This window comes from Mixophyes fleayi, chromosome 9 (genome assembly GCF_038048845.1).
Source record: "Mixophyes fleayi isolate aMixFle1 chromosome 9, aMixFle1.hap1, whole genome shotgun sequence".
NCBI lineage: Eukaryota > Metazoa > Chordata > Amphibia > Anura > Limnodynastidae > Mixophyes > Mixophyes fleayi.
The window spans coordinates 112,939,823-113,084,001 of record NC_134410.1 but is presented as its reverse complement, the minus strand read 5'-3'; the positions used below and the strand labels follow the sequence as shown (position 1 = coordinate 113,084,001).

General features: G+C 41.8%; 6 protein-coding genes across 10 annotated transcripts; 3 read left to right on the top strand and 3 right to left on the bottom strand.

Moving 5' to 3' along the window:
- The first annotated feature begins 3,009 nt into the window (after positions 1–3,009).
- On the top strand, positions 3,010–8,319 carry LOC142100993 (uncharacterized). Its single transcript, XM_075184983.1, has 8 exons — positions 3,010–3,181; positions 3,789–3,903; positions 4,671–4,721; positions 6,074–6,151; positions 6,906–6,958; positions 7,198–7,255; positions 7,598–7,665; positions 7,738–8,319. Exons 1-8 carry the CDS (start codon positions 3,177–3,179, stop codon positions 7,937–7,939), a joined length of 630 nt encoding a protein of 209 aa, XP_075041084.1. The 5' UTR covers positions 3,010–3,176; the 3' UTR covers positions 7,940–8,319.
- A 7,288-nt stretch (positions 8,320–15,607) lies between these two features.
- Positions 15,608–41,111, bottom strand: SMC1A (structural maintenance of chromosomes 1A). 2 transcript variants are annotated; one of them, XM_075184980.1, is made up of 25 exons: positions 40,896–41,111; positions 36,267–36,455; positions 35,141–35,253; positions 32,502–32,705; positions 31,645–31,883; positions 31,062–31,320; positions 30,807–30,947; positions 30,612–30,694; positions 28,905–29,112; positions 28,379–28,564; positions 28,086–28,265; positions 26,058–26,204; positions 25,817–25,954; positions 25,312–25,428; positions 25,108–25,214; positions 24,658–24,799; positions 23,836–23,981; positions 22,119–22,272; positions 21,761–21,871; positions 21,518–21,674; positions 20,807–20,961; positions 20,548–20,699; positions 18,825–18,894; positions 18,133–18,243; positions 15,608–16,057 (listed from the first exon to the last, which is right to left on the bottom strand). In XM_075184980.1, exons 1-25 carry the CDS (start codon positions 41,002–41,004, stop codon positions 15,974–15,976), a joined length of 3,702 nt encoding a protein of 1,233 aa, XP_075041081.1. In that variant the 5' UTR covers positions 41,005–41,111; the 3' UTR covers positions 15,608–15,973. The 2 variants fall into 2 exon arrangements, with proteins under 2 accessions (XP_075041081.1, XP_075041083.1); XM_075184982.1 differs by having other exon boundaries at positions 21,761–21,859.
- Positions 41,112–62,256: 21,145 nt separating this feature from the next.
- On the bottom strand, positions 62,257–78,854 carry LOC142100990 (ficolin-1-B-like). Its single transcript, XM_075184978.1, has 9 exons — positions 78,665–78,854; positions 74,825–74,938; positions 72,917–72,970; positions 71,713–71,748; positions 66,642–66,680; positions 65,037–65,164; positions 64,827–64,956; positions 62,932–63,066; positions 62,257–62,518 (listed from the first exon to the last, which is right to left on the bottom strand). Exons 1-9 carry the CDS (start codon positions 78,753–78,755, stop codon positions 62,274–62,276), a joined length of 972 nt encoding a protein of 323 aa, XP_075041079.1. The 5' UTR covers positions 78,756–78,854; the 3' UTR covers positions 62,257–62,273.
- A 9,114-nt stretch (positions 78,855–87,968) lies between these two features.
- Positions 87,969–113,375, bottom strand: LOC142100989 (ficolin-1-like). 2 transcript variants are annotated; one of them, XM_075184977.1, is made up of 10 exons: positions 113,269–113,375; positions 111,899–111,985; positions 110,111–110,224; positions 109,176–109,229; positions 108,272–108,307; positions 100,406–100,432; positions 97,513–97,640; positions 95,265–95,394; positions 90,695–90,829; positions 87,969–88,552 (listed from the first exon to the last, which is right to left on the bottom strand). In XM_075184977.1, the coding sequence occupies exons 2-10, from the start codon at positions 111,966–111,968 to the stop codon at positions 88,308–88,310; spliced, it is 939 nt and encodes a 312-aa protein (XP_075041078.1). In that variant the 5' UTR covers positions 111,969–111,985; positions 113,269–113,375; the 3' UTR covers positions 87,969–88,307. The 2 variants fall into 2 exon arrangements, with proteins under 2 accessions (XP_075041078.1, XP_075041077.1); XM_075184976.1 differs by lacking the exon at positions 113,269–113,375 and having other exon boundaries at positions 111,899–112,286.
- Positions 113,376–114,656: 1,281 nt separating this feature from the next.
- On the top strand, positions 114,657–126,961 carry RBM34 (RNA binding motif protein 34). Of its 3 annotated transcripts, none has more exons than XM_075184973.1 (12): positions 114,657–114,739; positions 116,144–116,252; positions 116,864–117,032; positions 118,053–118,186; positions 119,114–119,312; positions 119,907–119,966; positions 120,610–120,653; positions 121,033–121,116; positions 123,218–123,281; positions 123,409–123,451; positions 124,161–124,279; positions 125,580–126,961. In XM_075184973.1, exons 2-12 carry the CDS (start codon positions 116,185–116,187, stop codon positions 125,823–125,825), a joined length of 1,230 nt encoding a protein of 409 aa, XP_075041074.1. In that variant the 5' UTR covers positions 114,657–114,739; positions 116,144–116,184; the 3' UTR covers positions 125,826–126,961. The 3 variants fall into 3 exon arrangements, with proteins under 3 accessions (XP_075041074.1, XP_075041075.1, XP_075041076.1); XM_075184974.1 differs by lacking the exon at positions 114,657–114,739 and adding an exon at positions 114,764–114,782; XM_075184975.1 differs by lacking the exon at positions 114,657–114,739 and adding an exon at positions 115,588–115,608.
- Positions 126,962–129,329: 2,368 nt separating this feature from the next.
- LOC142100987 (uncharacterized) lies at positions 129,330–135,767 on the top strand. The gene is made up of 2 exons (XM_075184971.1): positions 129,330–129,463; positions 131,401–135,767. Exon 2 carries the CDS (start codon positions 131,412–131,414, stop codon positions 132,975–132,977), a length of 1,566 nt encoding a protein of 521 aa, XP_075041072.1. The 5' UTR covers positions 129,330–129,463; positions 131,401–131,411; the 3' UTR covers positions 132,978–135,767.
- The last annotated feature ends 8,412 nt before the right edge of the window (positions 135,768–144,179 follow it).

The following is a 144,179-nucleotide window of genomic DNA, read 5'->3' as shown; positions in this document are numbered from 1 at the left end:
AGGGTGAATGAGGAGGAGATGAAGTAGGAGCTTTGTCTTGGTGGAAGAAATGTTGAATGATCTCTCCTGTCTCACCCCTACGACCTCTTCCTGTGGAATTATTCATGTTGGATACAAACTCGCTAAGGAGCTGAACCCTGATGTTTGAGTATGGAGCAGACGGATGGAGGACAGATCCACGTGGTCTAGGTGGACATAACTCCGGTCTTCACTATAGCAAAGTTTCCCAGCACAAGTGTGTCAGAACTGGATGCTTGGGGAGTCAACGATATGTCAGGAAGACAATAGATATGAATAGTTGCTACAGCTGTGTATAGTAGTTGTAATGAATTTCAGTGGCCCCTAGGGGGCAATATAGAGAAACAGAACAGAGCAGCCGGATTATGTAGTGCTGTATATTAGATGACCAGGCAGATGAGGCCAGTGGCCATTTGGTAAGCGGCTCCAAATGAGGGTAAGTAGGGCCACAGACACAACAGGGGTAGTGAGAGGGTAGTGGACACCTCTACACGGACCTCACAGCACAGCTGGGTAGAAGAGATATAGTAGGTAGAACTACTCACTGCGCTGCGGAACATCAGGGGTCCTCCAGATGATGCACTCTCCCCAGAGAAGAAGGAAGGCGGTAGGTAAGGTGCACAATAGCGGGCGCTGTCCCTGGTGAGCAAGCTTCAAGCCCTCCACAAGCGCCTCTCGGTTTCTTAAAGTGTGGGACCTGAAGGTAGTTGGACCCATGGGGCCAGTTCTGAAACCCAGTTGGAAGGGGCCCAGTGAGGGAGCAGGATACGGCAGCCGCCGGCTTAGGTTGCAGATGTTCTGGCAGCGAGATCACGCACCCGCTAAGCTCCGCCCCCCCCACCGGAAGTCAGGGGGCACCCGATACCTCAGTCCGGGGATGTCGCCGTAAGTAGGCCCCGATATCGCTGGTCAGAGCGGGTCCCGCCCGGGATCGGAACCGAGGCCCGGTACCACCGCAGCTGATTCCACACCAGACCCTCCATGCGGCGGTGATGAACAGCCTCGCACCAGACACAGAACCAAGTTATTCAGATGCTGGGTGGTGGACGACGGTGGAGAAGCTCACGGAGCCAAGAGTTAAACCGGGGGGTATGCTGCACGGGAACAGAAAGCCAGATGAAGGTGGAGGCGGCGGGTGAAGTCAGCGCTGGCCCAACCTCAATCAGGCGTTCACGCAGGTCCGCGCGGGCGACTCTCCTGGACCCCCGACCTCTCCTCTGATTAGCAAGATAAATTTTATCTTATAAATTTTATCAAAGGGCACAGACAGTAGAGGATCTTTTTTTCAACAATTTAGGGGCTTGGAAGACGGAGCTCCAGAGAAACGTGACCATTCAGTATGGCCTCCAAGCCACGCCCCCCCTATTTTTTTTATTTTTTTTATACTGCTGACAAATATGACTTTTGACAGCCAGAAAAATTAATGCAAAAGAATGGGGAATAAGGGACACCCCAAAAGCACTTGGAGTGCCAGAAATTGAAAAAAAAACCTCCTCTATCCTCCTCTTACTGCTGTAACAATTGGTATTAAGATTAGAATTCTATTGAATAGAAACAATGTGTCCTATTACTGCTCTGTCCCTGCGCTGATATAGCCTGTGTGACCTAACCCCGCTCTCTCCCTCTGTCAAATGGCGATGGATTGCTGTGGAGGCTGGTATTTATGCTTTTCAAATCTCGCGAGAACCGAGCTCAGAAATACGAATACGTCACAATGACGTTTTGCCTCGATTTCGAATACGAACGGGCGGGAGAGTACCGAGCATGCTCGGCTCGGTACTCGGATAGGCTAAATTCGGATGAATTCGGATCTCGGTGAACCAAGCCCGCCCATCTCAAGTGAAAACCAATACTTTTGTCATTCTCAAAACTTTTGGCCATGACTGTCTACCTTAGAACATTTTTGAATAATGTATTGGGACAGTGATTGATGGTTTTTAGGAGCTCTATGGTGATCTGGTTCCATTTATCTATGGCTTCCAGTGACCGCACAGATGGAGAATGTGCAGGACCAGCAGGCGGAGAGGAGGACGGGGTCCCTGGCAGCTCCTCCTCCTGCTCCTCTGACTGGTCACCCACAGTGGGTGGTGGCTTTGCATCTAAAAAAAAGTAAATAAAAACTCTTAAGCCAAATTGATGAGGGAGTGTATTTTCTTGAAAGACTGAATTAAGGTGGAGATGTTTAATATATATATATATATATATATATATATATATATATACACACAACAGATACCCAAAACAAGGGGGCGCGTAACCCACTTCTGTGTATAAAGTCAATATATAATAGTATTGCTTAAAAACAATACTGGTGTAAACACAAAGTCCAATTTACAGGAGGCAGCCAGTCCCAAAAACAGATGGTGGACCTGTTCCTTTTTTATATATATATATATATATATATATATATATATATATATATATATATATATATATAATACCTACTCTGGTGCTCAAACAATGATCACACGCCATAAGCCGATACTACACTTGCGCTAAACACCTATGAGATACTCCTATCTGCATCTGAATCTGAATGTTACATTCATGTAAATGTAAACTAGGAGGAGTACAGCAGTTCCATCCTATTACTGATGTGTTCTGGTAAATTAATATCCACAGCATGGACACATGTCTATTTATGCACCCTTCCCTTTGTGTCTGTCCTCAATAAAAACTTTTTGCTCGTGACTCCCCCACTCTACCCCTCTCACCTACCTCCCCCTCACATCCAATGCTTTTTATTGTAATGTGATATGGTTTAAAGTTTGAATGGTTAGTGCAGTACTTGATGTATATAGTGTAGGATGTCATATCTTGTGCTTTATGCCCTGTATTGTACTAAAATGTATGCATGATTATGTCTTACGGTGTACTGTGTACACTTGAATGAAACATATGACCTGTGTTTTTTGTACTTTTTACAAATAAAGTTACTTTTTCAATCAAAAATATCCACAGTATATCCCATACTTCAGGCCCTGGTGACATCACACACTGTGACATCACACACTGTGACATCACACACTGTGACATCATAGTGAGTGACCACACTGCCCAGGGACAGTGCAGTGAGGCAGCTCAGAGAGAGCGAGGAAGTCACACACACAGCTGTGTATTCAATTTATCTCTCAATTGGACGCTGTTTACTCAGAGTTATGAGGTGAGGTCTAATTGCGTAAGGTGCATGTGACAAGTATGAGAGAACCTGTTTATGTTTAGAGCACAGCACAGAGTATATCAGGAGATGAGTCATGTGTTAGTGAGAACAGGGCTGCACGTGACAGAGGCAGTGACATGATGTGTGGATGGGAATGGAGGCAGCAGGAAGCTACAGACTGAGAGTTATATAGTAGAAGGAGCAGGGTCCCCCAGCAGCACAGAGTATATCAGGAGATGAGTGATGTGTTAGTGAGGACAGGGCTGCATGTGACAGGGGCAGTGATATGATGTGAAGAATGGAATGAAGGCAGCAGGAAGCTACAGAATAAGAGTTATATAGTAGAAGGAGCAGGGTCCCCAGCAGCACAGAGTATATCAGGAGATGAGTGATGTGTCAGTGTGGGCTGCATGTGACAGGGCAGGGTCTATACATCTTTCATATAAAGCCCACTGCCCAGTGTAAATTCTCAATTCCTGTATGTATTCTTCTGCTAAACAAGTCCCAGGAACTGACCAACATCACAGTTCTGGGTCTGACTATTTGTCTGGCACTGGTGTACATTAAATATACAGGTAAATAAGAATGTATTCTCTACTTGTCTGTCCAGGTCGAATAATGACCAAGAGCCGGAGACCGCGAAGGAACATCTCGCGAGATTATGGATACAACTGGGGGAGAGCCAGGCAGTGGAGGCGGAGAAAGTTTGGATGAAGCAGGAGCTGGTATGACAACAATCTATAACCATTTGTATACATCCAAACATACACGTACAGAGGTAATCACGAAACGGAGTGGTCATGCCAGGCTGAGGGGTGTGTGACGGTCTCTGGGGCTGTGCTAAGCGCTTCTGAAGCATTAGGCTGCCTCCAATTCCCCTCCTCTAACAAACCCCTAAAATTGCTGCATACCTTCCAACTTGCCTGGGGACAAACGTGCCGACTGGTGGAATGGTGGCACAGGGGTGTTAATTCGTGACTTTTCCTCCTAAATCAGGACAGCTGGGAGGTATGATTGGAATGTGGCCATTGTGATTCTATGAACCCATGTGTGTGACATGTCATTGTGCATGATCCCACGCTATATCTTCATGTGTAGCCTCCAGCCTTCAAGAGCGCTTTATATATATATATATATATATATATATATATATATAAAATCATACATATATATATATACATTTACACATATAGATATATACATATATATATATATATATATACCCCTCACCATGCGAACGACTGGAAACTGACTCACGGTGCAGATTCAGTTTCCTACTATTCACATTATAGACGGGATTAATAATGTGATGCCCACTGTCTGTACTGAAAAATAAAAGTACGGAAAGTGTGACATACATTTATCTATCTCTCTCACCGTCTGTCACTTTTTCTCTCTCTCTCTCTCTCTCTCTCTCTCATACCTTCTGTCACTTTCTTTCTCTCTCTCAAACTCTAAAACTGACCTTATACCTGCATTATCCCCTGAACAGGAAAGAAAATGCGACATCCTTGAGGCACGAGAGGAGCTGCTATCAAGCCTGGTCAGTGCATTATTATATCACTTAATATTCCAATGTGATGATAGTCACAGCCGTGGTGCACTCTCTCCTCGCACGGGTCCCATAAGACCAAAACTGAAGCTTTGTCCACACACTTTATTACTGTAATATATACAGCAATCACCCCGGGTGTATTATATACCCCGCAATCACCCCGGGTGTATTATATACCCCGCAATCACCTCGGGTGTATTAATATAAACACATCAAGTAGGAATATCTCCCAATTTCATAGAACATAAAGACTCTCAGCCCAGAACCCTATTTATCTCTTCTCAAGGTCTAGAGAGCAGTTTGAATGCAGAAGGCCTGTCCTCTGGATTACTGTCCCAATATCCTAACTGTTATTGTATCAGGGCCCATCATTCTCATTATCCTATAAGACAGTGCGCTGAATCTGTCTCCTCCCCCTAATTGCCCACACTGGGCCTTGGAGGGTGATAGCAAAGAAAAAGTCATTATTTCTGGAATAAATGGCTGCTGTGATACATAAGTAGATATTTATATAGTATCACATCAGGATATGCTACAGAACTTCAGTTATAATAATAGGTGTACAGTAAATCATATAGGGCTAGGTATCTAGGAGATTTGTGGGGTCCCATATCCAGGGTCTCCATCATTTGGGACCTATCCTCAGATCAGTTCCCCTGCTGCTGCCAGCAGGGGGATCTTGAATCTCTGTCATTCTGGCACAGTTTTGTAGAATGCAGATGATTGGACGGCTTAGTCAGGTGTTGTCATTTCTCCAATATGTCTTCAGAGTACACCAGAAATTGTACAGCACTCTCATGGTTTCCCTCCTGAATATAGATTGTGAGCTCTTCAGAATAGGGACCTCTCTTCTCATATTAATTATTGATAGCAACATCTTTTCTGATCATAATTCTTAGAGCAGATTGTGTAATTCTCCAACCACACACAAATATATCCCATAAAGGGTTCCGAGTAATAACAATACTATGTGCAGAAATCTGTAGTAACCTGGTCAATTCTGTCATTTGTCTAATAAAATAGCGGACATCAAGGTGGCCTGAAGTTTACTTGATCCATAAAATCCCCTACGTAGTCTTCTGTTTTCCAAATAATGTAATACAGTGGCAGGGAACGATCCACACTTATCCTTTTCATTTATAGTCTGATTTATGGGAAGATAAGATCTACGAGTTCAAGATTCCTAGAATCTTGGACACAGCGGTACAGTAACATAGCCGTACCCTGTAAATAAGCCCCTTTGTGCGAGGAGAGGGCACTACACAATGTGTTACACAAATATATAACATGGTGAGGGCTACGTATTCATATACTGAGATCTGAATTTAATTCTATTGCAGCTCAGCAGCTACATGAGGGTAAATGATCACCTCAAGAATCGGGTCACCAGGCTGCGGCTGCTGGCCACAGAGCAGGAGGTACAGTATAACAGTTACTATAAAGAGATGGCGCTCAGGTGGCGGCTTTGCTTACATTACCTCGTGGAGCCGTCACTTCAGAGCTGAGGGTACATTTTACACGGCACTCGGTTCATAGGTGCAGAGAGAACATGACACAGCTTCATGTGTGACCAGTAAATAACATGGGCTCATGTATGTAGTAACTGATAGCCGGGCGGGATGGAGGAGCAGGTGCTTTGCTGCCAGAAATATTTTATTGTGTTTCTTACATGTGTGCCCAGTGTAAAGTGTACAGACATGTAAATGTGTAATGTATTTATGTATAAACAGTAGAAGTGTCAATATGACATAGCACCATATACACCCCCACATCCACCACTGTGTATAAAAGTTATGGATTCCACCCACCCAGTGGTCCAGTAGAGATCTGGGGGACCCAGTGCTATAAGACGGCCACTATCACATCCCAAGGCAGGGCCAGAAGCCATCACAGCAGGGCTCTCAGGAACAGGAACTCAGTAGGACCTGGTGTGGTTATGTCATCTATCCACTGGACAAATTTCTAGACCAAATCAAAATAAAAAATATGTTTTAATAAGACCAATTTGTTAATTTTTCCTTTACATTATTTTCTCTCGTTCTGCAGTAAAATGTATAGTAACCTGGTAATAACCTGCGGGGACAGACTGTGGCCGGCTTATCCGAGTCCCGTGGAACTTGTCCTAAAGATTTGTTGTGTATAATTTATTTCACTCTGTATCTCTTTCCCTAGATTATCAACAGGAACCTGCGGGAGTGGCAGCCGCAGCCAGAAGCACCTTCTCTGTTAGTATCTATATGGTTTATTCCATGTATACATACATTTTATACGGTTCTAAACAGTCTTTGTCTGTCCTATTCTAATAACTCCAGAAATTTCTATAATATACTGTTAAATTGTCGCTCACCCAACTTTAAAATATTTGTATAAGCGAAACCTCCAGATAGGAACTATGACCATGGACTGTGTCAGTAACTCTTGTGAATAGAAGACATAAGTTTAATAATATTTTCTGGTCCTTCAGGATAAAACCAGTGGAGCAGGCTGCCCCATCTCCTGCAGCGATGGTGAAGGCTGAAGTGGTGAGTCCATGTCATCAGCCCCTTCCTCTATGTTATATAAAGTGACATCATATTTACTGTCAGCAGTAAGACATTTGTACCTGCCACCTCTGTCACAGGTCATCTTTTGTTACTACTAAACATCTTGTACCAGAAAGAAAGGTTTTATTAATGTGTCCTTGATGGTCTGTATACCTTCTCTGGTCTCATATCTCAAATCATCCCCGTGAAACCTACAGAACATATTTATCACTCATCTTACACAATCCTTCCATGCCAAACATCTAATGACTTTCCTAACTTCAGTGGCTGATCTTGTGGTGTACTTCTCATAATCCCACCACTTCTGTTATTTTCCTTCAGGAGCGGGAGCTGCAGCCGAAAAAAAATAGAAAACAGGAGCAGAAAAGGAGCAGCTTTGCAGGACTAAGGTAAATTATGCTCCTATTATTATTTCAAAATGATTGCAACTGTTCATCGCTAAAACAGAGTTTCTCTTTCAGATTGCTGTGTAACATCATTTTCCATCTGATGCGCTGGTCCTGCAAGCTGCTCTTTCTGCTCCTGCTATTATACATGGTCCTGCAGAGCACTGGAACTTTTGCTCACAACTGCAGATGCTTCGCAAGAGGGTTGATGGAGGCGATGGAACACCTGCTCAGGCCCTACCTTATTCTAAAGGTTGAGGGCCAAATTCCAACCTAAGAGCTGTCCCATCAGCAGAAAGGGTGCAGGCTCCTCTACCTGGTTGGTCTACTCCTTGTCCCCCAGTCAATACGGTGTAGATGTTCTGCTGCAATCAGGCAGTGACCAACAGGAGAGGTTGTCTCTCTCGGTAGAGATCCATACGTTCCAGCTCAGGGACGTATGGATCTCTACAGAGAGTGACAACCTCTCCTGTTGGTCACTGCCTCCTTGCAGCAGGACATCTGCACCGTATCAAATGACTACAGAAAGAACTGGACCTGCGAGTCAGACCAACCAGGTAGAAGACCCAGCACCCTATATCTTCTGCACCTGCCCTATAAAGCATCTGCCCCAGCCCAGGACCCTGTTGATCACTTAATAAAACCTATTGATCAAGAGTCGTGTGCTGTTTCTGTCATACTGCCATATATTGTTACAATGTTTAATTGAATATATATCAGAGAAATAACAAGCTCGCGCTCGATATATCCCATGTTGTATATGGTACTAGCTGCATGGCAATATAAATGCCCATATATGTATACAAAACAAAAGACAGTTGTCAGCGCTTATCCTTCACACTGGTTATCTGTGTGTATCTAGCAAATTGAAATCATAAGGTATTAGTTCATATTTTGATTAAAACATTTAAGCCTGCATCCCAGTGTCAAGGGCACTTCATTATATGCATGTCCTACACTGACCTATATGCTTTAAGCAACATTAAAATGCAGTTAAAATCAGATGCACTCACCTCCCAGGGATAGGGGCTTACATCTAGCATATATAAAACATTTTTTTTAAAGAAATGCCGCCCCTCCAGTCAATAATCAGCACTACAGCTAGAAGCAGGCTCCCACTATAACGGGGGGGGGGGGGGGGGATGAGCAGGGAGACCCCCTCTCATAATGTGAACCAGTACCACCCTACTTGGCATGGTGTTGGAAACCCCGCAACCTCCCGTTCCTACAGGCAACCAGCCCGATGTTGAATAAGACTGCAGCTTTTCCTGGCACCCTGGGGTGGTGGATACCAGAGTCATGGCAACTGAAAATCAAAACTACAGGAGAGGCAAGACAGTCATAGTCCCAGGTACTGTGGCATTACATATACCAGGAAGACCTGGTAGCCATTGACTGTGCATGCTGGAACTTCGATTACCAGCGTTCCCATGACTGCCAGTGCCCAGGATGTTTAATGGCTGAGCCAATCACAAGCAGCTAGTGTGGGGAAAAAGAGGATTTATGTACTTACGTTAAATCCGTTTCTCTGATTCCGTCTGGGGCACACTGCTTACCATGGGTTGTGGAGGGAGCTTGGGGAGTTGGCACCTAACTAGTTAACTTTTAGTACTGCCGAAAGACCCCTCCCCTCTACAATCCCCCTGCCTCTTCCTGTCAGTTAATTAAAAAGCCCCAAAGAGAAAAGGCCAATCAACCAAAAGCACACAGAAGAAAAGCAGAAGGGAGGGATGGCAGTGTCCCCCAGACGGAATCAGAGAAACGGATTTAACGTAAGTACATAAATCCTCTTTTCTCTTTCATCCAGTCTGGGGGACACTGCTTACCATGGGGATGTTCTAAAGCAGCCCCCTAAGGGTGGGACTAATCTGAAAATCCGCTCGTAAAGCATTACGAGCGAAATTTGCATCCGCAGATGCAAATACATTAAACTGGTAAAATTTTGTAAAGGTGTGGACAGAGGACCAGGTGACTGCCCTGCAAAAGCCCCATTTCTCGCTGCCCACGACGCCCCTACCGATCTGGTGGAATGGGCCGTAAGTCTCCGGCACAGGACGGTTAGCCCTTAGGTAAGCTTGCCTGATGGTAGACATAATCCATCTTGCAATGGACTGTCTTGAGACTAGCATCATAAAGAACAAACAGAGAATCAGTACGTGTAATCTGAGAAGTTCTCTTGACATAAATGCGGAGAGCCCTAACCACATCTAACTTTTCCATAGACTGTTGATCCGAATGTGAAGTAGATGAGAAGACCGGAACTACAATTTCCTGGTTCAGATGGAAAGCCGAAACTACCTTTGGAACGAAGAAAGGGGGGGTTCTTAACACCGCTCTGTCCTCGTGGAAAAACAGATATGGTTCCCGACAAGACAGAGCTCCTAATTCCAAAACCCTACGTGCAGATGCAATAGCCAAAAGGAAGAGGACCTTCCAGGTCAACCACTTCAAATCTGCCACAAGTAATGGCTCAAAAGGAGGCCCCTTAAGCATATCCAGTACCAGGTTGAGATCCCATGGTGCTGTGGGCGGAACATAGGGAAGCTGAATATGCAAGACTCCCTGGAGGAAAGTCCTAATATCTGGTAAATCCGCTAATTTCAGGTGAAAAAATACTGACAGAGCCGAAACCTGAACTTTTAAAGAACCTAACTGAAGCCCTGCTTCCAGGCCATCCTGAAGGAAAGCCAACAAGCGAGGGAGGCGAAAAGAGGACGAGTGACATGTCTTATCTTCGCACCATCTGATGTAGGCTCTCCAAATCCGATGATAGATGCGAGCTGAAACTGGCTTTCTGGCTTGCATCATAGTATTCACTACGCTGGAGGAAAAACCTCTAGCCCTCCAGAGGCTGGCTTCAACAGCCATGCCGTTAAACTGAGCGGAGGTAAATTCTGGTGACGGAAGGGACCTTGCAGAAGAAGGTCGTCTCGAGACGGAAGACGAAAACCTTTTCCTTCCGCCATAGAGATTATGTCCGCGTACCAGACTCGGCATAGCTCCCTCGGCATAAGGGAGCTATTAGAATTACTGGCAGACCGCCCTGTCTTACTCGTCTGAGTACGCGAGGAAGCATGGGAATCGGAGGAAACAGGTATCCCAACCTGAACACCCATGACATTGTCATAACGTCCACTGCCACCGCTAAGGGGTCTCTTGCCCTTGCGCAAAACCTGTGAACCTTTTTGTTGTGTCTGGAGGCCATGAGATCTATGTCCGGAAGACCACACCTCTGAACCAGAGACTGGAAAACTTCCGGATGGAGTGACCACTCCCCCGGCATCATCTGGTGTCGACTTAGGTAGTCGGCCTCCCCATTCTTTATTCCTGGAATGAAAACTGCTGATATTGCTGGAACAAATTGTTCTGCCCAAACCAAAATTTGAGCTGCAATATTCATTGCCGCTGCACTTGTGGTTCCTCCTTGCCTGTTGACATATGCCACGGCCGTGGCATTGTCGGACTGAACTCTGACAGGGTGGCCCTGAAGGAGGGACTGGGCCCTCCGGAGGGCCAAAAGCATAGCCTTCAACTCCAGCACGTTTATTGATAGGGCTGATTCCTGAACCGACCAAAGTCCCTGGAGCCGGAATTGCAGAATTACCGCCCCCCAACCTTTCAGGCTGGCGTCCGTCGTGACTATGATCCATGGCCATGGAGCGAAGGACCTGCCCACTGTCATGTGATCCTGAATAAGCCACCACTGAAGCGATTCTCTCGCCCTTGGACATAGAGAGATCCTCTGGAGATCCAAACGTAGGTGGGATCCTGACCATTTCGTCAATAGATCCCACTGAAAACAATGAGAATGGGTTTGACCGAAGGGGATGGTCTCGAAGGAGGCCACCATTTTTCCCAGCAGCCGCATGCACAAGAGCATTGAGGGGTTAGGAGAAGACAAGACCTGAGTTGTTATACTCTGAATTGAACTGATCTTCTCGACAGGTAGGAACACCCTTTGCTGGCTGGTGTCCATAAGCCCTAGGAAAACCATGCATTGACACGGAACCATCTGGCATTTCTTTAAATTTATTAGCCATCCATGGCCCTCGAGAACCGCCAAAGTGAGGGATAAGTGATGACGTAAGCAATTCTCTGTGGAGGATTTGATGAGCAGGTCGTCCAAATAAGGCACGACCTGAACTCCCTGAAGGTGAAGACATGCTGCCATAACTGACATGATCTTCATGAAAACCCTCGGTGCTGTTGAGAGGCCGAAGAGGAGGGCCTGAAACTGATAGTGGAAGGATCCCACCGAGAATCTTCTGAGAGACTGATGGTGGAGCCAAATGGGAATGTGGAGGTATGCGTCTTTTATGTCTATAGACGCCATAAACTGATCCTTCTCTAAGCCGTCTATCACCGACCTTAGGGATTCCATCCGAAATTCGTCCACCGTTAAGTGCACATTGAGACCCTTTAAGTTTAGGATGGGACGAAAGGAACCGTCCGGCTTCTTGACTAGAAACAGGTTTGAATAAAACCCCTGTCCTTTCTGGTAATCTGGGACCCTGCAGATAACTCTTTGAGAAAGAAGAGAGGCGACACAATCCTGTATTGCCTGCTTTCTTGATGGATTTCGGGGTAGCGGAGTTAGGAAGAAACAATGTGGGCCGGGCCCAGCAGGTCTATCCTGTACCCCTCTGATATAATACCCCGAATGCAAGGATCTTGGGAGGACGCTGCCCACTGTTCCTGAAACAAAGACAGACGTCCCCCCACTGGTGTCCCCTCCGGAACAGAGTGGTCGCCAGGACGGAGGCTTCTCCTGGGTCTTGGAGGCCTGGCGCCTAGCTGCAAACGAGGATCTCCCTCTGGCTGAGGAGCCTCGAGAATTTGGCTGTCTGCCTCTAAAAGGACTGTCCTCTAGGTAAGGAGGTCCCCCAAAAGGGCTGACGAAAGGAGCTGACCCGAGGCTTTCGGCTCCTGCTAGGGAATACCGGCAAAGAAGTGCTTTTGCCCCCCCCCCCCCCCGTTGCCTGTGAGATCAGGGTATCCAATTCCGGCCCGAGCAAACCTGCTGCTGAAAAAGGAATGGTTTCCACTGACTTTTTTTTGATTCCGCATCTCCTTCCCAGTATTTCAGCGATAACATTCTTCTTGCTGAAATAGATGCAGCCTGAATAGAAGAGGATACAGCCGCTGAGTTCTGGGCCACCTCATAAAGGTACCCCAATGCCTCCTTCAAATGCAAAGCCAGGGGAAGTAAATCAGAGTCCTGCAAGGCCTCTGCCAGCTGGTCTGCTCATGCTTCCATGGCTCTAGCCACCCAAGCTGAAGCAAATGTGGGCCTAAAGGAAGAACCCGCAGCCGCAAATATAGATTTTAGCTGGAATTCCACTCTACGGTCATTGATATCCTGCAGAGATGCAGAACCTGGAGCTGGAAGTAAAGTGTGCTTGGCCAATCGGGCTATTGGAATATCCACTTTTGGAATACTCTCCCAGCTAACCACATCTTCCTCCTGCAATGGATACAGGGAAGAGAACCTTTTGGTAACAGGGAACCTCTTATCAGGCTGTTTCCATGCTCCTTCTGCAATATCCTTAAAGCTCTACGGAAGGGGGAAACGGATAGCTTTTCTTTTGGCCTTCTTAAAGAGACTTCTGTCTCTAGGAGTAGGATCCTAGGGTTCTGGGAGGTCCAACGCCTGTCTCACTGCTAAAACCAAATCATTAATAAATTGGCTTTTAGAGCTTTCTTCCTGTTCCAAAGGTTGAACCTGGTCAGGATCAGAATTAATTTCCCCCTCTTCCTCTGAAAACTCCTCAGAGTCTGAAAGGACCATAAGGGTATTATCAGATCTAGGCCTTTCTTCTAGCAGGCGGAATGTTTGGGGATTCAAGGAACTGGTTTAGTTTATCCAAACCCTTTATAAATGCTGCAGACAATGCCGGTTCTGTGGGAACAGGGGCTTGGTCTGTATGAGAAGAGGAAGGTCCTGGTATAGACGTTCCAATAGAACCTATGGTAACAGGGAGGCCCAACTGAGTACTAGTATTATTAGCCACCGAAGTAGCCACAGTAGATAGCAATTGATTAGGTTGAAAAACCATCTGTGCTAAAGAGTAAACCGACTGTGGCAGGGAGGTCATCCAGGCCGGTTCCTCCGTCAGTGGGGCTGAAATATGCTGGGCTTGCGCAGGGGGGACCCCTGCTTCGCAGACAGAGCAGAGCGCCAACGGGTCCTTCTGTCCACAGGGTAATTTTACATTACATTTAGAACATGTAAAATATTTTGCAAAAGGGCCCTTTCCCTTATCTGACATTTCTTAATAAAGGAAGGCACACCAAACACACAGACTTAAATTGTTACATTTAGCGGAGTAGAGAGCGAGATATAAATGTGTGGAGAGAAAAGTGTAAACTACAAGTAATCAACTAATCTAGATATAAAAGTTGTACTTGTAAATTTTTAAACACAAAATAATACTTAAGCAAGTAGGAGAACTATAATATAACCCCTACTAGTCCACAGCAATACAGAATATGTGTTTAAATAAATCAGATACTTAGCCCATAGGCCAAACAGGGGAGAAGTCCAACAGCAGTATCCTGGTGCCTGCTCCCTCAGATCTGTTCCCGGGCTTCTCCTTGGCACCAGAAGACTCTCTCTCTCTCAGGAAGGAGGGGGAGCTCTATGTGTTAACTCACCCCCTTCAGTAATGCTGCTTCTGCAGCGATTCTGTGTCTGAATAAAAATTTGTAAGTATTATGTGGCAAAGTAGTGGAGACCTCCAGGGGAGGTCTCCACAGCGGATAATACCAGATGCCCCCCCTCCTATGTATGAGGGGGGGATCCTGGTATAGCCCCCTTCTCCTCTCCTCCAAATCCAAGTTCTATTTTAGAACACACTCCAGCTCTGCCACCTGTAGAAAAAGTTAAAAGAATAAAATAAAAGTTAAAAATTACCTACAGTACTAAAACACTGCCCAACTCCATGGGCACCTAAAAAAAAAAATCAGGAAGAGGAAGAGGCAGGGGGATTGTAGAGGGGAGGGGGTCTGTCGGCAGTACTAAAAGTTAACTAGTTAGGTGCCAACTCCCCAAGCTCCCTCCACAACCCATGGTAAGCAGTGTCCCCCAAACTGGATGAAAGAGAAATGTAATTTTACAGCTGACTCTGTAATGAGCAGTTCATGTCGCTATATATGGAGTTTTATTCTATTGATTACTTCATGGATGAATATCCCCATTGGACTATGTCTGGTAGGAAGAATGTGTTGTTTAATAAAGTGGTGAAAGGATAACAGAGTGCAGGAATTGGCCCGAAGTAACATAAATGAGGAGGATGCACGGAGTGAGAAAAATATTGAGTATAGCAAGAGTTAAATTAACATGTTGGATGGGGTCGAGGTTCAGCCAAATCAGTAGGGAAGGGCTATCCCTGGGGAAGAGTTATTAGGTCAGGAAATAAAGTTAACTTCCTCTTGCTCGTCTGGAAAGTTCCTGGTGAGTACAACCTGCTCTGTCTGGCTGGTGAGTATATATAGTGTTTTTAAACTGTACCTTAATTGTGATCTTTTCTTTATCCTCTACTTTGTTTTTCCTTGCTCTTAGTCTGCTGTTTCTTTTCCCTGTTTTCATCTCCATTCCTTTCAACCCCCTGGCAAGCCTGGGCCCGCCCCGATCCCCCCTTCCCCCCCCTGGATCCGCCACTGCTTGGGAGTAGTAAATATGTACTTCATACGAGGCATTAAGGTATTTTTTTGTGGAATAATGACAGTAAAATTTGTTGTGTGTAATTTGTCACATGAGATTAGATTTATAAATTTTTAGGGTTTGGCACGGAGTAGACTATTGTTAATTATGTCCTGAAAAGTAAAAAAACAGAATTCAAAAAGGCTCTTTCACATAACTGTGGGTACCCACAATAATTATATCCATAATAAATTACAGGAAGGAGACAAAATATATTAAGCAAAAAAAAAAGAAGAAGAACTCTAAACTTGTAATATCTTTATTGCAAAACAATTTGCAGCTTTAATAACGGGTAAAACATTAAAATAATAAAAGCTATCACAGACATGGTTAAAAGCTTTAAAACGTGAAGAGTGAGACCAGCGATAAACACAATACCACAAATCTGAAAGAAAAGGATAAAACAAAGAAGAAAAGGTTTGATAATTACACCAAGGCTGAATAAAACTCAGAAGGCATGGGGGAGGGGGAATTAGTGTGGCACCTGCTTTGGGGCCTTCCTGATTTGCCCTCAGCTGGTTCACACAGGAGTCCGTGTATAAAATCTTAGTAGGAGTCCACAAAAACATAAAAAACAAACAAACTCCAGCTAAAACAGCGATAGGCCCACTACTGTTCGTTTGGATTCGGGTTGGCATCTGGGTACTTCGTGAGGTCAAATGTCAGGACCTTGCTGATAACACAGTCCCCTTGCTGCAAAGACAAAAGAATGTTTATTTTACATTCAGTCTAACAAGTGGCTCTTCATTGTCTATGGACTTTAAAATGTGTTCTAAAAAATGTAATATTTTAGGAGTCTCCCCTAAAGTGATATTCACCATCCAATACATGAATACATCAGATCAGTAGGATGCCAAAATCATTATAAAACGGTCCCATAGCCCACCACCATAATTTTTTTTTACCAACAGTATCTAAACTGTAAGCATGCAGCATCTGCATGAGAGACAGAGTTGTGTTATAGACAGCGACTTTAGGCAAGGTTACCAGATTTGAAATTTTAAGTCAAAGATAATCTATGGACAATTCATATCAGTTCCACTGGAAGGCTGAGCTGCTGTTACTGTTTAAACCACTAGTGGTCACTGCACAAAGAAAGGACCAGGTGATGCATTACAGAATCAGTAAACATTTCTAAAGCACTGGTTCCCCAAATATCGTGGAGACAGGCCAATCTATTCAGCCATATGAAATCACTTGGAACTAGTTGGTGCAGTCTCATGAATACTGTGTTGAAGTCGTATAATTGGATGAACGAAAGTATATTGGTTTAATATTGGTTTGCCGTGCGTATTGCAAAGCGTACGCCACGTGTTACGTGGCGTGATGCGATCGCACGGTAAAATACACACGCACACACTCGCATTACAACAGCTAGTTATTTATATAATTTCATATTGGTTCTGTTACACTGTAATTCAGGAGCAGATAGGATTCGGTTTATTGTTAGTCTATATATATATATATATATATATATATATATATATATATATATTATATATATATATTGATTATATGTACATTGTAGTGTTATTAAAGGTTTAGGTAATAGGAAAGGTGTCATGCCTGATATCATATTGAAGCCCTAATCATCAGCAGCTGTCCGGTGTAGTCGGCGAAGAGATCGCACATTGCATACTTTAGTTATTGATATTAGAGAGTAAACCTTTGTATGATACTGGCTATGAAAGGAGCAGACCCCTGGAGAGAAGACCCCCACACCTTTGGATTCCTTAGATTGAATCAACCTATTACCTGTCTGGCCTGGACCCACCCAACGTTTGGACCTATAGAAACAATCTACGTCATCTCTATTGTTCACAATGAAACACTGACTGTATATATATTAGCTGCATCTCACTGGGGCCTCAGTCAACTCTGACACAGTATTCTATACAGAATACTGTCCATCGGGTCCCGTGGGTGCGCATGCGATTGCAGCGGTATGTATGTATTATCTTTTGGTATTGGCTGTGCTGTACTGTACTTTATCATGATATAATAATGTATTGAATTGTTGACTATTTACATCTGCTAAAATAAATCACTTTGTGCTTTGGACACACATACAATTGATTGGGCAATGCTTATTTTAAAACGATAGAATTACTTTAATAACTGGTTCAACTCAAAAAGCAGCCACCCCTGTGTGTAGGTGACTGGTGCTCCTTAATTTATTTTCTTCTATTCAATCATATTATATCTACCCTGGTCCCTCTTATCCCATTGTGAAAAATTGACAGTGTGTAGCAAGTGTGCCCATCTCTGGCTGCATAGTACACGATTGGCTGCCCAGATTGAAAGGGGTGCGGGAATTCCAGTTTTTACACTAGAAGGGAGGTGGCGGTGGGGAAAGCAAACGCCATGTTGTAGCGTATAATGCCAGTTGTACACAGAACTCCCCTGTAGTGCTAGTGTAGCAGCTGTGCTTCTATTAGATAAGAGGTAATAATATTACCCAGGTACGTCTTCTTACTGAAACTATGCACAATTAGAGGAGAGGCCAAGGATGGACACCGTGACAAGAAGTGGGACTGGAAGGGAACATTGTCTAATAATTAGTTACTGGTCCCTTAAAGTTCACTTGTAATTTGCATTCAGCAGCTGAAGTTATTCTGTGGGACAATCCAGTATCCCTGGCCAATGAGGGCTTAGTAACTAGTGAATGGATAAACTAAAGCCTGAATTGACTTCAGGATGTGTAGGCTCCTTCCTTACACTACAGATCATATAGACACAAGTCTCCCTCACATATAGGGTTTACTCACCTCAGGATACACCCCAACCAAGCTCTCTGCTTTGGTGTAAAACTCCTCTTTAAGGGAGATGACAATTGCCTGGAAGTTGGTCATTGACTGCTCTTTAATGTAGTTGGCCACCTACAAATAAACATCAATAATATTTAGGGGAATAGCGCCAGTGTGTAATTCAATCTATACCAATATATACAAGTTCTGCTCTGTTGCTGGTTAACTACAAGCTTCTCAATGCAGCAGAACTATACAATGTTCTATTCTTGGCTCTTTGAAGAGGAAGGTACTACCCTACTGCTGCACTCAAAAATTCATTCATAATAGTCCCCACCACAGGGATAAATGACAAACTGGAAAATAAATAAAAACAAACCAAAAAAAACAAAACCATACAGATTGGAATGATAGATCTTAGGTTGACTGCCCAGATAGGAGCAGCACTGAGGTCTTAAATCAAATATTTCCCAAGTTGACTATGTTAAATACAATAAATCAATGTAATCTTCATTTCATATCCACCCCTGAAAGGTGCAGATATGATCAAGCTTGTTATATCAGTGGCGAAGGAAAGCCAGTAATAAATGTATGTAAGCTATACATCAAATGATTTAGAAATTCAGGAATGTGTTACTTATGGGAACAGGCTCAGCCGACAGCTCTACTGCAGTAAGTAGATGGAATGTCAGAGCATAACTGTCCTCACTCACCTTCCCTATGTTTGTGTTGTCCAAGGCAGCATCTATTTCATCCAGCACGAAGAAGGGAGATGGTTTGTAACTAGGGATTAAATATGACAACATGTTTATGAGAGTATGTCCTAAGAATAAAAATACAGTATTTAATAGATATACATATATAATAATATGGCCCAATTGTGCTGAAGCCCAGAGCAATCAACATTTGATGGCACTGAACAGGCTAAACTCTTCTGTAACAGAACTTCCTTCTTCGTCCTTACTGCTCTCCTTTCTACTACAACACACGTTTTTAACACACCCAGAAAAAAAATAAAGAAAATTCTACTAAACTGATCTGGTTTGTGCTTAAAGGTAAATATTAGCAATTTGTCTATGTCTTTCTCATGGTAAACAGAACTTCCCATGAACGGAACAGAACCACCTCAAAAGCCTGACACCATTTTTCCCCAGACTCTCATGCCTACATGAGCAGAGACCCGTCTGACCACTAATAGGGACCTTATTACTGTCTGCAATGAGTTGATCTTCTGTTATGAATACTTTCTGCTATTTGGTACGGAAAGAGTCCTAGGAAGATCTGCTGGGCGGGAAACAAACTGGATTTTTGGTCTTTTATAAGCCACCTGTTATTCTAAAATCTGGACCAACATTTGTGTGGGCTCGGAGAAGTGCAGAAGATCCTACTTTGATTAGCATGTTATGCAAGTATGGTATGACTGTCGCACCTCTGACTGTCAAGAGTGCTGCCATGACCTTTGACCCAGTCTAGTTCAAAAGGGCTCGAAATGAATAATACTTAAATCGGAGTGCATATCTGAGGAGGCACTGATGACCCTCCCAGATTGAAACATGCGTCCCTGATGTCCATGGACATCAGAAACGCATTCTCCTCCATGACATTTATCACCGATCTCAGAGCTTCCAATTGTTGACATGATGATGGAGGGTCAAGTTTTTCAGGTTCAAACTTGGCCAGAAAACTCCATCTGGTTTCTGGAACAGAAAAAGGATTGAATAAAAACAACTCTTTCAGAAGCTCAGGGACAGAGAGGGATGATCACCCCCCCCCCCCCCCAAGAAGAGTAAAGCTTGTAGATCCTCTGGTACGGCCTGTCACTGATTTATGGCAAGACATGGGGTGATGAACTGTATGGAAAGATATTTCAGTATATCCAGTATACAACCCAGGTCCATGATTCCTCTCACCCCGGAATCCTGAGTAGAACTGAACCACTGGTCCATGACAAGAAGATTATGAGTTCCCATCACAGGAGATCCCGGGTGGGCACAGTGCCCGTCATGCTGATTGTGTCTCAGATGGTTTGGTGGCTGGCCTTTTACTTGACCACGCCTGTCTTTCTCTCCTCCACAAGAGAGGAGTGCCCTGTAGATTAAGCCCCTCTTGTTCTACCCCCAAGGTCGAAAGGACTAAAACCATTGCCTTTTGACTTCAGAGCATTAAAAGGGAGGAGAGCGTTTCTTCTCAATGTGAATTTTGTCCAGCTCAGGACCAAAAGGGACAGAAGGGTCTCGAGACCTCTTTTGGATTGTGGGTCATCTTCCCATTCCTTGAGCCAGAGTCCAAAACAGAGAACAAAATAAGACAATTCATAGCTACCCCCCTCTTGAGGCTTTCCTTCAAGAAGAGGAGCAGCTGTGAAAGGCATAAGATCTACAGCTGAAAACCCTCTGACCACTGGACAGTTGGAAAGTCTTTGTTTTGTAGCCTTACCTATGGATTGCAAAGAGTAAAGCAAGTGCTGCTACAGTTTTTTCTCCTCCAGACAGGTTGTCCATGGGTCTGAACCGTTTCCCAGGAGCCACACAGTTGTAATTGATCCCATCCAGGTAGGGTTCTTCTGGGTTCTCTGGTCCCAGGAAAGCCTGCATGCATTGGAAGAACCGTTAACAGCCAGGTCATGGATGTACTAGGCCACATATACTAGCGGATGTACTAGGCCACATATACTAGCGGTGACTTCCATTATTACCTGGGCACTGCTATTTCTAGACAGGGCTTTGTAGATTTCATCAATGTTTGTAGCCACAGACTCAAAGCAAGCGTTAAACCGGTCAAATCGCTCCTTTTTTGTCTGCTCGAACGCCTGTTTGGCTTTTTTAGCTCGTTTACGAGCAGCTTCAAACTCTGCAACAGAATAAGAAACCTTATTAATCTCTAAATGACTGTCAAAATATATACATCTTCAAAATACTTCAATTTAGTGAATACAAATAAACCCCAATAACAATTTAAGCATGCATCTTTGTTGAAGATCATCATCATCTTTCCGTACGTTTTGCTACAAGTCCATGAGGGTATGGGTGCATATGCCAAACCAAATAAGGACTGGAGACACAGAGAACTACACCACAGAGATGTTTATAATCTACCACTTGGAAGTTTAACTTCAAATAATTTAGTTTTTTATCACAGAGCATGAAACAGAAAATACACCCAAAATTGGCAGGTTTATCTATCACACCTGTGTCTGTAAATAAGTGATCCCAGAAACTGGTATATTACAGAGACACAGGTGAGCTTGTGCGAGCGCGCACACACACACACACACACACACACACACGCACAGGTGAGCTTGTGCGAGCGCGCGCACACACACACACACACACACACACACACACAGGCACAGGTGAGGTTGTGTGTACTGCATTATTATTCAGCACTGCTGCTTCCCGCAACTCACCATCCGATGTCTCCTGAAACTTGTCTCTGACGCTCTCCAGTTTCTCCATGGCCTTCATGTTGGGGGCAGAGATACGTTGCAGAACACTCTGCTGTTCGTTCAGCTTCTGCTGTAGCGCACTCATTTCTTGTTTGATGTCATCGTCTGCCACGGCCTCCTGCCATAACACCCAGGCATGATGAGTCAAGACTAGTGTGTCAGGAAAGTAGTGTCAGAAATCCCCCACACAAAACAGCAGCTTACCTTTAGGTCCTCGGAGAGATCGGTGTAGTCTATTTCGATTAAAGCTTCCCGTGCGTACAGCGTGGATGTTCTCTGAGAGCTGCTGACAGATTCTTCTCCCTGGGATCCACCCTACATATGTGTTCTACAGTTATTCTTAAGGTTTAAACGTTTTGTAGGATACATTTCCCCAAACATGTGATATATATTCAAATCTAAATACAGTAGATTTGTCTCATCAGCCAAACACCATAGAACTGTAAGTGGTGCTTTGCCCAGAACTGCACTCATCACGAGGCGAGTGCAGACTCAACAAACCCCAAGAATAGTGGTCAACAGATCACCAACAGCCTGAACGATTCTTCCCTCAATTTCTCACCTCTTCTTGGCTGATGTCATCCATAGTGCCCTTGGCAAAGGGTAATTTGATATCCTGCATCTTGCAGGCCTGCAACAAGTTGTGGCGATCACTGCGCTTCTGCTCCAGCTTGGTCTCAATGGCAGTGACTTCTTTTTGTAGATGCGTCATCTCCCTGAAAGTCACAGCAGACAATTGCAATAAAGGTTTCTCTCAGTCATGAGGCATTTATCGGCCATATATTTGCTCATGGAGATTATAGTGCATCGTCTGGCCCTTGTGTCAGTGCAGACGTATGTAACAGTCAGCTCTGTATGGTAAATCAACAGCTAAAGCTCTGACTCCTACAGCGTCGCGGAATTAGTGGCGCTATAGGGTGCGTACTGACAGATTGATGAGGACTCCTCCACCTGGACAGGACACATGGAATGTATATCATGCAGTTGTATTTGTTTCAGAACTCTGTTGAGGTTGCGTAAAACTTAATTAACGTAAAGTATGTTCTACTTATTTACACTACCAATCCAGATGGCCGTTATATTATGAAGTTCTCTGATAAATGCTGCTGGTATATATTTCCTTTGTAACTGACATACCTACAGCACCTTCTGCCCTTTTTTTTTTTTCTCCCCCCCATCTAATAAAGAAGTTCATTGAACAAACGCTGGACAATAAACCTAACAAATGTGAAACATATCTTCTTGTTTTCTATTTTTATAACATAGGGAGAGATGGGGGAGGTGGGTTGATGGAACGGAGGAGAAAGGGGTGGTGGATACAGGTTAAGCATCCTATATATACATAAAATAAGTATGACATTTAGGGCTAGATTTACTAAGCTGCGGGTTTGAAAAAGTGGGGATGTTGCCTATAGCAACCAATCAGATTCTAGCTTTCATTTATTTAGTACATTCTACAAAATGACAGCTAGAATTTGATTGGTTGCTATAGGCAACATCCCCACTTTTTCAAACCCGCAGCTTAGTAAATCTAGCCCTTAAGAGGAAGTGTCAATGTCAGAGAAACAGGAAATTGTAATTTCAATAATTTTATTCAAATACTAATCATTTAACAAGTATCTGAGCTTATACATTACACAAGTTTGTTGTTGGATTTTTATTCAAACCTTCTTCTATGCCCAGTCTAGTGTAAAGACTTCATTTTCAAATGAATTCACACTGTATGGAGTCATTTACCTCTACCGGTCTAGTTGGTGTGAACATAATTTGGTACTGGGCACAGCTATGTCCGAGACAGACCTATGGCTGTACAAGAAAGGCTTGGAAAGTACCCATATATCTGGAGTGACATGAAGACCAGAAGAGAAAACCTCTTTAGGTACTAGCAAATCAAAACATTTATATTTATTAGGACTATGGATTATATATAATTTGTATTGGATATTAGAAAATATATTTTAAAAACTCCAGGCACAATTTTGTTGAGCCATTAGTAATCACCATCCCAGCTACCAGAATACTGCCAATCAAGAAGAGCTCTAAAAATACAACATTCTACTATGGTTACAATGTTCTATGGGCACTAAAGTGAGGTGAGAAAGCATACACCAAAGACCACCAGGAATCCGCCAGTGGCTGAACGTATTTGTGGCATGAGTTTAAGCGTAAAACTCCAAAACACAATGTAAAATAGTATCTGCTTATTTTACATGAAACAGCTTTGCTTGCACAAAATTAAACTGTTTATACCAATAAGACATTAGCTAGTAAACACTTACTTGTTGGCACCCCCTAGCTTCTTGCGGATCTCCTCCATTTGATGATTCTTGTCATTGACTTCTGACTTTTTGGCCAAGTGTTGGTTTTTCAGATCTTGCAACTGGGCCATTGTCTCGTCGATTATCTTCATGTGTCTTTGCTCCTCCTAGAAACATCAAAAAACAGATTTCAGTACATGGCCTACAGTTTAACCAGCACAGGTGCTTCAAGTTTAATGAGAGGGGTTTCTTTAGTTATAAGTCCCAACAGTACAATCATGGCATTCTATTATTTAGGCCTTTTTCAGTTGTGGTTTTTAGATCAGAATTCCTCTTCTAGTTGCCAACAGTTCTTTACTATAACAGCTGGTGTCGTAGAGCCATGCAAGTTATGCATTAACATCTGACATAGCCAGGGGAAAAATAAATTTAAAATGCAGCAAACTGTTTCAGCATTTGAAAAGCCTGAATTTGGTCATAGACTCAAAAGTGGCAAAAGTGCAGCACATGGATGATATGTTAACTAGAGTATGTCCCATAGCTCTTGGAAGCATCCAAGAGGTGGTGCATCCAAAAATGGCTTGTTTCATTTCATAGAATTGAATACACAAGATTGAGATCTGATGAGAGGGGAAGACACTGCATTATGCTGAATTCACAATGTTTCTGATATAATCATGCTGGCGCGTCTGGTGCCCATTAACGTTCCACAGTCACAAGTCTGATGTCTTTATTGTTCTCACTCTGAATTTCAAGCAACAGTTGACACCTGCCTACTTATTTAAAAAAGCATTGGCTGCAGGTACGATGATTTATCTCATTAAGATAAAATTTATCATTTACCTTTTTTAGTTTTTCTATTTCGTTTTCATCTTTCTTTACAGACTGCTCCCAGGTTTGCACTTTTCCTTGATCCTCTTTCAGCTGATTTTTTTCGTAGTCGAGCTGAATACCCAGACGGGTCTTTTGGTTCTCAAACTCAAGCCTGCAAATGTATAACATTATTTAACCCAAATTGGGCAATAGGACATTTCAAGGCTTAGTTACAATTTCAATATGAATTCTGAAGTTTTAACTCCCATTAAAAGGACACAGTTACAACCGATTGCTGACTCTGGGTCACATCTTACTCATCTGGTTTGCTGAGCGCTATGTACTTCCACAATATCAGATACAGAGAGAAGGTGTAATTTCTATCTAAAGTTTAAAAATTAATTTCAAGGAAGTGTTTTAGGTATCCATTATAAAAGTGTACTAGGTAATATGCTGTGACCGATGACTCAATGAAAATACCTTTTCTTGGCAATCTCATTCTGTCTCTTGACCTTCTCCTCTTCGAATTCTCTGATGTTACGGACTCCGATCTCCAGGCAGAACTCTTCAAACACCTCATCTTCCACCTGAGAAACACAGATGTGCATTTCTATTAGTAAAGGGCGTTTGTAATACTAACTTGTGTATTGTAATTTTTAATGCTAACTTAGCTCCATTGCTCACCAGATTCATCTTTTCCTTCAGATCCTTCATTTCCCTATCACGGCTCTGTATTATCCGCTTGATGTCGTTAATGCGTGGGCTGAAATTTGCCAACTCGCTCTCCAGCTTGGATTTTTCCTGGGTAAGCAAAAACCACCAACCTTGTATCACATAATGCAAATATTGAATGCATCTATCAAGCAAAATATCAGAAAATAATTTATTTCTTATCCACTAACTACTTTATGAAGGGGGAGGGGGGGGGGGTGCTACTGGTCATGAACAGGTCAATTTTACTATTTTAATACAGGGAATAACTATTTCTTACTCTACCAAAGTGCATTTTATGTTTTTATGACCTTAATAAATGTTTATTTTTGGTGTTTTTTTGTATGAAAGAAATGGGCAAAAGTTGGCTTAATTTTACAAATAATTTTAAAACTACAACTGTATAAATATACCCTAAATGTCCTTCCCCATTTATGGGGGTATGAATAAGGCTGCCTTTTATTATGCCGACAGGTACCTGCATGTTCATTGCCAAGTGGCGGGTTTTGGTCTGCTCCAGATCACTTTGGGAATATTTAAGCCTCATCTGAAGGCCGTGAGCCTGGGACTGGACTTGTCTCAACTCCGCCTCTTTGCGCTTGGCTTTCATTTGCTCCTGTAAAGAGACATTGTTAGGTTTGCAAATCTTAAAATGGTATTGTATGCAATCACCACTAGCAGGAGTGAAATGGTTAATCTATACATCAGGTCCAGCTCACCTTAAGCTCCTCTGTTAAGCGTTCCTTCTTTTCCTTGAGTTTATCCACGGCTTTTTCATCCCATCTCCTGGCCTTTGCTTTCAAGTCACTGGCACCTCCGGAGATGACTCCAGACTTCTGGAATAAGGTTCCGTCCAAAGCAACTGTCTGCACATGGAAAAAAATAGTTGTTACTTGAGAATTAGGTAATTCCACTATATGTATAAAATTGTTACAAGCATATAGGGCTGAAGAAGGGCATTAGTACACAATTCAACAATTAAAGGCTAAATCCATTCTTTTTTGCACTCAGATTGAAAACCTTTCCTTGTTTCCAGCACCATGGGGTATAGGCCTTGCCGCTAGGAGGATAAAACACTAAGTTAGCTCATCCCCCATAGGCTATACATCTGGCATGAATAAAGCTACATTAATTTAGTATAAAAGCAGTAGTGGAAGTCATACAGAATCAACAAAAAGTAAAAGAGGGGAAAAAAAAAAGACAAAAATTTAACTTTACAACCACCACAGAAGGTCACAACAAGTGGTGGGACCTGTAGCCGCCAACGAACGAATTACTATGGTGAGAACAGCATTTTTATTTGTCCTTTTTCTCCTTCATTGGGTTGTGTCAAACCGTGTCAAGTGAGGGTTAGAAGAAAGGCACAAGGCTCCCTGCAGAATGTGATTGGCCCTGCTGTCGGTACTACACTACAGCCAAATCCTGCACCTTGAATTTCATGAATAATCTTTCAGCAAAAAATTGGAAAGGGCAAAATCCTGACCATGAAACACAGGAAGCATTGGTGGGAGTAATATATGGTGATGTGCTAAGACAAGGACAGAAATTACCCCTGCTTCAAAGATGTAATGGCAAACTCAGTGACTCTATTCGGAATTTATATATTCTCACCTAATACCAGCTTGTATACTAAGTTACCAGATGTATAATTTGGACTCCTGCTAATGATAACCATAAGTGGCCTATAGTTGATATAACTTTCTTGATATAGCTGCAGTAAGCTTATTAGCAGATCTGTGTTCTCACCATATGCTACATATCTTTGAGCTCTACCTGCAGTCTGCTCGCTACCAAACAAGTGCAATTACTATATACTGCATAGTGAACTTTGTTGTTATACTTAACGTCTGTCTGGTCACCAAATCAGATCACTCGCCAGTACACTACATACCGGACTTGTTCCTCAGCTGTTCCAGTTGCCTTGCCTTCAAACCTATTATAGGTAACTATCCAGCTCTTAAGAGATCCAATCCTTCTTGAGATCCACAAAAGATAAGCATCCTGCCTATGGTGCTGTGCTCCCCCTCCCCCCCAGTGAAAGTGTAGCATTCCACGCGGATCAGTTTTATTATTCAGTGTCTACATTCTTCCAAGAATTTTCTTTCTGCAGCCTTAAAGCTGCTGAATTGTTCTCAGACACCAAGCGGTTTTACCCGTTGCCCAAGGAAAACAACATGTCTACTGTACAGTCTGCATGCCCAATATTCCACTGCAGGAACATACATCCCATTCAGTATATACAATGATGTGTGTCAGAGCACAAATCATACTGCTTCTGTTTCCAGAGTGATCAATGAAGGTAGCCCTGTAAAGTTGGCGCTTTCAATCGGAATTGAAATACAGTACAGTCTGGTGTTGCCGAGGCACGGGGGTGGTCCACCATGAACAGAATTTAAAATAAGCCATACAATAATGGCTTAACAAGAAGGTTTTTTTTACTATAGTGAAGAAATGGCTATGAATATAGCTATTTTTAAGCAGACTGCAGGTAAACGGTGAATTTTGTGTAAAAGTGGCGTTTGAGCTGATCTCATGCATTCAAAACAGAAACCCCTAATTCTCTGCAACAGGAAAATATCACGTGTAAAATGTTGCACTTTCTTCCATTTCCATTTTGCTCAAAGCTACAGTAGGAGCAACGTACTTTCGAGAGTAGAACATAATCAAATGTCACCACAACTAAAGAGGACGACACTAGAATAAGCATCTTTTACCATCATTTCTATGCACAAGGATTGAACACCTACCTTGTGCCTCTGGTGCCCTCCAAAGGCGATCCTGCGAGCATCTTCCACATTGTCACAAACCAAGGCGTTACCGCAGGCATACTGCAAGGCCTTCTTAATGTGCGGTGGCTCATAGCGGATTACGTCAATGACCAGTTTAGCCCCCTTTAGCTCACGCAGCTTCTCGTCAGTAGGTTTTACCTGTACAAGGGCAAGTGAATACGGAATATCACCAGCAATTCAAACAGAAATAGCAAAAAAGTTAGGTATGCTAGGACAGACACCAGCACTTCAAAAGATTAAAGTGTTAATACCTCCAGGTAATCGAGGGGGAGGAAGGTTTCGGGTTCCCCTCGCTGTTCCTTGATATATTGGATGCAGTCTCTTCCAGTCTTCTCCGAGTCAACAATAATGGCATCCATGTTTTTCCCCAGCACCTTGGTGACTGCAATCTGGTACTTCTTCTGCGTGGGCTGGCAGAGGTCAATCAAGCGGCCGTACTGATTGAAGATAAATGATGACGGTTTAAGAAACAAAATGCAATTGTGTAGCAGACAACCACAGACACATTTAGATCACAAAATGCATCAGTCTAGAAATACAACAATTTCTAGTTGTTCTCATCTAATGAAAAACACCTGACATAACTGCCCAGTCCGTGCTCTCCAGCTGCAGTTTAAACTAGGGCCACTATCCCACACAATCTAAATGTTTCTGCTTCCAACTAAACAGCACGTTTAGTAAGTTCAGTAATAGCCTCACACCACTCTAATTCCTTATCAGTTTGCACTCCCAACTCCTTCGCCATTTGACAAGTAGTTAGTGGCCTGCAACACCTACCACAGAGCCAGGATACAGTCTCTTGATGCTCTCCATGATCTCAGCTTTGCGCTGCTGTCGGCTGTTCTCTTGGCGATCAATCCTGGCATCCCCCAGCTGCTCCATCACTTGGTTCAACTCTTTGTTAATCTCGTCAATTCGCCTCTTAGCCATTTCCACCTCCTCGGTTAAGGTCTCCTCCAGATTCTTCTGCTCTTCCAAGGATTGCCTATATATAGGGATAACAAAAGTTATGAGGAGTCAAATCATGGGCCCCATGATGTGAAGGTCTAAATGAATGAATTCAGCTCCCTTATACACCACAGATTTCTACAGGGTACAACATACATATTAAGAGGTGAAAAAGAAAGAGAAAACAGAAGGTATGGGCAGACAATTCTTAGGGGTATATTTACTAAAGCTGCGGGTTTGAAAAAGTGGGGATGTTGCCTATAGCAACCAATCAGATTCTAGCTATCATTTTGTAGAAGGTACTAAATAAAAGAAAGCTAGAACCTGATTGGTTGCTATAGGCAACATCCCCACTTTTTCAAACCCACAGCTTAGTAAATCTACCCCTTAATGTGGTTTTGTTTGTTTTTCTAATTTATACATGCAAGTGTTTTCAGATAGGTGCATAACAAAATATTCACAAAGAAATTCAAAAAGAAAGACGGAGAAGAGACCATACATACATACTGAGCATAAGCAGCAGAAAATACTGTAGTCCCTGCACTACTTATATGAAAACCTAAATTCAAACTCAAGAGGTCCCTCTGCAGAACGAGTTTCAAGCAAACATTTCTACATCTGTTAGGAGAGCGTCACAGATTAAGAGACTACCAAAGGAACGTCCAATGTAAGACAAGCAGATGCTCATTGGCAGCTCTCATTATATACCCAAATGAGTTTCTATATAATTTAATGGGTAGTTATACTGAATAGCATGAGAGAGCTTTATAAAGAAAATAATGATATGCCAACTAAAAAACCTGGGTACAATATATTGTCCCAATGGGGCTGGAATCGCCAAATACACTCCCTATTTCTGATGAGATCACAGCTTCAAACATAATGGATAGTAGTCTGGGTTAAACTTATGAATTTTATCCCAGGTTTCATGCCACCATAAATACATGTATTTTCTTTTATGGATGTGCTAATTAAGGACTTGTTAGCCATATTCCAAATTGAAAGGCAATAAAGGCTTTTAGGCTGTATTTTTCAAATCCACCTTCCAAGCGATCATATGCTGTGGGTCTTGGTTTAGTTTTTACGAATATGCTTAAATTGAAGACAACAAAGTAATATATTATAAGGTACATTATTGTTATAATACAAAGATTTGAAAATTGGGCATGTGTAAACTAACTTAAGGGAGGATTATTAGTGGTTAGACAACCTTGGCATAAGACAAAATATGAAAGATTATGTCAGGACAAATGATGCCCTAAGGGGTTGCATTGGAGGCTTCACTGAAGCTGTGCGTTTTCATAGACATCTTGAAAGTTCGGGGACTTGGAGAGACTCAGATTTTGCACTAAAGTATTCAATAGAATGTACAAAGCATGTGAGAAGTCATGTAAATGTGAGTAGAGCGGGAAGGACACAATACTTGGGAAATGACCAAGAACCACATACATGACTACCCATTTGTCTGCAATTCTTCACGGCCCTCGGAACAGAGTATAATTAATATATTAGACCATATGAAGTAATATTACATACTTGCTAGTTGCTATATATTCCTCCAGCTTTTCAATTCTCTTCTGATTTTCTTCTATTTCACGTAGTTTCTGTTTGATTTTTGCCTGAATGATACAAAAAGAAAATCAATGATCAAAACTACCAAGTTATAAAGCCAGTCGCTTTCTCCACAGGTCAGGTTGGATGTGCAAAGACATTAAATATCGGAGCTCATACCTCAGTCTCCACTTTTTTCCTCTCCTCCAGATCGAGGCGATCTTGGTCAGCCTTCTGGTCTCTGTTGAATTTTTCTAACTCTTGGGCAAGTGTAGCAGCCCTTTTGCTCGCTTCTTCTTTTAGGCGGTGATATTTCTTGACCTAGAGGACATGTAGAGAGAGAAGTGTGACAAATACAACCTCTCCAAGTAAAAACTAACGCTCAACAGACAAGCTGACACCTAGAAGCAGCAAAGTGGCCAAGGTGCCCTTTACCTGGTTCTCCTCCAGTGTCAGATCCCGACCTTGGCTCTGACTCTCCTCCTCCATCCTTTCCTCAAACTCCTGCCTGGCCTTCTCCACGGAGCCCACCTCCTTCTCCAGCTCGTCCATATCTCCTTTGCGCTTCTTGTACTGCTTCTGAGCGTTCTGGAGGGACTTCTTGGCGGCTTCCAGCTTCTTGATTTTGTGGGAAGTGTTCTCCTTGGCTTTGATGTACTGTGGGCGCTTCTGATTCAGCTCTGCATCCTTCTCTCTTTTTTGGGGGGAGACGGGGGAGGAGAGGACAGTAGTTAGTGTCCAAAAATTAGTTCAACAATCAACATACAGGAAAACAATTAGATATTCCTCTAAGCTCAAAACAGCTTTACCAAAGTATTTCCAGCATAACCCCTAAATCTCCCCCTAAAGACAATGACATTGAGGGAAAAAAAAGTCTCCTTGGAAGAACTAAATTCAGCACATGATCCAAAAAGTAGAAAGACTTCCAGCTGTGGTGCCAATATCCTCAGCAGACATCAGAGTAACAGATAATGGAACAGCAGCAAATTTGTTGTGAAATAATCTGGGAATGACTCACTTGATCTCCTTCTCGATAGACTGCTGCTCCCGCATCATCTTGCCCAGCTCCTTTTTCTTCTCCTTCAGCTGTTCTTCCACTTTGTCCATGTGCTTCTTGTCCTTGTCGATATCCTTGTTCTTGGTCGACAGCTCCTTGTTCAGCTTCTCAATCTCGGACTCGTTGTGGTAGAGCTTGAAGAGCTGCAGTTGGATCTGGGCTCGTGCTACCTCGTCTTTCAGGCGCTGGTACCGCTCTGCCTGTGTAAAGAGAGCACGTTAAGGGCCGTGTCCTTACCACAATGAAACACTGTGCTTTATACATTAGAATTCAACCAACTCCTGACTGATTAAATCTTTATTGTGCCAAAAATAAGTACGGTCTGGTACACCGGGAACACTAATAATTAGGGCCAGATAATTAGTACCATTTATGCAGCATTACCGCTCCCTGGCAGGTTTTCTCCAAACTGCAACAGCAAAAGGGCAGTGAGGTACAGGGGGAAGTCAACCCAGGCGCAATCTCTACTCTGACAGTCCGATTTCCCTTGTGAGTCATCCTATTGGACTACACCAGTGATGGCTAACCTGTGACACTACAGGTGTTGTGAAACTACAAGCCCCAGCATGCTTTGCCAGCTATCAGCTAGTTATCTACTGGCAAAGCATGCTGGGGCTTGTAGTTTCACAACACCTGGAGTGTCACAGGTTAGCCCTCACTGGACTACACTATGCTTATTCCCAGGCTAACAGTCTATACCTCATGGCTACCCTGATGAATCCTACCTGAGAGAGAACATAATATGCTGTATATATTAAAGTAAAGCAGAATTGTCATCAGATTTTTATTTTTTTAACACACAAACAGCAAATACCTACCTCCTCCTTCTCTTGTTTGGCTTCCTTTCTCTCAGCAGCAATGTTCTTCTTGCGGTGATAATTAAACTGTGTGTCTTCCTCTGCCTTAACCATCTCTTTCTTGCGTTTGTCGTATTCCTGCGCCAGCTCCCCTGACCTGCTTATCTCCTCAAACAAAGCTGTACGCTCCTTGGGGTTCTTCATAGCAATGGACTCTACGGCCCCCTGTAGGAAAGAGATGGTGTGCTTTATTAAAACAGTATTAAATGTTAAGGAACTACTTATGAAAACTGTAAAATATTAGCACTTTATAATGTTTTAAAAGAGAGGAAATATGTACACAGTGTTGATTATCCAAGGACTGTTTCACAATACAGATAATTATTTGTTGAAATTAATAAGTAATATATACTCTTTCATTTGCACAATGAATATAAGTCCATTATTTGTGATGCTCCTACCAAACTGAATTAAACTTGCATATAGAAAAAACAGAATTTGTTTCATGTCTCAGTCTCCTTTTTATCTTGATGCTCCTAAGGGGACCTATTGAATAGGAACACTTGTTAATAACTACTTTGTTTCCGAAGAGACAGCTTTTGAAGGCGCACGCCTCCCGTGAGTGCAGGATAACTCAATCAGCGTTGTGCATACTTGCCAACTCTCCCGGAATGTCTGGGAGACCCCCGAAATTTGGATCTCCCGGACGAGCAGACAAATATTCTGCAAACGGCATTTTGTCGAGGGGGCGGGGGCCAAAATGATGCGATTCCAAAATGACGCGATTCACCGCACCTCGCCCGCCAACCACGCCTCCCTGCCTGGGATCTCCCGGAAAGAAGTTTAAAAAGGTTGGCAAGTATGGCGTTGTGGCATGCTTGAGTCCATTGTTAGAGGATACCTACAGTGGCTCCAGTCCCTCTGGAGGGTTGAAAAACTCCTTACCGGTACCGGTAAGATTTATACTCCTTACAATATCTGGGAGCAGCAAGTGAACAAAGTTTATCACTTGTGAATATTATGGAGCCTTAACTATTTGAATTCCGAATTCGCTGCCAGACTGTTTAGATCTACTATCTGAGCCTATAGTAGAACAGAACTTTGCAATATTTGGCCGCAATATGTTATAATCACCTGGAATTATCCTCCGATTAGTGGAGCCAAGTGTTATTCAATATTTGACTTGTCACCATTTATTTATGGAATTGGACTAATATACTAGGAGATCATCTCAATTTAGAAGCCTATTGAACATTTTGTTTATATGTATAAATTGTTGTTTTTTTGTTTGCAAATAAATTTACAGTCATTATCTGCAACCATCTTTTTGCATTATCTATATGGGTGTTATTTCAATTATGGCATTAACAAATTGAATCAACTTTCAATGCGCAGTCTCTCTTTTTAATATTTATGTTTTACTTTCACTCTCAGGGCTAGATTTACTAAGCTGTGGGTTTGAAAAAGTGGGGATGTTGCCTATAGCAACCAATCAGATTCTAGCTTTCATTTATTTAGTACCTTCTACAAAATGACAGCTAGAATCTGATTGGTTGCCATAGGCAACATCCCCACTTTCTCAAACCCGCAGCTTAGTAAATCTAGCCCTCAGTGTCTTCATGTTTGGAGATTGTAGGTTACATTTGATTAAAAAAAATTTTTTTTTATTATTTATAGTTAAAATGTTATACATAAAATCAGCAAAATAAACAAAACTGAAAAAAAAATTAAAAAATAGTTTGTGACTTTTAAACCAACGAGCATACTTTATATGCCTTTATTCATCTATTATGTAGTTCCCACTCTAAATAACAAGATTAAGATAATTTTTCCTCGTTATGACTGGTTTGTTACCTGTATTGCTTATCGTGCTATCTGTGTTGTTACAGTAATGATTCAATATTATCCTCTGATTTTAATAAGATTTACAAATACATATATTTGTTGCCAGCAAAATAATTCACTCTGGGTACTATTTTTAGAATGGATACTTTAAATTTCCACCTACTATTTTATATTAAAGTAGGAGTTTTCGTTAATCTAGCTATTGCATTTAGTAGTGCTGTCCCTATTTAGGGTTTATATCGATTCATTAATTCACGCTGGTTTGCAAACATGAATTGTCATCTACCTTTGATCGCTCCACTAAATCTCCGGGCTAAGAGAAGCTTCTTTTCATTTGTGTTTTAGAGTCTAGCAAGTTAAATTATCTTGGTAGGATAAGATCAACTGCAGATTTGGTATGTTCAACAAGCCTTTTGCCTTGACAAAGCTACTCAGCCAAACGCGCGTTGGCATTTGCAGAATATGAACAGGCAGCCCTGTTCTCATAGCGATTCACCCAGTCCTGCAAAAAAGTATGCCATTCAGCTATACATTTACAGAGAACGGACGTTTTAATATAAATTATATTAAGATATACCAAATAAATACAAAATGCTATGTTTAATGCTGGCTTTCAATATACCTAAAAGATATTGTGCACTTTGTCACTGGCCAGACGGTGGCAGTAATTGTGGCTGAGTGTTCCACAGGGAGATCACTAAATGCAGTTATAGATTATGTGCAGTGTATTTGTACAATATGTTTTTCTTGTTGTTTTGTTTAGCAGCAACTGCTTTTTATAAATCCATTAAAGGTGTGCAAACCCAGGGTCATACCTGAAAGACCAGGAAGTTCCTGGCTTTAATGAGGATTCCCAGCTTCTCTAGCTCATCACTGTATTCTGCCAGTTGGACCACTTTGCTGTTGATTCTGTACTCGGAGGATCCACCTAGCAGAAGGAAAAGTGTAAAACACGCAGAAAGGCAGCACAAACCACGAGACATTTCCTCTCAAATAAAGAATTTACATTGTTGTGGGGGTCAACAAATTTCTGCAATCCTCACAAACACAATAGAAGCCTTTAATAAACCATGGCAGCAAAGGATGACACTTCATTACTCCAGGTCTTGCTGTTTTGGATGTGTATCGTTTTTAGTATCTCAACTCAGAAACCCTTTTATATTCTAAATTCAGTAAGTCTTACATGAATACTTGCATCCCTAAATACATACATTTTCCATTCCATGCCTGTAAATTCCAAGACATTGGAAATGAAATCTGCACTATATTCGAAACTGCTCCTTTGTCAGTGCAAAGCATTCTTTTGTGATAACCTGAAAACACACATAACGGCACTCTTACCGGGCGGGGAAGCTTCACCCTGCATCTGCCATCTGCTTATTGAAAACTGTGTCTATTTAACCCTTCATGAGTATTGTCTCTATTCCCCGATATTGGGACGTGGATCTGTACTTTGTTACACTGGACAGTCTCTCTCTATATAAATTTTCCTATTTTGGATCCAGATATATCTGAATACAGTGTATTCTTTATACTACAAGCATTGCTATTACTGAGGAATTTAGTCATATTACTTTTTGATTTGTGTTTATCCATGTTTTTATTATATGTATTATATTAAATCATTTATATTGTATACTTGGTAGTTTTCACTCTCCCAGCGCCATTAATACTCTATTATTTTCTATACCTTAGGGTTTCAATAGACCCTTTAATGAGCAGCAGGGGAGTTGCTAACAGCCAGGTTTATTATGAGGATCTTCGTTTAAAATATTTTACATTACTTGATTAATTTATAATTGATTAATTCATTATAAACAATTTATTCAACTGAGATTTATCAATTTAATTTATATTATGTTTCTATTTGTCTTTCCCTATTAGCGCCGAACCTTTATCCTGTGGTGGGATATTGTTTGTGGCACTCTTACAATGCCTTACCAATGATGTGTCTAGAGAAGATCTTCTCGTTCCCCTGGTCCTCTTCATAAACCATGCTGACAAACGCCCGGTTAGCTGCAGGTTTCCCTACAGGTGCTCCATGAATCAGGTCTCGAAGTGTCTTAACTCTCAGGTTACTTGTCTTCTCACCCAGGACAAAGCTGATAGCATCCATAAGATTGGACTTCCCTGCCGATAAAAACGCAGAAATAAAGTACTGACATCTATACTTTGACATCAGAAAACAATAACACTTTCCTAAGTAAAACCTAAGCATGACAGTTACATGCAAGCTCACCACTTTGTAATAGTTACCCACAATACAGATATTTAGATGTGTCATTATAACCAATATCCTGGATGCTGGTGAAAACGTCAGTAAGGATTTAGTATATGTATATACAGACCTTACTGCTAGACCAGTGTGGCAGAATATGCTACAGTAAATCAATACCCATCTAAGGATGAACTAAAGTCAAAGTATTAAGATGTCATATTATGAGGACTGTACTGCATAAATACTTACAATAAATTGCACAAATGAATCCAAAATCATACTGCCATAAACGTGAAAGTGGCTGCCCTGATTGAGAACTTCAGGGACTGGGTCAGTTAACATACAGCACAACAGACACAATGTATTCATCTAGCACACAACTAAAATATTACTTCTTTATAGCAGCCTCCCTTATAGCGCCACTACTAAATTCCACATTTTAATTCCATTTATGCATCGCCCACTTTATCACATCACTGTGGCAGAACTGGTTTATTCAATATGTACATCTGCATTAAAAAAATATATATATGTATTGCAAGATTTTACCGGAACTTATATATATATATATATATATAGTAACTTTAATGAGTGTTAGAAGGTAAATTAAAGAAAAGCTTACGGTGATATCAGTAAGACTTTAGATGAGACAGAACAAGCTAAAAAACTTGGTGTTTGGGCTTAGTTTGGACAGTATTTTTAGACGGGTTTTGGACCGGAGCGAAGCAGGTTATTATAACTTACAATGTAAGCTTAGATATAGTGCTGAAGACATATACTGTTTTATATATAGTAATCACATATCGTACGCTTAGCTAGAGTAATGCTGCCATCTACTGTATGCTTTTCATGGCATCCTATCTAAAGCGTGTTGGATCGAAGTCCGTTTGAAACCTCTCCATTAGACTTTGAAGCAAGTGCTCTGATATTCTTCTACTAGTATCTTGAACATTGTGCACATTATCTGAATGAGGTGGTCTGGGATTTCATGCACGGATTTAGACACCAACTATATATCTGTGTCAATTGTTATTTCTTCTTTGCATCAATATTTCATGACCAGAAAGCCGTAACGAAGCCCTCACTTTAACAGTTGTTTTGGCCTGTATTTTAAGTTGACGTTATAAAAAGTGAGCACTGTACTATTTTATTTTAGTATCTGCAAAAAATCAAGTATTCTACTTCACCACCGGTAATAGCTTAACGCCAACCACAGTTTTCAGTGTTAGTGCATCAATTACTGGAGGACTACTAAACTCATGGTGAAATAGCTAAGGACCGCACACGTTTTATTCCTTATGAAATAGTTCACTGATGTTTTGGAACACTACTTTTTAATAAACATGAATTTTAGCTTGCTTCCAAAATTAAATCAAATTAGTAGCTTAGACATTGACATAGTCAAAATCGTGAAATAAAGTGCCAGTTAGAAAGATCCCCGTTAGATTCATAGTCATCTATAGTGTCATTGCTACTTCAGATCTTTAAACTCATTGTTGGGATAAAACAAACTTTAAAGCATACCGGTTATGTTGGCTTGAAAAAAGCCAGCATTAATAGAGGTCAACTTCATCCTAGAGAAAAACTGCTGCAAATCCTTGTCTCTCCTTTCCTCTGTGTTCTGTATTACTTGCTATTTTGCATTATAATGTAATTTGGTTGCTGATAGGAGTCATATCATGGGCTGTCATCTAATGTAATCAGGAACTTGTGTTGCAAACTAAGGCTACGCACACACTACAGAAAATTATTCCAATGCATTGTCTAGCGATTTTACCAATGATATATATATATATATATTTATTTTTTTAAATAAAGTCCCGGTAAGCATGGCGATTCATGTGTATACACTAAACACATTTTACCTTCAGATCTTTGCTCTTCATCTGTCATAATCGGCTGAAAAGATTGTGACTGCACAGTGCTTAGAGATCTATGGACACTGCCAGCCCCGAGTGCATACACACTGCAGAGTTGGAACGACATTGTTCCATCGTTGAACAATATTTTAAGTCTGGTTTGAAAATCAGATAAAACGATAATCGTTCATCGCTGCAGCGTACAAAACTAACGCGATATTGTTCCAAACGGTCATTTTATCGTGTGATGATTTTTAAGCGTGTTCCTTACACAATATTTGCTTGCCCTGAAGATGGCTAGCTTCATGCACAAATGTAAAAATGGTGAATACAGAAGAAACTATATAACTAACAGATAAGACATGTAACAGGTTTACGATTTTGTTTTGTTTTTACATTGCACAATCTTAATACAGGTATGCGCACACAATTGTTCAGGCAGTCTTCAACCCCACAATGTAGTTATTAATCTGTTCAACAAGTCACAATAATTGCCATTTCATCCTGTATGTTCATTCCTCTTGTAACCTCAAATAATCCCAACAGTCAACAGAAGTACTTGTCTGACATCTCTATATTTGCTGATAACACAACAATAAACTATACTCTTCAACTCCACTTGCCTAGGTGTAATCCTTGACTGCAAAATATCCCTTATTTCCCTAATCCAATCTGTCTTCAAATCCTGTTACAATAATTTAATAAACTTCTCAGACTATGTATTTATCTAAAAAAAAAAAAAACTGTGAAAACTTTAATTAATGCATTATTAGTTTCCAAACCAGACTTTCGCCTCTACAATCAGTTTTGGATAAAGTAGCTAGAATAAGTTTCTTTGCCAAACACTCTCCTGCTGACCCGTTCTGCCAGTTCTTAACGGTGGTTTTCTGTACATTACAAAATACTTAATCTAACATACATCGCTATAACAAAATCTCTTGCTTATCATAATAAAGGAACCATAATAATTGTCATTCAGCGCTGGTAGGGACCAAGTTGTCCACTAAGCCTAGAAGCATCACCAGGGGTTCAATATTAAAAGAGATGACAACAAGGTCGGTAATAAATACTGGTCTATCCTATGTCTTTTTTGTTTTGTTAAAAAGTACAGTTCACTGCACAAAAATCAATGAAAGTTAACTTGTCAAAACAGTTATATGCAGACAACACAAAAACCATAAAATAGGCAGAGTCTATAAGAGACATATTTATTAACCATCACTTTTTCAACACTATCCATCGCAACGATAAGGATTGAAATATTGTGACTATTTATTAAAATTCTTCACAAGCAACAGCAGTCAAGAACAACTGCTGTTCCTACGAAGACGTTTCTTCTATGTCCTCTATAAGCACTATCGCAAAGTGGTCACCTTTGTGATAGCGACCAGAGTGGATTTACAGGTAATTTGTGACAAGGGATCCGAAGAGTCCTCTACCGCAATGAACCATAGGTTCAGCTGGTGTTAGCCTTCGGGCACGAGTTCTAAAAATGTTTGATATTCAGAACTTGCTCAATGGTGCAAAATAGCAGTCCCTATAGAAACCGGCTTGTGCGTTCAGGGACTACTTTAATAAGCAGCTATCCTCCGAAACAGCAGTTTTCGATGGATTTCAATGAAAAATGTCTTTGATAAATATGCCCCTAAAAATCAGAGCAATATAAAAACATGTGGTGGAAAAAAAAACAAATGAATTCATGATAGCACAGTGGCTAAGTGGTTAGCACGTCTGCTATACAGCGCTGAGGTCATAGGTTCAATTCCCAAACATGGCCTTATCTGTGTGGAGTTTGTATGTTCTCCCTGTGTTTGCGTGGGTTTCCTCCGGGTGCTCCGGTTTCCTCCCACACGCCAAAAACATACTAGTAGGTGAATTGGCTGCTATCAAAATTTACCCTAGTCTGTCTGTCTGTCTCTGACTGTGTGTGTGTGTGTGTGTGTGTTAGGGAATTTAGACTGTAAGCTCCAATGGGGCAGGGACTGATGTGAATGAGTTCTCTGTACAGCGCTGCGGAATCAGTGGCGCTATATATATATATAAATAAATGGTGATGATGAAAGCTCTTCAAAATGAAAACTACAAAACAATTTTTGAAGCCATTTTTGAGTGACTTTTATCCCAAAACATTTTAAGGAGCCATCTTCTAGAAATATTAAACTTCTAAAGTACAGAGAATAAGAACAGTTAGCATTAATTTCATGCAAGCCAGAGAATAAGAAGAACTGCACTGTGCATTTGGTCGATTTTGCAAAAAGTTATTTTTAAAAAAACCAGGACATTAAAGGAGACAATTCTTTAAAACCTGGGACATTCCTTGGAAAATAGGGACAGCTGGAAACTATGCAATAGCAAGGACCTGATCCACTGCAGCAGAGAAAGATTTCTGCAAGTTTACACCCATCACACCCAAACTACTGCCATGTCCCATGTCACCCACACCTCCCATATCGTGACATGTCACCACACATCCCTACATAGGTCGGGACTCACCGGATCCATTGGGGCCGATGATGGCGGTGAACCTGCGGAAGGGCCCTATGATCTGCCGTCCCTTGTACGACTTGAAGTTCTCAATCTCAATTAACTTGAGGAAGCCCATGGCGGCGGCCCGTGTTCCCCCAGCTCCAGGAGAGAGCCCCCCACAACAACCACCGGGGCCCAAAATCCGCCAATTCTCTGCGCGTCGATCACAGCGCGCACATGTGACGTCACCAAATACTGCCCAGAGGGCGGAGCTACGGCGTATAAACAGCGCTAGCACGTTGGTGTACAAAAGTGTCGCGATCATAGGGCACGGCGGCCATGCTGTTGGTTAGTAAAAGACAAGGATCCAGTAAACGGTAAAACGGAATACCACAGCAAAGAATAATAATATTTTTATTTATTTTTTTATCTTCAAATGAAGTTGACGTTATATGGCTGTGATCCTGCTTATAATATCCATGTTCCATGTCTTCACCTACATTACCTGTGATGCAGCTCAACCCTAGATACAAACTTTTGAAAAGGGTTTCAAGAGACACTTTGCTCCTAAGCAGTGAATCTTATTACCTCTAGGCGGAAAATTCATCATCAACATTTATTTATATAGCGCCACTAATTCCGCAGCGCTGTACAGAGAACTCACTCACATCAGTCCCTGCCCCATTAGGGCTTACAGTCTAAATTCCCTAAGACACACAGATACAGATGCGCACACACACAGACTAGGGTCAATTTGATAGCAGCCAATTAACCTACCAGTATGTTTTTGGAGTGTGGGAGGAAACCAGAGCACCCGGAGGAAACCCACAGAGAACATACAAACTCCTCACAGATAAAGCCATGGTTGGGAATTGAACTCATGACCCCAGTGCTGTGAGGCAGAAGTGCTAACCACTGAGCCACCATGCTGCCAATGCTACGCCCATCATGTCATATTTACTGGATAGGATTAGAAATACTTTTTTAAGTACTCTCAAAGAAATATTTACTTACTAAGCCCAGAAAAATAACAAGAAAAGGTAAGCATTGCATTTAACGTAGGTAACATGGATAACTTATTTTTTTATTTTTTTTTAAATTCTTTATTTTGAATGGTCAGTCAATAAAAGGCGTGTACAGTATGAGGTAAAACATTTGCAATGTATACATAGGACAACTTGAAACATAAATTGACAATATTTTAATTATTTTTTTTTGCTTTTTGTTGAAGTATATGAGCCATGGATAACTTATTTTAAACTTGGGTCTGTCCTTGGAATCTAGTAACTGTTGGCACCTGTATTAAATCCTTTCCCATTTCATTCTGTTAATAGACTATTTTAGGGGTCAAAAACACTGCATGGCCCAGTTTGAGCCTTGCATGATAACACCCTGTGGAAATGTTCAGTTTGAAATTTCTGCTCGTTTTTGCGTGCACTGAATTGAATAACCCCCATTAAATGTCCCCAAGCTTACCACTGACTTTCTAACTGGGAAAAAAAACACTAGCTTATTCCATTATGTGATCTAAATACTTATCGAAGCCCAGATTCAACCAACAATCCCATGATAAAAAATTTTTAATCATAAATCACTGTGACAGGCTATAAGAAGTATGTTGGTATTTACTATTTTTCCTTGGTTTGTTTCTTCAGGCTGCTATTAATTATTTATAATTATGTACAGTGTGTTGGACTACCATTACAACCACAGTCACATGGCACCTGATGTCGTGAGCAGAGAGGCTTTGGAATGTCTCTCTGAACTCTGTCTGCTCTGTGTAATGTAAAATTCTCCTCTCATTCTTCCTTCAATCTGCATGATATGGTGAGAGCTGTTAGCTTGTGTCTCTTTAACTGGCAGCCATATTTTCTAATAGTTTATAATCCTAAAGGGGAATTCAATTCCCTGCGATGAGCCACTGGACATTATGGCGAAGTACGGCTGCGATCATTTCCCGGGTACTATGGTACCCTAGCCTCACAGATTTTCCTACACACCTCTATGGGGTGTGACTCCTGGTTTGCTAAGTACAGCATACTTGCCAACTCTCCCGGAACGTCCGGGAGACTCCCGCATTTCACGAGAGTCTCCCGGATTTCGCGAGAGTCTCCCGGACTCCCGGGAGAGTGTGGCAATCTCCCTGACCTGCCCACTTCCTAGTGGGCAGAATTCGGTTTAAACGCCGCGATTCACCGGGATCGCGGCGTCTGGCCCCGCACCTACTTTAAAATGACGCGATTTATGTCACGGGGCGGGGCCAAAATGACGCAATTTCGGCGCCCCGCCGCCTGCACGCCCACGTCCCAGCCGGCATCTCCCGGAACAAGAAAACCAAATGTTGGCAAGTATGAAGTACAGGAAGAAGCACTAAAGGACGTGTAAGTGACTGGTGTGTTGGGCACTTTTAGTACATGCAGAAAGAAATTCTTTTGAGGACCAGGCCAACAATAACTTATGTGAAAGATCTTTACAGTCTTTCCAACTACTGAATGCCTTGTAAAGTTAGAGTTGTTAGTATAGGATAGTAGTTTAGAATGAAGTAATAAAGCTGTGTCTATGCGAGTGGCCTTTTTTTCTCAACAAAAAAAAAAAGAAACCTGCACAAGCAGGAGGTGAGGATTTGCAGATAAAGCCTATGTCAAGATCGTCCTTAAAGTATAGTTTGCATTTCAGGGATGGTCAACAATTAGGTCCGACCTCTAGGAGAAATAGTACAGAGATTCAAATCAAAGGCGTAATCATAAGGCTGATGGAGCGGTGGTGTCTCACTCTTCCATTTGCAGAATACATCTCCGTACTTGTGGTAAAGAGAAGATAATCCCTAAAAAATTTACACAGAGATTTGAGGCAAGATATAGGTTTTTCTTTAGCTAGGGCTAGGCAATGATAAATAAAGAAGGACTTCAAGAGAGGATTTGTCGAGAATTCCAGTTCAACGTAGATGAGTGTTTCTGAAACCAAGGAAAGCCAAGTAACTGATAAGGCCTTAGGAATCCTTCAATAACACCACTTCTAGTATTCCCACCAGCCAACAGAAGTTACCCACCTGACCTATATATTTTTGTTGACAACATGAAAATAAACCCTATCCCTCAATCTCACTGCCTAGGTGTTACCATTGACTCACAGCTGTCTTTTGTTTCCCACATCCGATCTATATCCAAATCTTGTTACATACATCTAAGAAACATTTCCAGGTTACGGACATATCTCACAAAAGGCACTACAAAAACTTTTGCGCTCATTGTCTCCCAAGTTGACTATTGTAATACCCTCTTTACTGGTCTTCCCCTAACCAGACTTTCAGCCCTACAATCTACTTTGAATGCAGAGGCTAGACTAATTTTCCTTGCAAAATATTTTTCTACTGTTGCTCAGTTCTGTCATTCCATACATTGCTTGCCTGTATTTTACCATATCCAATATAAAATATTTCTACTAACACACAAGGCCATCAACAAAACTACACCAACATACATATCTTCACTTGTCTCAAAAGATATTCCAACTCAATCCTTCACTGTGCGCAAGATCTGCGTCTCTCACTCATTACCTGCTCCCATTCCTGGTTACAGGCCTTTTTTGGACTCTACCCACTTTGTGGAATGCCCTCCCTCGCATAACAAGACTTTCTGCTAGTCTCCAAACCTTCAAGCACTCCCTCAAAACTCACCTCTTGAGAGAGGTTCATCATCAAACTCCTATTGTCCTGTAGACAAAAGTTACGAGCAGGCCCTTCTTACCGCTCTGTCTGTAATACCCAGTCTCGTTTTATTACCATTTCTTCCAAATTGTAAAGCACTACGGAATATGATGGCGCTATATAAATATATGTTTAATAATAAAAATAATAATAGAATTGCATAATATTAAATTTGTTCTTTGTGCAGGATTCCAGTATTAATAGTGAGAGGGACTATTCTGAGGCAGATTCAACCTCCAGTAATAAGAACCTGATCAATGGCATTAAGACCCACAGGTTTCTCTAAAGCAATGGTAGGTATGTTGAAACATTGTACGTGATCAAATTTGAAAATGTTCCCTGCTGCTCCCAAGGCCATGAAAGTAATGGATGAAAAGTCAAATGAGAAGTGTACAGAGATCAGGTTTTGGGAATTTTTAATAGTTGAAGAAGAATTGACTTTCCTTAACAAGGCTTCTCTGATCCAACTAGGTGTACAAGTTTGTAAAATTCCCTTTGAAATGCAAAGGTGAAGGCTCAGGAACTATAAATAGTGATCATCATTTTTTCAAATGAAGTAGAGGCCTGTGCTAGAGCCTGACTAGAAAGCAAATAAATTATAAATGCCACTTTAACATGGTCAGAAGCAAAGTTCCCAGGCATCGGCTCCATGACATGTGTTCCCAGGCATGACCTCCATCCAAGTGGATTCAAGAAACCACTACAGGCCATTGTGTCTTCACTGCAACAAAGAGATGGAGGAATCTGCAGGTTACCTGCAGCCAGTGCAGGATGAAGCATCATTGGTGCAGAAATTCGAGTAGCATTTGAAACCAATACATCAGGGGAGGTGGGCAACACGGGCTGAAGCACATCCATGTTCTAGAAAGACTGTACACAATTGGATTATATTGTCCTGTTTATTTACCTGTATCCCTACTTGTCATTTCTGTAGACTTGTCTTTTGTCTCTTCAACCATTACTTCCACTGCAACATTGAGGATGGAAGCAGAATGTCAGAACGTGAGCACAGTGTAATGACCAGATGTCGACCTGCTTTGCTGCTAGCAATTTGCACTGACTAGGCCGAGCTGCGGAGTCTAATGACAATTAGTTATTTACATATAAAAAGGGTTAGTTACATCTATGTTTACACATGTAATTCATTATTGTAGAATAGCACTTATGCCAGGTCTACTTCAGGTATACATCAGATATACTTTGCACCCAAATCAGCCCAGAACGTTCAGGTGCATCTAATACAAAGTCCGCTCGTTTGCAGCGTAAGCCACATTTCTGATTTAAGAATACAGACCTGTTACATTAACACTGTATATTTCTTCTGTAATGCACATCCCCATTATGTTGGTTTATTTGTAGCCTGATTATATGTACATTATTATGTATGTATTGATTGTCAATGTATTGTGCATTGAAAATGATCTGTGACTGTCCCCTTTGTAAGCAATTAATATCTTTTTTAGCTTGACTCTTAAAACTCTATTATGTACATGAATATTGTACCGTCACTGTACCATTAATAGCTCACATTATTCACATTGTTTTATAATAATGCATTCACTTCATTAGAATCAAAGCACATCATTTAGGGTCAATGAAACATTGAAATTTAAATTATGACATATATATATATATATATTGCATATAAACATAACTTAAACTTTACAAGACCTTACATTAAATAGATCTAATATCTAGGGGTAAATGTATTAATGTCCGGATTCTTCAACTCCGGCGTGTTCAGCGTCTTCGGCGATTAAATTTAAAGCGGCGCTGCATTGTAAAGGGAAACTTCCCTTTACAATGCAGCGCCGCTTTAAATTTAATAGCCGAAGACGCTGAACACGCCGGAGTTGAAGAATCCGGACATTAATACATTTACCCCCTAGTCTGTTAACAGGTGGGAGGATTTCAAGAGGCACCTAAAGGACAGGATCAGGGACCACAACCATCATGTCGGGGGAACGGTGGTGACCCCAGAGCCTCTTTGGACCTTTTGTCTCTTGAGAGAACCGCGGTGGCCTGCGTCCCACCCAGGAGGTCAGGGGAGTCGGTAGCCGTGATAGTGACGAAGTTCCAACGGTGCAATATCAAGACTATGGCTGTGGTAATTATCCTTATTTTTAAAAGAGTATAGTAGAACAATCCCAGGCCTTTGTATACTCCAGTTCTCCTGTCCTAATGTTCACTCTCTCATCATTTCCCTGGGTTTTTAATTTTATACAATCTGTAAAGTGTGCATGTATGTATGTATATATGTGTGTGTGTATATATATATATATATATATATATATATATATATATATATATATATATATATATATATATATACAAGTTAACCCGTGCATGATACTCATGCATTCTAGTCAAGTCAAGCTACTTAAGGTGTTAAAAAGGTTCTTGTCATGCATTTGGGCCTAGCCCAGGCCTCCTCAGGGGAAGAGCGTTACTTCCTGACGCAAGCGCCCTTTTTTAACGTGGTTTTGTCCACATGTCACCACCTCATAATTTTTCTCCATCACCTCATCCTTCATCTTCATCGCCACATCCTTCATCAAGCTACTTAAGGTGTTAAAAACTCCCCACTGTCACCCACGGCAACCACCAGCCACTCCCAACTGTCACTTCTCCTTCAAGAAATATATAGGTCAGTGTATAACTCTGCCCAGCAGGTGGCGCTGCAGCTTGGGTTTTTTTTTCCACACACGCCACTAGGCATTTATATAGTAGGTATATATATATATATATATATATATATATATATATATATATATATATATTATATATAAACAGAGAAACCAAACACCACCATCATCTACCATGTTGACTGTTGATTTAATCACAATGTGAAGTATGCAGCTCTTCCTTTATTATCCCCAACCAGCTAGAGACCTGTCAGTAAGTAGTGTTGAACAAAAAAAGAAGTGCGCAATATATATATTATTACACCTTTAAATAATTTTATAAAAAAGTGTGTACATCTTAATCAGAAGTACAATGCCTTCTCTGAAGCCACGCATCACCAACTGTTAATTAATGGGTCCAACAACACTTTTAGGTGTTTCAGGGATTCAAAAACCTGCACCCCAATGCCAGATAGAGAGAAAAAACAGACATAGGACGGTCACAAATTGCCCCTTATGTGTAGTAATGCCTTGTTTTATTGAACATTAAAAAATGAATGAATATCAACTTTTTTCATAAGCTTATCTGCTCACGAAAAACACTCTTGCACCTCGGACACGTATTTCCTGATCAGGAACCAGAAGACCGCGTCTTGACGGGATCCAAGATGTGAATCACAAATGGAATGCGATCAAAAAATGTAAGCACCGTGTGGGAGGTGACCCTACGCGTTTCAACAACTTGCTCAGGGGGTTTCGTTCTAATATATATATTTAAATATCATTTTTTTGTTTATGTTTAATTCAAGGTTAAACATGCAAAAGTTTAAACACAAACAAGTAACACAAGTCAAATGAGAACTAACAAAACACTCTGGGGGGTATTCAATTGTTAGCGAGATCCCCGGAAAACGAGCGCTCTAAAAATATTAGCGTTAATACGGTAACTACTCGCTGAATTTCATCTCGCAGCTCCCTGAGCTGCGAGATGAAATTCAGCGAGTAAACTACCGTATTAACGGTATTTACGTGCATATTACCGTATTAACGCTAATATATTTTGAGCGCTCGTTTTTCCGGGGATCTCGCTAACAATTGAATACCCCCCTCTGAGCGTAACCAGAAGAGTATAAATATAGTGTGTCTAAAAAGTATTGTAGGGTTTATGAGTAGAGAAAGTGACTGTGGGGTGTCAGGGGGGAAAGGGAAGGGAGGTAAGCCCAGGCCGGGTAGGAAATCCACGAAGCAACGTGATTTTATATGTAGGGACAAATAACTATGGGGCCAGAGGTAAACGGATATTATTATGGATCGCCCAAGGTTTCCTTACTCTTAAAGCAAATGGCTTTGGATGAGGATATATAATATAGACTCACTAGGGTTCTTTATAGGGAACATGCCAGCGTATTATGGTTTATACATTTATTCAGACATCAAATAAAATAATTACAACAGAGTTCATCAGGTATTTTGCGTTATTTCACACTGTGCATACCCAGTAACCTAACTTAAGTAATGGAATGTACTGTTTATACTGAGCATATTTCCACACGTATTCAGATGGTAACGTATCTTAAAAAAAAACTTTGATTTGTGTACGGGCAGAACTATGCAAACGTTGCATGCTTTCTTTAAACATTTAAATAACGGCCAATTTGCATTCAGATTTAAATTGGTCATGAATGTACAAGGATGGGGGAATCTTCAAAGTGTATACTCATATTGTACAGATATATAACAATTTTAACAAGATATGATTTAATTGCAAAGAGAATGAGGAAAGTCCCACCTACACCGCTACTCCCTGGGTAAAACCGTTTTGCGGCTGAAACGCGTTAGGCACACTCTTGCACTATACCGCACAATAGATTGCAACCCAGAAGTGAGATGTGTTCCAAGGTGAACAACACGATGGAGAGCAGCGTTACTTCTAAAGAGACGTTGACTCTAGGGGCTAGATTTACTAAGCTGCGGGTTTGAAAAAGTGGGGATGTTGCCTATAGCAACCAATCAGATTCTAGCTTTCATTTATTTAGTACCTTCTACAAAATGGCAGCTAGAATCTGATTGGTTGCTATAGGCAACATCCCCACTTTTTCAAACCCGCCGCTTAGTAAATCTAGCCCTAGGTCTATGATTCCCGGCCACTGGATCTATTTATACTTTATGTTCACTCATTGTTTGGATTAGATTTTCCAATAAAAAGTTTAACTTTACAACTATTGGGAGATGACGAGTATTAATACAAGGTTATTCCTACTTCAAAGCAAGAATCCAGAGTGGAGTAGAAGAAGAAGAAATCAGCGTGAGTCTGAATCTTTCCTAGTATTCTAGACCTACTTCAACTGGGTAACATCTTATCCTAAATATTTTGGGGGTTTTTCGCTTTACGGTAGAGCTGGATCATTTGTCTGCAGCTCTGGGGGTAAATGTATCAAGCTGAGAGCTTTCTAGCGGGTTTGAAAAACCAATCAGATTTTAGCTATCATTTATTTAGTACATTCTACAAAATGACAGCTAGAATCTGATTGGTTGCTATAGGCAACATCTCCACTTTTCAAACCCGTCGGAAAACTCTCCGCTTGATACATTTACCCCCTGGTGTCATTCTAATCTGTAGTTTTCTAAAAAGTAAGGAATAATGGTGAATGTTTAAGTGGACTTTTTTTCGTCACCATTGTTCCCTTGGCTGACTTTTGTGACTTTGCGGAATCAATTTGACTGTCTTTGGAATTCAATTTGTGGAACTTATAAACTTTGAACTATCATCAGAATCGGGACAGTAGTACCCCCACTAGTTATATGTATTGAGAGATTACCCTCCATTTGTTTATATCAGTTTATACTAGTTAATGTACTAGTTTGACACTCTTTACACATATTGGAATCAATTCAAATTAAAAGGGATACCGCTGAGTTTTTAAATATTTTCAATGATCTATTTAGAAGGTGAATGCCTCTAAACATATACCTGGATCAGGAGTAGTGAGAGCAAACTTTCATCTATAATAATAACATCTGTTCAATGTTTTGCTCCAAGCTTTGAACCAGGGAAGGGATGGCAAATTTTAGCCTGGGGGGCAAGACTCCACTCGGCAGCCTATTAGGAACATTTTAAAGGAAAAGAAATGCAGGTGACTCAGCCCATGGTAGCCTACTATGTGATCGGCCCGGGGGCATATACCCCCCTGCCCCAGCCCAGCCTGTCCCTGCTTTGACCAATGGTCTTTATCATCATCATCTATTTATCTTTTGCAGATTTCTGCCTCTCTACAGTCACATCTAGGACTTTTTTGGAATTCCTTTTGTCTTAATATTCCTTTATCTTTGGAAAAGTATTGAAAACAGGTCATCCATTACTTCTTTAGGCTGTGTACACACTACAGAAAATTTCTCCCGATGTGATATTGTTAACGATTTTACCAACGACTGAAAGTACCGATCAGCATGGCGATTCATGTGTACTCACTATACACAATATATATTTTACAAGATTTACCTTTAGATCTGTGCTCTTCATCTGTCATAACCATCGGCTGAAAAGATCGTGACTCTGCACCCTCCATAGAGATCTATGGACGCTGCTGGTCGTAAGTGTATACACACTGCAGGATTGGAACGACATTGTTCCATTGTTGACCGAAATTTTTAGTCCATTTCTAAAAACAAATCAAATGATACGATGAGCTTTGGAACGATAATTGTTCATCGTTAAAGCGTTCACACTAATGCGATATCGGGCCAAGCGGTCGTTTATTGTGGGTTTGGCCCGATAATCGTCTGAAAACCCTGTAGTGTGTGCCCAGCCTTACACAAGTGGAGTCAATGAGCAGATTGTGTGACGTCTCAAGTAAAGTATTGCCCCTCTGCAAGTTTGATCTTGTAACTACAAAGGGGTATGGAAACTTTTCACACTATTGATCTGACATGGTACTAAATATTTGTATTTTTTAAAAAAGAATTAAAAAAATGTGCCATACACTTGGATTTTGTAAAGACTAATGTAACTTGCCTACTCCTAGATGCTATTCGAGGAAAAAAAAGCCTATGTTGTTTTAATCACCTCGCTGCTGAGGCTTTCCTCACCCCTGTGCTGTCTATTGTGGCACTTTTTTGGGCTGGTCACATTCCAACATCAATATCGGTCATTTGTTTATGCAGTACACACACAAATTGAATACATGACTAGCTACTAATAATGTTCTTTTTTTTTTTTTTTTTTTGCAGACACATATTATAATCACACTTCCATACTTTCCACTTCTTGCTTCCAGCAGGTATGAAAAGAAGATGAACATTTGCAACCTAATGAGTCTTGGACGAACCCTCAGATGCACTTCATAGAAGGCGTAGCTTCTGCAGATACTGGAGGCCTGGTGTAAATATACATGGTGATGATGAGGATATCGGCAGAACTATTTTGAAGCTTCTGATTGGCTGCGTGCGTATTGACCCCTCCAGCTGATAGATATTTCTGCATGGACTATTGCAGACGATTTCTATCATATTAATGACGGATGTGGAGGTGTTTGTATTTATATTTTATATGGAAATGTGACACTCACATTTATTAATAGAACACTTCTGTATAAGACACTACAATGTGTTTTCAGTTGGACATATCTTGGAAAATTTGTTGCATCCAACACAAAATGTGGCCATCAGTGTTCACTGCAGTGGCCGGGACAATCACATAATTAAGTGATTTGCTTCTTCACAGCCCGTCCCCACCCACCTTGTAGCCAGATAATTTGCCCTTGGGGGAGAATTGCTTCCTCTCTTGAGAGTCTAGGAGGTCTCACCCTGGCAATCTCCTAGACATTCCAGTAGACTAGACAGCTATGGTTATAATACAGAATAACGTCAGTATGTTTCTAGCTGTGTGACACAGAATTAAGATTGCCCTGTGTGCAGGCGTCCCTACTCCCTTAGACACCCCCCGCTCATTCAGTGTTTCATGGGCCCCTAAAAATGTTTGCACTTTAGGCAACAAACCTTAGTTTATTAAATGGTGTCCGTATAATAAAACTACATTAGATATTAGTATCACTATATGATTGTAACACTATTATAGGTGTATAACTACATTTAGCAGTACCTACTACTTCCAGTAAACATATAATCATGTAGTTTGAGTTACTGTATGTTAGATGTTATTTAGGCTGCTTTTACATCTATGTGTGATTATGAATCACTTTAGTTCTGTCACATTTTATTAGCCACACAAATACTGCATGAAGGAAACAGCAGGATACAGACACGTTTATCCCATGGACTATATACCAACATATTACTAAGTGTATAGATAACAAACATGAATCCTGCTGTGTTCAAAACAGACCCTGTACAGGGCACAAAGGACTTTCATTACTATCATCAGTATTTGTATCTGGTTTTCATGTCTAAGTTTACAAGTTTAAAATTACAAGTTTAAAATTCTACATGGATCACAAAGAAAAGGGAAAAACAAACATTCCAAGAAAATATCTAGAAAATATATAATTTATTCTTGCTCAGTATATTTGCTGAAGCATCTAAAGCAGCGGAAGCAAAATGGGGCAGTTCTTCTTGCGGTCGATTTCCCTTAGACGATTCAGCCAGGCTCTTCATCTCATTACCCATTGCTCAGCTTTCTGATCTCCATCATCTTCATTGAGATCAATTTCAACCCGCACTTCCAACTCTCTGCTATCTTCTATCTCTCTGTTTGGCATGTTTGTACATAGCTTCAGTCTATCGTTTTCCACCATCTTTTTCTAGCCACTAACCCTTCAATCTTCCTCTCGGATCAGAGATCATCAACTGAGTGCTCAATCAGCTCACTCATTATTTATCATGTTATTGATAATATATGATGGTCAGAAAGCCCAGAAGCATAGGTCTGGGCGATGGTGACTTCAAAGTACATCATCAGGGGTCAAAATGATTGGATGTCAGATTTAGCAAATGTTTCCTGACTGTGAGGGAAATGCGGTATGTTAGACCACTCGGCTGTCTCCAACTTTCAACTAGGAAATAAAATAAAAAGAAGGTGTGCTAATAGAGAGTGAGGTACAATTTGTTATGTTTTCCTGGATGTCAGGAGAGCTTTGACTGATAAATGAAATAATTTATACATTGCAAAACTAGTGGTTTGTGCACATATTCAGATGTAAAAAAGTATTATATGCCAAACGCAATCTGGGTTTAACTTAGCATGTGCCCTCTCCCCCAGGCACTGTGCCCTCATACCCACCAGTGAATACTATTCTTTGTGATGTGATTGTGACTTCTGACATGAGCTGTTACTCATCAGTGGCCTGGTCTTTTTTTTTTGGGTGGGGGGGGGGGGTGTTAAATGCATTTTTTATTGTTTGTGAATTTTCCATTACGTACCAATGACTGCGTCTAATACATCACTGCATGAATTACATTATTTTTGCTACAGGTCTTCCCAAAAGGCACAGGGATTTCTGATACTTAAATTTATTTTGCCGTTAGTATAGGTTTAAAATAGATTTTAAATTGCGAACAGGAGTCATATGTTTCAGTTAACTGACTATTACATATTGTCATATTGTCTTAGAACAAAAGGTCGAAGTTGCTAATTGAAATAGCTTCTCTCATCTGCATACATATTACTTCATCAATGTGTAGACAGTATTTTCCTTAACCCGGATCTCCTCTTCTAAGGATAGTTGGTTATGGTTCAAGCCTTGTAGCTCCGCTTCTGCTTGGCTCAGAGTTTGACATCGTCATCTTTGCTGACATGTCGCTGTAACGCCTGCGGTGAACAGGATAGACGCACACAAATATCTTACCTTCCAAACGATGGCCACCCTTCCGTCCGAGGCTATGGCAAGGAGAAGAGACCTTCACTCAACCCCGTTTGCCAACACCTCGCTTTGCTCTTGCCAAGGGCGCGGGACTACGAGTACTTGAGACCAGGAACAGTCCCGCCCCAAATACTCCACTCACCTCTCGGTAAAGGCCTAACCATAAGTAGGAATAGAGCGTTATACTCACCCGGGCACTCCAACTTCCGATCCCTGCTCTCCTCCTCTCCGTCACCTGTGGAAGACAGAATACAACACGTCCTTCCTCTCCTCTACCAGTGAGGGTAAATGTACCACCCACCAACTGGTACTAGCTAACAACAGGCGCCCTGACCCTAAAGCAAACAACTAATGGTTGGGTACGCAACTTCGCTAGAAACTTGGTGTAGTGCACTCCCTAAACCTCCCCCCTCTACCTACGGAGAACACCAGCCGGTGTTCACCTTCTACTCTGGGACTGACCCTGTCCCTCACCCAGGTCATATCGAGAAGACTATCTTCTCACTATGGGGTCACTCACAGAATCCCAAGGACCAGTCGCCACCTGCACGACCGGGGCTCACTGGAGCAACGCGCCACCGGAGTGGCTGCTTCCACTCGGAACCGCCAGTGGCCACCACTGGAACTCGAGAAGGTCGCCTTCACCCAAGTGGAACACCGCCCCAATCTGAAACCGCCAAGGACCCTGCCAGAACTCAGACTGGGACACCCAATTGGAACCACGGGACGCACCCCTGGTACTCAAAAGGGCTGTGCTGCACTGCCAGTGAGGTGCCCAATCACTGCCTCAGGAATTCCTTTGTAACCCCAGGTACCTTACGGGACGGGAAGACTACTGTGTGTCCTAACCCTCACTGAGTGTGTGCTCTATCTACCCCTTGTCCCCACAGACACAGAGTATCACAGGATTACAGTAAGGAAACAAGAGCCTACCTTAAATGGGGACCTGACGTCTTGCACCTGGAAGGAAACATACACAGCACAACCAAACACAATGCACAATACTGTATTTCACCACACAGGCGTAATAAGACTCTGCTGCTGTATCTGGAAGGCTGCCCACGGAATATACTTGCCTCTGCTATCTAACCAGACAGTTAATGCCCAGTTAACACTAGGGCCTTGTGCCCCCTAACAGTGGCCACGGGCCTAGTGCTTGACTGCCCCCGGGCTTTGTGCCCGACCTAACAGTATACTTACCTGCTCCGCGCAGGATACTCTATTTTCCTCCTGATGTCTTCTCTGGGTCTTCCAGACCCTCCAGCCAGCGGCGCCTCTTTTCCAGTTGATGCAGAGCTTCCTGCAGTTTTCTGGCCAGGGGCCTCTCGGCCCTTTCAAGGGATCCCCGCCCGCGTCTCCGGCACTGTCTTGCGTCTCTTCCGGGCAGGGGCGCTCCTAGCCCTTACAAGGGCTCCCCGCCGTCATCTCTGTGCTGTCTTCTTGTGGCAGGGTAGCTCCTTGCCCTGGCAAGGGCACCCTGCCACCTCTGCCGCCGTCTTCTTCCTTTTCTACAGCAGAGGTCCCACGACGTCCTCTCTCAGTGGCTCCGCCGACACACTGAACTAAAGAAGGCGGCTCCCGGCGACTTAACCGCCGGTGCGCCGTCATCACTCGCCGCCGCCGCGAGCGCTGATTGACTCGCCGCGGCACCAATAATTTAAACGGCCGAAGGATTGGCTCACTCATTCGGCCGCCGATTGGCCAGCAGGGGGAGGTGAGCCCTGCTGCCCGGACCTGCGGGGAAAGAAGAGAAGTACTCACTGGCGCTGGATCGCAGGAACGGTGAGTACGGTTTTTCTTCTTCCTTCTTCATCCTCTTCACGGGCACAGCAGCGGGACCCACCTTTGCCCTCTTCATGGGCACTGTGGCGGGGCACGTTTCCACATCGCCTGGGCTTGTATTGGCACTCTGTCCACTATCGTCTGTGATGGTGCTCTTTCTTTGTGTTGTGACGTTTGCAGCGCCTCAGGTGCTGGCCTCTGCTGATATGAGAGCTGCATCTGTCTTTGAGATGAGGGGAGCCTGAAACCACAAAGGTTCTAATTGCTTCTCTTCCTCTTCTTCTCTTCTCCATTACACCAGTGGCATTGCTTTTGGTGCAAATCTCTTCTGACGAGGCGTTTGAATTTTCTTTGAGCAAACATGTTGTACATGTTCTTTTCGCTTCTGCAATGCAACTGGTATTGGAGGTATTAATTCATATGACTCTTTACTGAAAGAGTAGCGTCTGGCCGGTATGGGCACGCTCTGGTTTAGCTGGGTCTCCTGTTTGGCCATGTAGCTACCCAGCGATAAGCGAGGCAGACACTTCAGTGCCGGCTGCCTGAGACTTCTGTGTGGGACTCTACCCACGGCTCTGCCAACGAGCTGTTGACACTCAGGGAACCTACAGCCCGGTCTCCCCGAGCTTTGATACACGAACCATACAATAGCGCACATGAGAGGAGCGCTGGACAGAGGGAAAAAGTAGGTTACAAGGAGAGGGAGGGAGGAAACTGCAAGAAGAGGCAGGATGGGGACAAGCAGGAGTATTATGTAGTGTCTGGCGGAGTGACCCTCCTCCATGACTGCTCAACGGACACAGCAGGGAACTGTGCAAAAATCACAAATTCACTTCACTCCAACCACAACTTCAACTAATAGGGTTGAGCTGCTTCGGCTAAAGTACCTCCAGTCGGGGCCGGATTAAGGGGGAGCGCGTTCCCCCCCCCCCCCACCACGGACCTGGTGCCAGCGCGGGACCAGTATGGTACTAGGTGGTTGGCCCCTCCTCCAGGACCGGCCACCTTCCTTCATTTCCTACAGGTCTTATGTTCCCTATTCCTTTTTTTTTTTTACTTTTTATTTCCAGATGAGTTTGTTAAGAAAAAAAATGTATATGAAGCAATATAACAGACACATTTCTACAAGTTCATTTGTACCTATGATCCTTTTGTCACTCTTTTATGGTTTTACAGGTAGATAAGCTTTGGGCAGGATGTGAGGAAATTAAATAATAAAAGGACGGGAATGGTAGGGTGGATAAGGAATAATAATATCTCCCCTTTCACGCTATCTGTTAACAAATAAACCTAATTCCTACATCACTAGAAATATATTCTGCACTAGGAGTCTGTAATCCACAGGGTTTATATTGAGTAGTGTTTTCAAAATTGTATTCTTTATTGCTTGGATTGCAGGAGAAATAGACTTTCTTCAGAACTTTGCCAGCATGTAGGGCATGGAATGCCAGCTTATCTGGGCATTAATATATGTTAGTCATTGGTAGACATAGGACAGCCTACCTGGGACTTAAGTGGATATTTACTTGGAAAGTATCATCAAGTTAAGCTTGAACTTCCCTCCATAAGGTGGACATGGTAGGGGCATGTCCACCAGATGTGGAGAAGACCTTATGTTTGGGCACATTCTACCCAATATAAAAGCATAGTGGTTGGATAACGGGCACCATATAACATCTCATACAGACTTTATACAAGTCTTCTTTAATGCTGAATAGGAGAACTAGCGACTCTCTCTATAACTTCTGACCAGGTATCTCTCTGTGTCGGGGTCCAAGGTCTCTCTGCCAGTCATTCTCGTGTCTCATTAAAGGCTCTAACTTACCACATCTGAACATATTATAAAGTATTCAGAAATCCCCTTTTTCAATGGAGAACAATAGCACAATCTCTTAAAGGGGAGAGTAGTCTTGTAAGTATTCATGCAGGTTTAATTGAGAGATGTTTTACGTCTCGGCTAATACAGCTGTACAACCCCACTAGGCCCTGTCTACAAAATCAAATGCTGATGTGGGTCCCTGGCTCAACTTGCCTGGGACTAAGAATTGAAAGGACCAGGGGTTGAGGGGGTGGGGGCTATGGATTGCCCCATGTGAGGTTAAAAGTTAAAGGTAAGAAGTCAGGTCAGATTGTCTGTTGCAAATATTCCATGGAAGGCAGGAGAATTTAAATATAGGAATGTCAGGGTCAGTCAGCTAATTCTTTATTGACCTCAAGAGATCTAAAATAGATTTGAATGTGTCAGTTGTGCACTGAGGGTCTCATGTAAAGATAGACATAAGTCCATTTTTATTTCAGAAAATATACATTTCTGTGCTGCACATGTTATGAAAAATGCCTACACTTACAGAATGGGAGATTGGGGGTGAGGGCCAGCAAAGGGCAAGTGCTGTAAGGGCGTGTTCTCGTAATTGTAGAGGGGGGGCACTCGCAGATATGATTGTCAGGAGGGTGCTCATCCCCTGGTGCAAGATATGTGCTGATGATGATGATCGGCATGACGTTCACTAGTGTTGTGAAAAAATATATATGTGCCACGTCGCCCCACCAAGTGCTCGTAGCCTGGACTCGTTGCAGTGATTTCTGGGGGAGAGTCAGTGTGACTATGACATGCTGGGCTGGTGACACTATAACAAGGAAACCTGCAGCGTTGCGTCCTCCTGTCATAATGTCACACAGCCCTAGCCTGGGCTGAATTCTCTAGGGGAATCGGGCTCCAACTTGCCCTGGCACCCAGGGCCCACTGGGACCAGTAGTGCTCCAGGAATAAAACCATGATAAAAGTCTTTATGTGAAAGAAAAAAAAAAAGACTAACCCCACACACCCTGTATTACTTATATTTATTAGTCACCTGAATCATCTGCTAATCAATACATAGAGACTTGGCTGTGATTGGTCAGAGAGAAAACTGCTCTGTAGTAGTGGGGTGTAATCACAATTATGAATTACATTGATACATTGGGGGGTATTCAATTGTTTCTTTTAACGCGCTAAAACCCAAAAAAACGAGCGCTCTAAAAATATTACTGTTAATACGGTAATTACTCGCTAAATTTCATCTCGCAGCTCCCTGAGCAGCGAGCTGAAATTCAGCCCGCTGGCAGCGAGTAAGTACCGTATTAACTGTTTACGCGCGCAAAATTACCGTATAATATGAAGTTTTTTCCGAGCGCTCTTTTTTTTTGTTTTAGCGCGTTAAAAGAAACAATTGAATACCCCCCATTTAGTTCATTGATACATTTTATCAGTCTAATGCACCTAGGGATTGTTGTAATGCGATTGACCTTGGTGAAAGCAATTAGTGGACTAAGATGGTGCATGTGCTATCTCCTTATTAATATTACCTTTGCCTGTCTTTATTTTACATCCTACTTAGCAGTATAGTGACTCACATTTTTTATTTTATTCAATACTTTAATAAATACAAAATCCATTCTGTCTGTACCTGTCAATACCCATATACATGTTCACATAACCAGGAAATGCATAGATTAATTTCTCTGAGGAGACCTAGGTATCTATGTTGAAATGTGCCATCTTTCCCCAAAATGTACTCCTCTTGGGCCAAGTCTTAAACTAGCAAGTTAGTGACTCTGGTTTTATTTCCTATTTTCGTTCTGAAACTTATTTGTGCAACTTATTTTGTATGTCTTATTAACTGTTTTGTAAGTCTTTGAAACATTTTTCAAAATTAAATACATTTAATCAAGCATATTCTCTGTGATTCTTTGTGAATTTACGAAGCAAAGTGAGGCTCATGCTACTTGTGTATGTGATTTAAGTGTGTAATATTAATAAGTGGTTTTGGTGAACGCAAGGACTCCATAGTAAATCCTTTGTGGTGGCAGAAAAGGTGTATTCATTGGTAAATTACTAAGTCAGCTGTTTCAGATTGCTGTATCTGAGGCAGGCTGGGCGTTCGTGACAAAGCATGTTGGCTTAGTGTTTAGCACTTCTGCCTCAAAGAACTGGGGTCATGAATTCAATTCTCGACCATGGCCTTATCAGTGTGGAGTTTATATGTTTTCCCAGTGTTTGCGTGGGTTTCCACCGGACGCTCCAATTTCCTCCCACAATCCAAAAACATACTGGTACGTTAATTGGCTGCTATCAAAAGGGAATTTAGACTGTATGCTCTATTGGGGCAAGGGCTGATGTGAGTGTGTTCTCTGTACAGCGCTGCGGAATTAGTGGCGATATATAAATAAATGATGATGATGATCTTTTCTTGTTGCTCCACATATGCTGCATCACTCTTAAAATCTCTTTATCTACAAAGCCCACAACAACTCCACTCCTTAATATATCTCAAACCTCTTCTTGAAATAATCTCCTTCACTGCCTTGTGAGATTTGCCTGTGATCTATGCCATGCCTCCGATAATCACCCCTCATTCCCATAACCATCACACCCTTCAGGTTATAACCTTACTGGGCGGAACCTCCAACACCGAGCGGGCCATGCATGCAATTTAAATATCTCCCCTGCCGGAAGAGAACTACATCTCCTAGCGTGCAATGGGGAGGGGGATTATGTGACAAGTGCCATTACGAATGACATTTGGAGGTTCTGAGAGACTTGCAGCGAGACATTCTGAGAGGCATACAGAGAGAAAAACTGAAAAAGTACTAGAGAACTAGATTGAGAGAGGGGCGAGAAGAGGCATCAGAAGACGAAGGGAAAGGAGCCGAGAGAGTAGAGGGGAGAAAGCAGCGGATACGGAGCTGACAAAGGACAGAAAACTCCTGTTAAGTGTCTGGAGAGCTGATCAGTGAGTGGAGGAAGCTGAAATATAAACCTGAGAGAGTAGTGTGACCAAACAAAGAAGATTGTTTGGTGATGAGTGGAAGTAATTACCAGAATCCATTACAGAGGAGAGCCATGCTGTAAGTGGATGTTGGAGATCTGTTTGTTACTACTTGACTATTAACATATTTGTGTATTATCTGGACTATTATATCTGGAGTATTATATTGTTAGCTAGACAGGGAACAAGTGGGGAGACCTGAAGATAATTTGTGAGACCCTTTTGCAGGACTCTGATATAGTGACAAGGGTATAGTGCAGGGAAAGGCAGATAGGATTTTGGGACTAAGAGGTATATTTACTAAACTGCGAGTTTGAAAAAGATGAAATGTTGCCTTTACCAACCAATCAGATTCAAGCTGTTATTTTGTAAAATGTACTAAATGATAACCAGAATCTGGTTGCTGTAGGCAACAACTCCACTTTTTGAAATACACAGTTTAGTAAATATATCCCTACGTATTTAATTTAAGGAAAAATATTACAAGTCTGCTGTGTGACCTTGATAATCATCTAAGGAGCTGCGACTTTTGTGCTCACATGAGAGCTTCAGAGGACTATGCCATTATTCTATGCATTTTTCTCACTGAATTTGAGTTGTTTCTAAGAAAGCGAAAAAAGTATTATATTCAAAGTCAAGTTGTGAAAAATGTATTTACTAACATATGTTTATGATGCCAATGTATTAGTATATGATATGTAATGCTTTTTGAGAAATTGTAGGCTAGTAGCAAGGATTAGTGGGAAAGAGATATAAAGGATTGCAATTTGTATATAAACAAACTGTGCTTATAGAGAAGACTTATAAATAACTTTAGGAATCCATACCCACAAATAAATGTGGCTTAAAATGATCCGTTTGTTGCATCGGTATATCATTTGTGTGTCTGGGTGGCTTAGTGGTTAGCACTTCTGCCTCAGAGCACTGGGGTCATGAGTCCCAACCATGGCCTTATCTGTGTGGAGTTTGTATGTTCTTCCCGTGTTTGCGTGGGTTTCCTCCGGGTGCTCCGGTTTCCTCCCACACTCCAAAAACATACTGTTAATTGGCTGCTATTAAATTGCCCTTATCCTCTGTGTGTGTGTGTGTGTGTGTATGTGTGTGTGTGTGTGTGTTAGGGTATTTAGATTGTAAGCTCCAATGGGGCAGGGACTGATGTGAATCGGTTCTCTGAACAGCAAATGAATCAATATATTGGCAGAGATTTCATGTCTATAACTTAATAACAGAGACTATCAGCCTGCCATGTGGTTTTTGGAGAGTTTGATGTATATTTGCAAGGTGATTATAAACAGGGATACATGGGTTTTAAATGGCCGTACTCTTCACCTAAAAAGCTACAAAAGAGCTTTTTAGTAAAAGATAGTAGGATCCTCTTAAAGACCTTGTAGGTTTTGGTGTCAGACAGTAATCTGCCTTCATTACGTACTTTTACCTATTAAAGATCACAATGCCTACCCCTTTATCTACAGACTTTATAGCAATATCTTTATTGTTGTACAGTTCGTGTTAAGCAGATCTCTCTTGCCACCAATAAAAGTACATTTATTTGTTCTGAACCGAATGCACAATTTTAAAATTGAATCTTCTCCATTGAAATTTCCCCCATGTTTAGTATATACATTATAATCATGCAGTTCCATGTACGGTGGCTATTCACATTGTCTACTTTATTGGACAGGTCTAATTTTCATTTCGGAAAACTTGTAGGAGTAATTGTATCCTTTTCCAGTACTCCAGTTGATCCCATTGGCGTAAGTAGAATGTTGACCCTGCAGATACAGTCCGTTCAGGTTGGCATGGTGACAGTTGTTGTACCACCAGCCGCCTTTGTATAGGGAAACACATTTGGCTGCAGTTGAGTCAGCGTCCTTTGTAGAGAATGGAACATCAGAGTGGCCATCCATGGAATTACCTGATAAAGTAACAAATTATTATATATAGGGGCATGAAGTTGTACTGCTATCATTAGTTCTGGTTTTCTGTGCTGAATCTGTTTTTATGACTTCACAGATCCAATTAAAAACGTTTCTTTAAATTGCTTATAAATTAATATTAGTACATTTCTAGAGCAGGGGCATAACTAGAAAAGTGTCGCCGGACACAGAGTAGGGTGCATAGTAACTGCGGATACTGTTCAGCGGAGCAGTAGCCCCTTTAAATGGGTTAGAAAGCCCCAAACACATTACAATATTTATTGTTTTGCCAGTGTGTGGACTTGACAGCAGAGAGGTGTGTCTGCCTGAAGAGGTTATCCTAGGGTGGGATATGTGCATTGCATGATTGGCTCCCATCTACAAGCCGCCATGTTGCTGTACAATCTCTTACCTGCATTGCCCTCTGTGAAGGCTCCAAGTAATAGTTTATACTTCTCATCCTCTCCCAAAACTTTGAAAGACGCATACTTGGCAAAATGCTTTGTGTTCTCAAAATCCTGCAGATCAATTCGCAATTCCCAGGTGCCTGTGACAAGATGTAAACGTATAATGAATGCTGACAGTCTTCACAATGTTCTATACTCAGTTTCAGGGGTCTATTTAACAAACAGCGATAGCCCAAAACTCTGGAGAAAACTGCTGTTTCCTCTAGAGAATGACGTCTCTGATTTCTCCTGCATTAACCTACTCTTCGTTTGTTACTTTAGTCACTATACAACTCTATGGGGACTGTCATTAAAGGGATTTATCAAGCAACGGAGAGCATCACGATCGTGAGTTGATATCTCTAAATTTCATATTGGGCTTTCCACATTGTTATGAACCTTTGCTCGATACCCAACACCTCCCAACCCCATTATTATTACTGGGAAAATAGGCAGCTGGTTAATAGAAATTAGAATTGAAAAAGTAAATAAAATCAATTGAAACCTACTCCTATGCTGTTTGCCTATATGGTAGAAACAACCATGGATGGAGCTAGTACAGCTAGTATAAATAGTAGATTGATATGTAGGACAAGCTGGTCTTGCTAACGCAGTTATTTAATTTAAATTGTATTTGTGTTTGTACTTTAATATATTTTATATTGAAAATGCAACATTCGCGTTTATTGATAACTCAAGACAATATACTCTTCTGTGTATATGACACTTTCTAACATTATCATATTGTGTTCAATAATTTTAGCATTTATTACTAACACTATAAAGGAACTAAAGAAACTATCTCTAAACTACGTATATGATATCGCGGGGCGTCCGTTTACACACTTGGAAACAAATAAATCTGTGATCAGGCAACCAAAAACAAAAATAAACAGTACTAAGGCAATATCTACACCAACTGGCTATTAAATGGGGCAGAATTCAATATCCAAACATTCTTTCCAAACTAAAGAATACAAAAATATAGCCATAATACAGAAAAAAATAATACTAATAAATAAGTAAAAAGAAACTATCATATTTAAATCTTTTAAGCAGTTTAAAATTTATTACAGTATACAACGTGGCTTGACCGTGTTAGTAGAACATGGTAAAGTCGTATTAACATATTTGCACACAGTATAATAATGTAATGTATTGTCATATACACAAGAGGGAATATTGTGTGTCTTATGAATCCCTTCACACTATACTGGGACGACTGAAGTGGCAGAGTTGTCAGTGGTTTCTGATGTTCCACATTGCTACAGTGCCCACAACCACTGGAGGTGAGAAGAGACCCAGTTTAGCGTGGGGTTGATAGTCTTTGGTGGGATGGGCCACATTGTTGTTTTGCAGTTCCACCCATAAAGGCTTCAGACCCGAACTGACCAATCTGAGCTTGTTCCACTATTACGAGCTTCCTACTTTAGTGGGAACCATACCAGGCTATAATGGGATGCAGCCTAATTTGTGTATTGGTCAGGCTGGCTGATTAATTTCCTGCAGATTCTACTTATGATTTATCTAGTACATTTTATAAAATGATAGCTAGAATCTGACTAGTTGCTATGGGTAACACCTCCACTTTTACTTTTTAGACGGTTTGATATTTCTTGCCCGTAGTGTTTATATCCATTTTCACATGTGGTTTGAACTTGCATTTCTTGACACAAATGCAACGCCCATGGGCCTAATGCAACAGAAATATTACCTATTATTTGCAAATATTTATTACAAAGTTAGGATATTAATCACAAATTTAAGTACAAAATAACTGAAGATCAGGTGTAGCTAAAAGAAAATGCATATTATCACCACATTTCTGCTTTATATTAAGTTCTACCATATTGATCGTTACCAGAAGATGTTAAGATATGAAGATTGTCGTTTCCCAGCCAGAACTCATTCAAGCGGCTGCCAAAACCTTTCTTGTAGGAATTCCAGTCAAGGAAAAAGTCCACTGAGCCATCCCAACGCCTCTGGAAAACCTATAGGCACAGAGAAAGTTACAGTATTCCTATAGCAGTTTGTAAGAGAGTGATAATGACTATGCTCTGCGATCACTTACTATCCAGCCTCCTCCATCAGTATGCATATCGCACAGGACTTTCATCGCCTTCTGGCCAACCGGGTATATCGTGTACCAGTCACTTAGCGCCTCACCCTGGTCTAGTAATTCCTTACAGTTTTTTGCAGCTGAAAGGTATAAACAAAAATAAATGTATGCACAAGTTATGGGCATGTTCTGGGGGAAGCTTATAATATGAAATAAATAATTACCTATAAAATCCGAATTTTAATGGACATTTGAGCATTTTTGAAAATTGGTGCCAGGCAGCACTACATAAGAACCCTGACTAATATGCCTGCATACACACAGGGCCTGTGTGCATTTGTAATAAAAAAAAATAGTGGAGAAACCCCTTTAACAACACTTAGAACACTGTAAACGATGCAAAGTTGGACCTACACCCGTTATGTTAGTGTAAAATTCTACTTTCAGCACAAAAAATGCATCCGCTTACATCCATAAGCCACATCTTACACTTGCGATTCCTTAGTCTTCGAGGCGTAATGGGGAAGGGAAGGTGTGTGCTATGTCGGCCATGTAATGGTGTGCTCATGTAATTGCCATATAAGCAATGGTATAGGCAGCTGCAGAAACGGCTGTTAGAAGGCGTATCTGGTGCAAAGATCCGTGTTGTATTGAAAAATTGATACCATGTACCTGCTCTTTGCGGAGCCCCGTTGCAAATGGCAAGCCACGAGGCCTGGCATTAACTAACCAATACAGAACGACTTCCCTCTGGTCAGAGTGAGAGAAAGATGTTCTGATTAGTTAGTACCAGTAAGACCTCACCTGGAATCCAGCTGCAATGAGGTTCATTGATAAATTAGGATTAAAAGCTGTAAGAAGGAAGAGGATCCCCGTGAAAATATAGGTAATTAATAAATTGTTGAATGGGAGATTAGGTGAAGTTATCAAATATTAACAAAAAAATTCCACTTGCTGTCACCAAGGCATTTTGAATTCTTCCAGGTTCACCACTTTGCCTATTGTCTCTCCCAACTCAAGACGCTTTTCGCCCACCTACCCCATTTGGAGACCCCTCTTAGACAAGGCATGATTTCCATAACCTACACTATGCTTTTAGGCATTATACCTGGTCCCAACCAGTAGACATGAATAAGATTGGGAATCAGATCTGGGTCCACCACTTGAAGAGAAGGGATGGCAGGAGATCGGACGGTTCTTCCTGCTCCTCAATAGCCACACTGATTAAATAAACTGCATATAAAGTGTTTTACCATTGGTATTATAAGTTAAATAAAATGTCCCCAACAGCTGACCCAAACAGTTGGAGGAATTGTGGCCAAAGGGGACCTCTCCTCTACATTTGGTGGACGTGCACCAAGAGCCTTATTTTAGGACAAGGTCTATAGAAATCTCAGCTCTATGATGGGGGCTCCATCCCCCCTTGTCCCAGTCTCTATTTTGGCAAAATAATTCTTAATTTTTTTTATTTAAATAAATAAATTATTTATTTTTGTACCATTACACCAACTGTTAATTGTATAGACCCGCAAAAAATGTATCTCTCTGGTTGCAGTGGTTGGTTTGCGGCGCATGCTATACATTCATGACTGCTGCTATATTATTATATTTACTCACAATACAAAGAGTCAGCTATGCCGGTGTCACCTCTATCTCCTGTTGGGAAATAAAAATACAAGTCTGTTATCGGATTGATGTTATGCCCTGGTAGGTACAGTATTGCGATGGACTAAACCAGTCTATCACTAGTTTTATTTCTGCCTGTGCAGGATCACTGGGACCACAAACAACTGAGCAGATTTTTATTCAATTAAGTGCAGGTCACCCGAGTCTGATATCCTGTCTTCTGGTCTTTTCATCTCCTGCATAGGTTACAGCCAGATACAAGGGACACATTTCCCTCACTGATTCTTTATTACGGAGGAAGTTAATAGCATCACATCAGAGGCACCATGACATCTCCCCTCTACTGTCATTGAACGCAGTGGTCGGGTTTCATTGCTGGGGAAGTGGCTGCCATAAGAATGTGAATTCAGCACCCAGCCCTCTGAAGCGTAGGGCTCTAACTCCTTATTCTAAATGTTAGGGCTCCTGTTTGTCTTGGTTTTCCCTTTATTCAGGCACTCAATGTCTATAGAATACCTTTATAACAGGGGATTGGTTTCTATAACTTCTACCATATTTGGAAGCTATAAAAAACGTTGATGGTCTTTATGGCCTGAAGTAAACTTCAGGTCACATGGGTGTTTTTCAGTTAACCATAAATGTTGAATACCACTAGGTGACAATTGTATAGTGAACTCCTGCAGCCAGTTGGAGTTCAATGTACAAGAGTCGGGTAGAGCTAGGTAGCCTACACGTTCACCAGCAAGCATCTGGAGTGGGGCTGAGATTAGGACCAACAGTGAACCTCATTTACAAAGCATACTCAATATACACCAACAATACTCCTAGAATATGCAATAGTGTGCATCAATCGTATGCCAAGGTCTACACCTCTCACTCCAGCCCCCGCAAACTGTAAGACGTTTAGTAGGAGCAATGTAAATGTCCCATGAAACTCCAACATTACAGTTTTTCTCCTCAAAAACACGGTTTAGTCTTCTTTTAGGCTTAAGTAAACCACGAGTGTGTGTGGACATCAAGAATGCCTGCATTACATGTGTCACTGTTGTGTGTGTGAAACTTTTACACTCTCATAGCTCCCGGCCTGCACCTAGAAATGCTTCTCCGCGAAAGGCCTATCCTGACTGGTTCAGAGAAACACATTTGCAGCGACAGGTGTCATGTAAGAACTGTCCTCGTGTACCAAATGTAATAAAAATAAAGAAACAATTTAATAACTGGTTGTGAGCTCCCCCCCCCCAACTTTTCAACAAGCCCCAACACTATCCAGCTTTGGCTGGTTTCCACTGCAGTCCCCCTGCTTTAGTGAAAACCAGTGGTCCTGGTATAATGGACTGTGGGCCCTGACATACCAAAATAAACACACACATACACTTTTTCAAATAAAGTTTAGAAGAACAAAATCCTCGCTCAACAATGTTATTAAATAAAACGATCTTCTTTCCAAACATGAAAAATCCCCATAAAAAACAACCCACCCTCACGCTAAAAATTGGCAAAAATATTAAAGCCAGGTCACCCCAGAGCTCCTGCTTCTCCAGCCAACCAGCTGATCACAAGCTGCCCCTGTATGAGACCACTTGTGATTGGCTGTTGGTACAAGGGAGTCCTAGTTATTCTCAGTTACAGTAACTTAGTTGTGACCATTAATAATGTGCTTATGAAAGGTTTCTTACAAGGAATTATTGGGTTTTCTTTTTTCTAGTCAGAACAAATGAACTTTTTATTGCATATTTAATAAAATAGGGAATGAGTACTTTGGGTTGTTTTTTTAATTAATGTTTATTTGAAAATTGTGTGTGTGTGTGTGTGTGTGTGGATATATTTTTATTATTTTGCTAGACCCCTGATGTTCATACTGAGACCTGTGTGGTGGAAATTTTTTTTACATCAGGAGCCACAATCTTGTTAAATAAAAGGGCCCCTACATTCCAGGGGATGATGGGCTTGCTGCCCATTCTTGAATCATCATTATTATTATTATTACATAGTGCACTGTGTAAGGAAAGTGTTTTGTCTCCACCGCCTTTGAGTCTTTTTGTGGAAGCAGAATGGGCAGAACTGGGTTTTCCCCTGAGAATGTGCCCTCTCCACTATTTCTCCTCATTACAATAATCTCGCTCTGCAAAATAAAACCTTATTTCCACATATCACAGAGTACAGCGGGTCCAAAGCTGTACTTGTGCTGGTGAGGGCCCTTCGACGTCCAGAGTGTGTTGAAGCTGGGGGTGAAAAAACGAATACTAGTCACGAAGGATTCTGGTCTGATTTTTGTAGAAACCACATGATTGTTTTCTGTATTCTATAATTTCCAGCGGAAATTGGGGGCTGTATTATATAGTGGTCACCGGAATATGTTCCATAGTGTATATTGATTTCCAGAATAGGTTCTGTGTTCTACAGAATGCTCTTTGTATTTCTGGCCATTAGAATGGGCTCTATATAAAATACTGGTTGGATGAAGGGGGGTGTATTTGATTGTAACTCCCCAAAATAACATTTTTCAGAAATTTAATTGGCTGAGAAAACTATGCCCATTTCCCCCTGCAGCACGTAATAAAGAATATCTCAGGGTGATGTATAATGCAATAAGTCAGATACAACGTTTGTTATTCTACCTTACACTAGATTGGTGTAAGCTCATTTTAGATTGGTTACTACTGGTTGAGTATTAATGTGCTATTTTATCTAAATAAATAAGTTTTTATAAGGACACAAACAGTATAGTATGGAAACCAGTGTCGGTTCTAACTCAACTTCGTGTTTCGGCTTTGCTACCGGTTTTGCCGAACTTATGCAAAAGGTTCTGGTTTTGGATTGGATTTTATTAAAAACTGTGCAAAATAGGTAAAATAATGTAATTTTGAGTTGTTTTTGCTCCTATATTACTATTTATAGCATTAAAATTAATTTCTAGTCAATTCCAGTCTATTTTCTAATGATCCCTTCACAACGGTCCAAATTTTCACCAATGTTGGCGAAAGTCTGCAGCGAGCTGTCTTAATAAAGGACTTCGTAACTTTGCCATCATTGCATTTGCTTTCTCTGGTTCAATTAAAAAAATAATAAACCGAATAGCGTTTATATCTCTCTTTCATTGCACCCTAACCTCCTTCGCATGTTAGTGTAATGTAAGTATTATACATATTTGCATGTGTGGGAAGGGTGACTATTGGCCTATCTGAACTGTCACTTTTACATATTTCTTACACATCACTAATAGAACATATAAATATAATTTATATACATTGCATTTTTATATACATGGGCCTTGGGGACCGCCTCCGTTGCAAGTCTCGATCAGTCCCCTTTACCCTGGGGTTGGGAGAAGCTTACCCAGTTGGCGGGGGCAAGCTGGGGGGCAGGGGGGCATCTGCTCCCCGGGCCAGTCCCATAGTGGGCTATCTTGAGCTTACTTACTTGGCCACCTGCATTTTTTTTCCCTGTAAAATAGGCCGCTAAGTCGAGTCTTGCCCCCTGGGCAAAACGTTGCCAGCCCTCCCCTGCCTGGGGGGAATGATTTTTCCTCCCTCCCTCCCTCCCCATAAATATACACGAGTCCCCTGGTTTAATTCAGAAGGGCTGCATTATGGCACAGAGCATATAAGTAAAACAAGGTAACACAACCGATGTACTCTCTGGCAATGTATTGTGTTGCTAATCTTTGAATTATTGTACTATGGGTGCAGGCCACATTTATCTCTCAGTATCCTCATTTATTTATATAGCGACAGCAAATTAGGTAGCTCTTTACAATTGGGTATCTACTTGTGTAAATATCTACTGATGCCTCTGTCCATCTAATGACAATTGTTACTGCCTCTTCACTCTCCATAATGCCTGTATAAAGTTTCAAATTTAGTATGTGTGTAGCATTTCAACATTTTTTCTCTTGCACCTGGCACAAATTTTTTTTTTTCATTATTTAATTTATCAAATAGGCTTTCTTCAGTTGATGGCATACCAGATGACATTTTTTTTTGCAGCTGCTGCAATGTTCTACATGCGGTCACTGAGTGTCAATAATGCCCAGGAAAAAACCTCTAACCTCCCTTTTTTTAGATATAGATTTCACTGAATGACCCTTCCAAAGTAGACAAATATTGAAAAACAGAAAAGATTAGAACATATAGCCTTTTTTGGGGTGTGTGGCTGCTTGCTGACCCTCATAAACTGCCTTTTATGTAAATCTAGATTTCACTGAATGACCCTTCCTAAATATAAAAGTATTGAGAAGTAGAAAAGATTACAATATATACCATTTTTTCGGGGGGCTCCAGCTGCAAGCTGACCCCCACAAACAGCCTTCTTTAAATATAGATTTCACTGAATGACCCTTCCAAAATATAAAAGTATTGAGAAATAGAAAAGGTTAGAATATATAGCCTTTTTTGGGGGTGTGCAACTGCTGCTGATTCTCACACTCAAACACCACATTTAAAATGGTTTCACTTGTCACTGCCCACACAAGATTATTTTCACTAGCAGAACTTTTACTTTTAAAACAAAAGAAATCTGTTTGTTTTTTATATTCTGCTGTTAATAGTCTGACGCCAAAAGCACTGTTTTTCTCAAAGAATATACTAGTTAGTTCATATTAATATCTTTCTAACTAAGTCTGTATATACTGTATATTACTATTAGATATATGCAATGTATTAATAACAACCAGTAGCCACTAATCTGTGTAAAGTGTATTAAGATTGAAATTAAAAGCAATTGATCAGCAAACTATTGTAGCTGACTATTCTCTACAGAACTGCTTACAATAATGACAGGATTCTATTGCTTCCTATGTCCCTGGTTCACCCTGAACACTATTTTATGAGCAGAACACCGTAGCTAACCTCCTGCCTACACGCTGTCTGTTCTAATACGGCACTTGAGAGAAAATGGGCGGACTTCGCTGGATTTCACATAATCTGAACTGCCCATCTCTACTGTTGGTGCAAGTTTATTTGAGATAAAAGGTGCATGACTCCATATATTTGTTTTTCAGCACCATCAAGTAAATGGAATATGCTGACAATATTGAATATACTGGTATACCTGGAAAACTTACCTTTTTGTCCCTTCTCACCCATAGAGCCATCACCACCTATTCCAGAGTAAAAATATAAATGGAGAAATCATGTCATCTTTTAGTGTTGATTGGTCGCACATATTCAATGAGAAATTACATTTTCTTTTTAAGATTTTGAGTAGACTGTTACATATATTGTTTGCTGGCCTTGACTAGTAGATCAAAAATACAATTTACTAGCTGAACAAACGACATTTGCCCACTCGGTCCTGATGTCTGGTTGCATTTATGGTTTTTCATGGCTCCAGTATAAGTCCTATATGGTTACAATATTATTTCAAGATTCTCAATCTACTGACACATAGGACAAGATAATCAATAAACCCTGCAGTTTAATGTATGGACCCTTGTGGAGTTTATTTTAGAGGGGTATATTTTTTAAGGATTTATTTTTCAAATACAAACTCTATCCTCTGCAAAATGTTTGCTAGATACATTCCCTAGCAGATTGTATCTAACACCTATGTTGCAGCTTCTCCATCTTGCCAACGTCAGAGATTCAAGTTATTCAATTCAAACTCAATTAACTTGGGTTTGGGTTTGTGACGTGGCACTGATGGCCTGCAAAAAATGGAGAATTTGCAAGAAAAAGGAAATGCTAGAGGCAGTCTGCTAAAGAGTGTATTTAGCAAACAACGAATTGTAGAATAAGGGTTACATACAGTTTTGGATTTATGTTGCATATTCAAGCCCGGGAGAAGTCTACAAAGCTGGATTTATCCTTTAATGTATGCTTTACAGGGGCAAATGCCATCAGTGGGCGTGACCAGCATGCATGAGGGCGTGGCTATAATTTTAGAGAGTGCTTGGCTGCTCTCCAACTCTTCCTTTCCCCATAATATACATGGGCAACGCGTGGACTACTGTTAGGTGCATGCAGCTCTCCCTTTTCGAGCAGAGACGTGTGAAGTGGGGGCAGGGTCCAGGCACCTTAATTATACAGTGCCCCAGGCTTGGAGGGGGGTTTCCAGGCACTAGGAAATCTGCCCCTCGGTTTGCCTATGCTTTAGGTTAGTTGAATGTAGCTAGGAAGTAAGTGGGAAAAGCAGAAACAGCTTCTGCAAAATGGTGAAAAGTAGTGTGGTAGATCTGGAATATGTACATTAACCATAGTGAATTTTCACCTCAATTAGCACCACCCACCGGGAACTGTATGCAGACTGATTGTTAATATAGTACTTACCTCTTACACCCGGAGGACCAATTTTTCCTGCAATGCCTTGAAATCCCTTTTCCCCTAAAAAAATAACAGACAAATATAATGACAACAGTATAAGAGTGTCAGTGATAAAAGCAATGCCGGAGCTTACACAATAGCATTTATCCCTCTGTGAAGTAGAATTGTCATCACTGTATGAGATGCTTGAACTGACTGCATGTCATTCTTCTAACCATTCCATGGAATTGGTAGAAAACAGAGGCTGATCTAGCGAGCTGCGCAGGGAGGAGGGAACCGGGCCCCCGACCCTCAATCATCTGCCATGCAGGGGGCCCCATTATCTCCATGTGCTCCGGTGCACGGCACCTGCCGCACCAATGGTAGTTCCACCACAAATTTGAAAATTTAGCAGTTTTGAATTTTATATTGATTGTCCATGTTCGAGTCGATTCAACCATATTCTATCCTGTCTAACCATCAGGGCCGGATTAACCCGAGGTCTAACTGGGCTACAGCCCAGGGGCCTCCAGCTTCCAGGGGGCCCTTCTAAGTGCTCAGCGGCATTTTTGATCGGTATGGGGGCGGTGGCGCCCCCGGCCCGATCAATGTTGCTGAGCCTGTCACTGTAGTTCTTCTGAGGCACTCGGTCTCACTCTCACAAGATCTCCTCAGTAAGGAGCTTACAGCACGCCGCGGAAGGACTACAGTGACAGGAGACAGAAAGAGGTAAGCCTTTGGGGGGACGGCTCACAGGGGGGACCTCACGGGGGAATGGAGGCCCCCATAACCCAGGGGCCTCAATTCCCTTAATCCGGCCTTGCTAACCATATTCATCCCTGATCGCATGTGGTAACCATCCCAGGCTATAGCACTGCTGGTTATTCATTAAAGGGTGCACAACAGGGTTTTAAATGTATTTATTTTTATGGGGATTTGTATTTTATAATTTGATGACTGAATGTGTGTTAAGTGTCCCCCAATTGGCCAATACTGGTACTACATAGAAATATTCAGTGATTTTGGAGAACTACTAGGAGAGGCAAATTTTAGCCTGGGGGGCAAGACTCGACTCATGCAGGTGGCCCAGTGACCCAGCCCAAGGTAGCCCACCATGTAACCGGCCCCCCAGACCCCCCATCAACCCCAACCAACCCCTGAGAACTACACTATACTGATAAGATGTAATATGGTAACTTATGAAGTCTTCCCACCACAAGATCTCTCACTGTGCATGTAGCAAGTAAATGGAAATAATTCAGCCCACATCTAAATGTTTTCTATTCATAAATAGAAATTCTTTAAAAAAAAAAAAAGAAGATACAAGCAATCATGTGTACAGTCATCAGAATGCTCCATTTACACCCCTTGGGGGTAAGTGTATCAAGCTGAGAGTTTCCGGGCAGGTTTGAAAAACCAATCAGATTCTATCTATCATTTATTTAGTACATTCTACAAAATGACAGCTAGAATATAATTGGTTGCTATAGCAACATCTCCACTTTTCAAAACCACCGGAAAACTCTCAGCTTGATTCATTTACCCCTTTGACTTCAAGGCCTGAGTCTATTTTTCTTCTCCTTAAATACAGTTCCCCCATATCAATAATGGGAATTATTTATAATACGTTTAAAAACGGATCGTTAATATAGTGGTTCCCAATCTTTATGCTGTTGTGATACATTTGCTGATATAGATATCACACAGTTTATTTTTTGTGCCATATCAATGCTAAAATATTAATATAAATAAAATTGTAATAGATATACATACTAATTTACAGCTAGATGGGGAATTTTAGGATTATTGTTGATATATAATCTCTGTGGCATATAGTGCTTTTTCCTGATACCCCTGAATTCTTGTTGCACATCCAGTCTAGCATTTATGCACAAATGTGTCATGACACCTGTTTGGGGCTGGCGTACCACTTACCTTGTATCCCAGGTGTTCCAGCCTCTCCTTTTTGGCCAGGAGGACCAGGGTACCCCGGACATCCTCTCAGGATGGTCAACTTGTCTGAGTCTCCAATTCCTAAGATCTTCACATCTATGACCAGAGATGGAGAGGGGAAATAATATTACATAATAAGGAACAGAGCTTATAAATCACTTATATCCCATCTCACATGACAGTGACTATATCACTATGATATATTTGTACAGAGATGACGCTGGTACTTAGTAAACTTCTTAAAGACTAGACTAAACAAGAGAGTATGAGAAATTAGGAAACACACTTCTAAAACTCGTGTTTTCTTTTATCGATGTATAATATGTAAGAATTCTAAGGTTATGTAAGGAGCTACATGGCATATGCTACGTGAACATTTTTAATAGGTTTGAGTACTATAAGCAAAGTGATTGCTGGTATTTTTGTACAAATCTTAAAATATACACAGCCCAAAATACAACCTCAGAAACATAAGTGTATAAACTCAGCATAATAAAATTGATTAAGATAATCAAGAAATTCCAGAATTATTCCAGCCAGTGCCCAAAGTTTGGATGTAAACACTCACAGTATCAAATCATTTTTGTTTCAATGGGACTATTCAGGTGAATCCCAGAAGGTTCCCCACAGATCTGCTGAAGGTGGCCTGATCCTAACTTTACTGAATAACAGGCTCTAGCATAAAGTGATCCAATTCTTTATTCCTTGTCTGGTTTCTTGAATATCTTTGTTGCTGTTCTCCATTATCCACAGCTTAGCTCAAAAGTCAAGACAGCTCTTATCTATTTACACCAAGGTGACAGATCAGTGGTGGAATATATACAACAATACTCAGAAAGTGGGTTGATTACACTTTGTGAAATTCTGCGGCCCAGCAACATCAGTTTCAATTAGAGCTGAATGAGAAAATTACGGACAAACTTGCTCATATGGATCCTCTTGATGATCTGGAAGAATTCGATGCTAGATGCATTTCAGTCAATCACCGACTATCCGAACACAGAGCAGAGAAAGGCAGAGATATGGTCAACTCCAGTTGCAATTTCCATTGCTGTTTTTTTAGTGCGCAAAGTAAACATCCTGAAGCCACTAACTCAAGGTGAAACTATGGAAGAGAACTTGTGGTTCTTCTATGTGAGCCCTGTACATTTCTGTGCCCGTATTCACCCCATAGGAGGTAATCTCTGCAGTCAAAAATCCCTACAAGACACCTATTAAAGTAATTTTATCTTTTTCAAATAAGCATTGCCCAAGCGATTGTATTGTGTTTCCAAAGCACAAAGTAATTTATTTTAGCAGATGTAAAATTTAACAGTTCAACACATGATTATAATACAGTACAGCCAATACCAAAAGATAAATACATACCACTGTGCTCGCTTGCGCTAGCTGCGCTCCCACTGGTACCAATGGACAGTATTTCACTCCAGAATACTGTGGTCAGAGAATGACTGAAGCCAGTGGGAGAACAGCTATATTATATACACTCAGTGTTACAGAGAGAACAATGCAGATGACGTGGCTTGCTTCTATAGGTCCAGACTTCAGGTGGGTCCAGTGTAAACAGGTCATAGGCTAGTTCAAACAACCCCCTCTAAGGCTGAGGGTCAACATTCCAGATGATTCTCCCGCCCATAAACCAGTTTAAGCTAGTCTATTTACACATTACAGTCAGTATAACTTTAAGTATTTATTCCCTATCATCACTAACTAGAGTATGCAATGTGCAATCTCTTCGGCGAAAGAACCGGACAACTGCTGATGAATAGGGGATTAAAATGATACCAGACATGACACATTTCCTATAACCTGAACCTTAAATAACACTAAAGTGTACATATAATCATAATATACAAACTAATAATAAACTAAATACTATCTGCTCATAAATCACTGTAGATTGGAATCATTATAAATATGAAATATATAAATAACTAAATGTTGTAGTGCGAGTGTGTGCGTGCGTATTTTACCGCGTGATCGCACCATGCCACGTAAAGCATGGCATACTGAGTGCAATCTCACGATAAAACAATATTAACCAATATACTTTCGTTCATCCAATTATACGACTTTGACACCCTACAGAGGAGATGTGTCTGGATCAGTAGGATTCTCTCTTACCTCCTAAAGAAAGTTGTCATCATTCATCTGACCCCCAAAGCTTTGATCGTCGCCCACTCCCCACTGTGGCCCCTGACCCCCCCACACACACACACACTCGCGACCTCTGCACACGCCCCCCCCCCTCACACACCCTTCCTCCCCCCAGCGAGGCCGTGCTGGGCCGGATGGAAAACAAAGAATAAAAAATAATAAGGGACACAGGAGGCGGCCTTGTTAGGTCACCGGCATACCGGGAAAGTTTCCGGTAAGGCCTATGGCCCATCCGCCCCTGTCCTTACCTATCCACAGCTGACACTGATATCCTCAATTCACCAGGTTCTATGAACCATCTTAAAGCATTCAATCAGTGCCAAATTATTGGGTTTTGGTACTTTGATTTTTTTTGTGGCTATTTAGAGGTAAACATAAAATTGTGGACCAAAACAGTTGCTGTTACGAATATATTTTCAGTTGCATGTATCTTAATATATCTTTACACCAAGGTTTATGGATGTGTAATAGATACAACTCCTTAGAAGCATATCTAAAGATCCCTTGCTACCTATATCTATCAAGTCCAGAGATCGTTGCACACATTGGGCCTTAGTCATTAAGGAGAGCAAAGCAAAACAAGGGAGCAAGTTTGCTCCTGGGCAAACCTTGATACAATACAAGGGGTTCAGATAAGTTTATTATTTTGCACGTAAGTTAAATACTGTCTGTTTTTTCATGTAGCACACAAATATTTGATAGCTTTATTTTTACACTGACATTTAAAGTTGATCTCGGACATGGCCTACCCCAACTATGATTCTGTCCCCACATTTTAAATGTACCCCCCCTCCCATCCAATGCAACATGGTTTTGTTAGGGTGCAAAGTTACTCCTTTTTTATGCTTTGCTCTCCTTAATGACTCAGGTCCATTATGAGATAATGGGATGCTTTGCAGAGATCCTGCATGGGATATAGAAAGTAAATCATCAATACTCTGTTTTAACCTGTGGGTTAATACCCAAAATATATGTAATTATGTGATGTATGGTATGTTCCCTCCCCAAGACTTCCTTTTTAAAGTCCTATTATATATTATACTGAATAAAGCAAATTAACAATTACATGTAGTGTAAATATCTATTGTCCTAATAATTAATTGTAGTAACAATAGACTTCATTTGAAGATTTCAGAAAATGTAATTAATTTGGTATTAAATTAAATGAAAAACATCATAGTGCAGACCGCACCTTCTTTTGTTAAACATGAAATACAGGAGGCAAAAACCGAACCAAAACCATACAGGCGATGGAAAAGCTAAGTGCAGACGTGTCCATCGTTGCTGTCGGCAGCCAGCACAATTCAGCAACAACAGGCTAAAGAGCTGCATAATTTGCTAAATATCCTGATCACTTATAGACTTTTTGCTGATAAGTTAACATCAACTTTAAATTGTTTTTTTTCACTAAGAGGTTTTAATGCTTATTTTTGAATTGCTATAATGTGAATCACATCTCTCTTTGACATTTATGTTTTAGTAAAATGCCATATACTGTATTCATAAAGTCTATGTTTAACTCCTTAAGACATGTTAGCTTTGTGGACCATTTACCAACACAGAAAAAAAGCTGCTTGCACACAGATGTATTACATTTCCTTAATAATCTTACTTCTGGATGATTAAGAACCCCATGTCCTGAGTATATGAGTATGAGCTACTAACCTGGGCAAGAGTCCTCAGCATCACAGAGAAAGGTCATTATCCAGCTCACTGTAATCAATGCAATCCACATAATGACTGTGTGACACTTCATTCCGTCTCTCCGCTTCCTAGTCAGGTAATAGTTTGTACAGTGAACAGATGTGATTAATATATCATATCGCCCTGCGGAAGCTCCTCCTTATTATACTTTCATTCCACAAATGATCATTTACATGGGCATTCAATAACATTGCGAAATTTCTGCCTACAATTTTTATATGATGTTGACTTTCCCGGTATCCTTTTTACAGAAAACAAAGGTATGTCTTTTTAGGTCAAAAGTTTACCAACAAAAAGGGTAGAAAAGCGGAAGATCAATGCAGGTTCGGGCAAGTCTTAGGCATAGTCCTCCAGGAATTTTCTATTTTCCAAATACTAAAATATTAAGGGGCACATTTATCATTAATCGGCAAAAGTGAGAAATAGTTATCAATCCTTATCGCAAGGATAAGGATTTAACTATTTCTCAAATTTATTAAAAAGGGGTCACAGAAACAGCAGTTCCGATAAACTGCTGTTTCTGTGATAGAAAAAAAATCACACTTACCCCCCTCTTTGGATGCGCTGTCTCGGGATCTCCTCTTCGTTCCTCTTCTTCATTCAATTGCGCATGTGCAGTGCACATGCGCACAAAGTCCCCGCTCTGTCTCTGCAACTCTCCGGAGCAGAGCTGGACATAACGAAGAAGAAAAGCTTCAGCAACAGTTCCTATGATGTACGCCAGCTTCAGCTGGCGTACATTTGCATAACAAGTTCCCGAAAAATATATTTTTTCGGGACTTGTTAAATGGCGGCTCCGAGCAGTCACCATTCTGTTGTATGGTGACTGCTCGCAAAAACGAAGTGCAGAGAAAATGACTCCTTTTCAAGATTCAACAGTGCGATGGGCCTTTCATAAATGTCAATTTGACACTTCGTTTACCTATTTACACGGTAAGTGCACGATAGTGCACTACCGTGATTTGTTAAATATGCCCCCATGAACTTAGCCAGTGTTTTTAAGTTGTTCAAAACAGACCTGCAAACATCCTTGTACAATGTGACTCTCATGATCCCTACAAGTAGCGAATGACATAAATGTCTAATAGCACAGTGGCGATATGTCTAGCATTCATTCAGTAGATATAAATGGAGGGTATTAGATCAGGAATACAGAAGGCTTCTTTTTTGAGAAAAATATACATTGTGGCGTTATTGGCATATATAGCAAGCCTTGGACATTCATACATGTCCTGTGCACCAAATTTACGCATGCTACAAGTGAAGAAGGTGCAAAGGTATTTTTTATATATTTTTGCTTTAGTGTAAATACAATTGGTGTTGTCAGATTCTCTTTTTTTGTGGTCTTTACTAAAAACATAAATAAAATGATATCTTTTGGGGAAGTGGACAGTTCATCTTTCTCTAAAATACTAGAGTTATGATCAAACATCTAACCTCAGACTTAATATTCTCTATCAAGAAGGTGAATTGTACCTGTAATCCGCATCAGTGATACAATTCCTCTTAATACAGAGTCAGTTAGACTCTTGGGAATAATGTTTAATCCTGCTTTTATGACTGCTATTAAATGGAGATATGTTTTACATTAAACTTCCTTGTAATCAGTACAAATATTTAAGTGTGTACCAGACGTTCTTATTATGAGATCGAAACAAAGAACTTGTTCCTGACTAATGCAATTTAAATAGAAACTAAAATCTTCCAAATCATTTAACCAAATAAAATGAGCTCATGTATATAGCGTCCTAAGAGCAATATTAAATGTCTCAGTAGGATTTCTGAATACAATTTTATGTGTTAAACATTAGATTTTTTTTTTTAGACTTTCTTCCTTTAAAACAATATCAGAATTATTCATAAGATGCCCTGTAGCTAGCCTTTCCTTGGGCTAAGATTATCTAAGTTGCAGATAACCGGCGTTTCCAGTATGTAGCCATGTCATGTTGCGCTTAAAGCAGGTCTTAAGATGCTTTAAACGTTTCTGGATGCAAACGCATTCCAACTCATTATTTTGAATTGCACATACCTTTAGAAATATATATATATATATATATATATATATATGTATATATATATATATATATATGTAATAATAATACCAGTGAAACAGACGTCATTTTAAATTTTAAATATATATACATATATATATCAACAATAGGTGAAAATGGCGCTATTTCACAGTCTCAAGTTCAAACAATGTTAATACCCAAAAGGGTTATTCAATAAATCATTAATATAGATCACATATAAGTACACACAGTCCTGTGTTCCGGCGGCAGCACAGATTCGTGTAGCCAGATGGTCAATCCGGAAGTTAAATGAATCTATAACAAGAGAAGAGTAGGGAGCCTCATGGTGTAGTATGATTAAAACAACATAGCCAATTCGATAGAGTATTATGCGTACCAAATAGAGCTCATAACATGTGGATGTCAAAGTTGGTACACAGGATCAGGGCCATCTTTCCCATAGGGCACAATGGGCAGGTGCCCGGGGGCCCTGCAGCCCAGGGGGGCCCGTCGGAGGAAGCAAAAAAAAAAACCTGGAAAAAGAAAAGAAGAAAATACTTACCGTGCTGTCAGCTGGCGATCCGGCTCCCTCCCTGGTCTCCTCCTCCGTCGCGCTCGCAGTGCATGTCATCACGCCCGCCCGCCCGACATCCATTGCGGTGCGCGATGGAGGAGGAGACCATGGAGGGAGCCGGATCGCCAGCTGACAGCACGGTAAGTATTTTCTTTTCTTTTTCCAGGTTTTTGGTTTTTTTGGCTTCCTCCGACGGGCCCATATATATAATAATTTTTTTATTTTTTTTAGTATATATAGGGGCCCCGGTGCACTGCTGAAAACCTACCAGAAAACAGAGCAAACAGGCTTATCTGTAACTGGATATCAGCAAAGGGCTTCAGCATACATCTCCTCATAGGTTTCACAGATGATATACATGGAGAAATAATAGTCCATATAGTGAAGTATGAACAAGCAATAATTTAACATGTAATCATACTACACCATGAGGCGCCCTACTCTTCTCTTGTTATAGATATATATATATATTATTATTATTATTTTTTTATATATATATATATATATATATATGTATATATATATACACACCTATGTCTATATATATTTATATATATTCTAATCCAACGAGTTATTTAAAAATTTTTACTGTTTACCGGTTATATGAAATATGAAAATATCTTGTGGACACTGGTGATCACTATACTTACACAGCATTTCTGTCTTTGATTATGTTTTATACACATTGCTTTATTTATTTTATTCTACTATAAACATTGTTGTACATTGAGTTTATGGTGACTGTATTCCTACACCTTATGATATGAATTTTATATAACAGACTCCATTTAGCATATAGTGGTCCAATTTTGCGCCCCGGGGCATCTTACTGTATTTGTTTGATCCTGAAATCCCTATGTTGGGGCAATCATGGTGCTCTTCCCCACTACAACTCAATATTACATGAAGCATTCATGTACGCACCAAACAGCACTGTTTGTGTTGCAGAGTTATGTGCTGCCAGAGGCTGCCAGCAGAGTGGTACTATAAGGCATACACCAATGTAGCCTCTCTAGTAAGTCTAACAAAGTTTGCATAGGCAAACCGAGGGGGGGGGGGGGTTCCTAGTACCTGGAAGCTCCCCTCCAAGCCTGGGGCACTGTATAATTGAGGTGGCTGGACCCTGCTCCCGCTTCACACAGCTCTGCTTGAAAAGAGAGAGCTGTGTGCACCTAACAGTAGTCCACGCAGCATTGCTCATGTATATTACGGGGATAGGAAGAGTTGGAGAGCAGCCAAGCACTGTCTAAAATTATAGCCACGCCCCCATGCATGCTGGTCACACCCACTGGCGGCGTGGTGTGGAAACACCCCTCTACAAATCCTGCGTTTGCCCCTGGTTTGATTACCTTTATTAAGTGCCGGATTAAGGGAATGGAGGCCCCTCCGTGATCCGAGCTGCCCGCCCCCCCTCCCCGTCACTTACCTCCTTCTCCGGCGTGCTGTACGCTCTTTACTGAGGAGATCTCGTGAGAGTGAGACTCACGAGATCTCCTCAGTAAGGAGACTACAGCTCGCCGGGGAAGGACCGCAGTGAAAGTGCTCAGCAGCACTGATCGCGCCGGGGGAGCCCCCGCCCCCGACCGATCAATACTGCTGCTGAGCACTTTCAAGGGCCCCCTGGATGCCATAGGCCCCTGGGCTGTAGCCAAGTTAGCCCTATGGTTAGTCCGGCCCTGCCTTTATTGTATCCCACATGCAGAATAATAAAGAATGCCATGGACTGTAATGCTCCCTATGTAATGTGCAGAGTACTACTTGATGGCTACCACTTTGATAGTACATAACAATTTACAGTGCATTATTACTGTGTCTGACTGTCCATCCTAATTCCTGTATGTGTTCCATCTCCCAATCTATGCCTGTTTTCTTTTTTAGTATTCATTTAAGGTATAATATCCAATACATTTTTTGTTTTTTACAAAAACTGCACACTATTTGTTTTTAGACTACTGGCTGGCATGTCAATGGAGTACAAAGTTTTATTTTAGGTTTCATAAGAATGGAATGTGTTGTTTTTAGACTGTAGACATAGACCGTTCTCGCTCAGACATGCTTCAAATATTCCCGTGGAAGGAAATTACAAAATGTTTGGTTCTGTATATTGAGGAGATGACAGACACGGACTTCTGCCCTCGCTGAAACATGCTATATGAAATAAATGTGTAGAGGATGAAAAGTCCAGTTTATGTACAGAGAAGAGATGGAAATATTTCACCTGGGCGATATAACAAATAATCAGTACATAGGGATATATAATTCCCAATATTTCAATTTACAAAAGAAGGATACAGGATTTATTATAAAATTCCCACATGATGGACAGGGGCTGGTTGGCAAATTTTAGCCTGGTGGCGAGACTTGGCTGGGCTGCCTATTAGGAAAGTTTAAAGGAAAAACATGCAGATAGACTAATAACACAGAGAGATCCCCCAGCACACTGCTATAGCCAGCAACATATCTGCCATTCTTACTGTAGATAAAAATGCAAAAGTCTTAGTTGCACACATTTGCAAATGTATGTTAAAGCCACCCACCACTCCACGGTGATTTTGCTAATAGGGTGGTGCTAACTCTAAACCATGAGAATCCCATATATTTGGGCCATACAAATGTGTTTTTAAATTGAGAGCTAACTTACCAAAGAGGTACCCCAGAAACCTCCAAATTGGTTGGTAAGTCGCTCGCACGCAGCGTCCCATCATTCCATCAACAGCATTGACCCCATCATTTTTGCGTCCTCCTCTGACCTCCATCTCAATTCACCTCTCATTACCTCTTCCCATGCTCACCTCCACGACTTCTGCCGTGCTGCCTCAAATCTTTTGAACTCCCTACCCCGCATCACTCGACTCTCCCCCAACCTTCAGTCCATCAAACAATCACTCAAAACTCATCTTTTCAAACTCGCCTGTCCTACCACCTCTTAACCATCTTATCCATCACCTCCTCTTCCTCCGCCTTCCATCTCCATTTTCTCCCAGTTGGTCCCACTGTCTCTCACCACTCCTCCCTCTAGAATGTAAGCTCCCGCGGGCAGGGACCTCTCTACCTATTGTCCCACCTCTGTCTACTGTCTGACTCCCTTGTACGTCCTGTCATGTCTTTTGCTGCACTCCATGTGAGTCCACATAGCATTACTCACACTCACCTGTGCTACTTATGTGTATTACATCATCTATTTGTTACTTGCTTCTGTATCCGACAGTATGGAACCTGTGGCATCTTATAAATAAATAATAATAATAATATGTAAAAACACCTTGTAATTCAGGACTTCTAATATCTAACAAGGATAGCATCACTCAGAAGATTTTGTTAGTAAATGGACTGAGAGTCAAAAAAGTCAACAGATTTGTATCTATTACAAATGGCACTTACACAGATTGTTCCAGACAGTCTTTTTACACATGAAAGATACTAACAATTGCCTTTCAATTAGCCTCTACCTGTGTATCATTAAAGAAGGTCGGCTTTTATGGATTAAAAAAATACATTGCCTTGTTGCTCACACCCTTCCTTTAACAAATCCAAGGTGCCCATAAGCTGTGTCCTGAACAATAACTAAATCCTGTTGAGGCTTCAGGTACCTCACGGATGGCAAACATCAAATATGGGATAAGAGTGTCCCAATCTTATTTCCTGTGCCATGGCTTTCCTTAGCATGTGCTTTAATGTGTAGTTAAAGCGCTCCACCAAGCCATCCATTTGTGGATGGTACACGGAGGTGTGAAGCTGTCACCCCTAACAACTGGTACATGTCCTTCATCAGCTTGGACATGGACAGGGTTCCCTGGTCCGTGAGAGTTTCGTTAGGTATTCCCAAGCATGTGAACATCAGTACAAGTTCCTTAGCTATGGTGCTGGACTTTATGTTCCGTAATGGAATTGCCTCTGGATATCTGGTTGCATACTCAAGTACCATTACTGGTGCCCACGAGTCGACTTCTACAGTGGCCCCACAAGGTCCATAGCTATCCATTTAAAGGGGACTTGTATTATCGGTATTGGGATGAGAGGTGCCCTGTACATGGGTTTAGGACAGGACTGGCAATACATTTTCACTTCCATGTGTACATCGGGCCAGTGAAACCTGAGCAAACCTCGTTCCTATATTTTATCTTCCCACAGGTGTCCCCCACAGACATGTGTATCTGCTGCTTTTAACACTAGGGGTACATGAACTTGAGGAACCATTAACTGTTATACCTTATCTCCCTGTACAATACCAACTCTATAGAGAAAGTTATTTTTAAAAATAAAATATGGGATACCTTCTGCACGCTGGGCAAATTTCTCCACACTGTTCACCTCAGTCACACTTTTAAATGTTCTAAAGTTACAATGTTAAGTTGGTCAAGAGCAAAGTCCTACAAAGAAAACAAAATTGGTATTGCAGACCAGTCCGTATCCTGACCGACAGGCAGGGAGGGCTCATCCGTGTTTCCACCAGCCAACGCTGCTTTGGACTTTCCATGCTTCCGCACATTGGGATACTTTTGTGGAAGACCTGCCGTGACCCACAAGATAACATTCCAGTTTGACCATTCCCAAAGATCGAGGTCCAGATGTTGTGGTTTCTTAGGCAGATCCTTTAACACCGGGCTTCCGACCGTTGTATCCAGCCCGACTTGCTCACAGAGCACCTCATTAAACAGTGGGAAGTTTTGCCCCTGAGTAAGTGGATACTGCATTTTAGGTGCTATGGCAGCCACCACAATTACTGTTTGTTTTTTGAGTGTGACAGGCAGAAGTGTTCTCTCATATTTCTCAGTTGTCCCATGTATGTACAATACATTCACCTTGGGCAACCAACTAGTTATGGTCTTGGGTAAGGCAGAGCTGGATACCAATGTTAGCTCACTCCCAGAGTCAACCAATGCCAAGACAAGATTTTGGTTGATAAGCATAGTCACCCGGAACAAACAAGGACTTACTGGTGTGGGACTCATAGTATAACAGCTTGGGAAAGCAAGCCCAACATGTGCAACAGAACAGTCCGTTGGTTCTGGAAGTTTAGGAAACTTGGTCCTGAAGTGGCCAGGCTCACCACATTCGAAGCACTTCCGATTAGACACCTTTGTAACCAGCCCTCATATATTTATATATATATAATATATAATATATATATATATTATTTTTTTTTCCATTACTTTAACATTATCAAGTTAAAAAATAACAGTAACATGCAATATTAATTTCATGTAGTTTAGAAAGTCAAGACAACACAATATTATGTTAATGATCAAGATGCAGAACACAAGTAACACAGTAATGTTTATTATTACACAACAGAAATATAGGTTTCCAAGTGTTAGTTCATGGTGTGTGTAAGAATTAGTTGAAGTATACAAGTCATACACAATGTCAATGTATACACAGTGGTAGAAGTGGAAATTTAGAAGTGACGGTTATGGAAAATGTAATTGGAAAGTAAGTGAATGGAATTTGCTAGTTTTACATTGAAGGCAGTCTGAGAAGTGTCGGTATGGGATACCACCGTATACACCCCCACTCCTACCACTGCTTATTTATATAAAGTATAATGTAAGGAATAGTGTATTTACTGTAAGCCGACTTTAGCTGTCTTTGAGCACTGTATATTCTTTATTCAGCTCTTCGGTCATGGTAATTTGCAGGTTTGACTAACAGCACATACCGTATTTCCCCATGTATAAGACACACCTTAATTTTGGCCCCGAAATTTAAAAAAAAATAAAAATGATTATAGCTAGCAAAAAAGGCAGGGAGAGTGTAATGGCCGGCTGCTCTGATTGTGATCAGAGCAGCCGGGCAGCACACACTCCCTGCAATCGCTGCCACTGTGCCTCTGTCCCCCTCCTCTTGGATCCCCGCTGCCACACTGCCTGTCCCCCGCCTGCTGGATCCCCGCTGCCTCTCTCTGCCTGTCCCTGCCTGCTGGATCCCCTCTGCCACTCTCTGCCTGTCCCCGCCTGCTGGATCCCCGCTGCCTCTTCTTGCCTGTCCCCGCCTGCTGGATCCCCTCTGCCACTCTCTGCCTGTCCCCGCCTGCTGGATCCCCTCTGCCACTCTCTGCCTGTCCCCCGCCTTCTGGATCCCCGCTGCCACTCTCTGCCTGTCCCCGCCTGCTGGATCCCCTCTGCCACTCTCTGCCTGTCCCCGCCTGCTGGATCCCCTCTGCCACTCTCTGCCTGTCCCCGCCTGCTGGATCCCCGCTGCCACTCTCTGCCTGTCCCCGCCTGCTGGATCCCCTCTGCCACTCTCTGCCTGTCCCCCGCCTTCTGGATCCCCGCTGCCACTCTCTGCCTGTCCCCCGCCTTCTGGATCCCCGCTGCCACTCTCTGCCTGTCCCCGCCTGCTAGATCCCCTCTGCCACTCTCTGCCTGTCCCCGCCTGCTGGATCCCCGCTGCCACTCGCTGCCTGTCCCCGCCTTCTGGATCCCCGCTGCCACTCTCTGCCTGTCCCCGCCTGCTGGATCCCCTCTGCCACTCTCTGCCTGTCCCCGCCTGCTGGATCCCCGCTGCCACTCTCTGCCTGTCCCCCGCCTTCTGGATCCCCGCTGCCACTCTCTGCCTGTCCCCCGCCTGCTGAATCCCCGCTGCCACTCTCTACCTGTCCCCCTCCCTGTAACGCTGCCCCGCTCCCCCTCGACCCCCCCCCCCGCTTCCCCTGTAACGCTGCCACCCCTGCATCCCCGCTACCCCTGTATAAGACGCACCCAGGTTTTAGACCCAAAATTTTGGGGAAAAAGGTGCGTCTTATACATGGGGAAATACGGTATCTGTATATCGGTGAGTGCAAAAGTTGCATGTTTGATTAAGATTATGTCAGGATTTTAATTTGCCTTACACATAATATATATTTGATCTCTTTTGGCTCCCTTTGTGGCGGATTGTCTAACTAGAATAAATAATGTTATGACAAAATGCATATATTGCATGCAATTGTACATTTTCAGTAGAAATGTGATTTTTGAGCAGTGGGTCTTGTACATCTTGCTGGATCCTTATATTTCAATCTGACACTTGACTGTCTTTATTGGACTGGCCTAATCTTCATTTCAGAAAACTTGTAGGAGTAATGGTTACCCTTGCCAGTATTCCAGTTGATTCCATCTGCATAAGTAGTGTGTGGCCCTTGCCAATAGTTTCCATTCAGGCTGGCATAGTGACAGGTCTTGTACCACCAGCCTCCTTTATATGTTTGGGCGCAGTTGCCCGGACTCAAGTCTTTGTCCGTGGTGGAAAAGGACATGTTAGCATGGTAAGTCAGTGAATCACCTGAGAAAGAAGACAATAAACAATTAACAAGCCCAAGCTACTGAAAGGAACATGAAAGGCAAACAATGAAAATAAGCCAGTAGGAAAAAACTACAAATAGAAATAGAGATGTCAATTAGAAGAAACATTTAATCAGTATTAAAGTTTAATTAATTGTTCAGGAACTTAGTAGGGCAGTTCCTGGGGACATTTAATTTTATAATTCACCAAATTAACCTACATAGGTAATGAATGCAGTCTAGTCCAGCGGTGGGCAACCAGCAGCTCTTTTATCTTTGAGATGTGGCTCCTAGCTGGGAGGAGCTTCAGGCACTGGCAGGTGCAGGTAAGAACACATTTGGCCGTTCAACAATCCGAGAACAGCCGCATCAGGTGACCTCTGCTGCACAACGCAGGGAGGTCTGAGTGTCACAGTCAATCACGGAAGGAAGAGGAGAGCATGTCATAGGCAAACCGAGGGGGGGGGGGTTCCTAGAGCCTGGAAACCCCCCTCCAAGCCTGGAGCACTGTATAATTGAGGTGGCTGGACCCTGCCCCCGCTTCACACAGCTCTGCTTGAAAAGGGAGAGCTGTGTGCACCTAACAGTAGTGCATGCAGCATTGCCCATGTATATTATGGGGATAGGAAGAGTTGGAGAGCATCTAATATTATAGCCACGGCCCCATGCATGCTGGTCACGCCCACTGGCGGCATGGTGTGGAAACCCCCCTCTACAAATGCTGCATTTGCCCCTGTATGTAGTGTGCTCTCCCTCCTTCGTCTGCGCTGGATCCAGCGGCTAAGTGTGGGAGGTGTGAGAGGTATGTAATGGTGCATGTGTGTAGCTCTGATGGCATGTATGGGAAATGTGGATAGATCTGATGGCATGTGGTGAGGCTGACTGGCAAGTAAGCAGGGGCAGGCAGGGCTGGGGGGCATCTGCACTCCGGGCCAGTCCCATAGTGGGCTACCTTGGGCTGGGTCAATGAGCCACTTGCATTTTTTTAATTTAAAATAGGCTGCTGAGTCGAGTTTTGCCATCTGGGGAGGTCTGATGGCATATAAGGGGTATGTTTTTTAAAATCTGGTGGAGAGGTCTGATGGACATTTGGGGAGGTCTGATCTGCATGGGCGAGGTCTAATGTGCATGTGGGGAGAAATGATGACAGGCAGAGTGGTCTGATGGGCATTCGGACAGGTCAGGATATCTGATGGGCATTTCTGGAGCATGTGGGTAGATGTGATGGCATGTGGAGAGGTCTGATGACATGGGGAGGCTGATATGCATGTAAATGGTATGCGGGGAGATCTGATGGACATGTAAAGAGGTGTGAGGGGCCTGCTGGCCATTTATGACTTTTTTGTATCCCCACTTCAACAGTTCCCTCCACAGTGACTGTGGATACAGAAGCAGCGTGACCTACTGTGCAGAGACTATAAGTAACCTTTGAACCCTCCTTCACTGGACACAGCAGCGAGGTAAGTGCTGTGCAGTGCAGAGCTGTGCTGATTTCATGATTATTCTAAACATTTTGGCAATCTTGGATATTTTCTTTTTTGCTTAGCAAGATTGTAAATTATGTTATATTTTCAATCTATGTGTGTACTGTATATATGCACGTGTTTATACTGTGTATATGCCCACATATATAAAAGGTAAAGTTGGCTTTTAGCCGTATCTATGAAAATTTTTGGGTTCTTGGGGGTAATTTTATGAAGCTGCGGGTTTGAAAGGTGGAGACGTTGCCTAGAGCAACCAATCAGAATCTAGCTGTCATTTTGTACAATGTGCTAAATAAATGTTAACTAGAATCTGATTGGTTGCTATGGGCAACATCTCCACTTTTCAAACCTCAACGGAAAATTGCAGCTTGATAAATTTACCCCTTGGTCTCTGAATAGTTAGCCACCCCCGGTCAGTCAGTGGGAATGAAGCACAGACATCATAGGTCATGTATAGTATTGCTGCTGGGCACATTACTGGGCATAAATTTGCTGATATTACTGGGTAAATATCTAGGCACAATATGGGTGAGGATACAGATTACGGTGAGGCCATAGACCAACTTGAGGTTGCATAAATGGCAAATTAAAGTTAAATATTTGTTTCCTTCAATAATGCACACTGTTAGTGACAGATTAACTGCTTCTCCATCTCATACCTCCACTACCACCACTGAAGCTCCCAAGTAATAATTTGTAATTTTCAGATTCTCCCAAAAGTTGGAATGAGTTATATTTAGCAAAATGCTTTGTTGATCCGAAGTCTTGAAGGTCAACACGCAGCTCCCATGTGGCTAGTAAGAAAAGGAAAATACATTACTAGGAATGAGCGTTTCAACGTTCATTGCAGAATTACAAAACAAATCTAGTGGATGTGAGAAAATGGACATGATACATTACATCAATTTCTTCTTGTCCTTAATGAGCAAACTGGCCATATATTTATTGTTCATTAATCAAGCTGAGAAGTTAAGTTGTATGGAATAGACACCCTAAAGCTGGGTACACACTACAGAAATTTCGACCAACTTTTTATGCAGAGCGATTTTACATGCGATGGATGGTCCGATCGCTCGGTCCATGGACTACATACACACTAGCCTTGTTTAGTACGATATAGGGAAGAGCGGACGTCCCTTTAGTGACTTTTTACAGCCATGTTGTCGTGAGCAATGACTGTAATTTCGTACTCACTGTTGTGGATCGGTCAGAAGTTTATATACACTACACAGCGGAAACCAGATTGGACCGAAAATATTAAACGGTACGACCAACCAAGTGAGGCGACAATCGTCCATTTGGGCAGACTTTCGACCATCGTGTCACTGCACACACTGACCCGACTTTTGAACGAGCGGTCGTATGTCGGCTGTTTGAGCCGATTATTGGATGAAAACACTGTAGTGTGTACCCAGCTTAACTAAAAGACCAGCGTGGAGAATTATGTACAATAAATCATAAATTAGTGCTGTCAGAACATGTTATTAAAGGGGTTTTCCATATTTGGAGGAAATTTTACACAACTAGACTTGTACTTAGATTAAGGAACCTTTGCTGAAATGTTGCTGGAATTGCTCCTGGCCAGCTGAAGAGAGGATCATATACACTGGGGGCCGAACCAAGGTGTCCCCAGAGTGCAAATCCATTTTTTTGAGGGAAACAATGCAAAATTGTGGAAACTGAAGCAGAGCAGAACTTTGCTCTTTTAGATGTGAGGAGCTGGGCAGATCGGTGTCTACTTTCCTGCACGCGGGTTCGAGCAACAATGCTCCGTATTTTGCGTCCACACACCAAACTGAGATTTTTTTTTGTGTCACGGGACAAGACGTTCTACTGAACTTCAAGAAGTAAAACTGAGTGTTTAGTCTTTGTTAAGTGGGTGTCCTTAGACCATTTTGATCTGACAATTCCACCTCCAGCCATTAGAGGTCGCCACTTGCTCTTGTATTTACCTTCACCCGCTTTGTGTGTTGACCCGGTTTACTAACAACCAACCCCTTTGTGTGCTGACCCAGCTTACATCTGACTACTTGCTTGTGTGCCAACCTGGATTAGGTAGGCACACACTAGAACTTTTTCAGCCAACTATCGGGCCCAACACCCGATAAACGACCGTTTAGCCCGACATCACAGCACAGTGGCCTAATGGTTAGCACTTCTGCCTCACAGCACTGGGGTCATGAGTTCGATTCCCGACCATGGCCTTACCTGTGTGGAGTTTGTATGTTCTTCCTGTGTTTGCGTGGGTTTCCTCCGGGTGCTCCGGTTTCCTCCCACACTCCAAAAACATACTGGTAGGTTAATTGGCTGCTATAAAAATTGATCCTAGTCTCTCCCTCTATATCTGTCTGTGTGTGAGTGTGTATCTATATTAGGGAATTTAGACTGCAAGCTCCAATGGGGCAGGGACTGATGTGAGTGAGTTCTCTGTTTAGCGCTGCGGAATCAGTGGCGCTGTATAAATAAATGATGATGATGATGACATCACATTAGTGTGTATACTTACACAATGAACGAGAGTCACTCCATAGTACCAATCGTTCGTTTCAGTTGATTGGTCGTTCTGTTTAATGATCTCATTCCAAACGCCTTCCGATCCTGTAGTGTGTATGAATTCACAACCAATTGCTCGGCCAACTGCCGATAGTTCCTAGAACAGCGACTCCTTTCTGGGCGTATGTATGTAAATTTAAGACGTCTCTACCTCTCCCACGTGGTGCGATGTCAGAACGTCAGGCAACTGGGAATAACATGCTTTTAATGAATAATAAATTGTGAACCTATTTTACACGCTCCACATGACATTTATGTGTTGCTGTATACAAGTGTCTTTTTACCATATGTGAAACTACATATTCTCATTACAGTCTCATGTATTTCCTGAAGTGACATTATATTTGATTACTTATTATAATATTCTTATGTTTATGTGTATAGATTTTACATATTATAGACAATAAAACATATATATATATATATATATATATATACACACACAGATGTGCATTGCATATGTCTGCTTGCATAACTAGGCACCTGTTTCCATCCTGACTGGAACAATAACACGGAGCTGTGTATAGATTATGTCACCTTGGAATAATTTAACACCTGCACCCACCTTCCTCCAAATATTCTACAGTCTCCACTCCTCTGACCCCCACTATTGTACAGTCTTCTCTCCTTATGATCACAGCTTACGGCTACTGTGATCTTATTCTTTTCCAACCATTTAACCATGGAATAATCCGTAACCAATCCTCTACTCAGGGCAAGCTCTTTGGTCAATAGAAGTGTGTTTCTGTCCGCTCCCCCTGCCATCGGGGCCTCCTTCTGGAGCACTCCAGTGGTCTCCATCATCTGAGACAGGTTCATGCCATTTTGCTGCTGCTCAAAAATGGATTTTGCTGGGGTAGAATAGTATCTTGCACTGCAGCAGGAATTGTTAGTAACACACAAAGCACATCTGTTGGCTCTCAAGCAAGCCACTCTTGCTGTCAAACTGAAATTCCAGGCATTGGTGACACAAATGAACCAGTAGATGGGCGCTTTATTACATGTTGTAAAATATTCTTGCCAAAAGTGTAAAACAAAAACATTAAAGAGAAATAATAACATACACAATATAATTTCCAAACATATTAATGGTACGTAAGGTATGCAGTTCTGTTATTTGGTCTGTGTGGGACATTAGCGCCTTCCACTTTAGAGGTTATTCCTTAATGTATTAGATCCAGACAAGCTAGGACTTTTGTTTATGTTTATTTTTAAGCAGCTAAATAAAACAAGATGCGGCTACATGAAAAAGGCCACTGGACTGGTATGTTATTGTTTGGCTAATGCATGGGACGTGCAGACGAAAGTCTCGCCAGAGAGTCGGAAAGATATCACAGCCTTGCGGGCCATGAATACCAGCTAGTGGAGAAGGCTTTGGCCACTACCTTCTATCACGCATCTCACCGGTTAAGTTCCATTCTGACCCTTACGTACATGGATTTTCCTTGGTTACCGCTATCTGCCGTACAGCCTGGCGTTCCTCTATTCTCGGACACCAACTTGCCAAGTATCCTGCACATGCGCATCCCCGGAAACTTTAAAATCTCTGCTCCGCGGTGATTGGATGATTACCAGTCAGTTCCCTTTATATCGGCAATTGGTCGTGAATTCATACACACTGCAGGATCAGAAGGCGTTTGGAATGAGATCTTTAAACAGAACGATCAATCAACGAACGATTGGTACTTTGGAATGACTCTCGTTCATAGCATAAGTATACACACTAATGTGATGTCCGGCTATACGGTCGTTTATCGGGTGTTTGGCCCGATAGTTGGCTGAAAAACTTCTAGGGCCTGATTTCTTAAGGAACTTAAATCAAGAAACTTCTTATTTATGTCTCCTGGACAAAACCATGTTACAATGAAAGGGGTGCAAATTGGTTTTCTGTTTTGCACATAAGTTAAATACTGACTGTTTTTTCATGTAGCACTGGCTGTTTTTTCATGGTTTTGTCCAGGAGACTGAAATAAGAAGTTTCTTAATTTAAGTTCCTTAATGAATCAGGCCCCTAGTGTGTGCCTAGACTAATCCAGGTTGGCACACAAGCAAGTAGTCCATTCTACGGGTGTCAGATCATCAGGTCTCCATACCTCATAGGAAGCAATCACCTCTGACTTCTGTTTGTGCTTATACTTACCTATGTACCCGACTTAGTGGGTTAGGCCGTTCATTCCTCTGCTGCAGTTTCATTCATCATCGGTCCTGTTGCAGAGTTCTAACACCTGTGTGGATCTCAATGCTTCTGCCCTCTGCAGCTCAGCGCTTCACAGCATTACCTGTTCAGCTTATTCCACAGTCAAGACCTGTGGCTATACTGCATCGCTCCGCATCCGTCCAGTTTCTGAATTACTACATACCTGAGGTTACATTCCATTCTGCCTTACAGCTAATTCTTGGTTCTCCAACTATCTGCTCTGCGCCCCCTAGAGAACCGCGACCTGCGGTCGAGAGCAGCTAAGACCATATCCCCTTGCGGGAATCCCTGGTGAATATTTCTCCTCCGTTAGAGACCGTGTGCCTTGCTTGCTACACATATTCTTTGTGCACTATCTGTTGTGTTACAACATGCCACGCTACGACCAGTGCAATAATTTCACGCTTTCTAGTGTTTATATGCTTGTGCGCACACACATACACACTCTCACACACTTGTGTGACCATGGTGATCATTACCTGATGATGTTAACATATGAAGATTATCATTTCCTAGCCAGAACTCATTTAGGCGGCTGCCAAACCCTTTCTTGTAAGAATTCCAATCACGAAAGAAGTCCACTGAGCCATCCCAGCGCCTCTGGAAAACCTATAACGAGGAGGAGAACCGTAACTTTTTCATATCTTTGGTAGAGTTTCCTCAATCTGTATAGCACTGGAAATCCAGTTCTAGTAGATATGAAGTGATTGAGAACTACTAACAGAAAAACATTACCTACTGCAATGGCGGGCAACCGGCAGGCCTCAAGTTACATGCAATCCTCCTGACGGTCAGGGCCGGATTTACCGCTAGGCAACCTAGGCAATTGCCTAGGGCTCAGCGGTCCCAGGGGGCCCTGTGGGTGGTGGAGGTGCCAGCAATGAAAAAAAAATATTGAAAAAGTCACAAAAGTGACGAGACCAGTCGGGACATTATTTGGAAACAGGACATAGCGTGCGTTCCACCGTGGAACGCACACTTCTTCCTGTTTCCTGTTGGAGAGCAAAATTTTCGCTTTGCAGCACGCGGATCAGCCACCCTTCCTCTGGGACATTCAACATGTGGAACTGACATTTGGGCTCAGCAACACCGCAAGTACTCTGGGCGTTTCACGCCCTCGCATCTTCCTATCCTGAATATAAGGATTTAGGAGCAACCAATTTTTCAGGGGTTCAGGACAGTTCTATTTTTTCTATTGTTTCTTTTTTCTTTCCAATTTACATATTTTTTGTGACAACCCATCTTGTGCACCTTTGTGTTTATTGTTTATTCTGATAGTGATTATTCATTTGTATCTTGGCATCTACAATTGAATTTGCTTTCATTTGTATCTGGGCATCCACATTTGTTTTCCTGTAATGGGATTTAGAATAAGTAAAGCCTAATAGGTTTGTCATATACATATTTTACTCAATTATTTCACTGTCTAATAGCGCTGGAAGGGGCACATGTGATATTGTGAAGGGGCAAAATTAACAATGAAGGGGCACAGTGTGATGATGGAGGGACAAAAGTGACAACTGCTAGGTTGTTACTAGGTACATTGGTTGTTGCTGCTAGATACGCCCCCAACGATGCAAGCCACGCCCCCAATGATATGACCACACCTCCTTAGCTTTCCTTCTACTCAGCTATAGGAGTATATGGTATGCTAAAAAAACATAGTGCTATGGATTGTTTCAGGGAGGGGGCCCCCCAACCAATATCTTGCCTAGGGCCTCATGAGGTCTTAATCCAGCTCTGCTGACGAGGGATCATTTCTATCATTTGGTTCTCCTCCTAGGGGTAAATGTATCAATCTGAGACTTTTCCGGTGGGTTTGAAAAACCAATTAGATTCTAGCTATCATTTATTTAGTACATTCTACAAAATGACAGCTAGAATCTGATTGGTTGCTATAGGCAACATCTGCACTTTTCAAACCTGCCGAAAAACTCTCAGCTTGGTACATTTACCCCCTAGTGTTTCTTATGTCACAGAGTGAGTGAATTTTATTCAGTATATAGCAAGTTCGCTGGATGATGACGTCTCCCCACAAGTTTGACTAGGTTAATATACAGTTTTGGCTGTGTGGACCTTCATACGGGTATTTTGATCTAGTTTAGGCGCTTTCCACTTTAAATAACCCCTGAACTCAATATTTTTCCTTCTCAAAAATAGTACTTTGATGGAACCCTCAGCATTTACTTGATCTAAGGTATAGAATGTTCAATTTCTATACAGAATATATTTAGCTGTTCTAAGGGCTAAGGCTTTGTGTACAGTAGGGGTCTTGTTATTGGTAAACAAAAAGGCTTTGTGATTATGGAAGCCACCAAACAAACTGATTTTCCACTTCTTCATACAAGAATAAAATTGATGTAGTCCACTTAAGAGCTTTTTAGGCTCTGGCGGAGTGCAAAAGGTTCACGTCTTGACAAGAAATAGATAAATAAAATCCTGGACTGGTGCAGTAAAGTAATGCTGTGTATTATTCCAAACACAATTGACCGTACCTCATGGGGTAAATTTATCAAGCTGGCGGTTTGAAAAAGTGGGGATGTTGCCTATAGCAACCAATCGGATTCTAGTTATCATTTATTTAGTACATTCTACAAAATGACAGCTAGAATCTGATTGGTTGCTATAGGCAACAACTCCACTTTTTCAAACACGCAGCTTGATGATTCAGCCAATGTCTATTATTTTCTAAACTCTGATAATATTAGGTATTTGCTCAAAACTTACTATCCAGCCTCCTCCGTCAGTGTGCATATCGCACAGCACCTTTAGAGGCTTCTGGCCCTCTGGGTATATCGTGTACCAGTCACTTAGTACTTCCCCCTGGTCCAGTAGTTCCTTACAGTTTTTCACAGCTGAAGGATAAAGAGTGATAACGTTTAGCAGATGTACACCACAACTTCATGCAGATAACTGCTAATTCACAAATATTCAAAATAAACTAAAAAGGTAGATTTGAATGGTTATGGTCAATAAATAAGGTCCTGTTTTGTCTACATTTTGAAGTAACAACAGCGGTCTTTGATGTGCACCTGTCATCTGCAGACAGTGGAAGCAGTCAAGCAGCCATTTTGGATTGAACCAATATTCAAAAAATAGTAAACTGGTCCTACTCCAGTCCCACTTGTGAATATTCCCCGCTGCGTAAACACTCCCAGCACCTTCGTGAACGATAAGAGAAGCGTCATCCAATAGGTAATTAGTACACAGGAACTACCACCAGTAATGAACTCCATATTAATAACAAAATGCAGACAAATGGCTGCCGATATGTTTCAAGCCACAAGAAGCACCAAATCATAGGCATATAATACAAAACTAGGCTACTATAACACTCCTCTGTAATTAAGTCTGCATCTACCACGCAAGCAATATCTTTATAATAAATGACAATGATTATACATTAGGGTCCTGATTTACAATTGGGAATAAGTCTATTTGTGCCATGTAAAAATGCGCTTTGATGCACTGGGCATGTGCCACAACTTGCACCTGGATTTGGAGTTACAAATAACTTGCAGCCACTTGTGCATGGAGAAGAGGATCACAACAAGAGTACAGCAAAGGCACGCACATGCAAGCTCTGCATGACGCTTAGCGATGCATCTTATTTAGAGTTTAAAGTATCTTTAGATACACCTTATGCGCTCTTACATGTGTATTTGATTAGCATGTATATTAGCATATGTGCATTACATAATACTTTGTAAGAATGTAAGTATATTTCGATGTGGCTGCATACTCGTTAGGCCTGTCATCACCAGCATCAAAAATCCAATGTTATCAATATTATTGTCATGACCAAACCCTCCTGGACATGTGTGACATGTGGGTGTGAAAGGTTTAATCGGCAGAAAAAAAACCAAAAAACCACTTGGGGCTAGATTTACTAAGCTGCGGGTTTGAAAAAGTGGGGATGTTACCTATGGCAACCAATCAGATTCTAGCTTTCATTTATTTAGTACATTATACAAAATGACAGCTAGAATCTGATTGGTTGCCATAGGCAACATCCCCACTTTTTCAAACCCGCAGCTTAGTAAATCTAGCCCTTTGTCTGCCTTCAAAATTATATCTCACACTCACTATTAAACACCCGCTTCTACCACCATTAAGATTTAGTTCAAGAGCTGACACTCTTTGGAAATATTCAATCACCCCCTGACTTATCCCACAATACAATCAAACCTAAGTTAATCAGACATATTGGAAACCAAAGAATTATCTGATTTAAATGTAGTTTTATAAAAAAGCCAGCCTCTCTGACGGGTGAATTCTTTAAAAAAAACAAAGACTGAACATTATTAAAAGAAGTTTAATATGTCAAAAATAATAATTTTCTTAAATTAAAACAGGAATAGAAACAAAAAAATGACACTCACATATTATTTAAGTAATCTGACATCTGGGGGAAGGCTAGAATTGAACAGTTCCTCAGTGGCAGACTTGCACCTAAAAATTGACAATTTCTAAAACAATTTCTTTATTTTTAAACAGATTTGCTTGCCCACCCCTCCATATCCGTTAGGTCACTGAAACAAGTGTGTGGGTGTGTTAATCTGTTTTACAACTGGTTTTATTACCTGTTTGTTCAAACACACTTCATATTAACTCTCTAAAATATTGCATATGCATGGTAAGTCCATTAAACAGAATGTTATTTTCCACTCATGCTTAGGAAACATGATTATGCTATATAGATTCCTTAGAGAGATAATTTAACTATTTGCTTCCTTATAGTGCTGGTATCTATTAATGACACCTGTCATGTTGATAGTTTCACTGGTTACAAATATGTAAAGAGATCTCCAGAAACATGGACTGTTTTATTCCTACAATAAATATACCAGCTCTCATGTGGTCATTTCAGCCGAAGAAATTTCTCAATCTTTCAATGTTCGAGTATCTGTGGCTGGGCAATAACACATCGCTGATTAATAAAGAATTTCTGATTAACCTCTCAAAGAAAGGTGGCAAAAACAGACCTCTGAAATATACCATAACCCGTTGTTTACACAGTGGAGCTCTTGCTGAGTTGTGTATGACCATTTGCTTAGTGTAAAATACGAAAATTTGCATTGGGCAGCACAGTGGGCTAGTGGTTAGCATTCTGCCTTACAGCACTGGGGTCATGAGTTCAATTCCCGACCATGGCCTTATCTGTGAGGAGTTTGTATGTTCTCCCCGTGTTTGCGTGGGTTTCCTCCAGGTGCTCCGGTTTCCTCCCACACTCCAAAAACATACTGGTAGGTTAATTTGCTGCTAACAAATTGACCTGTGTGTGTGTGTGCTTGGGGCTTACAGTCCGAATTCCCTATCGGGCAGGGACTGATGTGAGTGAGATGTCATCGCTGCGGAATTAATGGCGCTATATAAATAAATGGTGATGATGATGGTGATGATGATTGTAGAATATCCACAAAAAAAAACAAAAACAGACCTATAAGGAACTACTGTCATCTGTGTGAACAAATCCTTCCACAAAGGAGCACAGCCATAAATGAACACATTGACAATCAAAGATCACATTGTCACTGATTGATAATATATAGATCAGTGTTATAGTATTTTTTTCAATCTTTAACATTGTTAAAATTGTTCATTTGAGTTTTCTACTTACGGTATGATGACGCGGTAGCTGCCTCTCCTGATGATAAAAGAGGATTTATGTACTTACGTTAAATCCGTTTCTCTGATTCCGTCTGGGGGACACTGATTACCATGGGTTGTGGAGGGGAGCTGGTGGAGTTGGCACCTAACTAGTTAACTTTTAGTACTGCCGACAGACCCCTCCCCTCTACAATCCCCCTGGACTCTTCAGTTTATTAAAAAGCCCTAGGAGTAAGGCCAGTCAAACAAGAGCACACAGAAGAACAGAAGAAGGGAGGGATCGCAGTGTCCCTCAGACGGAATCAGAGAAACGGATTTAACGTAAGTACATAAATCCTCTTTTCTCTTTCATCCAGTCTGGGGGACACTGCTTACCATGGGGACGTTCTAAAGCAGTCTCCTAAGGGTGGGACTACTCTGAAAATCCCGCTCGCAAAGCATTACGAGCGAAATTTGCATCAGAAGATGCAAATACATTAAATTGGTAAAACTTTGTAAACGTGTGGACAGAGGACCAGGTGGCTGCTCTGCAAAGCTGGTCCGCAGAAGCCCCATTTCTCGCTGCCCACGACGCCCCTACCGATCTGGTGGAATGGGCCGTAAGTCTCTCCGGCACAGGACGGTTAGCCTTTATGTAAGCATGTCTAATGGTTGCTGTAATCCATCTAGCGATGGACTGTTTAGAGGCTGGCCAGCCTCTCTTATTAGCATCATAGAGAACAAACAAAGAATCTGTACGTCTAATTTGAGACGTTCTTTTTACATAGATGCGCAGAGCCCTAACCACATCTAACTTTTCCATAGTCTGGTGATCAGATTTGGAAGTGGATGAAAAAGCCGGAACTACAATTTCCTGGTTAAGGTGAAAAGCCGAAACTACCTTCGGAACGAAGGAAGGAAGGGTTCTTAAGACCTCTCTGTCCTTGTGGAAAACCAAATATGGTTCCCGACAAGACAAGGCTCCTAATTCCGAAACTCTTCGAGCAGAAGCGATAGCTAAAAGAAAGAGGACCTTCCAGGTCAACCACTTTAATTCTGCCACATGCAAGGGCTCAAAAGGAGGCCCTTTAAGCATTTCCAGTACCAGGTTGAGATCCCATGGTGCTGTCGGCGGAACATAGGGAGGCTGAATATGCAGTACTCCCTGGAGAAAAGTCCTGATATCTGGTAAATCGGCTAATTTCATATGGAAAAAAACCGAAAGTGCCGATACCTGGACCTTTAGGGAACCTAACCTGAGACCTGCCTCCAGGCCATCCTGAAGGAAAGCTAATAAGCGAGTGAGGCGAAAGGAGGATGAGTGGCAAGTCCTACCTTCGCACCATCTAATGTAAGCTCTCCAAATCCGGTGATAGATGCGAGCTGAAACTAGTTTTCTAGCTCGCATGAGGGTGTTCACCACGTCTGGGGAGAAACCTCTAGCCCTCCAGAGGCTGGCTTCAACAGCCATGCCGTTAAACTGAGCTGAGGTAAATTCTGGTGTAGGAATGGACCCTGAAGGAGAAGGTCGTCTCGAGATGGTAGACGAACCCCGGGTCCTTCTGCCATGGAGATTATGTCCGCGTACCAGACTCGGCGCGGCCATGAGGGAGCTATCAGAATTACTGGCAGACCCCCCTGCCTGACCCGTCTGAGAACGCGAGGAAGCATTTAGATAGGGGGAAATAGGTATCCCATCCTGAACTCCCATGGCATGGTCATGACGTCTACTGCCACGGCTAAGGGGTCTCTTGACCTTGCGCAAAACCTGAAAACCTTCTTGTTGTGTCTGGAGGCCATGAGATCTATGTCCGGAAGGCCCCACCTCTGAACTAGGGACTGAAACACTTCCGGATGAAGAGACCACTCCCCGGCATCATCTGGTTGCGACTGAGATAGTCTGCTTTCCAATTGCGTATTCCTGGGATGAATACAGCCGATATAGCCGGAATATGAAGTTCTGCCCAAGACAAAATCTGGGCTGCAATTTTCATTGTTGCTGCACTCTTGGTTCCTCCCTGTCTGTTGACATATGCCACAGCCGCAGCATTGTCGGACTGAATTCTGACAGGGTGGCCCTGGAGGAGGGATTGCCCTCCTTTGAGGGCTAAGAGAATCGCCTTCAGTTCCAACACATTTATGGATAGGGATGATTCCTGAACCGACCAAAGGCCCTGAAGCCGGAGGTGAAGGATAACCGCCCCCCAACCTTTCAGGCTGGCGTCTGTCGTGGCTATGACCCACGCCCCCGGAGAGAAGGATCTGCCCACTGTCAAGTGATCCTGAATCAGCCACCACTGGAGAGATTCTCTGGACCTCGGGGATAGAGAGATCTTCTGGAGGTCCAGGCGTAGATGGGATCCTGACCATTTTGTCAACAGATCCCACTGAAAACAGCGAGAGTGGGCTCGAGCAAAGGGAATGGTCTCGAAGGAGGCCACAATCTTTCCTAGCAACCGCATGCACAAGTGGATTGAGGGGCTGGGAGAGGACAAGACCTGGGATGTTATACTCTGAATTGAAGTGGCCTTTTCGACAGGCAGGAACACCTTTTGCTGCCTGGTGTCCATGATGAGGCCCAAGAAAACCATGCGTTGACACGGAACCATCTGCGATTTCTTCAAGTTGATGAGCCATCCGTGGCCCTTGAGAACCGCCAAGGCAAGGGACAAGTGATAACGCAAACAACTCTCTGAGGAGGATTTGAAGAGCAGGTCGTCCAGATAAGGCACGACCTGGATGCCCAGAAGGTGAAGACGAGCTGCCATAACCGGCATGACTTTTGTGAAAACCCTCGGCGCCGTGGAGAGGCCGAAAGGGAGGGCCCGAAACTGATAATGGGAAGGTCCTACAGTGAATCTGAGGAGGGACTGATGGTCCTTCAAAATGGGAATGTGGAGGTATGCATCTTTTATGTCTATGGAAGCCATAAAACAGTCTATGACCGACCTCAGAGATTCCATCCGAAATCTGTCGACTCTTAGGTGCACATTGAGGGTCTTTAGGTTTAAAATGGGTCGGAAGGAGCCGTCCGGCTTCTTCACAAAGAACAGAACAGGTTTGAATAAAAACCCTGTCCCTTTTGGAATTCTGGAACCCTGCAGACAACTTTCTGAGAGAGAAGAGAGGCGACACAATCCTGTATTGCCTGTCTTCTGGATGGATCTCGGGGTAGAGGGGTTACGAAGAAACAATGGGGTCTGGGACCCAACAGGTCTATCCTGTATCCCCTTGATATAATGCCCCGAATCCAGGAGTCTTGGGAGGACTCTGTCCACTGTTGAAGAAAACAAGACAGACGACCTCCCACTGGGGTTTCCCCCTGGGGAAACGAGTGGTCGTCAGGACGCAGGCTTCTCCTGAGTCTTGGAGACCTGGCGCCTGGCCGAAAACGAGGATCTTCCTCTAGAGGAGGAGCCTCGGGCATTGGGCTGTTTACCCCTAAATGACTGTCCCCTGGACAAGGAGGATCCTCGAAAGGGCTGACGGAAGGAGCTGAACCTGGGTTTCCTGCTTCTACCTGGGAAAACCGGCAAGGAAGTACTCTTGCCCCCAGTTGCCTGGGATATCAAGGTATCTAATTCCGGACCGAACAAACCTGCTGCTGAAAAAGGAATGATTTCAACAGACTTTTTTGATTCCGCATCTCCTTCCCAGGATTTCAGCCATAGAGTTCTTCTGGCTGAAATGGATGCAGCCTGTATAGAGGAGGAGACAGCCGCTGAATTTTGTGCCGCCTCATAAATGTATCCCGATGCCTCTTTTAAATGTAAGGCCAGGGGGAGTAATTCAGAGCCCTGTAAGGCCTCTGCCAGCTGGTCTGCCCATACTTCCATGGCTCTAGCAACCCAAGCTGAAGCAAATGTGGGTCTAAAGGACGAACCTACAGCCGCAAAAATGGATTTCAGTTGGGATTCAACCTTCCGGTCATTGGCATCCGGAAGGGACGCTGAACCAGGAGCTGGAAGCAAGGTGTGTTTAGCCAAACGGGCTATGGGAACATCTACTTTTGGAATACTTTCCCAACGAATTACCTCCTCCTCCTGTAAGGGGTACAAGGAGGAGAATCTTCTGGGAACTGAGAACCTCTTCTCAGGTAGTTTCCATGCTCCTTCTGCAATGTCTACGAGTTCCCTAGACGGGGGAAAACGGCAAGCCTTTATTTTGGCCTTTTTTAAAAAGAATTCTGTCTCTAGGCGTAGGATCCTCCGGTTCTGGGAGGTCCAACGCCTGTCTAACTGCAAAGACCAAAACATTAACAAATTGGCTTTTAGAACTATCTTCCTGTTCCGAAGAATTAACTTGGTCAGAATCGGAATAAACTGCCCCCTCATCCTCAGAAGATTCCTCAGAATCTGAAAGGACCGTGATAGGATTTTCTGATCTAGGTCTCTTTCTTTTAGCGGACGGGATGTTTGGGGACTCAAGCAAGAATTTAAGCTTATTTAAACCTTTAAGGAAAGCTGTAGACCATGCCCCTTCTGTGGGGATAGGGGTTTGGTCAGAAAAGGAGGAGGAAGGTCCTGGTAAAGACGCTCCAATGGACCCTGTGGTAACAGGGAGGCCCAGCTGAGTGCTATTATTAGAAACCACCGAAGTAGCCATATTAGATAGCAATTGGTTAGATTGTAATACCATCTGAGCTAAGGAGGAAACCGACTGTGTCAGGGAGGCCACCCAGGCCGGCTCCTCCGTCAGAGGGGCTGTGGACTGATGAGTCTGCACAGTGGAAGCCCCTGCATCACAGGCAGAACAGAGCGCCAATTTAGGGTCCCCCTGCCCACACGGTAATTTTACTTGACATTTTGAACAAGTGAAATATTTTGCAATAGGGCCCTTTGCCTTATCTGTCATTCTTATAAGGAAGGCACACCAATCACACAGATTAAAGGGTTAATTTAGCTGTGTAAACAGAGAGAATAGAGAGAGATATGTATGCAGGAAAAAACCAGATTGTATAACAAGAAACAACTAATCTATATAATAAAAGTTGTACTTGTAATAGTTAAACACCAAATGTTTGTAGGCAAGTAGGAGACTATAATGTAAACCTTACTAGCCTACTTTTTTCCACAGAAAAATAAACAATATGTGTGTTTAAAAGCAATACTTAGCCCAGGGGCCACAAAGGGGAGAAGTCCACGGCAGTCTGTCCAGTGTCTGCTTCCCCAGCTCTGCTCTCTCTTCCCGGGCTTCCTTTGGCGCAGAAGACTGGGATATACCATCTCTCTGTGGAAGGAGGGGGACCTCTATGTATTAGCTCCCCCCCCCCCCCCTTCAATAGCTCCAAAGACGTTTTTTTTAAAAAAAATAAAAAAAAAATGGAGCGTGGCAGATAGTGGAGACCTCTATACAGAGGTCTCCGTAGCGACATACCCGGCACCCTCCTCCTATGCCTGAGGGGGGAACCGTGGTATAGTCCCCTTCCTCCTCTCTCCGTAGCGCTGCTGGCCCGAAAATCCAAGATGGCCGCCGCTACTTGTAAATCCGATAACCGGCACTCTCTGCCTGTAATGGCAGCGCCGGTTATCGGGGAGGCTGGAGGAGTGCAGCGGTCCATGAGACCGCTTGTCACTCCTCAGTTTAGGCACCCTTTTTTTAAGTTTCCCTGTCAGTGAGAGCCTCTGGCTCCCATCTGACAGGAGAATGCCTGCGCTGCTGGCTGTGAGTGTGTTCTCTATCATAGAACACACTCCAGCGCTGCCACCTAAAGAAAGTAAAAAAAATAAAATAAAATAAATTTTTTAAAATTAAGCTAAGCTATAAAAAACGCTGCCCAACTCCAGGGCACCTGAAAAAAACTGAAGAGTCCAGGGGGATTGTAGAGGGGAGGGGTCTGTCAGCAGTACTAAAAGTTAACTAGTTAGGTGCCAACTCCACCAGCTCCCTCCACAACCCATGGTAAGCAGTGTCCCCCAGACTGGATGAAAGAGAAAACAAGATTCTGTTAGCTGAAGATTAGATAGATAGATATAGGCTATATGTCCGCTATAAACAAATGATGCCAATATATGGAATGATCCTGCTAATAATAGCTGTATAATGGTAAACTGAGATGTCACCACTTAAGTTTTCATTATTTGTATGTAATAATCCACCTTTTACTGTGACTTGTAATGGATATAGGAAGTCACCTCCGCTTCTGTAAGCAATATTAAAGAACTTTACCACCACAGTCATGGAACTTGTTGGTGACTTCCATTATCCTTATCATTTACAATCGGGGTACATAATATCATACACAACTCATGGTAGAATATGCTATGTACATCTACTAGCAACTGTGTATTTCAACAGCCCTGAGCAATAATGTAATTGAACCATTAATTTAATAATACTAATGTTACAGGAAGTAATTAAGAATGTTTTGTTTAGATTATTATGTTTCATCTCAATAGATTACTAGATTTCAGATGTCAGCAAATATTGCAAACCGGTTTATCAGGCTGAAGTTGCATGGCCGGATGTGTGAGCACAAACTGAGCAATTATTGACATCCATTTGATTAGGAGCTAGTAAGTAGGACCGAATTGTAATAACATCTATCTGCACACAGGGCTGTGCTTATAGTGAAGCAATATAAGGCCCTTGTGACCTTGGTCTCCTAGATTGGCTGTCTGTATTCTACACTTGTGAGGCCAACATGACTGCTGCATTGTAACAGTAATGGGACATTAGATCTGCCTTTATGTCAGGTACAAGGATTTTATAGATTGAGATTTTATGTAGATTAGTCTGTGTATCCATGAAAGCACATCCTGTAGAAAATATGACTGAGCAAATAGCATCTCACTGGATGTAGTAGATGAGTTCCAATTAACCCAGAGGTGAGGTTGACTGGACGGTGCCGCTGTAGTGTTACCTGTTTTTCGAAGAGCTGGGGCTCCATCATGCTGTGTTCAACCCTTGTATGTCATTAGGGTTGGCATTCTAGAATCACTTAGTTTTGTAAAGGCATTCAACTATCAAACATTAACCACTCATCCTCCATCATATAACCCCTCATTCACAATTAATCATTACTACATTGCCACCTTCATTACCATCATTTTTGATTAACAAAAAGACAGTTGTCAGCACTTATCCTTTACACTGCATATCTGTGTGTGTCTAGCAAAATGAAAACTAGAGGTATTAGTTCATATTTTGATCAAAACATTTAAGCCTGCATCCCAACGTCAAGGGCACTTCATTATATGCAGGTCCTACACTGACCTATATGCTTAAACACTATTAAAATGCAGTTAAAATCAGATGCACTCACCTCCCAGGTATAGGGGTTTACATCTGGCAAGGGGCTGGCTTGTGAGCCACACCCAAATGTGCCTTAAATAGGCTTGATGGACAGCTGCTATGACAAAAAGGCAATATTTTGAAACAAAACCAGAGAAAAAACAAGCCCGCCCTAGGTATCTCATATTATATATGGTACCTCTATTCTTGATTAATCTCCTGCTCATCATCATTTTCCATTAATCCTTCATTGTTATAATATTATGTGTTGCATTTGATTATAGCTCTTTGGCACAGCAATGTTTCTTAGACATCATTGGCTAACTAAACCACACCCACATTAGACAAACTGCACCTCCATGGTTTTTGCCTTGCCCATTTTTCTGCTCCATCAGAGAAGCCTGGGGCACTTGCTTGTATTTGCCCCCCCCCCCCCCCCCCCCCCCAGGCTAAAATTTGCCAGCCATTTTGCTTGATTAAAAATATTCTACAGACACAAACTAAATGGCCATTTGTTTACACAATTTATATGTGCAGTACCTGTTAGACAACTTCAATGTGCTGAATTCAAAAATGCCATACTAATAAAAATATAGCTAGTATAATAACATCAATAATATTAACAAAGCAAATAATAATACTTGCTATAAAGTGAGAGACTCGCCTTTTTCACCCTTTTCTCCTGGTTTACCAACCTCTCCTGTTAAGAAAAATAATAATAATTAAATTCACACGCATTTCAAGTGGGTGTTTTGTGGTTGTTTTGGGCCTTGGCAGACAACCAAATCTCTAGTACTTCTTGTTCCCCTGAATACTGATAGACAACCACCCCAGCACTAGACTACCCCCTGTACTGTCAGTGCCGCAGTCCTAAAGAAAAACAACACAGAAATTGTGATGTGAATCTACAACAGTGGCTGAAATAAAAGTGGCTGTATGACTCACAACATTTTTATAGCACTTTCAATACTACTTTGAATAAACCCACTTAGCACGCTGGCTGAGTGGTTAGCACTTCTGACTTACAGCACTGGGGTCAATTAGTTTAATTCCCGACTGTGGTCTTATCTGTGAGGAGTTTGAATGCTCTCCCCGTGGGATTCCTCCGGGTGCTCCGGTTTCCTCCCACACTCCAAAAACATACTGGTAGGTTAATTGGCTGCTAACAAATTGACCTTAGTCTGTCTGTATGTGTGTTAGGGAATTTAGACTGTAAGCCCCAATGGGGCAGGGACTGATGTGGGTGAGTTCTCTGTACAGCGCTGCGGAATTAGTGGCGCTATATAAATGTTAATGGTAATATATAACCCACTGTGCTTTAAATTTTAGTTTGCATAGCGATTCCTTAACATACTAGTCTGAGCCTGTCTGTCTGTTTGCAGGTACACGGAACACTTTAAATCTTTGCTGTCATTATATCAATTATTCTTCTTCTTTTCAACACTTTTCAGCATCAGCGCTGACATACCTGTAGTACACCCAAGTCATGCACAAAAGAAGGGTATTAGAGAATGTTGAGGAATAACAATTCTCCCTGGTACACAGTGCGCTTCCTGTAAGTCACTGACCTTTCTGGCCCGTCGGCCCAGCCTTCCCTGCAGCTCCCTCTTGTCCTTTTTGACCTTAATGTAAAAAAAAAAAAAATAATATACTAATTAGTTATTTATATGTATATATAACAAGACCTAGCAGTGTAATTATGTTTTGTTATTATGACTGGTATATATTATAGTTGTATACTCTCCTGCAAGGTAGGGGGAAGATGATGTGATTTGCGTCATCACCTCACAGCAACTCAGATTACGTGAATTTAATCACCCACCTGAACCTCTTTGTCTATCTCGCCTACCCATCTCCTGGAAGCAAGTTAGGAAGAGTAAGCAGGTATGGGATATACATTCTGCATACGCTATCTATGATAAACTATTCAAAACATTTTGTGTTGCTTTCTAAGGTCACCTTTGTGTTTTAAGTTTTTCATAGTGCTTTTGGGCCTAACCTAGACTTAAGTAATTATAATAAAAGCACTGATTTTGAAAATTGTTACTTTTAGTTGTACATTTAACACTTATATTTGTTTTACAGGAATTTAGGTGTTTCTTCTAGCATCTTGATCTTCCATGATATAGATCCTTGGCCTGATTCATTAGGGCATGTATTCTGAGCGCCACCCACACTCAGAATATGACGCCCATCTTTTGGCTTTGCGTGCACTCGAATTCATCAAGCCAGGGAACACATGGCCTGTTGAGTTCGGGCGTAGGGCTGCTTTGTCCCTCCCCTACTACACAGGTGCTGCAGGTACGTATGTACCTGTTAACGTCTGCTGAGCTGGCGAATCGTGCGACATTACAGCCGCCTGACCCGCCGGCTCTTTATTGCTAATGCGTGGGGTCCCCCCTTCGCTAAACAGTATTAACCCTAGTGCTGGTAGCAGCAAAAATCGGGAAATAAAATGCATAGGGTCCCCCCGATTTCACTGAAACCAGGGCGTTATGCTCACCTTGCTCCCCAGGTAGACCAGCGTCACCTTTCTGACCAGGAGATCCTGGAATCCCGGGACAGCCTCTGAGAATGGTCAACTTGTCGGAGTTTCCTATTCCAACAATCTTCACTTCTGTAACCAATGCATGCGATATAGGAGGTAGATCATATTCAGAGGCAATGAGAACAAAAAAAAATAAAAATACTAAACTTGGGCTCAACCGCTGGATGTATTGTCAGCTACTAATGTCCCCGTCCCCTCTCACTTTCATTGTGAATTTAAAACATAAGTGATTCTCCAACAAATAGTAATTTAGGAGAAACATATAAAAGCTTAAATGCATCATTTGGGACATTAAAGTGACATTTATACTCTGTACAACATTATTTCCATGTAAACCCACAATCTCAAGAAACTTTTTTATGGGTTGTGTAACAAAAGTGTAATGGGGGTATATACTTATTTATGTGCTAGGGGGACAAATAGGTCCATATCAGCAAAATTAAATGTATGACTTTAAATGGGTCCTGTAAATCAAGCTTATATTTAATATTTAGTTATTTCAATCAGTTTTTAATTAATAAATAAAATTCTATTATATATATAGCACACCCAAGATTTATTTGCATGTAGGGATAGAAGTGTTTCCGATCTCAGTGCTGTCCAATTTTAATTTTTAGCAATATCTAACAATTTTCATTATTTTAAATCCGTTATATTTAACTTAGAACGTTAGATACTTCAATTTACCTTAAGGGACTTTATTTTTACTTATAACTAATAATAGTAGTTATAAATCCTTAATGATACTCCTCATGTGAACTAGACCATATTTCTTCTGTACATCCCTACAGCAGACATAACTGGCCTGATTTCAGTATTATACAGACATATTTTGGCCCGATTTCAGCACGGCACGGATCTCAAGGTGCGTGCGATTTTGAAATCGGGGGGCAAGTCTGCTGTGCTCTACTACCCCCGACGCAGCAGGATGCGTCCAGTACCTATGTGAAATATAAATTTGCAAAAGAACACATAGGAAAATAAAAATAATCTTGCATTATTGTTACCTGATAACAATACAGGCATAAATGTTAAAACAGAAAAAAAAATGTTTTCCATTAAATACATTTATTAGAATGATGTTAATGTCTATTGAGCATAAAATAAATTTTTACAGTTGCTCCCGATTGCAAACACATGTTATAGCATGCATATGAGACTGTCATCACTACTGATCAGGACTAGGGTATAAATGTATCAAGCTGAGAGTTTTCCAGCAGGTCTGATAAGTGGAGATGTTGCCTATAGCAACCAATCAGATTCTAGCTAAAATTTTGTAGAATGCACAAAGTAAATGACAGCTAGAATCTGATTGGTTTTTCAAACCCGCCGGAAAACTCTCAGCTTGATACATTTACCCCCAGTCCTGTAGCTGGAGCAAGAGATGGTGCAGAAAAACAAGTAACTTTAAGATGCCCAGAGCTCGATTCGGATGTGGCTGTGTACAGAAAAACGCCCCTTTCCTACCTAGTTAGCTCCCCAAAATCGTAGGTGGTATTAAGCAGCCTTTGAGTGCGCTGGCGCACGGAACAGAGCTGCAGTCACAGACTTTTCTGACGATTTTTGGGCAGCGATTTTGCATACGATACGCTCTAAATCGGCAGATACATGTCTTGATGAATCAGGCCCTGAATGTTGAATTACTTTATATTTCTAAATAAAATGCTATTTTCTTTACCTAGAAAACTATGTTCCGCTCATTTAGATATGCCTTTGCTGTATACATGACCCTCACTGACTTACCTGGACAAGTGTCTTCTGCATAAATGAACAAGGCAAACAGCCAAATCACTGTGAGAACTGAGTACCACATAGTGACTGTCAGCTTTTCTGAAATAAAGTTATTTGGTTGTGGATAAAGCACAAAGCAGAAATGAAATAAACAGATCTGTTGTTGAACACCCAAGACCTCCCCATCCATCCCACCTCCCATTTATTTGCATAGTGGTCGGTCAATTGGCTCCTGTCAAAATTAACTGTAGCGTTTATGTCTGTGTGGTAGGGACTATAGATTGTAAGCTCCAATGGGGCAGGGACTGATGTGAATGATAAAATATTCTTTGTAAAGCACAACGTAATATATTGGTGCTGTATAAATAATAGTTAGTGATAATACAACATCCTTCAAAGACTATATGAACTGTATGTTACGCTTTAAAGAGAAACTGAAGCTACATAAATACTTTTCACATTATTTAGTACTGGTCAAATTGTTTATTTACTTATATAGCACCACCAATTACACAGTACTGTACAAAGAATTGTTGCCATTCTCATCAGTCCCTGACCCAATGGAGCTTACAATCTAAATTCCCAAACACACAGGGTTAATTTTGTAAATTAACCTACCAGCATGTTTTTGGAGTGTGGGAGTAAACAAGAGCACCACTAGGAAACCCAAGGCAAAGTCCACACAGATAAGGCCATGGTCTGGAATGGAACTTGTGACCCCAGTGATATGAAGACCCAATTGTTTAAAACAAACACAGTTGAACAGGGAAAGACCATGTTAAAGTGCTTGAAAAAAAAAAATACACCACACATACAAAACAGTATGCATATAAAAACAAAACAGATATGTGTATAAAAAAACTACACTGATCATGTGCTTGTTATCGACATATCTCTACTGACATGTTTGGTATTTTGAAAATGTAGTTTTTACACACGTCTTATAAAATGTGCTTCCTCCTCAAACCACCTGTCGAATTGGGGGAGGTGTATACGGTGATATGGTCAAAGTGGGGGTGTATACGGTGATATGGTCAAAGTGGGGGTGTATACGGTGATATGGTCAAAGTGGGGGTGTATACGGTGATACGGTCAAAGTGGGGGTGTATACGGTGGTACGGTCGAAGTGGAGCTGTATACGGTGGTACGGTCGAAGAGGGGGTGTATACCGTGGTACGGTCAAAGTGGGGGTGTATACGGTGGTACGGTCAAAGTGGGGGTGTATACGGTGGTACGGTCGAAGTGGGGGTGTATACGGTGGTATGGTCGAAGTGGAGGTGTATACGGTGGTATGGTCGAAGTGGAGGTGTATACGGTGGTATGCCATAATGCCACTTCTCCTGCTGCCTTCATTGTAAAACTACCAAATTCTATTCACTTACATTCCCATTACGTTTTCCATACTGTCACTTCCATACTGTCACTTTCCTGGGGGTAATGCTGCCGATTCACATGCTGTCAGTTGGATTGTAGACCTTTAAATGTGAAATTGCTGTTGTACCAGAAGAGCCTCAGGGGTTGGCAGAGGCCAGGGCCGGTGCTAGGGTCATTGGCGCCCTAGGCACATTTTCAAAATCGGCGCCCCCCGCCCTCCCCCGGCACATTTTCAAAATTGCCCCCCCCCCCCCCGATCTTTTCTTACCTTAACTTGCCTCCTCTCTGCTCCCCTCCACTCACTGACACTGTCGGGCCGTGACGATGATGTCACGCCCGACAGTCGGTGAGTGGAGGGGAGGAGACGGAGCAGAGAGGCGGCGGTGGTGATCAATGGCCCTTCCCCCCCCCTCCCCTCCCTCCCTGTTGATGTATCTGAAGCCGTGCGGCGGCCGTGAAAGGTATGGTCAGCGGTCGCCGCAGTTTTAAATAAATTTTTAATCTGTGGCGCCCTCCAGAGCCCGGCGCCCTAGGCAACTGCCTAACCTTGCCTAATGGGAGCACCGGGCCTGGCAGAGGCACTTCTTGAGCTTCGATGCAATAATGAAGCACGTATTGCATTTGAAAACAAAGCAGATCTGTCATATTTTTGGATGTCAACAGATGCAAAGACATTCAAAATTGCACATGAGGAGGCAGTCAAACAGTTGCTGCCTTTTGCAACAACCTACCTTTGCGAACAAGGATTTTACACTCTAACGAACATAAAAACAAAGCAGAGAAATTGATTGGACGTTGAAGACTGTATCCAAATTGCTCTGACATCAAAATGCCCCAATATTGATGCTCTGGTATCAAAAAAGAAGCAACGTCATTTCTCCAAAACCTGACATTGTGAAGTTGAAGCTTTCAAAGACATTTTGAATAGATTCAATAAAATTTTGAATTCCAATAATTAATAATATATGATTTCCTTCCTTTCAAATCAAGGGGGTAACGTCGGCGTATCTATTTTGGGGTAAAAGGTATTAAAAAAAAGTTCCCTGACCCCTGCAATAAGCCCCCCTGCTCACCACCTTCTCTGACTGGCCCCTCCACCAGTTTGCCCCCAGATTATATTTTTTTGTAACCTGCATGACCTGGTCATGTCTTTCTAGCAATGGTGGTAACTAATAGGTTGATTTTTATTTTTTCTTTGTAAATTTGTACATTTTTCGTTTTCCAACCAACGTTTACAAAAAAAATCCCTTTTAAAGTGAAAGCATTGGCCGAAATAATAATGATGCAATATCAGATTTCTTTTAAAACAGAGCAACTGATAACGTCTGTAGACAATAATGCTACAGACCAAAGCATTGCCAATGTGTGTAAAAAAAAAAAGGAGCTGTTGATAAAGTTTGTTGAACTGAGAGAAAAAAAACCTGTCCGGAGACCCGGAAGTAGTAAGAGAGCAACAGGCGCACATGGAATGAACTAGTGGTGAGTGCAGCATACGGGTTACACACATGTTGGTCTACACTCTGTATGTGGGTGCTGGGGTGCTGGATGTAGGAGGGGTTGGTCTGTATAATATATAAAGCAGGATTATGTAACATGGGGCTCTCCAGCTGCTGGGCACCCTGGGACTTGTTGTGCCACAACTGCCAGAGAGCCACATGGTGTCTGCCTACAAGGAGAGTTAATGTGATGATGTATGAGGAGCTGGGGGATAAATACAATATATGAGATTCTGTCAATAAACAGTAATCTTGAAGATTGATTGTGTAAATTCTGCTTTAGTGTCCTTGTGCTCTCTACTTCTCTTAACAATCTGCATGAATAACCTTTCCTTATACCAGGGGTAGGCAACCTGGGGCTCTCCAGGTGTTTTATGAAACTACAAATCCCAGCATGCCTTGCCACCTATCTGCTGGTTATCTACTGGCAAAGCATGCTGGGACTTGTAGTTTCACAAAACACCTGGAGAGCTGCAGGTTGCCTATCCCTGCCTTATACTGTTCTCCCACTAGTCCCCTCCACCTTCTATACTACTTTATTCAGTTCATCAAGTCAGGTCCTCCTCCATTGTTTACTGTTGCAAACAACAACTGGTGATGCTCCATTACCTGCATATGCTATGATTTATGTCCCTAAGCTGTTGTCTGTCTGCTTTTTTTGTCCCCCAAACACATGCATGTTCTCTGTGTGAACTCTTTTCTTTCCTTCCATGGTGGCTCAGTGGTTAGCACTTCTGCCTTACAGCACTGAGGTCATGAGTTCAATTCCCGACCATGGCCTTATCTGTGAGGAGTTTGTATGTTCTCCCTGTGTTTGCGTGGGTTTCCTCCACCACTCCAAAAAACTTACTGGTAGGTTAATTGGCTGCTAACAAAACATATTGACCCTAGTGTGTGTGTGTGTGTGTGTGTGTGTGTGTGTGTGTTAGGGAATATAGACTGTAAGCCCCACTGGGGTAGAATCTGATGTGGTACAGCACTGCGGAATTAGTGGCGCTATATAAATAAAAGATGATGATACATGTCACTTAAAGGTAGTTTGTGTAGGGTAGACTGTACAGGGGTGGTAGGCACAACAGTTACAGTTCAGAACCAAGGTAAATAGTTCAGTGGCTGGTAGAGAGGAATTAATTCTTTGACAAGAAGGGTTAACTAACTTTAGCTCTGTAAACTGTTTAAGACCAATGATGTAGAATTTACAATGGTAAACTTCATGATTGCCAAACATGTCTCAATGTAAGTTATTGGGGAGGTATAGTCTCATGAGGACTTAATCAGGTCACTTCTGAGTGCAGCATCTAAATAAAAGAGGTGAAACATGAGGAATTGTGACCTACTAATAGTCTTTATTTTCCTAAATAGTATTTTCATTTTTTGGTCTTTGTAGGTCCTTGAAATCGGCAAAATTGTAAACATCTGCTTAGCAAAATGAGCAAAGAAGGATTGAAAAGCAAACCTAAAAAAATTAAAAAGCTGAAAAAAGATGCTGAAGCCACGTGAGTATAATCTTGTTTGTAATGAGATTGTATGACAACCATTTCACATTAGCTTTATATTGCTTTAAAATTAGATTTATTATTTTCTGTTTACTTCAAGGTTTGTTAAGCTTAATGATTTAAGATAGAACTAAAAGTATAATTGTAGGAATCTGCAGTTGGATGCTAGTGGGGATAAATGCTAAAACTCCTATACCACTGCTTTATATGTGAGAACTGTTTGAGATCTCCCATCCACCTACAACTTATCTTGTCCCAGTGATCCCCTGGTTTCTACTAAATGAAAAGCTGGCATTCTCATGAACATCAGTTTAGCCCACAAAATAGCTGCTTTCACTCTGTCAAAACTGATAACCCTCTAAACAGACTACAGATTTGTGATATCTATGCCTGGCCTTATGTAATTCAATTAAAAGCAGTCATTTTAATTCACCTTTTCTGTCATTAGCGATTTCCAAAAATTATTGCTCGACTTCAGTACCACTTTTATTTGCTAATAGTACAGACATCCAACTATACACCCATAATTCACCCAGTAGTTTGGGTTTCTCGCAATGCTGTATTTTTCTGTGTCCTATGTAGTAAACCAATATTGTTACATTGTTTTCCAGTTCTGAAACGAAAAGCCAGGAAGCTGCACCCCCAGCTGAGAGCTATGTGGCCGGAGAAGTAGCGGGCAGCTTGTTCTCAAAGAAATCTAATCAGAGTGTCACTCCGCTGTTATCTCTCTTTGACACCAAGGCCTGCGCTGTTCAGCCACTTTATGTTCCAGTTGTAGTTGTAAGTATTCTACGCTTTTATTAAAGTGGAACTGTCACCTACACACAGGCATTTTGGGGGCTTCATCAACATTTAGCCTATACATTCACTAACTGATAGCATCTCTAAGGTATGGGGTTCAGTGTACCTCATGGTTCAGTCATTTTATTAGTACTTGATAGGCTGTATTCTCATCAATATTGGTTCAGCTTAGAGGATGTCTACTTTCACAGTGTATGTACATGACAGGTTCACTTAATGGCTGGAACTACCTTCTGTTCTGTACTGGCTATCTCCCAGTACATGAACAGCCTGCCATCTGTTCTGATTAAGGCTGATTTTGCACTATACTGTCCACACCTCTATAACCTAGGGCAGGCTTGGCTAACCTGTGGCACTCCAGGTGTTGTGAAGCTACAAGTCCCAGCATGCTTTGCCAATATATAGGAGCTTATTGCTGGAAGGGTATGCTGGGACTTGTAGTTTCACAACACCTAGAGAGCCACAGGTTAGCCAAGCCTGACCTAGGGACACTCATCACAAAGTTTCTACAAAACTCCATTCACATTACTGAACACAGATGGAGGAAGTCCAGTTTAAACTTTGAATCCCTCAGCAACAAATTATATCTTCTAAGCCATCATTTCAATTCTGCTCTAAGATATTTTTTTTTTTTAAAAAAAAAACATCATGCAGAGAGATTAATTTTAAAGAAGAGTCATCAGAATCATACAGGACCTCTTACTCTACCTCCTTCAATGTGTTTTTTGCTCATAAACATACTCCATTGAAACTTTTTCATACAGACGTGTAGCTTAAAACCTGCACTCACAGGTTTTAAGCTATAGGTGTTTAAAGGTTATTAATGGTTAATATCTGTCATTTTATAGTCAGTCGGGCCTTTGTTTTCTCTAAGTATGCCGCCTGTGGATTTGTGTTTTATGCTTTTAGTTTTGGTACACTATAAAATTGAAGTATTATGTTTTTCATTGATCCCCCATCCACGTTGTTCACAATGCAGTTTTATCATTTGTTTTATAGACGAAAAGGAAAGCGACTGAAGCAGAGGATACAACAAAGAGGAAAGCAGCAGCAATTGCTTCTCAGGCACCTGAGAAAAAAAACAAAGCGGAAAAGAAGGAGCTATCTGTAGCGGAGAAGAGAGTGGAAGATAGGTAACGAGGAACACCGGGGGGTTATATTATAACTATCCTATAATTACATTACCGCAATCATCATCATCTATTTATATAGTGCCTCTAATTCCGCAGCGATGGACAGAGAACTCTCTCGCATCAGTCCCTGCCCCATTGGGGCTTACAGTCTAAATTCCCTAACACACACACACACAGACAGACACACACACATATAGAGAGAGAGAGACTAAGGTCAATTTAATAGCAGCCAATTAACCTACTAGTATGGTTTTGTTTTTTTTAGTGTGGAGGGGGAAACCCAACCCCAGCAAAAATGGGGAGAACATACAAACTCCACACAGATAAGGCCATGGTCGGGAATCGAACTCATGACCCCAGTGCTGTGAGGCAGAAGTACAACCATAAATAAAACAACAAGAAGCAGCAAACAAACGATATTGCACAAGATGACAAGCGAGAGTAGCACATATAAATAACATGAGCAAGACAATGGAGAAGGGGAGTAGTTCACACTACTTGCACATTATATTTTAAATCATAAAATACTCTCCTAACAGTGTGATCTATTATTATAGAGCTTATATAGCTTCTACTCGGCAACCACCCACTTAAGTATAAATCATTGGGACCCCCCCCCCCCCCATTGTTTTCGTAACACAGCTAAGATCTGTATTGTACCTGTGTGCATAGCGAAATGACTTGAGAATAATGGTTGCAGTCAATGCTGACAGAATTGTCTGAAGGCCGTAAGAGGTATCTGACCTTTGTGGTGGGATAATCCAATCTGTTTTAGGTGATAATGCGCCTTAGTGTAAAATAAATATATTAAGTAATGAATGAGTTCCATGCTCAGTGTTGGCATTAGCTGTGTGACAAGGACCTTAGTGTCTTATTGCTTGAGGCAGTTATTGAACAGTTGAGAATGTTTGTTGTGCTCTCTTGTAGGGAAAGTGCATTGACAAACGCAGATGACGACGAAAAGACAAAACGTTCTCTAGTTAAAAACCTAAAAAACAATAAAAGCTTTGAGGATGAAGACATGGTGACAAAGCAGGCAAAAAAGAAAATGATCATGGCCGGGGAAAGAGTGAAAAATAAAAGAACAGTATTTGTTGGTAATTTGCCTGTTACCTGCACTAAACAGGTGTGTATGTTCTAGACTCCAGCCCTAAACACGCCTGTATTTGTACATATAGGTCAGGCCTGGCCAACCTGTGGCTCTCCAGGTGTGGTGAAACTACAAGCCTCAGCATGCTTTGCCAGTAGATAGGCAGATGATTGCTGACAGGGCATGCTGGGACGTGTAGTTTCACCACACCTGGAGAGCCACAGGTTGGCCAGGCACGATATAGGTGTACGTTTAGAAAAACAGTATTTTCCTAGTAACGTTTAAAAGCTACTGTAGGTTATCACACTATTTGCACAAGTAAGTGTGCACCAGTTTTCAATAATGTTTTGCATTGTATATATCCTTATGGGTAAACTGACATTTAAGGTGTTATACTGCATACAGGATATTTCATCTGGAAGTATTTGTGTATAGCAAACACATCACCCTGTTCCCAGCTTCGCTATGTACCCAACTTTCAGTTTAAATATACTGACCATTAAACCCTAGACTTTTTAGGTAAATAGATTGAACAGTAGAGCACTAATGTATATAGATTTATTTTTTATTTTTTTTTAATCTTAGCATCTGCCTTCTTAGTTTACCATTTATTTTTCTTTTGTGTTTCAGATGCTGAAGACCTGCTTTAAAGAATTTGGGCAGATTGAATCTATGCGGTTCCGTTCTGTGGTATGTGTTGTATATTACGTTTCTATAAAAGGTTTCCTAAAACGACGTGTCGCATCACACAGCCACTGAGTGCCTCACTGACAGGGGGCTTACCCAGCAGCAAGGAGCTGCCCAATACACTCTGCTCCAACTGAGTGGTTTGTTCCAACCAGAACCCCGAAGCATATCACCTTTAAAGTCTTAGGGGTACAGTTACTAAGCTGCCAGTTTCCAGCAGGTTTGAAAAGTGGAGATGTTGCCTATAGCAACCAATCAGATTCTAGTTATCATTTATTTAGTACATTCTACAAAATCATAGCTAGAATCTGGTTGCTATAGGCAACATCTCCACTTTTCAAACCTGTTGAAAATCTGCAGCTTGATAAATTTACCCCTTAGGGTACTGGATGCTCCATCGTGCAACGGGCAAATAATGGTGTGAGGTGTTGCCATAGAGCAGTATTGGCTAACCTGTGACACTCCAGGTGTTGTGAAACTACAAGTCCCAGCATACCCTTCCAGCAATAAGCTGCTATATATTGGCAAAGCATGCTGGGACTTGTAGTTTCACAGCACCTGGAGTGTCACAGGTTAGCCAACACTGCCATAGAGGAACTGAAGTGCAAGTCAGATCTCAGAAATATTTTTCTTTCTTTTGATTTAGGCTCGAGCAGATCCCACCTTGTCCAGAAAAGTGGCAGCTATTCAGTGAGTTGAAATTTTGACTTTGTTTGACAGCAAAACTGAAAACAGAGGTCGTGGTTGGTTTACAAATGGGGCTGGGGGCTCCTTCCCTGAATACATTTTGTTTTGAGAAGCCATAGATGTCTAATAGGTATCTGGTCTGTTTTTTAACCCGGTCCTATTTATCAGACTTCTCCAACTTACAAACCATTTGGCCTGGATCAGTCGAACATTGTCACATACATGGCTTTATAATACTGCAAATATTTGTCTGTATTTTTGTTCTTCCTGTTCGACTCTGTTTTCTTGTTCTTGTTGCTTTTTTTAAATTTTCTGAAAACTAAAACCTGGTTGTCTTTTTGTAACTCTAGTACCGAAAAATTTCCCTCTTCTTATCCCCTAGCCGGAAAGTACACCCTAAAAGGAAAAGTATGAATGCATATGTGCTGTTCAAAGAACAAGACAGCGCTGCTAAGGCTCTTGTAAGGTATGTTTCTGAAAATGATGGTAGGGTCCCCCTTCGTGTATACTCCTAGGGTTGAATGTATTTAATTGCGGTTTCCGCAAGTCACCGATATTCTGTGACTTTACAGGGCATATTTAAGACGGCAATGTCTTTAAAGTTTTGCATTTAAAGACATTGCCGTTTTAAATTCACCCTGAAAAGTCGCCAAATATCAGCGACTTGCAAAAACCGCAGCTTAATTTACCCCCTGGTGTCCAGAGTTTGGTTTATGTTATGGTCGTCCTCTTTAATGTGATGTTTAGATATCACTTAGCCGGCATTTAAAACGGTCTTTACACAATATCGATAGTTAATTCTAAGTCTTGAATATGGATAAAATATTGTCTGGCCAGTCTGTATACATCCTTTCTGACACGTGCTTGTGGAAACGGTAAGCCTGGGTCCCACTGTGCTGTAAGATAAATCACAGCTTGGAAAAGAGGTGGTCGTCTATAGAGGCCTAGACAGCCATAGGGGTCTCCCTGATTTTACCAGTAGTGATGGATGAACCCTGTGGCAGCCACCAGCTGCACTGAGAACTTGTCTCTTGTATATAGAACACAGGTGAGTCAGAGACTTCAGGAGAATTCCGCAGACTGTGTCGTTGTTCATTTGTCACATGTTACACATCACAAGTTCTCAAGGTATTGAATGGCCAACTATAAATGGCACCATCCCAGTCTGAAAAGACCACTTGACCTAAAATAAGTTTCCTATATTAAATGGTAACTAGCATTCATAAATACTGGAATAAGACTTTGATGGTGGTGAAAAATAGTTTAATGCACAGCAGCAGGATCAGTCCGTTTATTGGATGATCTGCTCTCAGCTGCACATAAAATGTTAGAATACTTTGCCAAACACCTCGCATTCTTTCTTGGTAAGGGACATTTACATATGTGTTTTTATACAGAACAAGGACTTTTCCTGTTGGATGAACTTTTAGAGAATTACCTGTTTATATGAGACCTTGTATCAGACACAATGTTGCATATATAAAACACACCGTCCTCAATGAAGTGCAGTAGATTACTTTAAAATACATTGTTCTATCCCGAAACCCTGTCCCCAGCTAGCTGTACCTAATAAGGTATGACACAAGTCCTTCCTTGCTTACAAGTATAGGGCTATAGGACCACACCATATGTTCTATGTATAGTAAATTTCTTCTCAACTGGTGTTTAGTGGATACTATGATTATTATTACCATTTATTTATATAGCGCCACTAATTACGCAGCGCTGTACAGAGAACTCACTCACATCAGGCCCTGCCCCATTGGGGCTTACAGTCTAAATTCCTTAACGCGCACAGATACACACAGACAAAGAGACACACACAGACTAGGGTCAATTTGTTATCAGCCAATTAACCTACCAGTATGTTTTTGGAGGTTGCCTGATACCCAATAGTAAAGTATTGTGTTTTTGGTTACTGTATGCGTAGATGCCAGACCAATGTTTAATTTTTATCAGTCTATTTTGCTGTCAGTGTAGCCAAAAGTAAATTTATGTTGCTCTGAAAATGTTAATGGAATAGATAAGTATATTCAAGGTATAGAATGTTGTGCGCTACATTAGCATCTTATCTTCAACCATAGACCTGGGTACTCCAGTCCTATACTGGTCTGTGTGTAGTCATTTTTATTTTTTCACGGTCCTACACGACTCTAAAGGAAAGATGCTTAAATACAATGAATTTATTTTCTCACCATGCGATCATACATCACAAGATTACAATTGTCACTATTAGTTTGGTACACAATAGGGCTTAACTTGTAAAAAAAATCGTTCAGAAACAGGGTTGTCCAAAATTACATTTGAATTGCCCACTATGGAACGCTCACTATGTTTGTGGGCAAACTGAACAATCGCTAATATGACATCTCGTTTCTGGGTATGCTCAATACTTCCAATGTATCAGGATTAGATGGCTCATGTGTTTAAAGAAACTGATTCAGTGAAAAGATCTTTCAATGAAAATGCGTAAAATCGATGCGTGTGTATGGCTGGGGTGCCTTAAACATTGTAATACTAAATTACACTTGATTCTCTGTAACATGTCTGTATTACTGTTGTCTTAGAAATGGGAATGAGATCAGCAATGGATTTCACATAAGAGTTGACCTTGCTTCTAAAGGCTCTTCAGTAAGTAACTCGCAGGCCCTGCTGCCTTGTCTAGTTGGTTTCAAACAAAACTGTCCTGGTCTATCTGTCTATATCTCATGACTTCAAACAAATATTCTAGTGTCTTATACTTCTCATTGTTTTACAGCATGACAAGAAGAAATCTGTGTTTGTGGGGAACCTTCCTTATGGTAAGATCCATGCTTATACAAATTTCATTCCATAAAATCAAATGACATCAGCTATTTATATAGCGCCACTAATTCCGCAGCGCTGTACAAAGAACTCTCACATCAGTCCTTGGGTCTTACAGTCTAAATTCCCGAACACGAACACACACACACACACACACGTACACACACGTCAATTTTGATAGCAGCCAATTAACCTACTAGTATGTTTTTGGAGTGTGGGAGGAAACCAGAGCACCCGGAGGAAACCCACGGAGAACATACAAACTCCACACGGATAAGGCCATGGTCGGGAATCGAACTCGTGACCCCAGTGCTGTGAGGTAAAAGTGCTAATCACTGAGCCACTGTGCTGCCCCTACCCAATCCAAAGGGAATGGATGTGCTTACTACACAAATTCCTACAGGGCATTTGTAATATAAAGGTATATTTGTGGTAAATGGTTTAAATTTAGACTACTTGGACAGAATTAAGGATGGTGTAATTTTCAGCCCTGGATGACAGGTCAGATATGCTTTAAAATGCCCCTTGCTTTATAAATCACTGCAGACGTAGTGAAGCAGGAGTGCCTCTAGGTGGCGATATTCCATGTTTAGGTCTGCAGTAAAGTCGCCACTACTGCCATAAAACAAATGAAATGAAAGTTTAGTTATGATGTAGTCTATCCTTTTAGCATATGACAATCCCTTGTTTGATATTTTATCGCAGACATTGAAGATGAAGCCCTCAGGGAACATTTTTCTGAATGTGGGACCGTAGAAGGAGTTCGTATCATCAGAGACCACCACTCTGGGATTGGCAAAGGCTTTGGCTATGTTTTATTTCAGGTATGAATAAACATCCATGTAGAAGTTGCAAAGCAGATACAGGATTTATTTTTAACAGCTAGATGAATGCTTCCACTTTTATTTTATTTTTATTTAAGTCAAACTCAAAATATACTAAAATACATGTTCTGTCCAACTGCAAAACGGCTGCAAATGATTTTGCTGTATAACACGGTTTAGTAAGTGATATGTATTTATTTTTTTATGGTCTTCTGCATAATTTACTACATCATTATGCAGATTTCTATGGCCTGAATAAACATGCAGTTAGGAATTGTGAGTTCATCTGGACAGGTTTTGATTGGTGCCTTAAAGTTTTTGTTGTAATTTATGACTAAGATGGGCCTTGTTCATGTGAATGCATCATGTCCATTTAATAGGAAGCAGTGATGAGGTGGAGGATTATGATCAGTATTTATAGGTAATTTACATACAGCATTCTTATGTATGAATCCATGGCTGCCTTCTCTGGTTACTGGTGCAGTTTAAGTAGGGGGACAGAGTGCATTGAAGGTACAAACAAGGAATTGCTAAGTGGCATGTATGGGACTGACTTTTTAATGAATTATGGCAGCATGTAGTGAACAGGGAGACAAAAGTAATACATTATTTAAGTATAAATGACTGGGAGCTGATGAACAGTGGCTGTGCAGTGGCATAGTTGAATGCGCTGGAGCCATGCTCACATGTCCATCACCCACAAACATAAAGGGGTATATTTACTAAACTGCGGGTTTGGAAAAGTGGAGATGTTGCCTATAGCAACCAATCCGATTCTAGCTGTCATTTTGTAGAATGCAATAAATAAATGACAGCTAGAATCTGATTGGTTGCTATAGGCAACATCTCCACTTTTCCAAACCCGCAGTTTAGTAAATCTAGCCCAAAGTCTCTTAGAGCTGCTAAACAGGGGTTTTAGTAGTCACTAGGAGAGGAAGAATCTAGGGCAGTTGGGTCTGCAAACGGACGTACTGTACCACTGACAGTGCAGCTTTTCTTGATCTGCAAAATATCAAAATGATTATTTTATCGGCTTCCACTAAAGTATAATCCTCTCTAAATGGGCTCCAATCTAACTCCTGTTTTTAAGTTACTTTCAAGTTCTAAAACTACAGGTCTTCTGAGAGGCTGTTCCACATACTTTCCTGTGTTACCTTTCTGTAGTCTACCTGCAAATGGTTGTCTTGTTCTATCATCTTGTGATAAACATGCCCCATCAAGCTTGATTATTAATTGCAGTATCCCGTGTCGGCTTCAAGTTAACAAACATCTCTGTATTTGTGACACCCATTAATTGCAGGGTTCGGACGCCGTGCAGCTGGCGCTGAAGCTGGAAAATTCAGACCTGATGGGCAGAAAACTGCGAGTGAAACGATGTCTCACGGACGAGTCTCAGAGGACCCAGAAAAAGGCGTCCTTCAAACCGTCGGAATCTCTAAAGAAAGGACAACTTCAGAAAAAGAATACGTTTGTTGGGGAAACTGCCGATGGTACCAAGACTAAAAAGAAGAAGCCCAAAATGAAAAAAAAGAAAGGAGACTTCTAAAAATGAGTTAGATGGGGAAATGATTGGTTTATTTTTACATTAATGCAGAGAAACACAATTTTTACGAACTTTTACCACTGCAGAGGGATCTGATATTTTATTTGTAACAAGCTACAGTCTGATTATAATAAAGGTTATAGCAGACTTGGGTGAACTCTCTGCTATTAATCAAGTGGTTGTACCCAGTGCTCAGTGGGATTCTACATAAAGTACTAATACAGTAATATAGAGGTGTTTGGTCTTAATGACCAAATTTGGTGCTAAAATTTAGCACTCGTTACTGGGCATGTTTGCCTACAGGAACCAGTTAAGATTATAAGAAATGGCAGCGGCAGCACCCACAGATTCATATGAGTGACTATGGAATTTTCACCAATAACACTCAGTTAGTTCCAAGCACCGTGTGGCTGTTTGCCAAATGTAATGTGGTTTATAAGTGCAGTTCTATTGGTTCACAGTGATCCGATGACATCACTGAGGCACCACATGACCAGTACTCCTTAAGTCCTGGAGAATTGATGGGATGTATTCTCAAGCATATTACTTCTGCCCTACGAAATACCTGTTTTACCAGGATTGGAAGTTGAAGTTCTACAAACTGGTTCCGTTATTCGAGTGCTTTGTGGACAGAAAATACCCATATTTATTACATTTACATACATATTGGCAACAGCTATAGCGAAAAGGGATCTAACTTGTTAGAGAAACATGGAGACTACAAAAGAATTATAACCGTTCAGAATACATAGTTTTTCAAATGGTGCAGTCAGTGTGGGGAAACATTTACTTATTGTGAAGGTCAACAAGACACGTTTCTAGTGTAGTCTTCCTTGGCATATGTTTCGTTTGTTGGCAAAAAGCCTACTTGCTCAATAGTCCGGTCTGCCTGTCCAAATGTATCTGTCGTACAAACCACTTGTATTTGTGGAGATGCTACCTGTACCTGTCCTATCGCACCATAGACAGAAGACGTGTTCTTTTGGAGGTCTCAATTTCTGATGGGGGGGAAAAAAATGCCAAACACTTGTTGAGGCGTACATCCTACATAATTTTATTATGCTTGTATATGCAGTTTATAATTTGCATATGTATAATGTGAACTGTTTCATGCAATAAAAGCTCCACATTTGTTTTGACCTCTTTTGAAAGCATATTTGTTCCATTATTTCTTGGGTGGGTAGTGCTAGAACTGTTGTTATCAAATAGTCATGTGTCTTCATTATATGAAAATTAAGATGTAGAAGAACTAAAGAAATGCAACTGGAAGGTTCAAAAAACAAAAGTGTCTCGTTTCCTCCATAAAAAGCCAATTCTCATTTTCACATATGGGTGCATAAGTCTGCATTCATGAGTGTAGCCTGCACTCCACAAGGAACGGATCCAGCTAACCCAGCTCCTATCATAGGGTGCACAATTTCTAACCTCCACATATGCCACCACTTTGGCCCACAAAGTAATGTGCCTCCCTGTAAAAAATTGTATTTTATTTCTGTATGTTTCCTAGTAAAATGTGTTGGTGAAGGGGTTTCCCACACATAGCCGGGGGCTGTGCCTTTCCTTTTGCAGGGAAATCAAGGAGAGGGGGTAGTTGGTCCTCATAGGAGTATTTAAATTAAAGAGTACATACACTATTGTAAATTCTATAACCACGTCTCAAAAGGATTGTAGAGCTCCAAGATTTTCCAACACGTTATTGCAGTACTAAGATATCAAATGGACTGGTGGCCACCATAATTGAACCAGCTTGTGCTCTCTCCAATGTTCCATTACTTGGAAGACAATATTTGGAATCTTGAATATATATATATATAGGTCAGGAGCACAAACTACAGTGTATTAAATAGGTCATTTTGAAATCCTCCTCTAATATATTGGCTGTGCTTCTGCACTCAAGATCCCAGGTAATGTTTGCTTTGTGGGAGAGAATGTAACCTGATCTCTGAGTGAGAGCCAGTCAGTCACAAAGCTGCTCCATGGCCATGTGGTTGAAAGAGAAGGGGGAGGGATTTGCCTGCTGAAAATAGAGGGGTTCCAGAGCCTCTGCTCACTCTATCATATGTCATGTGATTGTGGTTGCCATGGTAATAGCGGTTTGAATTACAGCTCAAATATTAATATATTTAATATTCAACAGCAAATCTATTCTATGTGGCATTTTGATAGGACACAGACAGGGGCACCTGCCCCTCGGGCTGGTCCCATGTTGGACTACATGTAATTATCTTCCCTTAAATAGTCCCTAATAGGCTGCTGAGCTGAGTCTTGCTCCTTGGGCAATAATTTGCCAGCCAGCCCCAGGTTCCGTTCAGGTTTAAGAATGAAAATGACTGCTTCATTTTGACTGTAAGGTGTAATTTTCATTAATTATTTTACAGGAAAATGTTTTGTATATTATAGAATCTGGTGTAAAGGGCTCTACAAAAGAGTGCTGTTTATAATAGTATAATTTCCAACTGTCCCTAATTTCCAGGGGCAAATGTCTAACCATGGCGGGATCTGAAGGTGAAGATGGCCCCGACAATGGATTGCACCCCTCTAAAGCCTCTGCTCACCCCAAGACTCCTGTGTAAGACTCTTCTAAGCTGGCACACGCTGAGAAGAGACCCTTGGGGGTATATTTACTAAACGGCGGGTTTGAAAAAGTGGAGATGTTGCCTATAGCAACCAATCATATTCTAACTCATTTATTTAGTGCATTCTACAAAATGACAGCTAGAATCTGACTGGTTGCTATAGGCAACATCTCCACTTCTTCAAACCCGCCGTTTAGTAAATCTAGCCCTTGGTCTTTCGAGAGCACGCTTGGAGGCTAATGCAGCACTGCAGGACCCACATTTTGCTATGGGGATGATGCCTGTTCCACCCCTACCAGGAAATATCCTTGTTTTCAATATTGACCTAGTGGACAATGAAGTCCCTGTTTTTTCTGCACTTTAGATGCAATTCTTAGTCTATTTTTACTCTGTGTTAATCTTTTTTTTGAAAAGCCGTATTCAAAATGCAAAAAATATGTATATACAGTAGACATGATGTGTGATTGTGGAGCTCCAGCCATAACAGTATTATAGCATGTAACCAGCTCAGGAGAACACATCACTGGAAACTAATTCACATGTTAGCAACTATGCACTAGCAGCCAGTCAGACCTGATCTGTTGTCTATCCTGTTCTTCAGTCAGTTTGATGATTACTATGAATTACACCTCTCTCCAGTGTTCAGGATTGTCCCAGTTGTGTTTCTCTGTCCTGCTGAATTCAGTAATAAAGATATGTGTGTAGTGCAGTGTTTGCTAACCTATGACACTCCAGGTGTTGTGACACTACAAGCCCCAGCATGCTTTGCCAGTAGATAACTAGCTGTTGGCTGGCAGAGCATGCTGGGACTAGTAGTGTCACAACACATGGAGTGTCACAGGTTAGCCATCACTGGTGTAGTGTAATCTCTGATCTCCAGTAACTGCTGTGTGTGAGATGCTTCTCTGGTGGGAACTAATAGTCCTTGCTCTGTTCCCTGGGACACAGTAACACAGCACACCTTCCTGTCAGCTCTATGGAAGGGGAGGAAGGGATGCTGCAGAGGGTCTGGGATGGGCACCAGTGCTGGCTGCACACATTGAGGTCAAGCTGCAGCTCTCAGAGGTAATTGTACAGGATGAAGGGCATGGCTCACTAGCAGACATACTTGTGAGCTGTAGAGAGGCTCCACTCCATTGTTCTAGATCTGTAATGGTAACCAGGGGAGACCCTTCCAAGTGTAATCTTACATTCCAGTGTTAGGGGACAGTGAGAATACTATGTCCATCAGACTATGTACTGTGTATGTATATTCTGCTGTGACAGGGATACATATGTAATCACTATCAGCTTACTTACTCTCAGTAATGAACATTATGTTTAATTTACAGTCATTATATTCAGCTTTGTTGACTTGTGCAGTTTTTACACCTTTCAGTGTAACAGTTTTCCTGTTTTTAAGCTGTTTTGCTTTTGCCAAGTATAAATATTTGATTTCTTAATGTTATAAGACTTTTTTTATTTTATTTTGGTACCATGGTGAAATAGATAACTTTTTCAGCTATCTATATAGCAAGCAAATACAGTGTTAAATCAATCTGCTTGTAGTCACTTTTACGTACTTAGGGCATACTTCCCAGGTTTTTACTGACGATCTTACACAGCATTGAGCCCCTCTCCTTTTATTTTACAGAATGGAGACCCTCCCCTTTTATTTTAAAGCATTGAACCCCTCCCCTTTTATTTTGCAACCAAAAGAGAGATTTAAAAGTGGGTAGAGAGTTAAATCGGTCGCCCCTATTTTCTTCATGTAAGGAGCTGTGGAAGTTCCGCTTAATATAATCTGCCACATCCCCATGTAGAACATCTCCTGCCAGAATCTGATCTGCTGATTTCACTACAGCTCAGTGTTGTTCAACAGTGGAGAAACTCCCTAGTTACTAAAATTGCAGTTACTATGAGACTTGTGTCCGCATGGAAATATTGATAATGCTTTGTATGGGATTGATGATGATGATGATGGCCAATACACCCCACATCATCACCTCCAAGCATATCTAGACAAACATGTCACATGAGATTTCCTTTGTACAAATGAACAGTTCAAACTCACCTCGCTGGAAAAGCCAGAGTACGATCCCCAATAACCATCGTGGTGTTTATAAATGTCACTTTGCAGTACAACATTGTCTTATATAGTATTTATAAATGTAATCTTTCAGCAAGGGTTTATTGAAGTATACCTGTACAGGGGCATACGTTTATTTTTCTATTTTTAACTTTTCTGTACATTGCTAATGCTTCAATGCCTTCCCAAATATATTACTTTGATTTATTGAGTAGGATCATATATATATATATATATATATATATATATATATATATATGAGATCGGGTTTCTCTCTGAATGCAGAAATTATATTCATTGCACTCTGTTGCTTTGATGTCAGCTGCTCTTATGGCTCATTGGAAGCCCTAGGTGTCCCATAAAGAGGTGTTGTCAAGGTCCTTCCCCCTGAGATTCCCATTCAGATAAATGGGCATTAACAACACCACAAGTAATTTGTGTTCAAGCATTGAGAGGAAATCTCCTGCTTAGACCGTAACAGGCACTATGGGAGCCACTGTATCGGAGGATCAGGGGGAGCATAGGTAAGTGAGACTTTCTTCTTTATATATAATTCCACCCAAAACTAAATTTGTAGCTTTAGTCTTTTAGAGTATTTGTTACATTGAATTCTATAGTCTTGGTGCCTGGTTAAGTAAATACAATTTGGTGTCATACATTTGGAACTGGCCTGCATTCAGTGATAGGACAATGATGGCTTAGAACAATGATGGCACACAACGGGGATCATGCAAGTTCTTAAGGCACTTCTTGTCACACCTTATTAGCAGCTCTCATATATAAAGCTTGTGCTTTATATCGGGATTCTATATATTTTTTCTAATTTCAAATACAAGATTTTGTATGACTTGATGTCATGTTTTTCTTTTTACTGTTATATGTAGGTTATATGTCAAGTCATATTCATATATTCAGTTCTCTTTATATCTTATAGTGGGCTACAAGATGGAAGGATTTACGTCCTGTCTGAGTGACATGCTTGACAGCGTGAAAGCGGCACAGGCCAAACTGGACAGCAGTCCTTTCTCCATGGGGGACTTTTTGAAGAAAGTGGGTGTCACAAGCAATCAGCCAACTGTGGTGATGGGGCGCAAACAGTACAAATGCGATTTGTGCGGCCGTTGCTTTTCCGACCCCTCCAACCTGAGGCGTCACAAAAACATCCACACGGGCCTGAGGCCGTACGAGTGTGATGTGTGCGGCAGCAGCTTCCGGCAAAAGTCACAGCTCGACCGGCACCATTTGGTGCACACAGGAGAGCGGCCCTTCCGTTGTGCCTTTTGCAGCAAGGGTTTTAGAGACTCGACAGAGCTGAGGGTTCATTTTCGTGTGCACACGGGAGAGAGGCCTTACAGTTGTTCGGTCTGCCAGAAGAGTTTCTCTCGTATTTGCTATATGAAGAGACATCAGGAGAAGCACACGAAAGCGGAGTCCTTGGTTGTACAAAAGACAGAAAATAGTCATATAATGACGCATGCTAGCGAGAATGAGGAGATTCCCGAGGAGTTTCAGTGTTCTTTCTGCAGTAATTGGTTTGAAACCAAGAAAGAACTGGAAGCTCACCGTCCGGTGCACCTCAAGTTTGGACCAACGGGGCAGAAACTTTATGAGTGTGTAGAATGTAAGAAGTGTTTCAACAACTCCTCTAACCTGAGAAAACACACCATCATCCATACAGGCAAGAAACCTTTCACCTGCAACATCTGCAATCAACGTTTCCGGCAAGCCACCCACCTTCAGCGACACTACTTGATCCACACTGGGGAGAGGCCGTTCAAATGCTCTATTTGCCAAAAAGGTTTTCGTGATACTAGTGACTTGTTAAAGCATCAACGTGTTCACACCGGGGAGAAGCCCTATCAGTGCTCTATCTGTGACAAGAGCTTCAAGCATTTACATAATGCCCGAGTACACAGACAACGGCATCTCAATGAGGGATATACTCCCGAGGAGATCCCTTCGCTTTCACCTTGCCCTCAGCCCGAGTCTTCGCCAAAAGCAGAGAGCTATGATGAGGAGAGGAAGCCAGGACGTTCCCATAACAAGTTATCGTCTAAGCACAAAGAACACTGTTGTAGTGATGATGAAATTATCGCAATCAAGATCAGCGAGGATAGTTTAAAGTGCAACGTTTGCGACAAGACTTTCACCCGCATTTCAAGCCTGCATCGTCATTACTTGATGCACACCGGCTACCGTCCTTTCAGTTGTCACGTTTGTAGTAAGACTTTCCAACAACTCTCTCACCTCGACCGTCACAAGCGGATTCACACTGGAGAGCGGCGTTACCACTGCACAACCTGCCGTAAAGGTTTTCGCGAGTCTAGCGACCTCCTGCGACATCAGCAGGTCCATATGAAAGACAAGTCGCTAGGTTGCCAACAGTTTGATAAGACTTACCCTACAAGGCATTACCTCAAGTCGCATCAGATGGTTCACGAGGACTTCCTGGAAACGGAAGTTTTAGCTGATGTTGATGACAGTGACTCGATTGAAGTAGTTGTGATCTAGTTGTTGAATTCAGTGAGAGAGAACATCTACAAATTGAATTTACTGAAACGTGACTTTATAGCGGCTTGATGCACGGATATAGGGGAAACCTGACCGTGATTGAGGACAAGTTGCTTTCAAATAGAGCTGTTTGCTATGTTAAAGTTATGAAGTTATGGTAGTTGGAGTATTTGAGTTGAGAGAATTCTGTCATTTCAGTCTTATTTTACCTAAATTTTATACAGCTGAAATATCATTATGGAAAGAGGATGAGGGGGAAAAAAAGCTTAGATCTGACGCGGACGAACTGTTCCTCTCCGGCTTTTGCCAATCCTCGAGACCTAGCGTCTGTTGCTTGTCACCGACCTCCAGGGCCTGATGGGATTGTGAAGTTCAGGATCAATGGAAAAGCCACAAACATCTTGTTAATGAAGTTGCAACAACAATAAAAATAACCTTTACAGTTATCGCTTAGTAAAAAACCCAAAACACAAAATATCACGGGCATTCATGTGGATGTCACGGGATTCCACTGAAGGGTAAGACAAGGACTGGTAAATGCTATACTCACAATGCTATACTCACAATGCTGCTCAGCTGTAGGGCAACGTTTTGGATATCTCTGTGTAGGTACCATGAAAGCTTTGTGGACAACTCCAAAGATCTGTAACTTTCAGGCAACGTAGACCTGACTATGAGTGTATGAGCAGTGAAACAAAAGTATAAGACTTCCAAAATGGTGCAAGATTATACTGGGTGGATAATAATGGGATTCTGTGGGGCTCACATACGTAAGGGTTATTGTAGACATATATTCAGAAGATCCGACAAGGCTGTCAGGCCAAGGAATTATAACCACCCGTCTAGTGGGGCAGAAATGTGTATACTGTTGGCTAAGGTGAGGAGAGTTATTCTTTAAACTCTCAACGTAAAATGACATTTAAAAATGTCAGGTCTGCCATTGCCATACTATAAATTGGCATCTTTCCATATGGTGTTCACAACTGAATTCTCTTAGTACAATGCCATAGAGAGCTTCCATTGTAACAGGAAATCCCTGAGATGTCACTATAGGCCTAGATCTTTCCTTGGGATACTTAAATCAACTATAGCATACAGGCATTACTGTTAGATCCAAGCTGCTATAGATCTATTAATAAATGCCGTTGTACTGGCTTATAGATCCACTTTGCTTTAGATCTATTGGTAATAAAAATAGTGAAGATCTATTGGAGTCTCCGATGACTCCTAAAGGTCTTCTGGTTAATAATACAACAACTAAAAAGTGAAAAATAAAACTAATATAAAACATAGCCTTGTTTCTATCGCCATAACTCCCTAAGACCTTTGTTAAAAGTACATGGGTAGTATCCCTGTCCTCAGGAGACCAAAAACAAGTATGAAAAAGTCTATCATATAAAAGTGCACCTACACATAATCGAGCCAGTCAGTTTGTGGGCTTAATCAGTATTCATGAGATCATCAATTATTTAGGAGCCAACGTGAATATTTGTTGTGGAGTGCCTTATTGATATTACTGGTATCTAATGGATATTGGCATACAAAATGGCTGCTTCCACTGTGTGTAGGCAACAGTTTCAGGAGCATTAACTGATCCTTTAAAGATGATTAATACAGCATTGATAGCATGTATTTTTTTTAAAAAATAAAAACGTTCTGGCGGAGACGGCAACTGAAATGGCACATTCTCAACACTGACGCATACTAATATAAAAAGATAAGTATTGTAATGGTAATCATTATTTGATTTAGCTAGAGAGCACTAATTTTACAATTAGCTTATTCTAAAATTCGTTCCACTGACCCTCAATATCTGCTGCCTGGGTCAGCTGGCACGTTATAGGCACACCCTGCAAGAGGTCTATGTAAGTACCCAAACATTGCTGTTATTATTAATAATATTTTATTATGTACCACTGGATAATTTTGTACCATTTTTTTGCTTCCACTCTTTTTGTTCCTCTTGCACTACTCATAATATCTAATAGCTGACAGAGCACTTGCTCGTTATACCTAAAATGGCTGACAGAACACTGGTCATTATACTAAAATGGCTGACAGAACACTGTTTTTATTATACCTAAAATGGCTGACAGAACAGTGGTCATTATACCTAAAATGGCTGACAGAACACTGTATATTATAACTAAAATGGCTGACAAAACACTGGTCATTATACCTAAAATGGCTGACAGAACACTGGTCATTGTACCTAAAATGGCTGACAGAACACTGGTCATTATACCTAAAATGGCTGACAGAACATTGGTCATTATTCCTAAAGTGGCTGACAGAACACTGGTCATTATTCCTAAAATGGCTGACAGAACACTGGTCATTATTCCTAAAATGGCTGACTTTTAGAAGTAAAATATGCAGTCTAAATAAGCAAAGGGTGAAATTCTAGTCTAGAAAGCTCAGTAGTTAACGGTTAGAAATGCATGGTATAACATAAGTTGTAACTGTGAGCTTTAAGGGGAAAATACACTCTATGTGGTAGTTTTACGTTCGTTTTCTATAAATGTTTAGTAAAACATATGGTCATGGGTTATTCTGGGCACAGAACCTCATTTATCTGCACATTCGGATTTATTACCAATGGCTGCTGCCATTCTGCTTCCTTATCTGAGGTAAAATGGAACACTGCCCCCCACTGGCCAAATTATTGTAGAAAATATGGAATACTTGATTGTCTTTACCAAGCAATAACTTTTGAACAACAAATTTCTCACAAATTGTTTTTCTATACGAAATATACCCTTCAAAAAATTATACTGTTACTTATTAAAACTTGTCTACAAGTCTTGTTTTTTTTATAACTTAACAAGCACTACATAAACAATCCTTCTTTAAAGCTCTCATTTCTTCCCAATCCTCCAACCCCTGTCGGCTTTTTGCCACCTTCAACTCCCTCCTCTCCCCTCCCCCTCCTCACGCTCTCTGCTGTCGACTTTCCTACCCACTTCACCTCCAAGATTGAGTCTATTCGTCATGACATCTTCCAGCAGTCCCTTCTTACCCCGCCTCTCCCCCCCCCCGCCCACTCTGTCCCCTTTCCTACCCTCCTCTGCAGCTATCTCCTTTCTCCCCTCCCCTCTTGCTAGCTCACCCTCCTCTTCCTTCACTACGGTATCTGCAGATGAAGTCCATACCCTTCTATCTTCCTCTCCCCCCTCCACTTGCACACAGGACCCTATCCCCTCCCACCTCCTCCGTTCCCTCTCTCTTGAAGTCTGCTCCCACCTTGCCCACCTCCTCAACCTATCCCTCTCCTCTGGAATCTTCCCCTCCTCTTTTAAACATGCTCTTGTCTCCCCCATACTCAAGAAACCGTCCTTTGACCCTGCCTCTCTCTCTAATTACCTCCCTATTTTGCTTCTTCCTTTTGCCTCCAAACTCCTGGAACGGGTTGTCTACAACCGTCTCATCTCCTTTCTCTCTTCTCACTCAGTCCTTGACCCGCTCCAATCTGGTTTTCGCCCCTCTACTCCACTGAAACTGCCTTCACTAAGGTCACTAATGACCTCCTAGCTAGATCCAAAAGACACTACCTTCTTATCCTTCTTGACCTCTCTGCTGCCTTCGATATCGTTGACCACAAACTCCTTTTGCAAACTCTCAAATCTATAGGCCTCTGTAATACTGTGCTCTCCTGGTTTTCCTCTTACCTCACCAACCGCTTCTTCTCAGTCTCTGCACATGACTCTACATCCCCCTCTCTTCCCTTACCTGTTGGTGTTCCTCAAGGTTCTTGTCCCCCTGCTTTTCTCCCTCTACACCTCCTCCCTTGGTGTCCTCCTCCGCTCCTTTGGCCTCCAGTACCACCTCTATGCTGATGATACCAAAGTTTATCTCTCATCCCCTGACCTCTCCCCTTCCCTTCCGTCTCGTGTCTCCTCCTGTCTCTCAGCCATCTCATCTTGGATGTCCCAATGCTTCCTTAAACTCAATATTTCCAAGACTGAACTTATCATCTTTCCCCCTTCCAGGACTCTCTCACCTCCCCCCCTCTCTAATTCTGTTAATAACACTACCCTCGTTTCTGTCTCTCAAGTTCGATGCCTTGGGGTCATCCTTGATTCATCCCTCTCCTTCAAGCCTCACATTCTGTCCCTCTCAAAATCCTGCTTCTTCCACCTTCGGAATACACCCCTTTCTCACCACGGAAGCTACGAAAACTCTTGTTCACTTGCTTGTAATCTCTCGCCTTGACTACTGTAACCTCCTTTTCTCTGGCCTACCTGACTCTCACCTTGGCCCTCTTAAGTCTATCCTCATTGCTGCTGACCGCCTCATTTTTCTCTCCCGCCGCTCTGTATCTGCAGTCTCCCTCCAACAGTCACTACATTGGCTCCCCATGGCCTATAGAATCAAATTTAAACTCCTCACCTTCACCTTTAAAGTTCTTAATCATTCCTCCCCTCCCTACATCTCCAATCTCATCTCTACCCACACTCCTAGCCACCCCCTCCGCTCTGCCTGTGACCGCCGCCTCACTGATCACCTCTTCTCACTCCCATCTCCAGGACTTTGCCCGGGCTGCTCCCCAGCTGTGGAACGATCTTTCACGTTCCATCAGTTTAGCATCTACTCTCAAAGGCTTCAAGCGTGCCCTTAAGACTCATTTCTTTATTCAAGTCTATCAGTCCTCCTTACTCCCTTGTCCCGACTCTCCCCAGTTAGTACCACCCTATTTGTGTCTCCCCCTTTCCTTTAGGATGTAAGCTCTCATGAGCAGAGCCCTTTTTCCTTGTGTGCTCCCTCTACTGTTCCTTCACCCTCTGTACATCTTGGCCTGCTTCCCTAGCCCTGTTTTCTTAAGCTTCTGCCTACTTCTTGCTGATTTCTACCATCACTTTCACACATTGTACCAGATATAATTTGCATTACCATGTTACCTGTGTGTATGTGCTTTTGTGGTTTTTTTTTGTTCTTCATTTTTTGTTCTTTCTGTATCATGTTGTGTCATGGGTCACTGTTTTCTGTATATGTCATGTACGGCGCTGCGGACCCTTTGTGACGCCTTATAAATTAAAGATAATACTAATAATACAATGGAGGCAGCCATTTTGTGGGCCAATAGTCGTCCATTTCCTAAGAATCGGAGACATCACAGAGGGACGTCATGATCAACATTCATTGGTTCATAGAGTATCCATTGGCTGCATTCTCGCAATGCAAGGTGTGGAAATAGTAAAATACTAAAGCTTACTGTGCACAGCAAGTGCTGTGATATAGTGTAATGAGCTAGGACTGCAAAGATACAATACAACTAATTATTATCACTCTGTCCTACACGCACCCGGTTCCATTTACAGATGTTTGGTAATATCAAGAAGCTAAAAATAAAAAGGAAATATTATTAAATTTAACATAAAACCATTTTTGCTATTTCTACTGACATTTTAACAGGATCTACTTCAACAGGTAAAAAATTCTCTGCTGATTTCCCACTTATTTTCATGTAGGAATAGCCTTAGCTGAAGTACTGAACGGATGTTAAAAGAACACTTCTGTCACCATTTTGTTTTAGTCCAGGTTAATGCAATGGGAAATAGAAGAGAAAATCAGGAAGAGATTATTTTGTAGCAGGTGACACAGGTCATATTCAGGGTCAGAATTATCCACAAGTTATACTAATTACGTCACATGTGACCTGGAAAACCTGCACTGTTATGGCTCCCTGTGGACTTGGTTTGGGAAACCCTGTAAATGTATGTCCAGGAGACTCCCGGAATTTTGGGCAGCCTCCAGGTTCCAGTGCCCCTTATTAATTAAGTAAAACAAAGGCCAATGAAAATGCTGAGGGTGTAAAGGAAAAATGCACCTTTTTGAGTGGAGAAGTGTATAAACTAAGCCCACATCGCTTGCTACCCCTTACACTGTGAGAGTCTCTTTTCTCTCCTGATTAAGTTGGGCCCCATAAACGAGGGATCCATTTGCCGAAGGCCATACACACTGACCCCTATGTCAGTCAGGTCCCCATCAATGTGTCGCTGTATCCCCTGCCATCCAAAGCCCCAGCTGCAGTAATTATCACTATGACACCATTGAGGGTTCCTAAAGTCATCGGGGATCTTTACAGCGCAGAGGATTGTAGTCCCAGGAGAGTTACCTCACGGTTATGGTAATGGAGAGCAAAGGGGTGCGAGTTAGTTTTGTAAAAATGTTCCACAAAATGGTGGAATTAACCTTTAAACATTTTTTTTTTCTTTAAATGCTAATGACATTATAGTGGAGACGACCATCTTGTGGCAAATCAGGGTACGTGTGATAGAGATAATAGGTATTATATGCTTGGCCTCAACAGTTGTATAGTGTTAGTCTTCTGAATGAGAGCTGCCATGATATCTCTAAGGGAAACATCTCTCCAGTGGGGTCTTTGTGCCACTGTAATGTGCTATATGGGATAGCAAATTATTTTGATGCCAAAGCACAGGGAATGTAGGGAAGTTGTGGGGAGATGGAAATCCACTCCCAGTTGGTGGTCTTTCACTGCCTGCTCAACCATGTATAGTGGTGGGCCTCAATTCAACCATGTACAGTGGTGGGCCTCAATTTCATCTAATATCCATAAGAGAGCACCAGGGTACTCAAAGACCCACCGCTTGTAGACCTCATCTATCAGCGATATCACGTTCAGGTCCTTGAGCAGGTTGCTCTACTTTAGCGCATAGTGACTCGCTAGTTAAGGACCCGCTTCAGTCACCTCACTCCTGCTTGCCGTGGCCCCCTCCCAGACACTTGGCTTTGGCTGAGGCTCCTGAGTGGGGGGTTATACACCTTTTCGGACGATCAGTTCCACATCGCAAGGTATAAATTGCGCCCCTACAACAGTAAGTGTGGCTGGCTCCTTGCTCATTAAGATCGCCAATCTTTTGGCTAGTGTATATGTATTGTGTATATGCATTTTATTAGCCATTACAATATATTACATTCATTCCATTTTGTTCTGTGTTTTAGTTTAAGCAAAACACAGTTCTGTATTTAAAGCAGAGCATTCTCAAACACTACCACTAGGTGTCAGTATGTAGCTATAACAGAGCAGCCTTACATAATAGATGGGAATATTTAGATTTTTATTTGAGCTAACAGTTTATTTTTCTAAAGGAGATCCACCTAGCTAACGGGAGACCAGTATTAGGTCACCCCTAAGTGTATGATCCAATAGCAACATAGCAGTACATAAAGTTGTGACATATATTGCATTATTATGTGAAAGGTAAAACATATTTTCAGCTTTTGTTAAACAGATCCATTTTTAAAGCTTGTCTGAACTCTGTATAAAGCCCTCTTAGTGGCTGGAATGTCATGGAGCCATGGTTACAAGTTTGCTGTCACTATCCTTTCAATTCTTAGGAAGTGATCTCAGATCATTATCGCAGCTTGCTCCAGTAATTCAGTTCTTGCAAACAAACTTTGCAACTTGTCAGCAGTATGTGAACTTCTAGTAGATTTCATGAAGAAAGCGAACAAAAACTGTTGTTCATTTAGAATGATCTTGGACAATGAAATATGTCTCAAGAATGGTTCAGTAATGTCTGTGTGGCTCATGTATTCTTGGACCTATGTCTGTGTTATTTTTGAAAAATACACATTTCCTTACTGTGCATGTTCGTTGAATACATCCATTGGGACTGCGGCAGGAAAGACGATTTCCAATTGATTTTCACATGGGGGAAATAACATGTTTGTCTTTCATTGCATTTCACTTTAATTTGTGTTTAATTATATTTTATATGGTAAATGTGAATTTTATGAATAACACTGCCAGGACACTGTTCTCTGTTGTGTATATGACATTTCATGACATTATTACATTGTGTACAAGTAGGGTAATGTGACTTTTACACTATTAAGCCACAGCTCTTTCCTGGAGTAAACCTGGCACATATGGTAATTTTTTCGAGACAGAACATATGCAAGTAAATGCGTTTTTTCATATGTGTGCCTTATCTTGCTAACATTTGGGATTCAAGTACTTCCAAGTGCAAAATCGGTCTCGCCTCAGCTTTTGGATGGAATGAAAAGTAAGAAGAGATGGGTGATAACGGGCCAAAGGGGAATGTATAAGATTTGTTATATATAACTATTCTTTCTTCAAGTGCTCATACATCTGAGCAGACTTCAAAATACAAATAGTCAAACACAGTTACCTGTCAGTGGTACCAGGGTATAATCTCCATTGAAAACGTTGGTAATTTTGCTGTAAGAAAAGGAACGGATCCCTATGCTAATACACACGGGCCATTCACACCTGCATATTATATTTTCACATATCCCCTGTTGTCACATATCCTCTGCTGTTTTACAGATATTTCAGGCCATTATATACTTAAAATTATTTTTGTTAGGATAGCTTTTGAAATGTCTCATACTGTATCTGAACCCACTCTCCCCAAACCTTCCCCTTCTTCCCTCCAGTTTTAAACAAAAAACAAAGGAGAAACACTACCTAACTTACTGCTGAAAAAGTTAATGCTGCCTATGATAGAAAGTTGTCAGAACACACAGGGCATCGCAGCTTGCTGCCTATGAGCTGCATAGTAGCAGACCAGTCAGAGAGCCCATGCTGACCCCTGTCCACCACTGAAAGTGCGTTCGTTTTCCACATGAGCGCCAAAACTGGACCTTGGAGCAATAGAAGAAGGTGGTCTGCTCTAATGATTCACGTTTTCTTTTACATCATGTATACGTCCGTGTGTGTGTGCGTTGCTTATCTGGGGAAGAGATGGCAGCAGGATGAACTATGGGAAGATGGCAAGCCAGTGTAGGCAGTGTGATTCTCTGGGCAATGTTCTGCTGAGAAACATTGAGTCATGACATCCAGTTGGAAGTTACTTTGACACGCACTACCTACCTAAACCTTGTTGCAGACAAAGTCACCCCTTCATGGCAACGGTATTCCCTGATTGTACTGTCCTTTTTCAGCAGGATAATGCACTCTGCCACACTGCAAAAATTGTTCATTAATTGCTTGAGAAACACGACAAAGAGTTCAAGGTGTTACATTTGTCTCTCGTTGTATCGGCTGGTCCCGTATAATTGGGTCACCCTTGTTCTCCATATTCAACTCAGTGAACTGTGCCTGAGACAGCCATATCTCTGCTGGGGATTGGACAGCTACTAGTCGAGTAGCAGAAATAAGTAAAATAACTGTCCAGGATTGAATACACAGACAGTAGTAGAGCCTCTGGTTTGATTTTGCAGGTAAACTTCCTTTTAGTATCTTGGATGTTGCACTAGTCTCTGATGACCTTGAGAAGCTAGGCTCATTGACGGCATTGAGAAAAGTCTCTGCACTGACATAGCTAACAAGCAGGTTTGGTGGACTTGTAGCTTTGTGTTCTACTGACAGCAATGGAAGAGTTCTTGGTTTGAGTCCAGTCAGGTTTCATTTTTAGGCATATGAATGTTGCAACAGGCTGGTTGATAACATTGAGAAAAATATTCAGAAACACTGATGGCAAAAGCTAGCTTAGTTGTCTAGAAGCCCAGTACTCACCTGGCTATGATGGAGATGTCTAGAAGCCCAGTACTCACCTGGCTATGATGGAGATGTCTAAAAGCCCAGTACTCACCTGGCTATAATGGAGATGTCTAGAAGCCCAGTACTCACCTGGCTATGATGGAGATGTCTAGAAGCCCAGTACTTACCTGGCTATGATGGAGATGTCTAGAAGCCCAGTACTCACCTGGCTATGATGGAGATGTCTAGAAGCCCAGTACTCACCTGGCTATGATGGAGATGTCTAGAAGCCCAGTACTCACCTGGCTATGATGGAGATGTCTAGAAGCCCAGTACTCACCTGGCTATGATGGAGATGTCTAGAAGCCCAGTACTCACCTGGCTATGATGGAGATGTCTAGAAGCCCAGTACTCACCTGGCTATGATGGAGCTGTCTAGAAGCCCAGTACTCACCTGGCTATGATGGAGATGTCTAGAAGCCCAGTACTCACCTGGCTATGATGGAGATGTCTAGAAGCCCAGTACTCACCTGGCTATGATGGAGATGTCTAGAAGCCCAGTACTCACCTGGCTATGATGGAGATGTCTAGAAGCCCAGTACTCACCTGGCTATGATGGAGATGTCTAGAAGCCCAGTACTCACCTGGCTATGATGGAGATGTCTAGAAGCCCAGTACTCACCTGGCTATGATGGAGATGTCTAGAAGCCCAGTACTCACCTGGCTATGATGGAGATGTCTAGAAGCCCAGTACTCACCTGGCTATGATGGAGATGTCTAGAAGCCCAGTACTTACCTGGCTATGATGGAGATGTCTAGAAGCCCAGTACTCACCTGGCTATGATGGAGATGTCTAGAAGCCCAGTACTTACCTGGCTATGATGGAGATGTCTAGAAGCCCAGTACTTACCTGGCTATGATGGAGATGTCTAGAAGCCCAGTACTCACCTGGCTATGATGGAGATGTCTAGAAGCCCAGTACTTACCTGGCTATGATGGAGATGTCTAGAAGCCCAGTACTCACCTGGCTATGATGGAGATGTCTAGAAGCCCAGTACTTACCTGGCTATGATGGAGATGTCTAGAAGCCCAGTACTCACCTGGCTATGATGGAGATGTCTAGAAGCCCAGTACTCACCTGGCTATGATGGAGATGTCTAGAAGCCCAGTACTTACCTGGCTATGATGGAGATGTCTAGAAGCCCAGTACTCACCTGGCTATGATGGAGATGTCTAGAAGCCCAGTACTTACCTGGCTATGATGGAGATGTCTAGAAGCCCAGTACTCACCTGGCTATGATGGAGATGTCTAGAAGCCCAGTACTCACCTGGCTATGATGGAGATGTCTAGAAGCCCAGTACTTACCTGGCTATGATGGAGATGTCTAGAAGCCCAGTACTCACCTGGCTATGATGGAGATGTCTAGAAGCCCAGTACTTACCTGGCTATGATGGAGATGTCTAGAAGCCCAGTACTTACCTGGCTATGATGGAGATGTCTAGAAGCCCAGTACTCACCTGGCTATAATGGAGATGTCTAGAAGCCCAGTACTCACCTGGCTATGATGGAGATGTCTAGAAGCCCAGTACTCACCTGGCTATGATGGAGATGTCTAGAAGCCCAGTACTCACCTGGCTATGATGGAGATGTCTAGAAGCCCAGTACTCACCTGGCTATGATGGAGCTGTCTAGAAGCCCAGTACTCACCTGGCTATGATGGAGATGTCTAGAA

Excerpts from the sequence above, each read along its gene's own strand:
- LOC142100993 (XM_075184983.1), top strand. Across the intron at positions 3,904-4,670 it reads TTTGGATGAAGCAGGAGCTG|GAAAGAAAATGCGACATCCT; the intron begins GTATGACAACAA and ends TCCCCTGAACAG. Across the intron at positions 6,152-6,905 it reads TGCTGGCCACAGAGCAGGAG|ATTATCAACAGGAACCTGCG; the intron begins GTACAGTATAAC and ends CTCTTTCCCTAG.
- SMC1A (XM_075184980.1), bottom strand. The coding sequence starts at position 41,004 with ATGGGCTTCCTCAAGTTAATTGAGATTGAGAACTTCAAGTCGTACAAG. Across the intron at positions 21,872-22,118 it reads ATGACATCAGCCAAGAAGAG|GGTGGATCCCAGGGAGAAGA; the intron begins GTGAGAAATTGA and ends ACACATATGTAG. Across the intron at positions 18,895-20,547 it reads TTACTCTTTGCAATCCATAG|TTACAAACCATCTCCCTTCT; the intron begins GTAAGGCTACAA and ends TTTAATCCCTAG.
- LOC142100990 (XM_075184978.1), bottom strand. The coding sequence starts at position 78,755 with ATGAAGTGTCACACAGTCATTATGTGGATTGCATTGATTACAGTGAGC. Across the intron at positions 64,957-65,036 it reads CTGATGGAGGAGGCTGGATA|GTTTTCCAGAGGCGTTGGGA; the intron begins GTAAGTGATCGC and ends CTGTGCCTATAG. Across the intron at positions 62,519-62,931 it reads CTTCACAGAGGGCAATGCAG|GTAATTCCATGGATGGCCAC; the intron begins GTAAGAGATTGT and ends TTACTTTATCAG.
- LOC142100989 (XM_075184976.1), bottom strand. The coding sequence starts at position 112,088 with ATGGGAGGTGGGATGGATGGGGAGGTCTTGGGTGTTCAACAACAGATC. Across the intron at positions 108,308-109,175 it reads TGGGCCGACGGGCCAGAAAG|GAGAGGTTGGTAAACCAGGA; the intron begins GTCAGTGACTTA and ends TTTTCTTAACAG. Across the intron at positions 100,433-108,271 it reads AGGAGAAAAGGGTGAAAAAG|GAGAGGCAGCTACCGCGTCA; the intron begins GCGAGTCTCTCA and ends TTTTATCATCAG.
- RBM34 (XM_075184973.1), top strand. The coding sequence starts at position 116,185 with ATGAGCAAAGAAGGATTGAAAAGCAAACCTAAAAAAATTAAAAAGCTG. Across the intron at positions 120,654-121,032 it reads AGAAAAGTGGCAGCTATTCA|CCGGAAAGTACACCCTAAAA; the intron begins GTGAGTTGAAAT and ends CTTATCCCCTAG. Across the intron at positions 121,117-123,217 it reads GCTGCTAAGGCTCTTGTAAG|AAATGGGAATGAGATCAGCA; the intron begins GTATGTTTCTGA and ends CTGTTGTCTTAG.
- LOC142100987 (XM_075184971.1), top strand. The coding sequence starts at position 131,412 with ATGGAAGGATTTACGTCCTGTCTGAGTGACATGCTTGACAGCGTGAAA.